Genomic DNA, 124048 nt, shown 5'->3' on the forward strand with positions numbered 1-124048 from the left:
AAGCAGGAGGCATCACAATCCCAGACTTTAGCCTCTACTACAAAGCTGTAATCATCAAGACAGCATGGTATTGGCACAAAAACAGACACATAGACTAATGGAATAGAATAGAAACCCCAGAACTAGACCCACAAACGTATGGCCAACTCATCTTTGACAAAGCAGGAAAGAACATCCAATGGAAAAAAGACAGTCTCTTTAACAAATGGTGCTGGGAGAACTGGACAGCAACATGCAGAAGGTTGAAACTAGACCACTTTCTCACACCATTCACAAAAATAAACTCAAAATGGATAAAGGACCTGAATGTGAGACAGGAAACCATCAAAACCCTAGAGGAGAAAGCAGGAAAAGACCTCTCTGACCTCAGCCGTAGCAATCTCTTACTCGACACATCCCCAAAGGCAAGGGAATTAAACGCAAAAATGGATTACTGGGACCTTATGAAGATAAAAAGCTTCTGCACAGCAAAGGAAACAACCAACAAAACTAAAAGGCAACTAACGGAATGGGAAAAGATATTTGCAAATGACATATCGGACAAAGGGCTAGTATCCAAAATCTATAAAGAGCTCACCAAACTCCACACCCGAAAAACAAATAACCCAGTGAAGAAATGGGCAGAAAACATGAATAGACACTTCTCTAAAGAAGACATCCGGATGGCCAACAGACAGATGAAACGATGTTCAACGTCGCTCCTTATCAGGGAAATACAAATCAAAACCACACTCAGATATCACCTCACACCAGTCAGAGTGGCCAAAATGAACAAATCAGGGGACTATAGATGCTGGAGAGGATGTGGAGAAACGGGAACCCTCTTGCACTGTTGGTGGGAATGCAAATTGGTGCAGCCGCTCTGGAAAGCAGTGTGGAGGTTCCTCAGAAAATTAAAAATAGACCTACCCTATGACCCAGCAATAGCACTGCTAGGAATTTATCCAAGGGATACAGGAGTACTGATGCATAGGGGCACGTGTACCCCAATGTTTATAGCAGCACTCTCAACAATCGCCAAATTATGGAAAGAGCCTAAATGTCCATCAACTGATGAATGGATAAAGAAATTGTGGTTTATATACACAATGGAATACTACGTGGCAATGAGAAAGAATGAAATATGGCCTTTTGTAGCAACGTGGATGGAACTGGAGAGTGTGATGCTAAGTGAAATAAGCCATACAGAGAAAGACAGATACCATATGGTTTCACTCTTATGTGGATCCTGAGAAACTTAACAGAAACCCATGGGGGAGGGGAAGAAAAAAAAAAAAAAAGAGGTTAGAGTGGGAGAGAGCCAAAGCATAAGAGACTCTTAAAAACTGAGAACAAACTGAGGGTTGATGGGGGTGGGAGGGAGGGGAGGGTGGGGAATGGGTATTGAGGAGGGCACCTTTTGGGATGAGCACTGGGTGTTGTATGGAAACCAATTTGACAATAAATTTCATATATTGGAAAAAAAAATTTTTTTTTAAATAAATAAAAACACAAAAGAAAGTCCTGTGTTACCTTCTAAAAGTTTTATAATTTTACATTTTACATTCAAGTCTATGATCCTTTACAAGTATAATTTTTCATTTAAGTTGTGAGGTTTAGGTGAAGGTTCTTTTTTTTGCTTATCTATATCAAATTTTTCCAGCACTGTTTGTTGAAAAGGCTGTCCTGCCTCTATTGAATTGTTTTTGTGTCTTTATCAAAAATGAGTTGAGGATATTTGTGCATGTCTATATATGGGTCCTCTAATATGCTGCATTGATCTATGTGTCTATCCCTCCACCAATATCACAATGTTGATTACTATAACTACATACTAAATATATAAGTATTTGGGGTAAAATGATAACCCTACTTTGTAATTCTTTTTAAGATTATTTTAGCTATCAGGGTGCCTGGGTGGCTCAGTTGATTGAGCGGCTGACTCTTTATTTTGCTTCAGGTCATGATCCCCTGGTCATGGTATGAGCCCCACGTCAGGCTCTGTACTGAGTGTGCAGCCTGTTTAAGATTTTCTCTCTCTCTCTCTCTCTCTCTCTCTCTCTCTCTCTCTCTCTCTCTCTGTCCCTCCCTTGCTCTCTCCCTCTCTCTCTGTTTCAAATAAAAACATATATATTATTTTAGCTATTCTAGTTCTTTTAAATTTCCATATAAATTTTAGAACAACCTTGTCCATGTCTATAAAAAAAAAGTCTTGCTGGAGTTTTGATATAAATTGCATTAAGCCTGCATATCAAATTGAGGAGAGTTGGTTTCTTTACTATATTGAATTTCCCAATCCAATATTATTTTCATCCCAATCCAACATTATTTTCATCAGGATTTTGCAATTTTCAGTACAGAGATCCTATACATATTTAAAGTTTACACATAAATTTTTCATTTTCTTTGATTGATTATAAGTGGCACTGTATTTTTAATTTCAGCTTTGTAGTATTAGTACATAGAAATGCAACTGATATTCATGTTGATGTATCCTGTGACCTTGCTGAACTCACCTGTTAGTTCTAGGAGGATTTTTATTTTTTTCATATATTCCTTGGGATTTTCTATATAAATATCATTACATCTGCAAATCTAGACAGTTTTATTTCTTCCTTCACAATCTGTATGTATTTTCTTTTTCTTGACTTATTACAGTGGCTATAACTTCCAGTAAGAGTAGAGTAAGAGTATTGAGTAAGAATAGTGAGAGCTGACATCCTTGCCTTGTTCCCAATCTTAGGGGAAAGCATTCAGTCTTTCACCATGAAACATCACTTGATGTTAGCTATAGAGTTTTTTATTTTTAGATGCTCTTTATCAAGTTGAGATAGTTTCCCCTCTATTCCTAATTTGCTGAGAGTTTTTTTAATAAATGGTGTTGGGCTTTGTTAAATGCTTTTTCTGCATATTAGCTTGTTAATATGATAGATTACATTGATTTTAAAATGATGAACCAGCCTCACCCACCCAAAATAAACTCCATTTGGTGATGGTGTATGACAATTTTGCACATTGTTGAATTTGGTTTGCTAATACTTTGACAGCATTTTTTGCATATAACCTAATGAAAAATATTGGTCTGTAGGGTTTTTGTTGTTGTTGTTTTGTTTTGTTTTGTTTTTGGTCCTTTGTTGTTATTTTTGCAGTGTCTTTGTCTGATTTCATATTAGGATAATACTGGCCTCATAAAATAAGTTGGGAACGTTTTTTCTTTTCTCTAGTAGAGATTCTGTAAAATTGGCATCAATTTTTCTCTAAATGTTCAGTAGAATTCACTGGCAAAACCACTTAGACTTGAAAATATCTGACTTTTTTTTTTTTTTTTGGACAGAGAGAGACAGAGCATGAACGGGGGAGGGGCAGAGAGAGAGGGAGACACAGAATCGGAAACAGGCTCCAGGCTCCGAGCCATCAGCCCAGAGCCTGACGCGGGGCTCGAACTCACGGACCGCGAGATCGTGACCTGGCTGAAGTCGGACGCTTAACCGACTGCGCCACCCAGGCGCCCCGAAAATATCTGACTTTTTAATTACAAATTCAATTTCATTGAATTGTTTCATCTTGATTGAGTTTTGGTAGCTTGCAGTTTTTTAAGAATTGGTCCATTTGTTCTAAACTGTTGAATTTATGAGTGTAAAGATGTTCATAGTGCTTCCCTTATTATCCTTTTATTGGTTATAGGCTCTGTATTTATATCCCATTTCATTCCTGATATTGATTACTTGTGTCTTCACTCTGTTAATTTTATTTTTAATCTGTCTTGCTACAGGTTTATCAATTCTATTAATTTTTTTCAAACAGCTTTTGCTGTTTCATTGATTTTCTTTACTGGTTTCCTGGTTTGTTTGTTTTTCTGCTTTTATATTTATTATTTCCTTCCTACTGCTTACTTGACATTTATTTTGCTCTTCTTTTTCTATTTTCTTCAGGTAGGTACTTAAATTATTGATTTAAAACTGTTTCTCTTTTCTTAGGAAAGCATTTAAATACAGTAAGCTATAAATTTTCCTCTCAGAATTGCCTTAGCTATGTCCCACATATGTTAATATCTTATATTTTCATTTCATTTTGTCTTTTATATTTATTTATTTGGACTTATCTTTTTACTCATGTTTTATTTAGAAGAGTGGTTTTAATTTCCAAGTGTCTAAAATTTTTTCTGTGGTCTTTGTATTATTGATTTCTAGTGTGATTCCATTACAGTCAGGAAAAAAAAATTTATGATTCCAACTCTTAAATTTTTGGAGATTGTTTTATAACCCAGGATATAATCTATCTTGATAAATAATCCATGGGTGCTCAAGGAAATGTTTATTTTGCTGTTGGGTGGAAAGTTCTATACATATCTATTAGGTCTTGGCTTAATATTGTTCAAGTCTTCTATTTCCCCAAGTTTTCTGGTTCTGTCCTCTGCCATTCCCACTCCACTACTGAGCCCATGCAGAGAATTTTCTATTTTAGTTATTTTTATTTTGAGTCCTATAATTTCCATTTGATTCTTTTTTCTGTAACTTCTTTCTCCTTACTGATATTTTCTATTCTTTCATTTCCAGGGAAACCATGCTTGTTTGTTGAAGTATTTCACGATGGCTACCCTAAAATCCATGTCAGATGGACCCGACCTGATCCATCTCAGTGCTACTATCTGTTCATTATTTATTCTCATTCCTGTTGTGATTTTCTTGTTTTTTGGTATGATTTTCAATTGTGATCTGGGCATTTTTGAAGTTATAGTATGAGATTCTGGATCTTATTTAATCTTCCCTTTGTTCGGCAGACAATCTCCCTGTTGAAATATAGCCTAAGAGCCAGTGGTTGTGTATGCTCAGCTTCCCCCTGGGCTTGCTGACAGCACTTTTGGAAAAGCAGGACAGTGACTCACACTGCACCTTTGCAGGTGAGTAGGGTGGCAGTTTAACTCCCCCCTCAACCCCCACTAACACTTTCCTGGGAAAATGGGGTGCTCCCAGTACAGACTCCTTGCTTCCATGTGGGGATGTAAGATCAGCTCCCTGCTGGGCACCACAGCCACCGGAAAGGGGGAGAAGTGCTGACTCACATGCTTTACTGCTGCAGGATGCCATCAGAAGGATCGCTGAGCCTGCTGACACCTGGGAAGAGACAGGGAAGCTGAGCACAGACGCGCCCCATTGTTACCGTCTTGTTCCACTTTTTTGACACCAGGTGAGAGCAAAGGCTTGTCTTGCTCCCACTGCCTCATTAATTTTTGTAGGGAAGGAAAAAGCTCCTCTACTGTCTTAGGTTCAGTGGCTGGGGTCCAAGAATCAAACTAATAAAAGACAAATTAATAAGAGAAAAAATGCAGTTTATTTATGTGTGTAGTGTGCATTCATGCAGGAGAACTAAGTGATGACTAATTCAAATAGGTAGTTAGAATTTGGGACTTATATACCATCTAAAAGGAGTAATAAATTTGTGAAGAAGTTCTAAGACAAAGGAAAAGGAATTTGAACTTCTAAAGGCAGTATTTTATAGAAAGGTGAGCATATGGGGAAAACTAATAGAAAATAAGTGTTATTTTATTAAGGTTTGTTTGTTCAGACCCAACCTGGGGTCAATGACAATTCTGAAGTAGGAAATCTGAAAAAACAAAGCAAACAAACAAACAAAAAGAAAGATAGAAATACACTCAAATACAGGGAACAATCTGGTGGCTTCGAGAGAGAAAGGGAGGTGTGGATGGGGCAAAGTAGTTGAGGAGGATTAAGAGGTACAAACTTCCAGTTATAAAATAAATAAATCACAGGGATGAAAAGTACGGCATAGAAAATACAGTCAATAATACAGTAACGATGTTGTATGGTGACAGATCATAACTACACTTATCATGGTGAGGACTGCATAATGTATAAACTTGTCACATCACTACGTTGTATGCCTGAAACTAATATAACATTGTATGTCAACTATACTTCAATTAAAAAAAAAAAAACAAAGTGAAGAGACTACCAAATTTCAAGATGTATATAAAACCACAGTAAAGACTGTGTAGCACTGGCATGGGGTGAGGATATAAACCAATAGAACAGAATTTTTTTAATCCCAGAAAAAGACTCACACATATATAGTCACTTTATTTATGGCACAGGCAGCCATTCAGTGGGGGAAAGAATGGTCTTTTCAATATATGATACTGGAACAATTTGATACTCATATGGGAAAAAATAAACTTCAACTCTTTTCCCTACAAAAAGGAATTTGTGAAAGATAATAGACCTAAATGTGAAAGGTAAAACACTAAAGATTCTAAAGAAAAATATAGGAGAATATCTTCACAAACTTAGGGTAGGCAAAGATTTTCTTAAACAGAGCACGTTAAAAAATGGAAGTTAAAATTGATTAAAATTAAGAGCTTCTGTTCACTAGAAGACATCGTTAAAACAGTAGGAATATGAACCACAGATGAGAAGATATTTACATTACATAAATTCAGCATAAGACTTGTATCCAGAATATGGAAAGAACTCTTACAAATGAACAGGGTTTTTTTAAGTTTTTTTTTTTTTAGTTTGAGAGAAAGTGAGGAAGAATGTGCACACTCACACGCGTGAGCAAGGGAGGAGCAGAGAGCAAGAATCCCAAGCAGGCTCTGCACTGACGGGGGCTCAGACTCCAGAACAGTGAGATCATGACCTGACCTGAAATCAAGCATTGGACACTTAACCACTAAGCCACCCAGGTGCCCCAAATGCATTATTTTTTAAGACAGTCAGCCTCATAGAAACATAAGCGAAAGACTTGTACTTTCTAAAAAAATAGATCTGAATGACCAATAGGTATATGAAAAGGTGTCAACATCTTTACTCCTCAGAAGAACTATCACAAGATACCACTATATTCCTAGAAAAGCTAAAATTCAATATACTGGCAAGGAGATGTGTTACTGAAACTCCCATACATTGCTGGTGGCAATACAATTAGACAACCACATATATGCTATCACTTGGCAATTCCACTCTTGAGTGTGTTCACTAATAAGAATATAATAGAATTTTTTAATGGCATTTTATTTTTTGTTGTTAATGAATAACTTTTGAGTCTACTAGAAGAGTGTAATAATTATAGCAGATAAAAAACTGTACATTATAGGATAAAAATATTAGGTTATACAAAGTTAACCTGTACAGTTGTCATTCTGTACAGAAGTTTGTATATATGATAGCTCTTAGAAGTTAAGTTTTAATTTTTTGGTCCTTCCATTTATTGTAGTAGGCACTTACAAATGATTCTCAACATATGTTCTTAATTTTTAACTGCTGGAAGTGTAGAAAAACACAAATTGTTTTGTTAATGGGCAATGAATGAAAATGTTAATGGGCAATGATTTAAAAAGATAGTAATAGAATCTTCTTTGTGGCTTTACGTACAAATGGAAGCCAACTCAATTATCCACCAGCAGTAGACTGGATATATAATTTATAGTGTGTTCATACAATGCAATACTTCTTGGCAATGAACAAAAATAAACTACAGCCACACACAAGTGAATTATTCACATATAATGATGAGTGAAAGCAAACACAAAAGAGTATATAAAGTCTAATCCCATTTATATGAAATTCAAGAAGAGGCAAAGTAATCCTTTTACATATATCAAAGGCATTTGGGGGATAATTAGGGAAACATAAATAAGTACTAGATATCTGGCAGCATTAGATATTTATTTTTTCTTAAGAATGACGAAGGTATTGTTACCTTTCATCTGAAATAATTTCAAGTGTCATGATATTTGCAACCTGCTCTTAAATAGCTCTTGTGAGTGTGTGTGTGAGTGTGCACAAAGCAAATACTCGGGTCATCTATTATTTTCACTATCAGAAAAAAATAAAGCTATTTCATTTTGCAAAAAAAAAAAAGGGAAAGAACTACAATTTTTTCATAAAAATACAATATAAACACTTCATTTTAGAATAAATTTTTAATCAGGGCATAAAGGGAAAGATTGATCATATTTGTATTAGAGTTAAGAATTTCTTTCATCAAAAGACATTGCAAAGAAAAAGAAAGGATGAAAGAAAGCCACAAAATGGGAGAAGATATCCAAGAGTGCTTGTTTTGTAATAACTCATTTGCCTGCATATTTATATTTTTTATGTACTTCTACATATGGTTTTTGTATTCCACAAAAGCAAATAAGGTAAGAAAAGAAATCGGGCTGTAGAGGACCAGGTGGGTTTGACTTGTCAGTAGTGGCCCTAAGGGGGTTTTTATCATGATTGTTAAATGGGTCATTTAGCTGCAAGGAGGGGTAGCATTGTGGTCTGTGGAGGCACTGAAAATAAACAAATAAATAATAAAACAAACAAGCAATCTTCTCCAAAGTGCTGGGGAAGAAAGAGCCCGAGGCTCCAGGCTCAGAAGAGGTGGGAGCCAAGCCTGGGGAGCCCCACCTGGAAAATTTGACACATCATGAAGCCAATTAATTTTCCCTGATTGGCATGAAAATTAATTTGCCTAGAATTATTCACGCTAGAGGGTTCTAATTATTCATCTCCATCAAGATGCAAATTGAGTTTTGTGCAAAAAGAGAACAAGAGGGAGGCCAGGGGGAAATGATGGGGTGTGGTGGGCAGGCCTCCATTGAGGGAAAAGCTGGGACCTGGTGGTGCTGGAGCCATAGGACTTCTGAGCTACAGCTTTGGTAGGGGAGACTCAGGGCCAGCTAGCTTGCCTTCTACCAGAAATCTTCTCCCCTGGGAGGAGAAACAGACCCAAACCGCACATTGTGCGCCAGCCCTATTACATCATTCTCCTTATGCTGGGAACAGAGAGATGCCTGGTGCTGGGGAGACCCTAGAGATGCTCTCTCAGCTGGTGCTGGTGCTGGAGACAGTTACATAACAAAATAAAAGGGATGTGCTTTCTATGCACTGTGGCCTGATATGGTGTCCAATAAGTGTTTGATTACTCACTACTACATTATTAATCTTTTGGCAGACCGCTAAGAAAAGTCACGCTCTGTGTGAATAATAAAATGTATTAAATTATGCAAGAAATATTTGTTACACAGCTACTCCAGGCCAGCCTGTGTTAGGTGCCAGGGATGCAGAGGGGGGAAGTCAGCATCTATACCCTCAGGGAACCCACTGTCTGGTACTGAGACCTCAAAGGACACGTCAAGTGCCTGGGGATGCCCTTAGGGAGGAAAGGTGTGCAAGTCCTCTTACTTCTGGTGAAAAACAAAGCACTGTTGAGGAAAAATGAAGAAGGCCTACATTTATGGAAATTCAAATGACCCAGATTAACCAGGGCATCCTTTAAAAGAAAATAATAAATACAAGTTTACAACGGAACATGACTCAGGCAAAGAAATGAGATGTCATTTGTAGCAACATGGATGGGTCTAGAGGGTATTATGCTAAGTGAAATAAGTCAGAGGAAGACAAACACCATGTAATTTCACTTACGTGTGGAATTTAAAAAACAAATGAACAAAGCAAAAAGAGACAAACAAAAAACAGACTCTTAAATACAGAGAACAAACTGGTGGTTGCCAGAGGACAGGTGGGTGGGGGGATGGATAAATAGGTAAAGGGGATTAAAGGGATTAAGAGTACACTTATCTTGGTGAGCTCTGAGAAATGTATAGAACTGTGGATTCATTAAATTTTACACCTGAAACTAATATAACACCATATGTTAATTACACTTCAATTTAAAAAAAAAAGAATTTAAAAAGTGGGTCAACTTCCTGTACTGGTTATCAAAACATTATATGATGGTGTATTAGATTTCTTAAGACAGAATCAACAGGATGTGTACTTGTACAGACTTGTTTCAAGGAATTGCCCCACATGATTATGAATTTGGTAAGTCCTCAATCTACAGGGTAGACTGGCAGACTGGAGACCCAGAGAAGAGTTGTAGTTTGAATCCAAAGATGGTTTGTTGTCATGATGTATGAAAGTGTTGAATCACTATATTGTACACCTGAAACTAATATAACACTGTATTTTAATTATACTGGAACTAAAGTTTTTTTAAAAAGTCTGACGGCAGAATTCCTTCTTGCTTAGAGAAGGCCAGTCTTTGCTCTATTAAAGCCTTAACTTATTGGATAAGATTCACCCACATTATGGAGGGCAATCTGCTTTATTCAAAGTCCCTCAATTTAAATGTCAATCTCATCCCAAAAGCATCTTCATAGAAACACCCAGAATAATGTTTGAGCAAATATTTGGGCACCATGACTCAGCCAAGTTAAATCAGCCATCACATGGGAATTAAGAAAGCATAGTATGGCACAAGGACAGACTAATAGGCCAATGGAAAATATTAGAAATTCCAAGAAAAAATCCATAAATATATAAACACTTGATTTATCACAAGCGTGATACTGCAGAGCATTAAAGACAGGTTGGCTTTGCATCAAATGGTGCTAGGACAATTGGAAATCCATATGAAAAAAATAAACTTGGATCTTTACATAGCCCATTCCCAAAAATCAGGTAGATCATAGATATAAAGTGAAAAGTGAAACAATATATATTTGAGAAGAAAATCCAGGACAATATCTTCCATGACTTCAAGGCAGAGAAAGACATCTTAAATAGGACACAGTAAGTCTTAGACAGAGTAGAAAGATTCATAAGTTTACATTAAAATTAAAAACATTCTTTTATAAAAAGACAGTATAATAGTACCAAAAGCAAGCCACTGAGTGAAAGTGATGAATGACAAAAAGCCTGTTACTTAGCAAATGTAAAGAATTACCCCAAACCATATGGTATTGGTCTTTCTCTAACTGGCTTATTTCATTTAGCATTACACTCCCTAGATCTACCCATGTCTTTGCAAAAACCAAGAAAGAGACCCTTAACCATAGAGAACAAATTGATGGTTACCAGAGGGGAGGGGAGAGGGAAATGGGTGAGGGATATTGTGGCTGCTGACTGCCAGAGCCTGGCAAAGCTCTTATTTTCTCCCTTGGTGCAATTACACAGGTGTTTGCCACAGTTAACTAAGCTGTTATGTTTGTGTTTTACAGACTTTTCTGTGTTTATTATTATTAAACAATATAAAATGTAAACACATTTAAACTTTTATATTGTGCCATAAAAAACAAAACACTCACTGGATGGGTTCAACAGCATATCCTACACAACTGGAAAATTGATACACTAGAAGAAAGATTTGAAAAATAAATAAATAAATAAATTAGAACACAATTCTGAAAGCCCAAGTCAAGGTCAATCAGAGAACAGAGGTTAAGATTGAGATTAGTGTGGAAGGGACTGGCTTACACGTAATCATGTTTCCAGAGTGAGACAATAGAGAAAAAGTTTAAGAAAGGATATTCAAAAAGATAATGGCATAGAGTTTTTTTCCAGAATTGATGAAAGGCACACATCCTCAGATTCAGTAGTCAAAAAAATCCCAAACAAAATAAATGTAACAAAATCCAAACCCAGGCATTTCATAGTAAAAGTGCAGGTAGCTGGAGACAAAGAAGACCTTAAAACAAATGAAGAAGAAAAGAGAGATTGGTTACAAAGGAACAACAGATCAACAGTGAACTTCAAACAAAGGCAATCAGAAAGACTGGAATAACATTCTTCTTAGGTTCAGAACAAAATAGCTGTTGACATGGACTTGTATACTCAGCACACTCATTTCCTAGGGCTGCTAGACAAATTAGTACAACTGGGTTGTTGAATATAACAGAAACCCATTCTTCTCACAGTTCTGGAGGTCAAAAGTCAAGGTGTCAACAGGGCCATGTTCCCTCTAAGGCTCTAGGGAGGAATCCTTCTTTGCTTTGTCCTAGCTTCTAGCAGTTGCCAGCAGCCCTTGGCATTCCTTAGCAGAGCCTACTTGAGATTATCTCTCTCTCCCTCTCCCTCTGGCCCTCCCCCACTCATGTTCTCTCTCTAAAATAAATAAACTTAAAAGAAAAAAAAAGGAATGAAGTACTGACACATGCTACAACATGGATAAACTTTGTAAACATTATGTTAAGTGAAACAAACCAGTCACAAAGATCACACATGTGATTCCATTTACATGAAATGTCCCTAATAGGCAGTGAATGATTGCCAGGAACTAGGAGAATGGAAAACAAGGAGTGACAGCTAATGGGTATGGGATTTCTTTGGGAGTTGATAGAAACACTGTAAAATCCGATTGCATTGATGGTTGCACAACTATAAATACATAAAGGCCGAGGAAATAGACATTTTAAATGAGCGAACTTTACAGAATGCAAATTTAATCCCGATACAGCTGTTTTTTAAAGGGCAAGAGAGATCAAGATACTGCCAAGCAATGGCAGCTAGCAGCTAGAGCTTCAGCCATCACATATATGTTCCCAAAAGCAAGACAGAGCAAAGGGAAGAAAACAAGAATGGCCACACTTTTAGAGATTTCCTGAGAGGACCGCAAAATGTTCTTGTACGTCTCATCATCCAGAACTTTCCCCACATTTATAGAGAGATTTCTTGAAAGGACCACAAAACGTCCTTGTATGTCTCATCATCCAGAACTTTCCCCACACTTATAGAGAGATTTCTTGAAAGGACCACAAAACATCCTTGTATGTCTCATCATCCAGAACTTTCCCAAGATGTCATACAGTGAGCAAGGAAAATTGAGAAATTTAGTTTATAACTGGGCACCTTACACCCCAAATTCCTCTGTTACAAAAGAGAAAGAGTAGAATGGATGTCAGGGAAGATGAACAGCAGCGCGTTCACATCCTCTTACCTTTGAAGCCACCCAACAGACAGCTCTCAGAGGGAGCTGCTTCTAATCTGTTTTGACTGAGTGCTCAGAATCTGAGCTGTGGGAGAAAGTCTGGGGCCCACAGTCCACGGTCTGCTAAGGCTGCCACTCACAGCCATGTCTGTTTGAAGCTTTCAACCTTGCAACGCTCCAACTCGCAAGACACTTAGCCAATTTACCCTTCAGGCTGCAAGCAGAGAACGTTCTCTCAGTACAACACAGTCCCTCACATCTGCTTGCAGCCTGGCTCCCTCCAGTCTGTTTATCCTTTTTCCAGTCATTACTGAAAGCCTCATACGCCAACATTTCATAGGCGGCGCATGCGGCCTGCATGTGAAGGCTGTAACAGACAGTCTGCTCCCATGCTCCCACTGCAGTGGAAAGGGCAGTCCGCTCTCCCGCCCACCACATCTGTGCGCCCAGTGACAGAAGACAGACCTCCTCCACTCTTCGATTCTGTTTCTTACAGCCTTCACAGTCAGTGAAGAATAGATTTGGAAGGTCATTTCAAAATATTTCGCCCTAGGAGATAACAACTTTACTTAACAACATAGCTAAATCATACAAAGCAAAAGTTGGCAGAATTACGATAACAAAATGAAGAGTCACAGTCCTAATGGGAGGCTACCTACCTTGGGTAAGTCAAGCTAATGCGGGGAGAGAAAGGAAGGATATGGAATCATTAACAATATAATAACGATTTTGATTTAGTGAATATAGTCATATAAATCCTGTTACTCAAAAATTACAGATTACATATTCTTTTCAAAACCTGATCATTGAAGAGACCGAAAAAAAAAAAAAAATAGAAATATCCCTGACAAGAACGACTAAGGGAGAAAAAGAGCAAGTGCAGAATAAACAATACTGGGTTGGAAAGGGGGAAGGGACCTAATTACAAGTATGATAAAAACAATCTTTAAATCCTAAGAGATTACATGCAATTTTATATCAAAAATTTGAAATTTAGGTGTAGGGGGCAGTTCTCCAGAAATAATATAAATCACCAAACATGGCTCAAGAAGAAAATTAAAACCTTGAACGTGTTCTAGCAATCCTACTTCTGGGTATATACCCAAAGGACACAAAAATAGGATATCAAAGAGATAAGTGCACACCCACATTCACTGCAGCATTAATCACCATAGCCAAGATATGGAAACAACCTAGTGGCTGTGAATGAATAGATAAGGAAGATATGGTACACACACACACTGGAATATTACTCCATCACAAGGAAAAAGGAAGTCCCACCATTTGCGACATGGATGGACCTTGAGGACAGTCTACTAAGTGAGTTAAGTCTGAGAGAGATCTAATGCATAGTATAGTGAACATAGACAACAATATTGTATTATAATCATCAAACTTGTTAAGAAAATAGATCTTCATTATTCCCACCACAAAAAAAAGAAACAATAGTTATGTGCCATGACAGAGGGGTCCGTCATCACTATAATGGCTATCATATTATACCAATGTATTAATTCAACATGTTGTACACCTTAGATTTACACAATATTATGTATCAAATACATTTCAATTAAAAAAAATGAATGAGTTTCTCATTGTTAAAGACATTGAATTTGTGGGGTGCCTGGGTGGCTCAGTCAGCTGAGCGTCCAACTTCATCTCAGCTCATGATTTCATGAGTTTGAGTTTGATTCCAGCATCAGGAGTTTGAGTTCGTGAGTTTGAGCCCAGCATCTGGCTCACTGCTGTCACCCTGTCACCGCAGAGCCTGCTTCGGATCCTCTGTCCCTCTCTCTCTCTGCCCTTCACATACTCATGCTCTCTCTCTCAAAAAATAAATAAAACATTTTTTAAATAGACGTTGAATTTGTATTTAAAATTTAATTCACAAACTAAACTAAGTCCAGAAAGTTTTTACTAGTGAGTTCTGTCCAATTCATTTTACAAACTAGTAAAATCTTCAATACAAGACAGGAAAATAACAGTATAAGGAAGGAAAATTATAGCCAATCTTACCTTTGAATATACAGAGAAAAATACAAAAAAAAAAAACAGATCCAGGAATAAATATTATAAGTATTCAAATTCAGACACACACATGTGTGCACATACATGATAAAGGAGAAAGGCAGCAAAATAATATCAGTAAGTACAGAAGAATCATTTTATAAAATTTGACACTCTTGTGATTTAAGAAAAAAATGTGTAGGAAACTAGAAATAAAAACAAACTTCTTTGACATGAAAAAGTGCGTTTCAAAAACCTACTGCAGCAAATGTTGTCAATAGTGCAGCAGGGGGGTCATCCCTTTGGAAACCTAGAACATGACCAGGATGGCTGGCTATCCTATCTGTGGGCTCAATGCCACCATCGCTTCCATTTACCCTCGTCCTGGAGTTCCTGACTATCGAAATAACATAAGAAGGATAAATGTAAGGATTACAAAGGAAGTTTTTAAAAAATCACCATTTGCCAATGATGATTTGCAAACGTCTCAGAGATCGACAGAAAGAATATGTAACAAATGACAGCACTCAGCAGGTTGCCAGAGCAACCCTTCCCAACAGCATCGATGCATTACAACACCAAATCCTTAAAAGGACAGATTTCACCTTAGCAACACAACAGTCAGGTACCTGGGAGTTCATCTAACAAAACATATGCAAGGCCTTTACCGGTAAGAATTTCAAAAACTTTATTAAAAGGGAAAGATTTAAATGAATGGAGAGAGAAAGGACATTTGTGTATGGCAAGACTCAAAATCAAAAAGATGGTAAATCTCTAAATAGTCTATCACTTCCCTGCAGTCCCAGCTAAAATTCCAAATGATTATAGATGTGCATGTAATGTCATTTATTTAATTATCCTGTGCCTTCACATTTCTTTTCCATTTTGCAAGTTGCAGGCCCCTGTCCTCTCTTTCCCTCCTCTGTGCTAAACAAAGAGTTCTAGTACTTAGCCTTAGAATGATGGCATCTTATAAAATGCTGATTAAAAAAATCTCAATGAGATAAGAAGCGAATTTTGCCTCTTTCCCAACAGGTGCAGAAAAGTGTCATTAAATACCCTTACTTTTTCTTCTTTTTAGCATAGTATAACTGGACTTCAGAAATTATCGTTATAATCTATGAAACTAACTTTGCCTCCCAAATATGCGATTATGATCCCTTGTCTTTTTTAATAATTTATTTTCCCTGGTAATAATATTTAAATATTCAAAATCTTTATTTCTAAAAGATAAATATTTGTTTTTTTTTTAATTAAGGCAGAAAATGACCATTTCTACTTTCTCCTTCTTTTGCTTACATAGTTTTTTAAAATAAAATCTTTAAGTCCACAGAATTTCTTATCTATACATAAAAAATGTGAAAGTTTTGCCTCATTTAAACTAGTAGAGTGAGTCATGGAATCTGACACAAAAAGCCCTAAAATTCACATGGAAAAGTAAGGGAACAACATAGCCAAAACAAGTGTAAATAAGAAGAAAGGAGTGGTCTCTGCCTATCACCCATGAAGGCTTCCTAAGCCACACAAATTATGACGATGGGGTGTTTGGATGGTACGACAGGCTAGAAACAGAGCAGGCTGTATATGCCCAGATGCTTCCATACCTGAGAACACCCTGAATTGATGCCTTCCTTTCCCTACCTCTCCATCTCCCTATTCTGCTTCAAGGTACAATCTCACCTCACTTATTAAATACTTACATGTTTATATAGGGTTTTTTTTTTATATCTTTCCGTTGGGTATAAGAATTACCGGAAATAAAGATTATTCATAATAATAAAAGAGACAACTTATCAAGAAAGCATAATAATCATAAAGTTGTCTACACTTAGTAACAGAGCATCAAAATACAGGACGCAAAAATGGACAGAATAAATGGAGAAATAGACGAATCTACAATGGTAGTTGTAGATCTTAACACTTCTCACAATTGATAAAACTATTAGACAAAATAGCAAAAAAAAGCATGTAGAGATTTAAACAGTACTTCAACAATGTAACCCAGAGTTTCTCAACCTCAGCACTATTAACATTGTGGACCAGGTAATTCTTTGTTGTGGGGGCTGTCCTGTACATGATAAGATGTTTAGTAACATTCCTGGCTTCTACCCACTAAATACCAGCAGGACTCTTTCTCAGGTATGACACCAAAAATGTCTCCTGACATCACCAAATGTCCCCTGCTGAGAATGACTTTCTTACCTAGTTGACCTTTATAGAACACTACAACCAACACACTACATTGTCAAGTATACTTGGAACTTTTGCCAGAATAGACCATATGTCCCAAGAGATTTCAAAAAGATTGAAATCATACAAAGTATGTATGCTGACAGAAATTTTGTTCCTCTTTTCCAAGATTGTTTTGGTTATTCATGGTACCTTGAGGTTCCATTTGAATTTTATTTTTTTATTTTTTTAATCAATAAAATATTTTCTGGAAAATCTCTAATTAAATAAGCCAATTAATAATAAAAATATGAAATATCAATATTTATGGAACACAGCTTATGACCTTATCCTAGAAAAGAAAAAATACTTAAAATCAATGAGCTAAGATTCCACTCTTAAAACTAAAAAGGAAGTATAAATTAAACTCAAAATAAGTGGACACAACAAAATAACAAATGTAAACATAAAACCAATAGGAACAGAAAAATGAACAACCAAAAGAGAAAATAAATAAAACTATAAGTTGATTCTTCGAAAAGATTAAGAAAATCAGTAAGCCCTTGGCTAGGCTAATCAAGATGAAGAAAGGAAAGAAAACACAATATATGGACATCAGTAATAGAAGAGTAGATACCACTACTGATGCTACAGACACAGAGAGGATAGTAAAGAAATACTATAGTGGCACCTGGATGACTCAGGTTAAGTGTCCAACTATTGGTTTCAGCTCAGGTCACAATCTCACAGTTTGTGAGTCCAAGCTCTGCGTCAGGCTCTGCACTGACATCGTGGAGTCTGCTTGGGATTCTGTCTCCCCCTCTCTCTCTCTGCCCCTCCCTGCTCACTCTCTATCTCTCTCAAAAAATAAATAAATAAACTTTAACAAAATATTTTAAAAAAAGAAATACTTAAAAAACCTCCATGACAATAAATTTGACAACTTAGATTAAGTGTTGAATTCCTAGAAAGATACAAACCATCATAACCAACTAAGAAAGAAAAAAAAAAAGAAAATCTGAATAGATTTATTTCTGTTTTTAACAATGTTTCGTCATTAAAAACCTTTCCAAAAAGAAAACTCCAGACCTAGATGGCTTCCCTGGTGAATTCTATCAAATCTTACAAAAGCTATTTCAGAAAAGAGAAGAAATACTTTCCAACCCATTTCACAAAGTCAGCATAATTCACAGACATATTTTAACAACCACAAACAAGTACAGTTTAGCACAGGAATACAAATTTGGGTTAACATTAAAAAATAAATCACCATAGGGGTGCCTGGGTGGCTCAGTCGGTTAAGTTTCCAACTTCGGCTCAGGTCATGATCTCATGGTTTGTGAGTTTGAGCCCCGCGTTGGGCTCTGTGCTGGCAGCTTGGAGACTGGAGCCTGCTTCAGATTCTATGTCTCCCTCTCTCTCTGCCCCTCCCACACTCATGCTCTGTCTCTCTCTCTCAATAATAAATAAACGTTAAAATTTTTTTTTAAATAAATCACCATATTAACACAACAAAGGAGGAAAAAACACACTGTCAAAAATCATTTGATCATATGCAAGGATTTATTTCTGGGCTCTCTATTCTATTCCATTGGTCTGTATTTATCTGTCTTTTATGTCAGTACTGCACAGTTTTGATTATTGTAGCTTTGTAATAGGTTTTCAAATCAAAAAGTGTGAGTATTCCAAATTTGTTCCTCTTTTTCTTTTTTTTTTTTTTTTTTTTTTAAATTTTTTTTTCAACGTTTTTTATTTATTTTTGGGACAGAGAGAGACAGAGCATGAACAGGGGAGGTACAGAGAGAGGGAGACACAGAATCGGAAACAGGCTCCAGGCTCCGAGCCATCAGCCCAGAGCCTGACGCGGGGCTCAAACTCACGGACCGCGAGATCGTGACCTGGCTGAAGTCGGACGCTTAACCGACTGCGCCACCCAGGCGCCCCATTGTTGCTCTTTTTCAAGATTGTTTTTGCTATTCATGGTCCCTTGAGATGCCACTTGAATTTTTTTTTTTAATTTTTTAGAAAGAGAGCCCATGAGCTGGGGAGAGGGGCAGAGGGAGAGAGAGAGAGAGAGAGAAAGAGAGAGAGAGAGAGAGAGAGAGAGAATCTTAAGTGGACTCCATGCTCAGCATGGAACCAATGTAGGGCTTGACCCCACAACCCTGGGATCATGACCTGAGCCAAAATCAAAGAGTCAGATGCTCACATGACTGAACCACCCAGATGCCCTCCATTTGAAGTCTAAGATGCATTTTTTTCTATTTCTGCCAAAAACATCATTGAGAATTTGATAGAGATTACATTGAGTCTATATATCGCTTTGGAAAGTATTGACACCTTAGCAATATTAAGTCTTCCAATCCATGAACATATGATGTTTTTCCATTTATTCAAGCCTTCTTTAATTTCTGTCAGCAATATTTTGTGATGTACATTGTACAAGTTTTTCACTTCCTTGAGTATTTTATTATTTTTGATGCTATTGTAAATGGAACTGACTTAATTTTCTTTTAAAATTGTTCACGTCAGTGTATAACAATGCCACTGATTTTTGCGTGTTCATTTTGTACCTCTTACTTTGTTGGATTTGTGTGTTTGTTCCAATCGTTTTTTATAAGGTCTTTGGAGTTTTCCACTACCTAATTACATACTCTGGAGACAGAAATAATTTTATTTCTTCCTTTCCATGTGGATGTCCTTTAGTTCTTCTTCTTGCCTAATTTCTCTGGCTAGAACTTTCAGTACTATGTTGAATAAAAGTGGTAATAGTGGACTTCCTTGTCTTGACTCCTGATCTTAGAGGAAAAGCTTTCTGTCTTTCACCATTGAATATGATGTTAGTGAAGGGGTTTTCATATATGGATTTTATTATGTTCAGATAGTTTCTTTCTATTCCTGGTTTTTTGAGTGTTTTATCATGAAAGAATGTTGGATTTCGTCAAGTGCTTTTTCTGATTCAGTTGAGGTGGTCATGTGTTTCTCTTTGCTTCATTCTGTTAATGTGGCATATTATATTGATCAAGCTAATCCGCTAAAGCATCCTTGAGTAAATCCCATTTAATCATGGTGTGTATTTCTTTCAATATGCAACTAAATTCAATTTGCTAGTATTTTGTTGAGGATTTTTGCATCGGTGCTCATAGGGATATTGGTCTGTACTTTTCTTTCTCGTGGTGTCTTTGTCAACTTTGTCATCAGCAAAATTCTGGCCTAGAATAAGTTAGGAAGTGTTTTCTCCTTTACAATTTGTTGAGAAATTGGAGAAGTGTTGCTACTATTTATTCTTTAAATGTTTGGTAGAATTTTCCAATAAAGCCATCAGATCCAAAGACTTTTCTTTGCTAGGAGGCTTTTGATTACTAATATAATGTTCTTATGAGTTATAGGTTTATTCAGATATTCTGTTTCTTCATAATTCCATCTAGGTAAGTTCTGTGTTTCTAGAAATCTGTCCATTTCATCTAGGTGATCCAATATTTTGGCTTACCATTGTTCATAACACACTCTCACAATCCTTTTTATATCTATAGAATTGGCAATAGTAGTCCCATTTTCATTTCTGATTTTAGTAATTTGAGTCCTCTATCTTTTTTTTCTTATTTAATAAGCTTATTTAATAAGCTTATAAGCTTATTTTCAAAGTGTCAGTTTGCTTAAATTCAGCTCCGACAGTAGGTGAGCGAATGTATCACATAATTCCCCTCTTAATGTCCCAGTGCCCCCCACCCACCATGTATGGACATTGAAAAAAAAGAATGAGGCTCAGAAAAGAATAAGGTTCTGAATAAGGTTCTGAAAGCCAGTTTTTCTCAGAGACTCATTCAGAAAATCCACACCAAGCTCTGGACCTAGACTGTTCTCAGTCTTATCGTCTTCTTTCTAGCTCTTTGAAAACTTGCTCACAATTCTGAGCCAGTTTCCCATGGGTAGTGGAAAAGCAAGCACCTCCAATTCAGCACAGACTGGACAGCTGACTTGAGAAGAAAGTAACTTGCCTCCACACCCCTGGGGCTCATTCTTGCCTTGGCATGGCCAGGGTCCTTTTCTACCTGGTGCAGCCTCACACTGTAGTCTTCCCTTCTCTCCTCCAAGCATAAGTTTCTGTGTCCCAGGCTGGGGTACTGCTTCAGGGACTGACTAATCCAATGAAGTTATCCAGGCTAACACTCTAATGAGCCATAACAGCTTAATGGACTCTGTCTTCCATAAAACACTTGAATTTTAATTCAGTCTGAGTGCATTAAACCAAAGGAGGAAATAATCGAGTTTCATGTGCCATGGCAGGTCAGAGGAAGGAGAGGCTTGGGATGTAGGAAACACCTTCTTAGTAATGGCCATGATATTGAGCAACAGCTAAGAAACTGGGAGCATTGGAAAATCTAAGGGACATCAGTGGCCAGCAAGGGGCAGGGCTGGAAAGTGGGAAGGCAGAGGGATGATGAAAGCAAACTTTGAGAGCAATCCAGACAAATCACAAAATATTTCCAAAACTGCCTCATCTATCTTTTCAGAAGAGCATCTCCAAAGATTTCGGAAGAGTGTCTCAACACATATCATGCTGGGTACATTGCCCCCACCTGAGAGTCACTGAAATCAGTTCTGACTTATAGGATGACCAACCTTCCTGGTCTGCTTAGGACCTTTGTAATTTTAGCACTGAAAGTCTCATTTCCCAGAAAACCACTCAATTCCAGGCAAATGGGGATGGGTGGTCACCCTAGATTTGAGAGAAACCTTTAGAATGCCCATCAAGACACTCCTGTTTTCCAGAGGTCCACCTGCCTTCCTTGCCCCTTCCCATCCTCATAGATGGCACCCCAGCACAGGCTTTTGCACAGCCAATTGGACCAATTATACCAAATATACAGGCCAACATAAGTTGGGCCAGTCAAAGTCTGGTTCCCAGAAACTCTCACTGGAATTCAGAGAGAGCAACAATGGCAAGAAGTGGAAGGAGATTCATTAACTCTACTCAAATACTTGCCATGTGCCAGATTCTAAGTGTTCTGAATGGAGTAACTTGTTTACTCCTCACACTGACCCTGTGAGTGAATGATGCCATCTTCATCATTTTGTCAGAGAAGTGACATAACATGCTCAAGTGGTACAGCTAGTAAACGGTAGCCCTGAGTTTGAAATCCAAGTAAAGTGGTTCCAGAATTCTCTAACTCAAATATTTTATTTAGTACACAGCTTAACCTCTCTACTCGGTTTCCACAAGGAGCATTCCTAGGAGAAGAGTCAAATTTGGGCTCAGCAGCCATGTTTTTCTGTGTCTGGAGGAGTAGAGAAGGCCGGGGGTGGGGGGCGCAAGGTGGGGGTAGAGGGAGGAAAGCCATGTGCTGCTCCAGGGTTGGCAGGTGGGGCACTGGTGCCTGACTACATCCAGACTCAGTTCCAGGTGTACTGAGGCTTGGGTACACTTCCTGCCCCATAGTTCTGTGGAGCATCCCTGAACCCTTACATTTGTGGGGAAGTTGGTTGGACTTGGCTTCTGGTTCTAAAAAACAAACAGCCCCAATCCAATGAGACTAGGAGTTGGTGAGTCATGGTAATTAAGAGCAGGCTAAAAAAAAAAACACTGTCTGTGCTCACATCCCAGCTTCCCACTGCCTAGCTGAATGTCCCTGGACAAGTATTGTGACTGCTTGAAACTTCACTTTACCCCTCTGTAAAGAGAAGCCCAATTCCACCCTCACACTGGTCCTTAAGAAGACTGAATGAGATAAAGTTTGCAGAAGAGATATTCGCCTCTTTATGAGCCCACTCCTTTCTCCCCTCAGGAGTGGGGAGTTGTCCCTCTCTATCCTGCATGGGGGACAGCGGGGAGAGGCCAAGCTTTTCCATGCAGCGCTCTCTGAATAAGGGATTCACGTGGGGTTGGTCATCATCTCTGCCAGACATCTCTTAGGAAAGCAGTTGCCCAGGGGCAGCACAGGACCAGAGTTCTCTAATTTGAAGCCTGCAGGACTGGAAAAGATGAATTCTTTGTCTCAGGTGGAAATGGAGAAAGGCTTATTCACACAAGACAAAGGAGAAAGGCTTATTCGCAGGAGACAAAGCTGGGGCAAAGACCATCCTGTGCCCTGCCCCTTGGTGCACCCCCAATGAGCATTTCCAGCCAGATCACAGGAACTTTCACTGGAAAGTTGTCTCTGGGATGCAGCAGGGGAGTACAGGACACACACACACACACACACACACACACACACACACAAAACCTAGAGACCAGGACGAAGGTACAAGCCTTCAAAGTTAGATCCAACTTGGTTCTCAAAGTATGTCCCTGGACCATCAGCATCAACAGCTCTAAGAAATTCTCAGGTTCCTACTCCACACCTACTGGATCTGAAACCTGTGTTCTAATAAGCCCTTCAGACAACTGTGATACAGGCTCAAGTCTAAAAAGCTCTGGTCCAAGGACAATGGTTTGTCATGAGGAGGCAGAAACTGCCAGACTCAAAGATTATAACCAGACAAGATCTCTGACTGTGAGAACAGCCCAAAGCAAATAGATGAGAGACTGCACCTGGCTGACCACAACCTGTGACCACTTATGCCCCATGTAATCTCCAAGTCAGCAGGAAGTGGGCACATTGCAGCCTGCTGATGGAGTCCCACAGAGCCTGGACCCCGGACTTCACAGAAGTTAGTGGCCACAGAGACCCTCAGGGGGCACTGAACAGGAGCCTTACCATCCCTCTCCAGTCCTGTGTGCACTGTGGACCCGTGACAGCTGTGAGCACATTCCTATGCTCCCCTTCACCAACAGGTGGTTTTTGTTCTTAACAGACATCCTGTCCTTACTCTGCCATTGCACACCAGGTGTTCCAGGGCTGGAAGACATAGTGGCTGCACCAGAAGGCATTCCATTTAAACCCAGTGGATGAGTGTCCAGATACTGAAGTTCTGGCACAGGGTGCCGGAGGTGACATCTCAGCCTTGACTCCCTTTGGGGAGTCTCCCCTGGGTATGAATGTATTTGAAGGCATAGGTGTGAGGGGTGTTGGTGGCAGAGAAACAGATCCCGGTGGACACTAACAGCTCCCTCCTCTGTATCCATCTTACCCTTCTTGACTGACTTTCATTCAGATATCCACCATCCAACCCCCATGATTCAAGGGAAGCTGACCTGCTCCCTGGTTCCAGGAGTGGAGCCTCAGGGGGTGTAAAGGTACCCCAACCACCTTCTTCAATAACTGGCTCAGGAATATGGTCCTAACCAAATATAGCCTCCACACCACAAAGCATAGACGTATGGCCCAACTGTGAGAGGCTACTAAAGCTTTCTGGGCTAGTTTTCTTATTCTTAAGAAAGAGCCACCATAATTCTTTCTCTCTTACACCAAAAATTTCCCTCTTCTGGATTAATCCCATCAGCTAAGAATCTCTCATCCCAGCTCTCTCTTTTCCCCTCCCTCTTACACCCATTCATTAGGGTTTCTGAGCCCACCACCCCACTCACGCTGCCTTTGTCAATGTCACAACACCTGATGTGCTAAATCTGACTTCCATCCTCCTCCTCCCTGTCTGCTGGGCAACACCAGACACATCAGGTAATTCCTCCTTTGTATTTTCTCTTCACTGGCTTCCAGAACATCCTTCTTCCTTCTGAAAACTTCTCAAAGAAGCCTAATTACCCTGCAGAGTCCCACGCCTTGTCATCCCTTTCTCTTGTCTTCTTCTTATCACTTTCTGACACCCACATAATAGATTGACTTACCCCAGTTACTGCCATCTGCCCCACCCCTGCCAGCTAGAATAAGAGCTTCATGGGCAAGCCTTCCTTACCTGTTTTGTTCACTGATTTAACTCCAACACCTAGAATAGTATAGTTCATGCAGTAGGTACCCAATAAATACCTGTTGGAGGAAGGAAGGAAGGAAGGAAAACGGTCTCTCTTCCTCTAGACACTGTGAGCACAGACACAAAGGCTGAAATGTGCTCCCAGCCTGAGGGCGGTCCCCACACGAAGAAGTCAGAGCCAAGAGAATAGCACAGGATGGATGTGGGGCTGAGGATCTGAGCCTATGCCTGAGCCAATCAGCCCCCCATGCTAGGTAAGCTGCTTGACCAGATATTTTTGCTACTAGCAGCAAAACACCTTCCTCCAGCAGTTGTTCATGAAGACCTCAAGAAGTCACTCCAAACCGGTAGAATATTAAAGCTGGGATGGACAGATTCTCCAGGGTTGGGGGGTGGGCTCAGGGTTGATGGGGCTCAGATTTGCCCACCACATCAGCCTGTGGACCCCCAAACTTTGTTATCCTTTCAGCTGATTCCTCCTCTGGGCCACACTGCAAGCCCCGTGTGGGATTTATTCTAATATCATCCCATGTGAACAGTGGCCTGTCTAGCATTCATCGCAGTTAACAATTAGGCAGGCAGCTGAAAGTAAACCCATGCTTGCAGTTCAGAAGTACAAGCTGTCAGAGGACTCAGCTCCCTCATGAGAAAGGGCACAGGTGGGCAGGCACTTGGGGACTAACTGGCATGTTTGCGGGACGGTATGAAAACATTAGGGTCTTTGTGAAAGCCCTCATTAGAGCCTCTCTCCTCTTCGTCCCACGTTCTGAGCAGTGCTTTCAGCATGCCTGTCCACCTTCAGCCTCTACAGTGCCTCTGCTCTGCCCTGATAGGCCTCCTGGGCTTCCTCCAGTTCTCTGGCTCTCTCCTGACCATGCACCCTGCCACAAGGCGGGTCTTCCCACACTCACACAGGGACTGGGGAGGCAGCTCACATAGCAGTTAAGGCACAGCTCTGTGCCCAGAGATCTGACCCCCAGTTTGGGCTCCTTCATCTCCTCCTGGATGACCTGAGGTGAACCCAAGCATTTCTCTGAGCTTCAGTTTCTCCCCTGGGAAATGGGCATAAACCAAGACTTTTGTCTGCAATCTATAAGCCCCTTATCTGAGCAGGGCAGCCCCCAGGAATGGTTAGACTGTTCCGCTGTCCTGCTCTGCAGCTTTCTGTGGCCTTCTACAGCTCATGCTTCTGGTCTAAGCCCCTCTACCACCTTCAGGCCACCACTGACCTGGTCCTCCCTGGCACCCATGTGATTCTTTACTTACCCCAGGCTGGCCCTCTTCCAGAATGCTCATCCCCTACTCTCTTCCTATCCAAACACCAACCACCTTTCCCCTTCCAGGGTTCTCCTCATGCTCTGCTTCCTCCAGGAAGCCCTCTCTGATAACCAGCTCAGCCTGAGCTCTTCTTTCTCTTGGCCCCTGTAGGGCTTGGGTCTATCTCCTCATATTTAGAACACTGTGTATGACAGAGTAACCCTCCACTTATGCTCCTTAGACTGTTGACCAGTCTCATGCCTGTAGCTTGCAGAAGTTTGCCAGTAAGACCAATCAGTGATGTGACCAGAATATAGACTGCATAACCATGTGGCCTTAGGGAAGCTACTCAATGTCTCTCTGAGTCTCAGATTGGTTGTCAAGCGAAACGGGAATAAAAAAAAAAACAAAAACAGTGCTTATGTACAATGGAATATTACTCTCCCATGAAAAAGAATGAGATTGTGCCACTTGCAACAATGTGGATGGACCTACAGGTTATTATGCTAAGTGAAATAAGTCAGACAAAGACAAATACCATATGATTCCACTTTTATGTGGAATCTAAAAAACAAAACAAACAAAAGGCAGAAATAGACCCATAAATAGAACAAACTGATTGCCAGAGGGGAAAGAGGTAGGGAGATGGACAAAATGGGTGAGGGGGAGTGGAAGGCACAGGCTTCCAGTTATGGAATGAATGTCACAGGAATAAAGGGCACAGCATTGGGAATACAGTCAATGTATTGTAATAGTGTTGTATGGTGACAGGTGATAGCTACACTTGTAGGGAGCACAGCATGACATATAGACTTGTCCAATCACTATATTGCATACCTGAAACGAATAAACATTGTGTGCCAACTATAATTTAATTTTTAAAAAAAGATGTTTACAGGGACACTATGAGGATTAAATGAGAGAACATATATAAGGCACCTATCAGTTTCTGGAACCTAAAAGGCGCTTAAAAGATGGAAACCAACATTGTTGTCACCATTGAAAAGGGCTTCTCTCCTCTCTGTTGCAAAACTCTACATCCAAGTGTTTCCTCCAGTCTGTATTAACCAACTATTTAGATAAATTATAAAGTATTCCAGTGTCTACAAAACTGCCTCTCTTTCTGAAAACGCTAACTATGCAGGGATGTCAAAGAGAGGATATAAGTGCTCCCACTGTCTTCATCCACCGTGACACTCTCCTCTACTGAACCTGAATCTAACCTCAGAATCTTTCTTAACACAATTCTCAGTGCAGTCACCACTAACAAATCAGAATTGGCATATGTGGAATAATAAAGAATTTAACTGGTCTTTGTCTTTCATTCTTGGGAGGTAACCTCTAAATCCTTGGGATTTCGTGAGCACTAGTTGTATCTTGACTATTCGTGGTAGGCCCTGATAGTTTATGCTGACAAGTTAACTCCTGGTGGCCACAAGATAGTTTTGGGATGGGGGCTAGCCACCCCAAAAGACCAATCATGATAAGAGAGATGGATGCTTTGAGCCACATGATATCATGTCTTTGAAGGTATGGTGCTAAGTGAAATAAGTCAGAAAGAAAGAAAAAAACTATGATTTCACTCATATGTGGACTCTAACAACACAAATGAACAAACTAAACAATATGAAAACAAACTCATAGATACAGAGAACAGATGGACAGTTACCAGAAAGGAAAAGGATTGGAGATGAGCAGAATGAGTGAAGGGGGTGATGAAAATGAGTGAAGTATGGTGACAGATGGTAACTGGACTTTTGGTGGCAATCACTTAATAATGTATACAGATGGATGTCAAATTATGTCGTATACTTGAAACATATAATTTTTATACCAGTTTTACTTCAATTAAAAGAGAAAAGAAAAAGTGAGCAGGAGCCACTCTGTGTCTGTCCACCTTTGCAAAAATCCATTATTAATGCCCCTGGGGACCCCAACCAGTGGGGGACAGAAGTAGCAAATGTCCTTTCCAGCTCCTGATCTTCCAGTGGATAATCCTTAGAAGGGACCCAATTACATCCAATGGCAACCTCCAGATCATACCTGATATTAGTTTTGTCTCTTTCCCAGTCTCACTCTGCCCTATCCCCTCTCTCCTGCTTCCCTTTGGGACCTATTCCCAAATAAATGTCCTGTACCTGCATACCTTCTCAGAGTCTGTTTCCAGTGGAACAGGAGCTACAGCTGAAGGCTGGGCTCTGCAGTGCTGTGCTCTGTAGTATGGCTGGGGAGGTCCAGAGTTCTCTGCTGGCCTCCAGGTATGAGAGTCTGGAGGGAAAGACAATGGTGGGGTGGCCTTCCCAGGGACAACAAAGGAACTCTGAGGACCTGTGGAGACAAAGTCTTTGAGTGGGTCACAAGCACAGGGGGAGCTGCCTCAGTCCCTCCCAGCACAAAGCCAGGGCCGGACAAGAGGACCCCATAGGAGCAGACCACACTTAGACTCAGGGCAGGCTGCTCTGTCCTGAGCCCATTGGACACCACTCCCAACTGTACCGACCTACTGACCTGGGGACCTTTGTCAACCCATCTGCAGGCAGTCTCCAACCCATGTCAGGGCCGTTTTCCTGTGTGTGCAGATCACACTCTGTCCAAAAGTAGCTTCCAAGGTGTGAGGGGTGGGCACCCGCCCTGCTCAACATCAGCCACAGTGATAGGGGGCTCTCCCGAGCCCTCCACCTGAGGACTTCCTGTCGTAATTCACAGACCCACCCTGCACATGCCAGCAAAGGCTCTGACTATTTATCCGAGAGGGCTCCAGAGGGAAAGACCTCCAGAAGAGGCCTCCGGGAGCAAGCACACCACCATCGACTTCATTCTCTGTGTCCTCTCCAGGGTTCGCTGCCAGTCTCAGAAAGGAAGAAAATCCCAGCAGAGATTTTAGTGGTTGAGGGAGAGTGTGGGAGAGGACAGCTCTCTAGCCTCCCAAAAGAGGGCTGTGGAGTGGATGCTTCCCCAGACCCTACCTCCCCAGCTACCTTGTGGGCTCCTGATAGACCAGAGGGTCCTGTCCTCTGGATGCAGTGTCCCCAGGGGGCTTGGCACAGAGCAGGTGCTCCCAAAACGATGACAGCCAAACACCTCGAGACATTCACTCTCCACTGTCACGAAGTGAAAGCCAAGTTTGTCCACACATGATCTGCACCTCTCAGCCCTGAGCAAGTGCCAAGCACCACCCACCCCCCAACACACACACGGGGAGGATGCCCACCTTCAGCTCCCCTTCTCACCGCCCATCTTTAAAGGCCAGGCTTCTCTTGCCTCCACCACTCCAGCAGCCCTTGTGTCTTGACCTTGTTCTCCCTCTGCCATTGTAGCGTGAAATGCATGGTTTATTCTGGGATCCAGCTCTTTTACTGAAACACATCCAATAGTAATGGGATGGGAGTCCTCATGGAATTTCAGCTCTAGCTCCTCCCTGTGGCAGATTTAATGCAAAAAAGAAAGAAAAAAACACAAAAATCATGAGAGACAAAATACCAAAATTTTCATTAGAAACAACAGATCAATAATACTGATTTTTTTTTTTTTTGCCTTAGAGGCCAATATGATTCGGCCCCAATCCTGTCTTTATTTAAAATTTATTATTTAAAATTATTTAAAATGATATTTTGCTCATGATGGAAATTTTGCCCCTGTTTTCTTTTTTTAAATATTGCATTAAAATATTCTGTATCTTGATTCCTCAGGGTTTTTTGGGGGCGCCCTTCTAAATTTTGCAGCCAAGGCAATGCCCTCACTCCCCTCACCCGAGTGCCAAATAAGCATTTCCTGCTGAGTTGTATTGTGCAAATCAACCGGAACCCAAAGAAATTAAGTCAGCCTTGGGAGAGCAGACAGGATGGGAGAGAAAGGGAGAAAAGAGACAATGACTTAAAAGCTGAGAGAGAGAAGTAGAAAACACAAAGGATTAAAGATAAGAGAAAGGACCAGTCCAAGCCAGTGACTGTGGGATTTATGCAAATGACTCCACCCACTGGTGCAGGCTTCCTCCCAGCTCAAAGCCTTTCCCTTCAAAGAACTAGTATTTGTAATCGGCCAGACACAGTAGCAGGACTAACGTGTGTAATTTAGTGGCTTCCTAAAACAAATCTACTTTCATCTTGAACTCTCTAAGGAGTGGATATAATTTCTACAGGGACCTAATACACGTATCAATTTACAAACCCACGTCTCCCTCCAGCCCCCACATGGCACAGCCGTGCCCACCTTGGCTCTTCCCTGCTGGGTTATCTGTAAGAACAAAAGCCACAGTGTAGAGGAAGATGTCCCTCTACACGCAGAGGGGCCAGGCACCCCAGCTTGCTCCTGTTGTCCCTCTGTAATTATGAATGGCACACAAAAGGAGGCAACTTCGCAGCTAAAATAAGCCAGTTTGGTTTCTCAAAACCCACTGTTCCCACTAATGGCAGATGCCCTGTTTCCAAGCTGTAACTTTGAGATAATCAACAGGACAGACTCTCTTCTGAGGTCTATGCTCCACAAGGCTGGTACCAAACAACCCATTCTTGGCCAAGCCCATTTTCCTCAGTGGAACTAGAGTCAGAGCAGAGAGTGGGACAAGAGAAGGCAGGAGAGGTGGGTAAGGGTTAGACGTGATTGGTCCTGAAGGCCCTATTACTGAATACGGTTTTTAATCCCAAGGGCAAAGGACAGCTACTGCAGAATTGTAAGTGGAGGCGTGCTATCAGGACATCCATGTCTTTGAAAGATTTCAGGGGACCGAAATTGTCACCTGCTAGACCCCAAGTCCCGAAATTTATGGCCCCCCTGCTTGTACTCACCGACCTTTGTCTCACATTTTCCTTTTCCACCTTATCTCTTAACTCAGGCCACTGGAAAGAAAAACCAGCCTTCCAGTGATAGCAGCTGCCCTGACAAGAACTCCCTCCAGCCCAGACCACCCAAACCAGTTCTAGTGTAACCCTCCCAATTCACACCAGCGCAGATAGACTATAGAGTGACCTCTAGAATGACCCACAACTGCTTTACCACAACACTTGCCTTCTTTATCTCTGCCCAAGGAGGACACGAACCCCATTTACATAACATGCAATGTATATATAAGCGTGTTTCCTTAAGGGGCATGTGTGACCTTGTGCCCCTCTTTACATACCATGACAAGGATCTCCTTTTCAAATATTCATCCTGATGGTACATAAAAGGAACCTATCCACCCTTGCCCAGGGAGTCATGGCTTCGGAAATTATTCCCTGTGATCTCATTTGCTGCAAATAAAATTTCCTTTGTGCGCCCACTCACCTGGTATAGTTTCTATGACTCACCAAGGAGTGAGCTCATGTTAGCTCCCGTTACAAAATTGGGCCAGTACATGCCATCTGGCAATAGAGGTGAAACTGATCAGGCTTGGTTAGGATGGCTCTGAGAGGGAAAAAGAGGAGGAGGAAGGAGGTCCAAACAACTCCCAGCTTCTGGGTGGAAAAGGATGCTTCTCGTTGAAGGGGAAGCAGCTTTGGGGGGTGGAGGGGGGCCTCAAGCCAGGCATTTTGTCTTATGTGGTGGGTCAGATCCAGGGTGCCTTTGAGAAATCTGATAACAGCCAGGTAAGCAACTGGGTATTCCTAGTCAAAGCTGAGGAGAGGGTCAAGTTAGAGATTGAAAGAAATGTGAAATTTGCATATATACACGGTAACTACACCAAATAGCTCCTGGGCAGTGTGTTCACTGGAGCCTCCAGTGGAGGTTGGAGTGAGGCAATAATCGGTTCGTTCCTTTGCCCAAAATACAGCTGGCCCAAGGCCTTGCAGCCAATAAATTGCTTGGAAGTTAAACTATTCACTCACCAAAACAGCTTCTTCAAACTCACATGCCATCCTCTTTGCTCAGACCATTTAGTCTTTCTGGGCTATGCTGACCACCGCTTTGGCCGCTCCCGGAGCCATCCAGAATCCTCCAGCCCTTTAATCTCCTCTTGTGCATTCCTTCAGTGGGCTTCGTTTCCGAAGCGCTCCCAGAGAACCGGGAGGTGCAGGAAGCTTTGGAGATACCGCAGGCACACCCAGTATTTCTCCTGCTCCAGGGCCTCTCAAATACAGCCTCGCCTGCTTTGGGGTCCACAACTTCAGCTGCCTTACTCCTGACCACCTCCTGGGAGACCTGGGAGCCCCCGTATGACAGACAGGAAGTCCCGGAACCCCGCGCACTGCACAGCGGTAGGGAGATCAGCCTGGAACCCAGCATCTCCAGAAGAGAGGGCACGTGTGAGGCCTGGAGGAAATGGCCTGGATCGGCCAGTTGGCAGTGACTAAGAAATGCCCAAATTTAGACCTTCAGCTCTGGCTTTGATTTCAAATGAAATTCTTCCACTTTCATTTTCAAAGGGACATTTTTTTTTTTTTTAGAATTCTTGTAAAGGTTGTAAGCAACTTCATCCAGGTTACCAAAGATACTGGCAGCAAAAAAAAAAAAAAAAAAAGTCCACTAAAGGTGAATCTGCTTAAAGCAGAAACTAAAATTCATAGGAAATAATAGGGAGAAAAGCTTATATTTAGAAGTTATTTTAAAAAATAAACTAAAAATTATCAAAACAATACTATTTCACCATATCTTTAAAAAAAAAACAAACCTGGTTTATAAGTATAATGGCCCCTTACTTCTGTGGATTATTTTTACTTTATATTATAAAAAATTTCAAGCAAAGCAGGAAAGAGAAGGGTGTAACAAAACTCGATATATCCATTGCCTAGATTTAATAATTAACTCTCTCTCTATATGTGTGTGTGTGTGTGTGTGTGTGCGCGTGTGTGTGTGTATTGGCTAAAGTATTTTAACAGGTATTGTGACATTTCAACGTGAATCTTTTTTAAATGACATTAACCTCTATAGACACAATGCTATTATCACACCTAAGAAAATCAACAAAAATTTCCTAATGTTATAAGAGACTCTTAAATACTGAGAACAAACTGAGGGTTGATAGGGGGTGGGGGAGAGGGGAAAGTGGGTGATGGTCATTGAGCAGGGCACCTGTTGGGATGAGCACTGGGTGTTGTATGGAAACCAATTTGACAAAAAATTATATTTAATATAAAAATAAATAAACATTAAAAAATGTTCCTAATGTTATCTAATACCCAGAACACATTTAAATTTCCCCTCAAATATCCCCCCAAAACTGTTTTATGGTTGGTTTGTTCAAATAAATATCCAATCATATATCCAATCATATATACAATTAGTCATAGAAAAAGAATGAGATTTTGTTATTTGTGACAATATGGACGGACCTGGAAGGCATTAGCTAAGTGAAATAAGTCAGTCAGAGAAACAAATATCGTATAATTTCACTCATATGTGGAACCAAAACAAACAAAAACAAAAACAGAATCATAAATACAAAGAACAAAATGGCAGTTGTCAGGCCAGGGGCAGAGAGGACTGTGATGGGCAAAAGAGGTAAAAAGGATTAAGAGGCATAAACTTTCAGTTATAAAATAAGTAAGTCACGGGGTGCCTGGGTGGCTCAGTCTGTTAAGGGCTCAGTCATGATCTCACAGTTCCTGAGTTTGAGCCCCAAATCAGGCTCTGCGGACAGTGCAGAGTTTGCTTCGAATTTTCTATCCATCCCCTCTCTCTGCCCCTCCCCTGCTTGCATGTGCTCTCTCTCTCTCTCTCAAAAATAAATAAACATTAAAAAAATAAAAAATAAAATAAGCCACAGAGATGAAAACTACAGCACAGGAAATATAGTCAATAATATTGTAATAACATTGGATGGTGACAGATGGTGACTACACTTATGGTGGTGAGCATTGCATGGTGCACAGGATTGTCAAGTCACTATGTTGTACACCTGAAACTAATATAACATTTATGTCAACTACACTTTAATAATAAAAAAGAAAAGATCCAGGGTGCCTGGGTGGCTGGGTTGGTTAGGCGTCCAACTTTGGCTCAGGTCATGATCTCACAGTTCATGGGTTCCAGCCTCATGTTGGGCTCTGTGCTGACAGCTCAGAGCCTGGAGCCTGCTTCACCCCTGCTTGAGCTCCGTATCTCTCTCTCTCTCACTCTCTCTCGAAAATTAATAAATGTTAAAAAAAATTTAAAAAAAGAAAGAAAAGATCCAATCAAGAAGCACTCCTTGCATGCAGCTGCTATGACTTCAAGGTATCTTTTACTCTGGATATTGCACTTTCCAAAATAGTGGACACTGGCCACGTGAAGCTATCTAGATTAATCAAAAATAAATAAGTAATAAAGATGAGGTAATATGAAAAACGCAGCTCCTCAGTCTCAGCAGCCAAACTTGTGGTGCCCAATGATCACACCTATGTGATAGAACATGTTCATCATCACAGAAAATTCTACTTCACAGGGCTAATTGAGAACATTCCCCTTGCTCTTGGTACCCTGACTGTGTCTTCTTTTTATCTATAACATTGACCTGTTGAAGAGATCCAGCCGGTTGTTATGTAGACTGTCCCACCTTCTGGACTCATCTGATTATTTCTTTGTGCTATCATTTCATTTGTTCCTTTACCCCTTATATTACCTATAAACTCCAGCTTAGAGCTAAAGACTTGATTAATTTTAATCATCAGAGCAGAGAAAGTAGCAAGTATTGTCTGGGGTGGAGGGGTGGTTTTTCCTTAAAAAAAAAAAAAAAAGGGTCCTGGCAGTATTGTAGGATGGTCAGGAGCTCTGCCTTCACACTGAACTTGTCCAGTACAATCACACCCCATCCTGGCCTTATGGTTTTAACATTCAAGTTGCTTATTCTGTTGCACATAGCATTTTGCCAGTCACGTTTGACTGCTTCATAAAACTTTGTGCCTTCTACAAGTCCCTAATTTGGCTCAGCAGTATGTTTTCACTGTATCCATCCAGCAGTGGAAGGCAGGATAGTAAAAGACTCCACCACCAGGAGACAGGCTCCCCATAGCAGTGAGAGATGCTTGCATGAGGGCTAGGGTCACACGTGACAACCCCAGCAGGGGCATTCTCCTGTGATGGCAACAGGAAATGCCTCGTGCACCCTCAGAGTCTTTTAAATATTGCATTTAAGGAACTCTGACAAATGAAAATCGAAAATTTTAAGATACTCATTTGTTTTGTCTCTTAAATTCCACATAACAGTGAAGTCATATGGTGTTTGTCTTTCTCGGACTGACTTATTTCACTTAGCATAATACCCTCTAGCTCCATCCATGTTGTTGCAAATGGCAAGATTTCATTCTTTTTATGGCTGAATAATATTCCATTGTATGTGTGATATAATATACTATATATTATATATGTTATATAATATATATTATATACATACACACCACATCTTCTTTATCCTTTCATTAGTCAATAGACACTTGGGCTATTTCCATAATTTGGTGCTATAAACATCAGGGTACATGTAGCCCTTTGAATTAGTATTTTTGTATTCTTTGGGTCAATACCTAGTAGCATAATTGCTGGATCGTAGAATAGTAAACAAACAAAACAAACGAACGTAGGGGGAAAAAAAGAGAGACAAACCAAGAAACAGACTCTTGACTGTAGAGAATAAACCCATGGTTATCAGAGGGGAGGTGGGTGGGGCATGGGTGAAATAGGTGATTCGGATTAAGGAACTCACTTGGGATGAGCACTGGGTGTTGTATGGAAATGTTGAATCACTATACTGTACACCGGAAACTAATATTACACTATATGTGAACTAACTGGAATTTAAATAAAAATTTTTTTTAAAAAGACTTTGAGGTAAACCATGGGGGAATTTTTTTTATTTGAATTCTTCACTTCAAAAAAATTATTAAAACAGCTTGAAAGGTAGAAATTATAAGGGAAAAATCACTGTAAGTCTTAAACCAGTGCAGGGATCTGGCTGAATAAACTGTTTCAGCCACACAGTGGAGGACTGAGCCCCCTAGAATTAGCAATGAGAAATCTATGTGCCAATATGGAGAAGAAATAAGGTGAAGGTAGTAAGCGAGAGGGTAACGGTTATAATACAATACCTTTTATGTAACAAAAGGGGGAAACTGGATAGAGAGACACATAGACCATTTATTTATAGTATCATAAGACACAATGGAAGGATAAACCAAAAACCAATATTTTTAAATGGTTATTGAAAGAAAAAAGAAAGAGTGATCGCTATAAAAACCAGACTTCTGTGGATGTAACTTGTTAAATGCTTTTTATTTTGGACTGTAAATGTCTTACATAAATTTTTAAAGTTTAGTCACAAAAGAAAAACAAACAATCCCTTAAAATGTGAAAGCACACCTAAATGAAGGAGCCTTAACTGCGTATAAAGCATGTGGCATAACCACATAAAGAAAACAATTACTTGAAGTAGCTTTAAAACACAGTGTTTTGACTCTACTTCCCAAGGAGGAGATATTCTATGGACAATAAAAAAGGAAAGAAATCATAAACTGCATTCAGTAGCTATGTTATTAGTATTGATATTTTTATTAAATGACTGTGTTGCCATCATTAGGTACCATAATTTTCAGCACAAAAATGATAACAGTATAAAATCAAGGAAGTTAAGTAAAAATCCTGCAATCTTGAAAATGAATCAGAAATAGCAGTTTGAACTCATGTGGTATTTTTCTCTTTAAAAATACATGGATCCTGGCTCTGTCCACTGAAAGGCCTAGAAGCAATGACCATCAAGTAACGAGTAACACTAAAAGCTAGGCTGTGCTCTCTAGATACCCTTTACTAGAGAAATGGGCTAATACCAGGTGTAGGGCTAAAAATGTACAAAATGAGACTGGGTCGTCTTGCACCGGAAAGCAAGGGAGCCACCAAAGACTGATGAGACCACATTAAGATGATATAGGACAACACAGGGCACACACTCAGCAGCTGCTGCTCAGTGATGAGGGGGTCCATTACTCCATGCTTGCAAGACTCATCAGAGAGAGGGGTGAGGACTGCAGGGCAGAGATGAGAGGAGGGTCCCAGCACCAGCAGGGATGGAGGGATTTAAACCCAGCCCTAATGGGCAGCTCCTCTGAGGGAGGAACAGAACAAGAATGAGGATACAAGAACCTGAGTATCTCAGGGGCCCCCATCAACCCCAGGTCCTGGGCAAGGAAAAGCAGCAGGCACTGGAGACATTTTGAAAAAGAGAGCTCCCTTAGCCCAGGAGGAGCTAGGGTGGGGGTGGAGGGATCCTGGGCACCAGATCAACCAGCAGGAACACCAAGAGCAGGTTTCATTCAAGAACTGCAGGACCAAATGCTCTTAAAAGCAGAGGCCGTCAGGACAACCAGGCCAGTAGCCTGGAACCCAGGGGTGCACACACATTGTCTGAGTGCCTGCCTCTGCAGACCCCTATTCCCCAGGGTCCTACGTATCTGCGGGACCCCCCCCCCCCACCTCGTCCCCTTCCTTTCCACTCCAGGGCCAGCCCTTCGGGAATCTTCCCAGCAGCAGAACCCACTGCCTCCAGCCCCAGCTTGGACTCAGAACCCCTCTTCCCTTGACCCATGCCAGACTCACTGTCATTCCTTGACCTGGCGGGCTCCTCCAACCCAAGACCCCTTGGGCCGGGGGTGGGGGGGGGGGGGGGGGCGCCTCCTTGTCCCCAGGTTATCTGGATACTTCGGGGAAGCTGGCTTGGTGGATGGAAGGATTCCTCCGCAGGAGGGTTACTAAATTTCTGGGGGAGTCTCCTTGCACCGCCCTGCAGCTGCCGCGGGAGGCCCAGGGGACCCGGTGCGCGCCCCCTGCGAGCTGCGCAGGGAGGGGGGAGCGGTTGAAGCTGTGGCTGCTGGTCGTCCCCGTTCTCACTCTTGTACAGGTGAAAGCACCTCCCTTTATCCGTTGGACCTGCGGGAGGGGAGCTTTGCTTGTGTGCACTAGGCAGCCTAAATGGGCGCTGCCGGACGCATCCCACCTAGTCACGTGAGGTTATGTGGGTCTCGCAGGAGCGTTCGCGAGGGCGCCCAGGACCACCGTTCTGGGGCGATCGATGGTAGCGTGCGGACGTTTAGATGCCCGGAGTGGGGGGGGTGCTCTCCCCGCCGCGGGGTTTTCGGAGGATGCCTGCCTCCACCCCCACCTGAGCTCCTCTAAGGTTGTGGGACTTTTCAGCGTTTGCTGATCTGCTGACCGGGCCCTCCTGCTGATTTTAGCGTTCATGTCCCGAAGACCGAGAGGCTGACCGGTTCTCACGTGTCGATGTGGCATGAGAAATCCTCACGTAAAGTGTTCACGGTTTTCTGCCCACCTTTGTTGATTTATTTGAATTGATTCCTATAGCCTCTTCGCACCTGATGTGTTGTAACCATTTTTTCCATCTACAAGTCCTTTCCCGTTAGTGGAATTTCTTGATTTCTTGATTTTCGTGTTACCTATTTCAGTGTTTTCAAATGGTCTGTGGTGATAGATCAGTTGCTGTTTCTTGTTTTTATTTTCAACAGCGGCAGACCAATAAAAAATAAAATAATACAGTTAATACAAATTTTAAAATGACATCCAGTCTAAGATAGAGAGGGAGGTCTAGCTACGAAGTCAATAAAATGAGACAAAATAGAATCACCTAAAATATGAAAATATTTTAAGAGAAAATAGAAATAAATTTTTAATTATAGATTATGCAGATATAAAATACATTGTCAAAATAACATAAATGTTTCTAAAAGCAGACTTGCAATGTGTCAACTTACCCAGTCACAAACTAGAACCAGAATTTACAGATGCCAGCAGTATGAAGCTTTCCACCTACTATGTTGAAAATAGCACAGTTTATCTTATTTTTCCCTTCTAGCATTAATGCTTCTTTCTTATTTAAGAAATCTTTCACAATCTCAAGATCGTGAAGATATTCTACTTGAGTTTCTAAAATTTTTATAGTTTTACCCTGCATCTAGAAGAGATTGTGTATTGTGCAAGATAGAGACTCCATTTTATTTTATTTTTTCCTCGTGGATTTCCATTTGTCACTGTATTAAAAAGCTTGTAATTTATATTATCATAAATCAAAGGTCTATTAGTGTATAGGTCTTTACCTAAAGCCTATATTCTAGATCAACGGCCTATATGTCTCTCTTTGCACCAATAACATGCTGCCTCAATTACTATAGCTAATTACTATTATATTACTAATTAGATTAGGTCTTGGTATCGGATAGCTGAAGTCCTTCTACCCTGTTCTTTTTAAATAGTGTCTTTGGCCATTGTATTTCCATATATATTTTTTAATTAATTTGACCAATTCTCCAAAGAAGCTTATTGGAATTTTAATTAAAATTGCATTAAATCTGTAAATGTATTTGAAGAAAATGACACATTTAACACTACTGAGTCTTCCAATCCATGAACATGGTTTATCTCTTCATTCATTTAGGTCTTTTGAATGTTTCGACATAAGATGTGATAATCTGAAAAAAAGCAGGGTGGTGGAGGGGGGAAGATACAGGATTCAATTTGAAAAGTCTACACTGGCTGAAGATGGGACTATTTGAGCCAGAAAAATTGAATGATTGAAATGAAATGAAACATGACAAGTATATAAAAGTTCATGAATTCATTAAACAGTTTTTTTAAAATCTTCAGTCATAATGGGAATTTGTTAAGACATCAACTCATTACTCTGAGAATTGATAAATTGATAAAGGGACAAAATCAAGCATTCATTCCACCTTTCCCTTATAAACTATATTTCAGAGGAACCAAAGAATCTATTAGGTGAAATTTTGCTGGAGAGCTTTATAACAGAGGAAACAGGTTGACCCAACCTGAACCTATGATCAATCTTATCGTCATTAAAAGTCCAAGAGATATGATGAGTCTCTCCCCAACACCACCACAGTGGGCTGCAATAGGAAGCCACTGCACCATCTATGAAGGGTTTTTGCCTTAAAAAAGAAACCTGAATCTAATCAAATTGCTGGGATCCAACCACCACTTTATAAGAAATATAGGAGACAGAGGAAGAAGTTAAAGAGGCCCTCTGTGCAACAATCAGCCAAATTTAGGGTACAGGACATTCTAGAAATCCGATGAGCTAGCTTCTGTGAGCAACCAATGGCATTTTCCATAGTAATAGTAATAGTAATAATAATGATAAAATAATAATAATAAGTGAAAAGAACAAAGGATATTTAAGATATATCCCAAAACGATGTGCCAGTCTTCTTTGCATCCTGATCCAGACAAATAAACTTTAAGAGACAATTTTGGGTAATTTGACCATGAACTATGTACTGCATGATATTAAGGAACTATGGTTTATTTAATTTGGTGGGTGAGATAATACGCGATGTTTGTGTTTTTTAAATGTTCCTGTTAGTCCCAGATGCATAGTGTAGTGTAGTATTTATAGGTAAAATTACATGCTGTCTGGGATTTGCTTTAAAGGACTCCAGCTTTGAAAAAATAATGTGAGAGAAGTTGTAGCTCAAATAGAGATGGTAAAATATTGACAGTTATTGAAATTGAGGAATGGATACATAAGAACACTTCATTACATCCTCTTTAACTTTTGTATATGTTTAAAATTTCCAAGTAAGCATCTATGGTTTGTGTAAGTTAAAGACGGTCAATAAATTCAAAAGGCGGATAAGAAACCAGGGCAAATATTTGCAATTTATATGATAGTCAAAAGCTTAATATACATTCTAGGTAAACAGTTCTTATAACATGGTAAGATAAAAGTGAGCACTCTAACAAAAGGATAGGTTGAGGACAATGAAAAGGTAACTTACCTTATTACAAATGGCTAGTAAACTTACAAAAATTAAAGAAAGTCACTAATTACCAAAGGAATCAAATTAAAAGTGATTAAAATTATTTTTAAATATTTTTTAAAATTTTTAATGTTTATTTTTGAGAGAGAGAGAGAAAGACAGAATGTGAGCTGCGGGGGTGGGGGGCAGAGACAGAGAGGGAGACACAAAATCTGAAGCAGGGTCTAGGCTCTGAGCTGTCAGCACAGAGCCCAATGCGGGGATTGAACTCATGAGCTGTGAGATCATGACCTGAACCAAAGTCAGCCACCCAACCGACTGAGTCACCTAGACACCCCTGTTTTTAAGTATTTTTTTTAAATCATTGCAGTGTGATGAGAAATAGACACACATATACTGATGGCTAGATTATAAATTGTGTAAACTTTCTGGCAGGTAATTTAGCAACTTGTATTAAAGACCCTTAAAAACGAGTGCCCTGGGCATCTTGGAGAAATGGCTGCTTCTTGGACTGGGAAGGGAAAAATTCAAGATGAGCCTGGAGCATCTTGTAGTGCCAGAAAGTAATGAAGGAAAAAACAAAAGAACACACAATAATGGGGTTATGTCAAAGGGACCCAGGAGTCAATTGAAAGAGCTCCAAATGACCAAAACTGGAACCATTTGAGCAGACAAAATAAAGTAGCATTGGATAATAACCCAGAGTATATAAAATCAATAGCCATGAGTCCATTCTGATATAAATGAACAATTGAATGAATAAGTAATTAAATAAATGAGGAGAACAGGCAAATCACCCATGCATTCCAAATAATTTGTATAACACTCCTCCCTCAAGGAAGTAGAGCATAATTTCTCATCTCTTAAGTGTAGATTGTGCATAATGACTTCCTTCCAGGGACATGAAAAGAAGGGGGAAAAGAGAGCAACTTTACAGTGGAGAAACCTAACAAACACCACCTTACCTCAGCCAAGTGATCAAGGTCAATCCCTACAGTGAAGGTATATCAATAATATGTGCCCCTGATATAGCATAATGAAAATGGCACCTTACCTCTGTGGTCTTCAACCCCAAAACACATAACCCCAATCTAATCATGAGGAAAACATCAGACATATCCCAACTGAAGGACATTCTACAAAATACTTGAACACTTCAACACTGTCATGGTCCTCAAAACCAAGGAAAACCTGAGTACCTGTCACAGCCAAGAGGAGGCTAAGGAGACATGACAAATATAATGTGGGATCCTACATGGGATTCTGGAACAGAAAAGGGACATTAGGGAAAAACTGAAGAAATGTGAATAAAGTATGAATATCAGTTAATAATAATGGGCTCATGCATCATAACAAATACATCACACTCAAGCAAGATGTTAATAAGGGGAAACTGGGTGCAGGTTAGATAGGAAATCTATACTATCTTTACAACTTCTCTGTAAATCTATAACTGCTAAAATAAACAGTGTTTTTTTTTTTTTAATGCATGACCTTTGACCCAGAAATTCCATTTGGGGAAATGTATCCTGAGGAAATAAATAAGGATGTAAACAGAGAACAAGTTATGCATGTGAAGTCTGTAATACTAACATTAGAAATAGCGTAAGAATTCAGCAGAAGATATTGGTCAACAGTATATCCACATGGCCTAGAGACACTTATCAGACTTACAAAGGGTGTTTCAGATATAGCCAATTTTCTCCATATTTCATTTTAATTGCAAAATAGCAGATAGTGTTAATCCATATTTGAAAGTAGAGATGTAATGAAACACAGATAAATAGAAAACCTCAAAATATAGGCACAAAATATTAATTGAGGCTGTATTCCTTTAAAGCATTTTCCAATTTTTTTGGGATGAGCAAGCTGAAATTTCCAGGAAGGAACCAGATGACCAAAATGAATTACTGCGTCTGCAGCCCACATCCATTCTCATTGGTCAGTATGGGGACTTAATTGTCACTGTCTGTACCATTTTGGTTGTTAAAAACTTTTTAAGTCACTTCTGTAATAAGAAAAATGTTGTATTTATTTTTTAACCATTATACTGTTCACTTCTGTGTAAATTCCAGTGCATTCAAAATAAATGTTTGTTTGTGAAGAATGTGCAACTTTCCAGAGAAACTGGGGGAATAGGGAAACAACTCTATGTTCCCACAGGAAGCCAGCAAACCCACGTCCTTAGCAGGTGTCTCCCTATTTGACCTTACCCTCAGGAGTTCTCTTTCTCTCCCCTATTTGACCCTACCCTCAGGAGTTCTTCTCTTTCCCAGGAAAACAGAAGTCAACTCAGAGAAGTCAGGGCACGAGCCAGGTCTGGACAATGCCCTGGAGCTATGGTTCCTTCCTGCCTGAAAAAATTGTTGACCACCTGATGACTGCTAGTCACTGGACTTGACCAAGCGGTTGCCATTTACCTGGGCTATCCTCTGTGACAGGTGAACTTGGGTAAAAAGATTACAGGGTATCCTTTCAGCAGAATTCTGGCTAGCAGACCTTCCAGGAACTATCTGATTTTATGAGGACATGGGCCTTTGGTTGTTTTTAGTTGGGCTATTTGGCAAGCCTGGAGAGAGAGAAATTTTCAGAAGGCTGGTGGTGATAAAGATTTTTTTTTTTTGTCCTTAGCAATGCAAATGGATTGTATCCAGTGGAGAATACAATCTCAGTAAGCCCAATTGTCATCTAAACTGCCCCCCCTTGTTCACTAGTAGTTAAATACACTCTTCAAAGTATTTACATTTGTATGAGAGTCATAATTAAAATTAAACCTCTTTGAAAATGATTCTTTAGTAGTTTCCAAGGTCCCATGAGATACCCAGTAGACTCACTGGCCAGACCCGGGTAAATGAGCTGCCGGAGAGGGCACTTCCTGGGTTGCTGAGCTCAGACCCAGCCCTTCTAGGCCCCCAGAGTGAGTCCTAACCAGCAACAGAACTTTGCTTTTGCTCACCCTGTGTTTCTCTGGTTCTGTTTTTCTAATCTTTACTGAATTTGTGTTTGTGTTTTTCTTCTGGTTCTTGCATGACAGCTAATGTAGTCTCCATTCTTGGCAATAGTGGTTGGAAATTTGGTTTTCAGTCTGACCATTTGATGATCTCTGTAGACAGATGATAGTGATCTAGCCACTTTTGGGTGAGAAACAACAGAAAATCCAGCTTGTTAGTCTTTGTTTGTCTGTTTGGGGCTCAAGTCCATTAAGAATTTCATGCCCCCTGAGAAGAATATCTCTTTGAGATCTAGGATTGGTCAAATTTTGTGTTCATTTTTGGCCTGTGGCTGAAACTATGGAACAAAAGCCAAAATCTCTTGATGAGTCTGTCCATCCATGTGTCTAGGAGCCTACTGTGAAAAAGGCCTTGACCTCGTGGTGTATGAGTGTAAAATACATTAGGTTCTTATGTTTCTTAAGTCAAAGGAGCCCTATTCTGATTCATTTATAGGAAAGAAGTAAGCGCTTATTAAATCTTAATATTCCTGACTTAACAATACTTTTGAGTGTTAATCTTTGAAAAATATCCTTCATAAAGAAACTGCTAACTTAGAAATGTTTTGTAAATCCATATTCACATAAAGTAAATCACATTAGCTTAACAACTTTGGTTTTAAAGGAAAAGGCATGTCTTTTCTTCGATTTATTATTGTTAAGTATAATGCAAGTACCTGTTTGCTTTCCATTGCTTTATCATGAAGAGAATAGTTCAACTGAACTTCCTAAATATTTATTGGTGAATGATCAAAAAGTTGGCCTTCTTTTACATGATACAATGATGAAAACTGTAAATTGATGTTCCTCTAAATGGAATCATTCTTTACACAAATTTATCATATATTTTCTGGTACATCCGATTAAGTAAATTTCCAATATCTTCAGATAACTTAAAACCCTAAACTGAGGGGCGCCTGGGTGGCACAGTCGGTTAAGCGTCTGACTTCAGCCAGGTCACGATCTCGCGGTCCGTGAGTTCGAGCCCCGCGTCAGGCTCTGGGCTGATGGTTCGGAGCCTGGAGCCTGTTTCCGATTCTGTGTCTCCCTCTCTCTCTGCCCCTCCCCCGTTCATGCTCTGTCTCTCTCTGTCCCAAAAATAAATAAAAAACGTTGAAAAAAAATTTAAAAAAACAAAACAAAAAAAAACCCTAAACTGATATTTAATGGAGCTAATTAATGGATGATCATTAGCTACCTAGGTAATTTCTAAGATACGATACTAAAACATAATTATTAAGCATAATTTTGTTTATATTATTTTGCTTCTTATTTTCATATGCTACACAAAGACTATATATTTAGTTACATTGATAAATGTATTCATGTTTCCCACTTTAAGAAGTAAGATGGGGGCACCTGAGTGGCTCAGTCAGTTAAGCATCTGACTTCGGCTCAGGTCATGATCTCGCAATTCGTGAGTTCGAGCCCCACATCGGGCTCTGAGCTGACAGCTCAGAGCCTGGAGCCTCCTTCAAATTCTCTGTCTCCCTCTTTCTCTGCCCCTCCCCGGCTCAAACTCTGTCTCTCTGTCTCTCAAAAAGAATAGACGTTAAAAATTAAAAAAAAAAAAAAAAAAGAAGTAAAATGGATGCACGCGGCTGCAGCAATATGTGCATGTGTGTTCGCGCACACTGCACATCTGCTCACAGACTGGCTAGAGGTAGTTCTCAATTTTCCCCCACCTCCAGGTTTTTTTCTGTAAAACTGAAGTTGGTTACTTTGGATAAAAGTCATCATTAGTGTGGATGGTTGATGCTATACACAAGCAATACCAACAAAGAAGTACAATTGTGTATGAGCTTTTGTTTTGTGAGGCCATAGAGAGCGATTTCATTCAGGAATGTGGAAGAGAGCAGTGAAGGACAAAAGTGAAAAAGTGTTTGCCTTTGTTTATAGCACATGAGTCTGAAATAAAACAATGAAGTACGTTTAAAAATTTGGCAAAACTCAGCCACTGTTGATGGGTTTGCTGCCTTGGTTTATTAGTAAGTGCCTTTGTCTACAATGCAGAAGGTGATTTTTTACCTGTGTGTAATCTGCCCAAATAGCAGATAGCTTGAGTGCTACCATAAAAACAGATGTGCTTTATGTTGACTTTATTATGTCCCTGGTTATTAAAAAACGAAATACATACAAAACCTCACTTGTGAAATAGATGTAGGTCTTCAAAATGACATCACCTTGTTGTATGTTCACTTTACAATACATTCCTTTTTTTCTTTCTTTCTTTCTTTCTTTCTTTCTTTCTTTCTTTCTTTAAATTTCAGTTAGTTGACATACAGTGTAATATTAGTTGCAGGTGTATAATATAGTGATTCAACACTACCATACATCACTCTGTGCTCATCACAGCAAGTGCACTCCTAAATCCCCATCACCTATTTCACCCATCCCCCCCCACTCACCTCCCCTCTGATAACCATCAGTTTGTTCACTGTAGTTAAGAGTCTGTTTCTGGGGTGGCTGGGTGGCTCAGTCAGTTAAGTGCTTGACTTCATCTCAGTTTATGATCTCACAGCTTGTGGGTTCAAGCCCCACATCCAGCTCTGTGCTGACAGCTCAGAGCCGAGAGCCTACTTCAGATTCTGTGTCTCCCTCTCTCTCTACCTGTACCCCACACTCTCTCTCTCTCTCAAAAATAAAAGTAAACATTAAAAAGAGTCTGTTTCTTGGTTTCCCTCTCTCTTTTTTTCCCCTTTGTTCATTTGTTTTCTTAAACTCTGCATATAAGTGAAATCATATGGTATTTGTCTTTTCCTGACTGACTTATTTCACTTAGTATTATTCTCTCTAGCTCCATCCATCCATTTTGTTGCAAATGACAAGACTTCATTCTTTTTTATGCCTGAATAATATTCCATTGTATATATATATATATATATATATATATATATATATATATATATACATGTATACCACATCTTCTTTATCCATTCATCAGTCAGTGGACACTTGGGCTGTTTCCATAATTTTGCTATTGTCAGTAATGCTGCTATAACTTTGGGGCATGTGTATCCCTTTGAATTAGTGCTCTTGTATTCTTTGGGTAAATATCCAGTAGTACAATTGCTAGATTGTAGAGTAGTTCTATTTTTAACTTTTTGAGGAGCCTTTATACTTACTTCCAGAGCGGCTGCACCAGTTTGCTTTCCCATCAACAGTGCACAAGTGTTCCTTTTTCTCCACATCCTTGCCAACACTCGTTTCTTGTGTTGTTGATTTTGGCCACTCTGACAGGTGTGAGGTGGTATCTCATTGTTTTGATTTGCATTTCCCTGATGATGAGTGGTGTTGAGCATCTTCTCATGTGTCTGTTGGCCATCTGCATACCTTCTTTGGATAAATGTCTGCTCATGTCTTCTGCCCATTTTTAACTGGATTATTTGGGTTTGGGGTGTTGAGTTTTATAAGTTCTTTATATATTCGGAATACTAACCCTTTATCAGATATGTCATTTGTAAATATCTCCTCCCATTCCATAGGTTGCCTTTTAGTTTTGTTGATTGTTTCCTTCACTGTGCAGAAGCTTTCTATTTTGATGCAATCCCAATAGTTAATTTTTGGTTTTATTTCTCTTGTCTCAAGAACATACCTAGAAAAGAAGTTGCTGTGGCTGATGTTAAAGAGGTTACTGCCTATGTCCTCCTCTAGGACTTTTACAGTTTCAGGTCTGACATTTAGGTCTTCCATCCATTTTGAGTTTACTTTTGTGGATGGTGTAAGAAAATGGTCCAGTTTTATTCTTTTGCATGTTGCTGTCCAGTTTTCCCAACACGTTTTTTGAAAAGACTGTCTTTTTCCCATTGGATATTCTTTACTGCTTTGTCAAAGATTAATTGGCCATATAAATGTGGGTTTGTTTCTGGGTTTTCTATTCTGTTTTGTGGATCTATGTGTCTATTCTTGTGCCAGTGCCATACTGTTTTGATGACTACAGCTTTGTAACATAACTTGAAGTCCAGAATTTTGATGCCTCTGGCTTTGCTTTGCTTTTTCTTTTTGCCTACCGCTTTGCCTTGGCAGGGCACCTGGGTGGCTCAGTCAGTTAAGGATCTGACTCTTGATCTCAGCTCAGATGTTGATCTCAGGTTGTGACTTCAAGTCCCTCATTGGATTCTGTGCTGAGTGTGGAGCCTTCCTAAAAATATATATGTATATTGCTTTGTCTTTGGTGGTTGCATACAAATTTTAGGATTGTTTTATCTAGCTCTGTGAAAAATGCTGTTTGTGTTTTGATAGGGATTGCATTGAATGTGTAGATTGCTTTGGGTAGTGTTGACATTTTAACAATCTTTGTTCTTCTAGTCCATGAGAATGGAATGTCTTTCCATTTGTTTGTGTCATCTTCAGTTTCTTTCATCAGTGTTTTATAGTTTTCAGAGTATAAGTCTTTTACTCTTTGATTAGGTTTATTCCTAGGTATCTTATTATTTTTGGTGAATTTGTAAATGTTTGTAAATGTTTTCTTAATTTCTCTTTCTGTTACTTCATTATTACTGTATAGAAATGCAACAGATTTCTCTACATTGATTTTGTATCCTGCAACTTTACTGAATTTATCAGTTCAGGCAGTTTTTCAGTGGATTCTTTCAGGTTTCCTACAGACAGTAACGTGTAATCTGCAAATAGTGAAAGTTTCACTTCTACCTTACCAATTTGGATGCCTTTTTTTTCTTTTTGTTGTCTGATTACTGTGGCTAAGCCTTCCAGTACTATGTTAAATATAAGTGGTAAGAATGAACATCCTCGTCTTGTTCCTGACCTTCAGGGAAAAGCTCTCAGTTTTTCCCCATTGAGAATGATGTTTTCAGTGTGTTTGTCATATATGGGTTTCATTATGTGGAGGTATGTTCCCTCTTGACCTACCCTGTTGAGGGCTTTTATCATGAATGGATGTTGTACTTGGTCAAATGATTTTTCTGCATCTACTGAGAGAATCATACGGTTCTTATCTTTTATTTTATTAATGTAATGTATCACATTGATTGATTTGTAAATATTGAATGACCCTGGCACTCCACAGTTTTCTATTAATACTAAACAGATGAGCAAGGATTCTTTCTGGGTGCCCATGGTACTCTTTTAATCAAGCACCCAAATATTCCCTGACAACTCTTTTGGTTCCTCCTTCTTAAAACCAAATCCTAAATACAGAAACAGTAAAACAAAACTTTCATATATCTTCAGTGAAAACGTTCTTTGAAACGTCCCAGAAATCCCCTGGAAACTCGCAAAGATTTGTTCCTTCATCTTATGAGATGAGGACAAGAGATGCTAAGTAATTATGTTTGTTTAATGGGTTCCATATTCCCATATCAGAGCTGCATTGGAAGGGTTATCACATCAGAAGAGACCCTCAGCCTTCCCTAGGTTAAGTTTGTCTCCGTAAATGTCATCAGTATGAATATTCCAGATGTCGCCTGCTTTACAGGAAGGCCCTGAAGCCTTGCCAGTGCCCTTGCTGTCCATCATGTCTTTTATTCTTAGGGAAACACTCATCAGAACTCTTGTGAAATAGTTACTTCCAATATAGTATTTTACTCTCTTCTGTCTTTGTGTTACTGGCTACTGTACAAAATTAACCACAGTTTTTCCACCAGTCGCTCTTCGTTTACTCTGCTGTTTGTCTGGGAGCTCTGCTATCGTCCGCAGGCTGTGTCCAGCACAGAAGGCAGCCTGAGGTCGTCATGAAGGGACTGTACCAGTGGCTCCGACTGCCGACACCTGATGAGTCACCTCTGGGACAGGCTGCTCAGCTGACCTTGCCTGCACAAACTTCAGCCCACACCAACAGATGGATCAGGAGTTCTAGGACTCGGTTCAGAGCAGAAGCTTTCAGCAGGGTGCCTGGGTGGCTCAGCTGGTTAAGCGTCCAACTTCAGCTCAGGTCATGATCTTGCCTCAAGTCATGATCTCACAGTTGGTGAGTTTGAGCCCCCACACTGGGCTCTCTGCTGTTGGCTCAGAGCCCCAGCTTTGGGTCCTCTATCCCCACTCTCTCTCGGCCCCTCCCACTCTCTCTCAAAAGTAAAAAATAAACATTTGAAAAAAAAAGAAGCTTTCTGAAAGCCAACAGCAAACAAGAATTATTTTTTATTGAATGAGGTTATTTTACTGTGATTATTTTTTGGAGCATTGTTGATGTTGCTTTAGTTATCTTCATTTACAGATCTGTCAGGAAGCCCTTTCTCTTCCTTCTTAACCTACAATTTAATAGACTTTGCTTTTGTAAATTGAAAAGAAACATTTTTTTTTCCCCTAGAAATGGCCAAAGTCCCTGGGTGCCTTTTCTCCCATGTACCTCCCTCCTCAGAAGCTGCTATTCATCTGAATTGAATATATATTCTCCCCATGTATTTTTAAACACTTTGTTATGTATAGATATCCATCAGTGATATATAGTGCAGTTTTCAAGCTTTTAATCTTCATAAAATCGGGAGCAGATTGTACCTCTCCATCTGCAGCTTTCTCTTTTGGGGAAAAGGTGATGAACACTGATTTTTGAGATGTGTCCATGTTGATATATACACTCCTGCTCATTCATTTCCCCCTCGCATGACTATACTTTATCCATTTCCTGTTGGTGGACATTTAGGCCCCTGCCAATGTTGGTCAGTGCCAGTGGTGCTCACTAGACATTTTGTACAGGTCTCATGACCTGCTTACTGAGTAGAAGCACCTCCCATGGAAAACGGACACTGTGTTTAGCTGTTAAAACAGCTCACAGCTGAGCATGAAAAGAAACATTTTCCTCTGATTCCCACTGACAGCCCCCTTCCCCCCAGAATTCAGAAGCTCTTACTTCATTCTTTCAACTTTTCATGGAAGTGTAGTTAATGTCATACGTTCAATGAGAAACTGTCCTCCTTTTTACCAAAGTATAATTGGATTGTGCATTTGGGATGCCATACCTGGGGATAACTCTCATTTATCCAGGTACAATGAGCCATTTTACGTACAGAATCAATGCCACAAGGTCCTCCCGGGAGAGCATGGCAGGGCCAGCCTCACAGGTGGGAAATAAGGTGGTTTCCTGCAGGCCAGGAGCATTCCCCAGTCTCGGGAACTTTGAACAGAGAGGAAATCATCCAATTATGTGATGTCAACGGTTCCTTGGGCTCCATTTCCTTGGAAATAATAGAAGCTTCTAGATATCAAGGCTGAGAATGAAAACTTCTAGACACACAGGAATTCCAGGGCCTTTGCCGTCGCACGATGTTGTACAGCTCCCTGGATTTGAAAGCCCAGTCAAGGAGGCCTGTAACTTAATGAACATTTTTACTGCACCTGTGTAAATAATCAGGCCAAGCCTGATGAGACCCATTGTTTTAGGATCAAGAATAATTTTCTGAGATTATTATGACCCTGGGGGAGAAGGAGGAAGACTTTTTTAAAAATATGAAACACTTTAAATAGGCAAAAGAATTACTGTGTGTCTCTTCACTGGAAATCTGGGCATGACCTAGTGAGCCTTGGGGTTGTCTGACTCTATGGGGCGCACAGCGTTGAGTGTCTGGGGCTGGGCTGTTTTGCAGCTCTGTAGAGATAGAGTTTGTTAATGCAGGCTGACTGAGATGCACATAAGTGCAGTTGTGCGGGAGAAACTATAAATCTCTGTAAATCCAGTTCTCATGTAAACTGCCTGTAGCAGGTCACTGGCTCCTCATTAGTTAAATAAAATGTGTTGTGTTTCTATTTGCTTAAGACATGTATATATAAATGCATGGTTTTACTTTTTAAAATTATTCTGTAATGCTTCTTTATTCTAAGTTTATTTATTTTGAGAAAGAGAGAGAGAACATGAGCTGGGGAGGGGCAGAGAGACAGAAAGAATTCCAAGCAGGCTCCATGCCACCAGCACAGAGTCCAATGCGGGGCTAGAACTCATGAACTGCGAGATCATGTCCTGAGTCGAAATCAAGAGTCAGACACTGAACTGACTGAGCCACCCAGGCACCCCTGCAAAGCTTCTTAATTCCCACTACCTCTATGTGAACTAAGTGTTGTCACCACTATTTGATAGGAAACAGAGACCCAAGGTGGGGTCACACCATCAAGCCTATATGCCTCCAATGCCAGAACCCAGTTCTCAAGCACCCTCACGCCTGCATGCAGGGGCCTGGATATAACCCACACATCACCCTTTTTAGTGCCTTGAGCCCTTGTTCCCTCTGGAATCACCCTTCCCTGTGTTCCTGAGTCAAACAGCTCACTGTCCTTTCCCTTTGTATTTTGAAAATTTCAGTTCCCGCCCCACCATCTCCTAGGGCTTCCTCCTCAAGGCAGAGGGCTGGGGGGATGTGGCTTTTTTCCCAAGCATTGCTCTGTCCCCACTCTGCTCCCAGCACGACCTCCGTCCCCGGCAGCTCCCCTCTCTGCCCTGGGTCAGCTTCTGCATGCAACTGGGTCCTGCTCCTTGGTTTCCTCCTTGGTTTCCAAAGCAACATTGACACACTAAAGGTGTAGGATCAAAAGGTGGGGTTTTCAAGCCAGCACAGAATTAGAAGCAAGTTAAATTGAATGTTAAGAAGTCTCCACTGTCTCACGAACACCAGGTGTTTGCCACCGAAGATATTTCTTGCCCTTGGTCCTTCCTCAGGCCTGGCTCACTCCACTTCCTCAGGCTCCTGTCTTCTTCCAGACTCTTCCTTTCCCTCCACCCTTCCCTTTGCGGGGTCCTCACCTCCCTCATCTCCCACGGGCACAAGTAAAATCACTTTATCATGAAGAACAACTCACCTTTTGGCTTCTGCTACTCAGGCCATGTGGGAGAGTGTAGAGGAATCATGTTTCAGAACTAAATACGATCTTAAGTTTCCCCCCCCCCCCCCCCCCCCCCGCCAACAAATGACCTTTTGACTCTGTTAGAGGAATTTTTTTGTTTCTTGCTAGCCCAATCCATTTCAGCTTCAAACTCTAGGCAACTTTTCTAATAGAAATTGTTTTCTTCCTATGACACAAAAAAACGAATTCCCCAGCAGAAGGTGATAATCTGTCAGCATGGAATGCATCCAAACAGTGTTGCCGCTAGCCTGAAGACGCTTCCCAGAGAGGAAATTCTAGAATGTGCTGAGCAACTGCAGTCTTTTGTTCAAAAAAGGACACATACACACAGCATACTATTTTGGAAGATCATATTCATTTGCATGAATTGATGGCTCAAGAAATTACCGACCCTCATCTTGCCTGTGGTCTCTCGGAAAATTTTTTGAGCAAAAAAGAGAAAGATTCACGGCTCACAGGACAGTGGGGCGGGGGGCGGGTGTCAAAGTGGGGAAACAAACATTTCAAAAGAGAATATCTGAGCAAGTGTGAGTCTGTAGTGGTGTTGCCTCAGGGCTCTGCAGGGGGTGGCTCTGTGGAGTTCAGCGATTTTGTTACACCTGATCTTGTCATCAACCTCCTTACATACGGAGAAGCTGGGTTGAAGGCCTCTAACCAAACTGCTGGAGGTCCTGCAGAGGGCTCTGAGCAGAGTCAGGACTGGTTTTCTTGTCCATCCTGGGTGCCGGGCTTCACCCACATTAGGACACAGGCTGAGCCAGAAGTCGGCTGTGGCAGACTCAGAGCCCACAGAGGGCTGATAAGACTATCATTGGGTCAAATGAACCAGGTGAAAGGCAGCCAGGAGAAGCACCAGTCTGCCCTCAAGTATTTAAAAACCCCACTCCAGGGCACCTGGGTGGCTCAGGAAGTTAAACATCAGACTTCAGCCCAAGTCATGATCTCATGGTTCCATGGTTCATGAGTTTGAGTCCCACGTCAGCCTGTCAGCACAGAGCCTGCTTCAGATCCTCTGTCCCCCTCTCTCTGGGCCCCTTCCTTGCTTGTTCTCTCTCTAAATAAATAAATAAACTTAAAAAAAAAAACTAACGATTAAAAATTTTTTAAATAAAAACTACACTCCAAAACAGGCAAAAATGAAATAGGTCACTGGATTGGGGTGATGGGATTGGCACTCACCTGTTCTCATTTTTAGTAGATGATGCCCTATGGCTTCTGCAATACTCTGGTGGCCATGGGGCAGGGTCCAAGCAGAGAGCATGGTGGAGCACCACACTCTGAGCACCTGGAGCCAAGGGCCACAGAGGGCTCCTGCAGGTAGGGGGAGGGAGCAGCAGCTAAGCTCAGCCCACTACATGCAGCATGACAAATGCCGGGACAGACAGACTCATGAGGGTGATCCCGGAGGAAATGGCTGACCTCCGGGGCTGGACACCCAGGTCTAAAGGGGAGTGGGTTTCAGAAGGAGAGGAGAAGGCCTGTCTCCGAGGGCACTGGGCCACAGCATGGCAGCCAAAAGTGGGACGGTGGGAAGAGGCCATGTGGCTCAGCCATGTCAAGGCAGGGAATAGAGGAAGACAGAGTCAAGAGATGGTCAGGGGCCAGATCCTGAAGGGTCTGGGTGAGGGACCTGGACTTGTGTGGGAAAACACAGAGCTATGTGGTCAGGAATGAGTCTCTGAAAAATTGTCCCGGCAGCCATGGTGTGCTCCTGGGATGGGCCAGAGGGAGAGGCTGAGGTGGCAGTGAGACCACCAGAACAGTGTCACATTAGTGCAGGAAGAGGTGACAAGCCTCGACCAGGAGGAAGGGGAGATGGACAGAGAGAAACTGGTTTCAAAACTCTTTAAGAGACCAGTCAGAGGATCCGGTGACAGACACAGGAGCATGGCACTGTCAGGAACACTTCAAGTAACAAAAACCCCCCACAAATGTGAGGGGCTTGTTTGTTTCACACTCAAAGTCGGAAGATGAAAGGTGGGTTGGAATGAGCACAGCCCTGGGATGCCATCCCTCCACCTGGAAATCCTCAGCGAGTGGTTCTTTGTCCTCAGGCATGTGGCCTCTGGGTCACAAGATGGCTGCTGTACCTCCTGCCTTCATTCTAGGCAGGGAAGGAAGCAAGGACCTTTGTCTTGAGGAAGTTTTGGCTTTTTATTTGGGAAGGGATGTCCTTCTTTATCTTATTGGCCAGGACTGTATCATAAGGCCCCCACCTATAGCTGCAAGGAAGGCCCAGTGACCTTAGTGGAGTTCTTCAGTAACCTGAAAACAAATCTGTTTGGTTAGAGAAGAGAAACAGTTGAGTATTGGCTGAGTATCCAGCAGTGTCTGCCCCAGGGGGATGTGGGTTGCAGGAGATGTCTAGGGGGTACCCCAGGTTTGACAAGCCTGGCTTAGAGGCACATACACAGGTACCCATGCACATCCAGAGAAGATGGGCAATAGATGCACCTACCCACAGCTTGAGTGAGCACACTCATCTGAAGCCATAGATTTGGAGTCACTGGCTCCTAATGAGGATGACCATAGAGAAGTTCCAGGCCATTCGTGACTCCACCCTATAGAAACTACCCACCCTCCAGAACTGCCAAAGTAAGAATGGCAGTGTTGCACGAGGCTTCCAGAGGAAAGAATCCCTATTTCCTTAGTTCTGGGTGGTTCTGTGTATGAGCCCTGGCCTACCCTCAGCTTCTCATCTCCCTGGGAAGGGAGCTGTGCCTCCTTCCTGGTGGCCACCTGCAGTTCACACAGAGCAAGCTACCTCGGAGACGTGAGATGAACACTGGGGGTTGACAGGCTGCGGGGCCAGGGATGGCCCACCCTGGGACTCCAACAAAGCCTTTCCTTTAGCAAGACTCGATGTCCCTCTTTGCGTTGACCTTGGCTGACTGGGAGAGAGGATCGTCTCCCCATCTCCTGCCTCAGCCGGGGTCCTCATCTGTAATCAGGGGCTGTCAGGAAGGCATTCATTTCTTGTTAATTATCCTTTTTAATTACGCTGAGAAGCACCTTTCCTCAGCGATTTGCTCTTCCGCAGCCAGAGCGGGGCCTGGGATGCCACTGGTGGCAGCCTGCCGTGTCCACCAGGCCCACGGCAGCCCCTCCTGGGAGCCCCGGCCAGGCAGGTTGTCTTGATTGCCTTCCCCTGTCCAGCCTCACAGACCGTAAGTGGCTGCTGAAGAAGGAGCTTCTCTTTAAAAATTTTTTAAAATGTTTTTATTTATTTTTGAGACAGAGACAGAGCGTGAGCGAGGGAGGGGCAGAGAGAGAGGGAGACACAGAATCCAAAGCAGGCTCCAGGCTCCGAGCTGTCAGCACAGAGCCCAAAGAGGGGCTCAAACCCACGAACTTTGAGATCATGACCTGAGCTGAAGTCAGAAGCCCAACTGACTGAGTCACCCAGGCACCCCAGGAGCTTTTCTTACAGGAGAGCATTTCTCAGCTCCTCAGCAGTCCCGCCTGGAAACCTCTTCCTCCCTCCTGACATTGGTGATCAGCCCCCCACCCCAGCCCCACCCCTGCCGGGGCCCTCTACCTGCCTCCTCTACACACGTCCCCCCCCCCCAACCCCCGCCTATACCCTAGTGCTCTCATCTCTTCCCTGGCCCCAGTCTCCACCTCAGTGCCCCTCAGTCTTGACCTCTCTCCTGAGCTCCGGGCCCCCCAGTGAGAGCCTGAACCCCCACACGCCTCTGCAACCACCCCCCTCCTCTTGCCCAGACTTGCCTCCTCTTCTACTTGCTTCTCCCTGCCTGAGAAGAGCCTCCCTCGCATCAGCTCCTGGGGACACCCATCACCTTGACAGGCTCAGGGGAGACTCCTCCTCCCATGTGCCTCCAGGGCACTAGCTGCTTTTTGTCTCCAGAGCCTTGAACTCACAACCATGACAGCCCCTGCTGTGGTCCTACCTGTTCTTGCCTGCTTCCCCCCCCACCCCGCCCCCACTCCCCAACTGCTGCGAACTGTGAGGGCATCAGGGTGGGAATAACACCTGAATCTTCTCTGTAATCTCAGTGACTGTGTGGGAACTGGCTGAGTGAATGAATGAATGAATGAATGAGCAAGTGAATGAATGTTCAGGAGACTGGATCTGTACACTTCTCTCCTGTATAGATACAACCACATATGCTGAAGAATGTTGCACACTGTCTACACCATCTCCCGTGGTGGGACAAGTTCTGGGCTTGGGGTGAGATGACTTCCTCCTGGATCATGGAAGAACATCCCCACATGGGTTATGTTCCCTGGTCACACCTGACCCTTTTGAGGTCAGCCCTAGTTAGGCTGCATGGAGTGAGTAAAGTAAGGGTCTCCCAAGTCTCTCTCTCTCTCTCTCACACACACACACACACACACACACTCACACTCACAAACACACACACGTAGCCTCTATCCATTCACATTCCCTGATCTCGTGGCCTTTTCTGGAAGACACCATGCAGTGCACATTCACTGGTTTGGGCTCTTACAACCCATCCCCCTTCTCCTTGGAAGCCACGCCCCAAATTTGCATTCAGGTGTCCACCCTCCTCCACTCAGCCCAGTCCCACCTCCCACCTGTAATTTTGAGGCCAATTAGAGGCCTGCCCCCAGCCACAGAAACTGGCTCAGCACTGGGGACCCAGGCCAATGAGAAAAAGGAGATTTGCTGAGGGGCTCCCGGGAAGGAAGACTCATGCCTCTCTATGGAAGTCTCTTCTGCACACTGCAGTGCACAGACATCACACCCGGAACTCTTGGGGAACCTGTCCAAAGATAAGCCAGCGCCCAGGGAACAGGGGACCCCAAAGCTTCGTGGAGGGCTGAGCTGTAGCCTGGGTACCCACCTACTTTGGATGCTAAGAACGCCCGGCCGAGGCTTTGTGAGCAAATGAACCCAATGTTCTGTCACAGTGTCCCAGTTCAGACCTGGTGTTTGGGACTGAGTGACACTAGGAGAGCGAATGCTTAAATTCCCAGAGGCAGAACCAAGGGTGTCAGGGTGAGTGGACCAAGAAAAGCAATGCCAGTGTGGTTACCAAACCCAACCAAGAATGAGAAGCAAGAGACCAGCCAGAGCTGGCCAGTATCTGAGTCACTGGGAAGGGCTTGGGAGCTGGCAGAAGGGAGAGGAATCCAGAAGGGTTTCCCTGAGATGGGCCAGGGCCTTCTGAGACAGCCTGGTGACTGTGTGTGCACAGTCTGTGGCCTTGGGCATAGAAAGGGAGGGACCATTAGCACCGACAAGGTGTGCGCTGCTCGGCTCTGAATTTCCAATTTCTCTCAGGTGGACATAAACCTGGTAGCGTCCCAGCTCCCACTTAGCCCCACTCAGTCTTCATGCCAACTGCCCACCCACTTGGACAGGCGCACTGCACCCAGGCTCCCGGCCTCTGGGAGCTCTCTCTGCAGGTTCAGTTTCCTCCCACTGCCCGCAGGGAGCTCCCTGCAGACCCCACCCCTGTGATACAGAGGAGGGCTTTTCCTGACAAATTTAGCCCAGGTGCAGGGGGCAGGACCCCCTTGAGGGTCAGGGGGTGTTGCTTAAAGCCACCATTTGAGACATCCATGAATCTCATGTTGTGATAAACCTAAGACAAACGCTTTCTCCTGCATAATGTTTCAGTGTTTCATCATGAAATAAAAATGAAGATTCTCGTGGCACACCCCCAGCCCCAGGGAGCACACCCCAGGTTCTCAAGCACAGTGGAGCTGACCAAGTCTGGGCTTCAGGCCCGGCTCCACTAGCAATTGCTGTCAATGTGGAAGGGACGAACAAATGAAAAGGTAAAGCTTTTGAAGCGGGGGTAACTGACAGGAAATGAGCTCTGTGCCTCCCTGTGCTCATAGAAACTATGGTTGGCAGGGCCCACACTGCGAACCACAGACAGGGCAGGGCCACAGCAGCGACGATGCCACCACCCGAAGCACAGCTCAAGGGTGTTACCCAAAAATAAATCTAAGACTCTGACGTTCGTCTCCTTCACTGGCTTTTTACCACCATACAGATTTCTGGAGAGACAAGTCCCTTGCACCTGGAGGTCCAGCTGGTCCCTAGGCCCATGAGCACAGCTCTGGTGGCTGCTGGGAGGGACCCAGGCCACCACAGGCATGTGTCACAGGCTTCTCAGCAGCCCAAGTCTACCGAGGAGCTGAAGAACGGGGCTGCATGCAATGGGGACCTTCCTATTGGAAAGGGAAGCAGGTGGCACGAAGGAGCAGTTGGGTGGGCTGACTTGTCTTTACTGCCACCAGGCTCAGACCTTCCCATGCACCCGGGGCCAAATGTTCGGGTTCAGAACCTAGTCCCACTGCTGATCAGCAAGCAACTGAACCTCCCTGGGCCTCAGTTTCCTCATCTGGGAAATGGAGTCTCTGGCACCTGACCTCCAAGTTCTCACATGTATTAAATTAATAAATAAGGCAGCAGGCAACTAAGTCTTCAAGCCCCTGATCTCCTGTATCCCAACCAACCACCACTAAAAACGCTAGGGGGCAGGGGCTGAAGGGCTCCGCAGGGTCCAGACCCAGAAGAGCTCTAAAGGAAGTGTTGTCGGGCACACCGTAGCTGCTGGGGCCACAGCCAGAATGCAGCCTCCGGCCCAGCAGCACCTGCCCTGGCAGCAGGTTAAGGGGGGGTGGACTGTCCCAGTAGAAAAAGCCACCGATAATCACGGTTCCACTGCACTGCAGACAGAAACAGAGGGAGAACAAATACAACAAACACACATTTTCTGAGGGTTTTTGTTCAGTTTGTTTCATTTCGTTTTGAACACTAAGGTTTATTTTCAAACAGCACACAGACGGTCTGCGGGGCAGGGCCAGGCCAGCCTGATGTCTGGGCCCCCAGGTCTCTGGAGAGACCCGACCCCACCCACAGCAGCTGCCAGGAGAAAGAGGACACTTGCCCAGACTGCTTGGCCCGAAGCTTCGGGCAAGCGAGGCGGCTCAGCGGCCCCCAGGCCCCGGCCCTGCGGCCAGGCACACATGCGGGCGCGGTGGGAGGTGGGGGCGGCCAGGAACTCAACTAGAGGACACGGCAGCTTCAAGAACACTGGTGATGCCACTGGAATCGCCGAAACCAGACTCTTTGGAACACAACCTAATCCCTGGGAGAACACCTCTTGGCTTAGGTCTCTCTCTTGATTTCCCTTCGCTTTTCAAAAGTTCAAAAACAAAATCAGGAAAAAAAAAAAGAGAGAGAGAAAGAAAGAAAGAAAGAAAGAAAGAAAGGGAAAGAAAGAAAGAAAGAAAGAAAGAAAGAAAGAAAGAAAGAAAGAAAGAAAGAAAAAGAAAGAAAGAAAGAAAGAAAGAAAGAAAGAAAGAAAGAAAGAAAGAAAGACACACACATTTTTCGGGAAAAGGTGTTCTCCACATGCCCAGACAGCTGCAGCAGCTGCTGCCCTCACTGAACCCGCTCGGTGAAGTTCTCGGGGAAGACGCCCCGACATTTCTCCAGCTCTAGGTGCTGGTTCCAGTCACTCTCCTTCACGCCCATGAGCCAGCCTTCATCCTGAGAGCAAAACAGGGCACCCAGGTCACGCAAGGATGGGGACGTAGGGCACTCAAACCCTACAGGACATGGGGCTCACTTAAGATCTGCTGGGAGGATGTCCCCTCCTCTGCCTGATCGTTTCCTCTAGCCTGTCACACCCAAACTGAAAGAATGCCTCCTCCAGGCAGCATTCCTTGCTATCCCAGACCCAAACCTGCCCAAGCCAGGAGACATCCGCCCTTCAGCATGTGGATTTAACTGTCATTGGGTGAGTTCTCCTCTCTCTACAAAGGCAACCTAACTGCTGTGCTGGTCTGAATGTGTCTAAAATCTCTCAATCCCAGGCCAAGGAGTTTCTCACTGTCTGGTGCTCACAGAGCACATTGGCTGTCCTTCCAGACTTCTACAAACAATACCAGAAGTTTCTGGTGAGCACTGACCAGTTAAACGCACCTCAAGTGACCCAAGGCCACCCCATCAAGCCCTCAGACTCAAACCTGGCCTTTGCTTTCATATTGACTCCTCACAGGGACCATCTACCCAAGTTCTGGCAGTGTTCCCAGCCCCAGACCCCAATCCCTAGGTCCGCAGGGGCCATACACCTCTGGCCGTGGCAGATGCCATCACTGACCTTGCTCTGCCTGGGACCTCCCTAGGCCTTTGTTACGTCATTACCTGCCTGTCACAGAGCCTATGTATGTCCTTTTTGAGCCTCGTCCACCCACCCACATGACCCCCACTGTGGGTTGGGGGCCAGGACTCCACTTAAAATCCCACCTACCAGGGCTGGCCCCCAGAAGACCAGTGGAGACCCAAGGGTTGAAGGAAGCTGTTAGATTTAGTACTGGGCCCAGGAAACCCTCGGCACTCAAACCTCCCGGCCCAAACCAGCAGCCTGTCAGAATTTAGAGGGCAGTCCCCGCTCTGCACCAGCCCCAGTCTCGGCTGGAGCTCACTGTGACATTAACTAACCAGGAGAAGCCACAGCAGGGGGAGGGTCTGGGAGTTATCTGGCCTGGGAAACAGCTGGGGACACAGTTGAGGGTGTTCAAGGGGGCCTGCTGGAACCCACACACTGTGCCTGTGGGCAGAGGGCAAGGCCAGCCTGGAGGAGGCAGCCCAATGTGACGCTGCAGAGTGGGCACCTCGCCAGCTCACTGCCGGGCAGGAGGGCTCACAGAGGGGTGGCCAGGGATCCTGTCCCAGGAGAGAGGAGGCCATGGAGGACAGGGGCAGGGGAAGGAGGAGGGGAGAAAGAAAGCCACTTGGATGCAAAAAACTGAGAGAAAGGCAGAGCCCAGGAAGAAGGAGAGCTGACCGAGGAAACAGAGAAAGGAGACCGGGGTAGGGGATGTGATGGCCCAGGAAAGGGGCCAAAGGGAAGGGAGAGAGTGGGGGAGGTGAAGGGAGGGGAAAACGAGTCAGGGGAGAAGGGCACAGAGACAGAGAGAAGGAGCTAACAGGAGGAAGGAAGAGCAGCTGGCGCTGTGCCTGCATGTCTGTAGCTGGCAGGTCTCTGCTGCCCCCTGCTGGCCACTCCCGCCTCAGCCAGCCAGGGCCCTCACCTGCTCCTCAGGGTTCTGGAAGGGGATCACCAGTACCACATCACCAGCCTTGAGCTGCAGCTCATCCGTGTCGGTGGCCACGTAGTCGTGCTGGGCCTGTACCTGCAGAGGTTGGGGAAGAGCTCAACACCCCTTCCCGCAGACCCCTTTGGTCCCCCCCTGCAACCTAGCACGGTGCACCAGGCCTTGTGGGGGCTTCAGCGTGCTGACAGGAGATCCTAAAAGCTCAAGACGCCACCCCGCCCACTGGGTAGCAGCGGGAGTGGGGGCAGGGGAACTCTGGGCAAACCCACATAGCCTCCCAGCTCAGGGTCTTCATCTGTAAAAGGGGGTGACCACACCGCCAGGGCACCGTCGGCTCAGATGGCAGCAGAGGCTGTGGAGTCAAGCTGGCCCGGGCGTACCTTGAACATGAACCCCGGGGGCAGATCCAAGCGTCCTGCCCCACCGCTGCCCTCCACAGTGCCATTCACGGTCGCTGAGAAGGTCTCTACCACCACGGCAGGGAGAGAGCTCTGAGGGGAGGAAGCACAGTCAGCGTGGTAAGGGAGTGGGTCCCAGAGGGCAGGGGCCACAGGGGCAAGGGAAGGGGAGGGTGTCTGTGACTGATGCCAGACTGGTCTGCCTCCGGGTTCCTCGACGGGAACTATGACCTGGACCAGCACAGAGCAAGGAGCACAGGGAACACACAGGGCTAGGGAGCCACAAGCGGGAGGGCGGGCAGACAGCAGGAAAGAAAAGACAGGGTCTTGGTCCCTGTCGTCTTACGGAGGCTGCTTCACTTGCTGCTGTCTCCCCGGGCTCCTGGGCTCCAGCCGCAGGTCGGGTCCCACCCGCCACCTCGGAGGCCTCTGCTGGCTGCAACACAAATGCCGGCATGGGGTCAGACACGGGACGGACACTGTGACCAGGACAAGGAAAGGGCCATGGACAGCAGCAGTGTCTAGAGCTGGGCAGTACAGGGAGCTCCTGGAGGAGAGGCTGGGTGCCTGTCACGGGAAGCTGCTGGAGAAGGTGCTGGCAGCACAGAGATGCCAAGTGACGTGCCACACGGGCCCCTGGATGCCACCCCGACCTTCCCTCACAGGTCCTGTCCTCTAAGCCCAAGGCCTGGCCAGGCCTCAGCTTCTTCCCACCTGCCTGGCCTGCTGGCTGAGCCATGAGACCCCCACGCTTGGGGACAGCAACAAGTGCCTGTCCCTGGCCAAACAACTCAGGGCAGGCTGGAGCAGCCTTTGCCCAGTCCTGGACACCTGTTCCCCAAGGAGGGGGGCAGCACAGTGATGGGCACCATGGGGGGAGGGGCCTGGCCAAGGCAGAGTGGACACTGTCCAGCCTCAGTCAGGCTGACCTGGGCCAACACTCACACTCGGCCACTTCCGAGTTCTGGGCACAATCAATCACTCAAGCTTTCTAGCCCCCACTTCCTCATCTGTAAAAGGAGGAAATGTCTAGGTTAGGGTGAAAGTTAAATGAGAAAATTCTGGAAACTACCTGCCACAAACAGAGAGATGCTCTGAACTCTCCTCCCTCCCACTGCAGGAGGCCTAAGCTGGGAGGCTGGGGTGGGGCTGGCAAGGGGGAGAGGGGCCAATCTGGCCTAAATCACAGCGAGCAGGAGTGGTAAGCCCCATCCTAGGGGCCTCCTGGTTCACCGCCTTGACCTCACCCTCAGGCCCACAGTGGCCTTGTCCATCCTGTGCCTCCTCCTCCAGGCTCTTCCTCATCGCTACACCCCCAGGGACTGGGGACAACTGGGAGCTGGCAGATGGGCACTTACTTGGGCAGGCCCCGGCTCGGCCGTCTGGCTGGGCCAGGCCACAGCAAAGGTGCCCTCGGCAGCACTGGGCTCCCCGGAAGGCAGGCTGCCAGCTGGACTCTCTGTGGGCTAGTGATGGGCCACCAGGGAGAGCAGGGCGGGAGGGGTGGAAGACCAGGGAGGAGGGGGTGTTGGGCAAGGGCACAAGACAAGAGAAGAGAGTCATGAGCGGCCCAGCATTGGCAGAGGGGAGACTGGGTGCCTGTGGCGGGCAGCCTGGCCCATCAAGGGACACACATGGACCCTCTGAAGGGAAAACCACTCCCACCTCCTTGCTCCTACTCCTGACAAAGGGATGAGCAGGCACAAACGAGCCACACGCGGCTCAGCACCCACCAAAGGCCCCTCGCTAAAATGGCTGCCCGTGCCAGGCTTTCCTCTGGCCTCCTCCACAGCAAGGCTATTCGGAGCCTTCAAGCTCCTGGGAGAAGTGCTCCCAGCACTCGCACACAGCGGCTCCTGCTCCTTCAGAAGCTGCATAGTGGTAGTGCGGCCCCACGCCCTCCCTGAGCCTTGTGCCTAAGCCCCCAGGTGATGAGGACAACTGCCCCAGCAGGCCTGCTCGCATAAGGGCACCTGGCCTCACCCTGCTTCTCCTGTCCCTCGAGCCACCCTCCTCCTGTCCTCTATCCCAACATCTCCCCGATGCCGCTGCCCTGTAGGATCCCCACAGACACAAACCTTCTCAAGGACGAAGACCCTCCACCCCAAGGCTGCCCTACCTCGCAGGCCGCAGCCCAGCAGGAGGACACCACATCCATCCTACGGGGCCACTCACAGACCCCACGACTGAGCCAAACCACAGAGGACCTTCTCTGGCTAAACCGAAGAGCCCCTTCCCCGCAGGGCCTGGCAGAGGGGAAGCAGTGGGACACCTGGAGACAGGCAGTGACGGCCAGCTCCTGCGCACACGAGCACCAGCCCGGGCGTGCGTGTGTGTGCACCTGTGAGCAGGCCAGGTGCAGGACCAGGCAGGGTGGGCCAGGGAGGAGCAGCTCCCCCTGGGGGTGGGCACAGAGCAAACACAGCTTACCTCCCAGAGGTCCCATGGAATTGACTAGGCGCAGCAGAAGGGGAGAAGGACAGAGTTAGTGCAAAGGTTAGTGACGGGGGCAGACGAGCAGTCCCCAGGGACCCCCACCCCAAGGCCCTGGAGCCCAACGGGCTCAGGGCAGCACGGAGCCAGGCTCCAGGGTCTCCAGGGGGCCAAGTCCTGGACACCTGCCAGGGAGTGCCCAGACACAGAGCCACTGCGAGGAGAGGGGCAGGAGGCTGACCGAGGCCGCAAGTTACCAAATGAGTGTTCAGCTGACCTTCCTCCAGAGGGCCCTCTCCCTGACACGTGTCTGCTCTTCCCCTCCTCTTGCGCAGGGCCAGGGGGCGGTAGGGGGCCAGGGCACCAGGGGAAGGGCAGTGAGTGGGAGGAAAGCCTGTTGACCCCAGGACCCTAAAGGCCTGGTGGCTTAGATGGGCACCCATGGCCAGACATGAGCCCACGGCCCGGCGCCCCAGAGACCCGCAGGTCCGCAGGTGGTGGTGGTGGTGGGCTCAGACCAACCTGACCAGAGGGTGTGGGCGCCTTCACGGGGCTCGCCACAGGCGGGAGGGGGTCAAAGTCCAGGTCCAGCAGACTGGCCTGCTCCGAGAAAGGCCCCGGGGCCTCAAACTTGGCAGCAGTGGCAGAGGAGGAAGGCAATTAGTGACAGGCTGGGAGCACTCCACGGGGAGCTCACAGCAGGCACACATGCTCACGTCTGCCTCACACGTGGGAGCACTGCCCCCACCACGACCCTGGCACGAGCTCCACGCACACAAGGACCGCACCCGCCACCCCCCTCAGACATCAGCAGCAGGCCCACTGGGGTAGCCACCCGCCAGCCCAGCCCAGCCAGAGGTCTGCCTTGTCCTGCAGACCATGGTGGGCTCCCGGTGCATGCTCCTCTCTGCTCCCCACACCCACAGGTTCTCCCAGCCTCACCCTTGCCCCCCCAGAAGCAGCACAGTCCACCGCCCTCCCTAGGACAGGCCCCCCTCGCTGCCCCACACAGCTCACCTGTGGTGACACCCACCCACCCGCCAGCTCCACAGAGTGAGGACAGGACTGAGCCAACACACACCGCCTGGGAGCCAAATCTTAGGTGTGGGTTCCCCGACACTGGGGGCACCTGTATTCAAACCGCAGGTCCCACCCCCAGAGACTCCCATTCAGCGGGCCTGAGTGCAACCCAGGAATGTGCTGGTAACAGGCATGGCCCCAGGAGACTGTCCACGTCCACCTAAAGCCTTGTGTCTAGAAGGACCCAAGACCTGGGTCCTGGGGAAACGGGCTCCCCAGGGGCTTCACAGCGGAGCTGCGGCCTGTCAGCAGAGACCTGAGACTCTCAGTTCTGAGAACACTAGGTGCCAGCTGTCCCACAGCTCAGGGAACAAGGCACAGACCTCGGAGAGCCCGGGCTGAGTGGTCTCACTTCCTGGACACGGGGCCCCAAGTCCCAAGCCCCTGCCCCAAGCCCACCCCCAACTAGTGACTTTCCCTGGGTTGATCCCTGTCTAATGAGGCTGGGGTTGGGGCCACTGCTCTGTCCCCATGACCCTGCCCTCTCTAAGTGAGTGAGTGCTCAAGACACCGTGGGTGCATGGCCTGTAGGTGCCCCACCACCCCTGCCAGCTGGTAGCAGTGTTTCTCTCCCCCAAGTAGCCCCACCACCAGCTCCTTCTCAGAGGTCACTCAAGCCCAGACAGCTGCCCTTTTGTGCTCCAAGGGGACAGGGGCACCAAAGGGCAGACCACATCCTCCCTCCCTGCCTCCCAGCGAGCCAGCTACCCACCATGCAGGACCACAACTGTCCTCCGGTGCAAGGATGCAGGCTATTCACCTCAGCCCTGCCCAGCAGCCCTGTGAGCACAGCATCACAGACAGCCCACCCCAGCCCCCAGCAACAGCACCCACGGTGTAGGCTTCCCACCCCCGGGCAGAGACCTGGGTCCCTGGAGTGAGCAGAGGGGGTAGCAAGGAGGCATGCGGTGAGCACAGAGAGGCCAACACGCTCGGTGAGGGCGGTGTGGCTGCCGGGCAGGCCCACGGGGTCCTCGCCTGCTGAACGGGGGCAAGAACCCCCTCCTAACAGCTCAGGTGAAAACCCAACAAGGTCGTGTCAATAAGGGGCTGGCACCATCCCCTACTGAGCGTTTCTTAGCGCTCTGTGTGACCCCGTGTCCCTCATGTGCACCTCTAGGGCGGAGGCCTACTCAGGCTGGTGAGTGCTCCAGCAGCGAGCTGTCCCGGAGGTCATGCCACCCGGTGTCCTCCCCTCTCAGGGGCCCCTGAACCGGCCTTGGTCACCTTCTAGACAGGGGCTCCCAGGCCTGCCGGGCCCGAGCCAGCAAATCGCCCACCTGCCCACCCAGCCACCCCATACCGGAAGTTCCTATTTCTAACTCAGAGAACTCTGTCCCAGCTTGAAGCCCACTCAGCCTTAGGCCACTCTTAGCAGAGACCACCATCCTCAGTTCCCAACCGCCTCTCCTTCCACACTCACCTTCTGCCCTGCACCGCCTCTCCCCACCCCCCAACCCCAGGCCTCTGAGCTTGTGCAAAGGAGCAGGCAGGAGGCAGCAACCAGAGGCCCTGGGCAGAGTAGTTCTAGGGCAGCCCTCCAGCACGGGCCAGCCACAGCCTGGGATCAGCAAGCCTGCACCACAGGCGAGGCCATAGTGGGAAGGGCCCTGGCTTCGAGGCCTGGAGGGCAGGCTTGGAGGGCTGAGCACACAGTGGCCTCTGCGAACCCATCTGACCTTGTACAGCCCACGTCCGTGCCTCCGCAGTAGCCTTCCTGCTCAGCCCTCCTTCTGTCCACTTATGGATGAGCATTACATGCCTTCTCGGGACACTTCCGAGCAGCAGCCCTGCTCCGTGGCCCAAGCACTGTCCCACTCCTAAGGCCAGTCGGCATGTCTGGGAGCTACAGTCTATGTGCCTTGGCCAGACTTTCCAGGGCCTTTCCAACTGTGTTCCCCCCTGCCTCCTCTCACTGCCCCACTGCTGCACTCTGCACACACTGAACTCTGACCTCCTGAGCCCATGTCCTACCCCTCCTGACATACACACACACTGTTGACTCTGGCTGAAGCAATGTGTCTACTTGCAGCCACCTGGCAAATGTCACCTGCTCCAGGAGGCCTTTCCTGGACTGGCCGGGATCCTCCCTGCTGATGCCTCTTCACCCATCGCACCAGTGGAAGCATGAGGCCACTACCAAGCTGACCGGCTGCCCGAGGACCACCTGCCTGTGTCCCTGCATCTAGCCACAGTCCATGCTCAGAAATGGATGGGGGAGGATGAATGGAGGGGTGGATGAATGAGCAAGGGGGAGGCTCTGGGCCAACCTCTCAGGCCAGATTCTGGCTCTTGAGGCAGAGGCGCAGGGCGTGGGATGAAGGAAGAAGGCCATGCATGTCCCGAGAGAGTAAGAGAGAGCTGGGCCGCGGTGGCCGCGGCTGACCTGGGAGGGGGTGGTCACGCTGATCTCAGGGACAAACGTGTCATCAAACAGGCTGAGGATCTGCTCCTGCTTGACCTCCTTGGACGGGGTGTGTTTGGGAGGTGGAGGGACTGGTGGCCCTTTCCGGAGCTGTGGGTCGGCAGCAGGTGAGGGGCCGCACAGCGAGGCACAGCAGAGCGTGGGGGTGGGGGAGGGGGGACAGACAGAGACAAAGCCACGGTTAGTCACACCCCAGGCCCTGGCCCCACCCAGGTAACTGAGGAAGACAAGAAGAGTCACGGCTGCCTGAGGCGCAGGACCACAGCGCCACCCCTAGAGGGAGACTGAAGCAGGAGGTCCAGAAATGCTGTGCAGAGACAGAGTGGATGACAGAGAAGGGGACAGGAGGGGGAGGAAGTGAAAGGAGAGAGACAGGGAGGGAACAGAAAAGAAGAGGAGAAAGAAGGGAGAGCCCGGGGGGCAGGGTGGCGGGGGAGGGGCTGCAGTTCTGGGCTGTCACCCACCTGGGTGAGACACTGAGGAGAGAAGCTGTCGCTGAGAAATAGCTATGACCTGGGCTCTCTGCCCTTCCAGGACCCTCTCTGCATCTCCTGTGGGAGGGGCCCAGGCTCTCTTGTCTGTCACCCATGGAGGCCAGCATGGAGCAAGAGCCAGGGCCCAGCAGAGGGCCAGGCAGGATGGCCACACACCTGCCCATGGAGGGCCTCCGGCAAGTCAGGAACCATGCCCCGCCCCCCAGCCTTGGTTTCCTCACTTGTTGAGATGGGGTGGGCATCTGCCTCACAGGGTGGCTGTGACGGTTTAATGAATGAAAATGTGGGAAGTGGTGGCATAGTGCTGGGCCCAGAGCAAGTACTATTCAAGTGTGGGCTCTTGTCACACTCTTCACATCTAATCAGCTGTGGGGAGGGTCATGGCCAACCACCAAGAGGGCTGCTGCCAGGAGCTGACAGCTGGGAAAGCCTATCAGTTCAGACGGGGCCGCAGGCCAGCTCCTGGGGACATGGCAGAAAGCTGGAGGAACCCGGTGGGGGTAGGAGTGGGGGCCAAGCTTCTTGGGGGAGGCTTCTGGAAGCCCAGGGCCTGTGCCCCTTGGCTACCTCATGCTCCCCTCCCCGAGCCCTTTCCCTCGCTGACCCTGTGGAGGTCCTGCATGGCATCATGCCAAGAGAGAAGATAAGGAGGACAGAAAGCAACGGCCTCTGCAGATCTGGATGCCCTGGGGCTGAGGGCCCCAAGCCCCTTGTAGGGGGGGGAAGGAAGATGAGGAGGTCAGCAGCCCCAAGGGTCAGGGAGAGAGGGAAGGAGAGGGTGCTGTGGGGGAGCAGAGGGAGACACACGGTCACAGGCGTTCCCAGGAGAAGGCAGGGCCGCTGAGGGGAGCCCAGGCCGGTGTTGGGGAGAGGACTGGGAAGGAGAGAGAAGGAGGAAGAAGAGGGAGCAGGGGAGGGGGCACGGTGCCTACCTGAGACGGGGACTTGGGGAGGGCGGCCCCTGCTGCTGCTGAGCTAGGCGGCTCAGGCTCGTGGTTGACTCTGATCTCCGGGGCGGCCGGGGAGCCATCTGGAGGAGGCGAAGGGCTCTTGTCCCCTTTTGCAGGGGCGTTGTCACTGTGGAGGCGAGACGAGGGAGAAAGCTCAATGGAGGGAAGTCACTGCGTACAAAAGGGAATGTGCAAATGCACAGGTGTGCCTGTTATGGGATGTGTGCACGGATCCGTGTGGAAATGCATGTGCATGCGCGTATGAGCATGTGTCTGTTAACATGTGAATTGGAGAGCGTGTATGTGTGTGTGTTCACATAAATTCACCGTGAAAATGCGATGTCCACGTGTGTATGAGTGTGTCCCCGTGCTTACAGGTGAGAAGTTCGTGTACGCGTGATTCAGAATGGGTGGAAACAAAGGGTGTGGGCACAGGGCCTGCCTTGGAGACAGTGACGGCCCGGGAGGAACTCCAAGCTGGAGGTCTTTGGTCCTCAGGGAAGCCACCCACAGGCCACTGCTGGGCTCCACCAGGGAGCCGAGCTCCACAGCACGAGAAAGCCAAACATCCTAGAGGCGAATGAGTCTCATCCCACACGTCCTGCAGCGGCCCCTGTGCCTAGCTGGGCCCCCCTCCTCAGCCAGCCCCCAAATGCCTCGGCCGGCCTCCCCGCCAGTCCACCCACTCACACCGGGACACTGACCACTGCCCGACTCACAGGGCCCATGCTCCCACCCACACCGCGGTCACCATCCACACCTTTGCGCCTACAGGCCCTTTGGGGCAGAGGGCCACAGAGTGGCATCCGGGGGTGAGAGGCTGCAGTCTCTCACATGAGCACCACTTGGGGGCAAGGGGGCAGAAAATGAAAATGTACGTTTGTTCTTGCATAAGGAAACCATGGGACGGTACCGATAAAGACTAGCCACCAGCCGCAGGTGGCTGTTGAAGGTTATATTTACATTAAGTGAAACCAGAAGTTCAACTGCTCAGTCACACTGGCCACATTTCAAGTGCTCACCAGCCTCCCGGGGCAAGTGTTGGACAGGGCAGTTCTAGAAGGATCCAAAGAAGCTACTGACCACACAGCCTGGGGGGTGGGGTGGGGCTGGGGGGTGGTGTTGAGATGATGGGACAGGCGTGTGAGAGACATCGTGGTCCCTTCTCATCTCTACTGAATTTGTGTTTCGTGGGAATGTATTTGCCTCCTTAAAGCATACATATAAACATAGTATACACACACACACACACACACACACACACACAGATTTTAAAACCCACCACTGTGCTACAAGACCCCCTTCCCCTTCCCCTCTCGCCGAGGCTCCTTTCTGGCTACATTCCTCCCGTCTGGGGACACATGTTCCCATCTGGAACCTCCTGGTCTGGGCCACAGCCAGGTGGACGTGCTGTGGCACACAGAGGAACCCACTCAACCGAGTTCAGGCTGTCTGCCCTCCTCATTCCCACCGGATAGCCCCTGAGCCCTCCGACCCCACGACACACACACACAGGCCACAGCATAGCCCTGCCGCCCCGCCGGCTCCCTCCCACAACAGCCCTGCCCGCAGCACCAAACAGGGGACACAGGTTAGGGGTTAGTGGCACCCTCGGAGCAGGATGCTAGGCGCATGCACAGGGGTCGGCCGGCCAGGTGCCGGCCCCAGACACCCCCACAATGCAGCACTCGGTGCCGGTACCTGTTCTTCTTTCTGAGCAGCCGGGAGAGCAGTTTAGTTTTCTTTCTGTGGGAACGGACGGGACGCAGAGGCCTTCATTTTGGGGAAACGCCCAATTTGAGGCTGGCCTGCTCCCTTTCCTCATCAGCAACCCCTCTGCTCAGAGGGGTGCCAAGGGGCAAAGCCTCCCCTAAAGCTCAAAGGCCATGAAGAGGTCCTGACCCTGCCCTAACCCTAACCCCCATCGCCCAGTCCCAGGAACCCCACTGACCTGGGCATGCAGCCAGGCGCCTTGGAACAGAGCTGACAAAGTGAGAGGGTGCAGCCCCGAACCAGGGCTGACCAGCTGAGGGAGACTGCTGGCCACCCACCCTGCCTGTGGTTCAGCACACAGGGGCTCTGGGGGCCCACAGTGCCTGGAGGGGGGTGCAGTTGGCCGCTGGGAGGCCTCTGAAAGGAAGCAACCAGGCTGCAAAACGGGCCACCTTGCAGTGAAGGAGGTTCATAGAGCTCCACTCCCCCCATCCCCTCCATTCCCCTCCCCATCGGCTCACACCAGCCTTCTCCCACAGGAAGCCTGGGTCCAGCCGCTGCACTGCCCAGGTGGCTTCCATTCACCACCCTCCCATCTTACCTGTAGGCCCAGCACAGGGAGAGACCCTTCCTCCTTGCAGGGACCTGGCCTTGATTCCCCACCCCTACCCTGCCCCCTGCTCACCCCTTGGCCTCAGGGCCCCCTGTGGGCTCCTTTCTCTCAGTCACACACATTCTGGTTCATTTTCAGGGAGAAGAAGAAGAACAACATTCCCTGAATAACTCCTTAGTCCTCCGTGGCCCCCCAGTTGCCCCAAGACGCAGATAAACGTTCCCCGTTTCACAGAGAGGAAGCTGAGGTCCATCCATACCCTGTGGGCTGTGCTGTCACAGGTGCAAGCCAAAACGGAAGGGAAATCCCAGGTCATTTCCCTTGACCCGCAGCCAGAGGGCAAGGCACTTCCCTCCTCCCTCACGGTTTCCCCTCAGGAAGCAGGAATCTCCTCGCAGCTGGAGGGGACCCTGAGAGGCCAGACCAGGCCAAGGACAGGAACAAGGATGATTTTGTGCGTGCGCAGGATGCCACCATCCAGGGACTTGGGCTTTCCCAGGAACAAGGAAAGGAAAAGGTGGCACTATGCCCCTGCTGGGGGAGGAAGGCTCCCCTTCCAGGTGGCTCCACATCAGCACGGAAGCTTGGAGTCCCCGGGCCCCACCTCCAAGGCTTTGCAGGCACCCTGGCTGCTGGGCTCCACAGGAGGGGAAGCCAGGCCCAGGCCCAGGCTCAGGTGTCAGGTGACACTCAGACTGTCTAGGAGTGCTCCTTCTCTGATGCCACACACCAGAGGAATGTGGGGTACCCTAACCTGTCCCCCTGAGCAGAGAGGCCAAACCCCCAGGGCGGGGCAGACACAGCCCTGCCCTGGTCTTTCAGGAATGAGCAAGCTCTGCCCCAGGACCCTGCCCCAGACCACACCTCCCTCCACCCCACCCTCAGCCAGACGGCCAGACAGTGCTGGGCTACACGCACCTGGGCTGGGCCTTGACTGTGAACGTGTTGCTCCCGTGCTGCTTCTCCAGGCTAACCAGCACATCGTTGAGGTTCTGGTTGAGCTGCAAGGGGACAGCAAGCAGGTGGGGAGAGCCTCTGGGGCCACCAAACACCTCTGTCTCCCCAGTAACATCCCTGCTCCTCCCCATACCTAACCCCTTCTTGCTCCCCGTCCCTTACCAGGAGTAGGGAGCTGGGAATTGCACACCAAACCAGAAAAACGAAGGGGAAGAATGGAGTGGGCTACATTACTAATCGTTACTGCTTCTGAGGACCATCCTCTCTCTTCTTTCTACTTGTAGAAATTTCCTAAAATGCCTCATGCAGCTTGTACGGTTTTTAAATGTTTTTAAATTGTTTTTGCAAACTAACTGTTGATTCTAATTGTTAAGGTCATTGTGCCAAGATGTTTTCAGGCCACCCTACAACTGCCAAAGATTTCACTAAAACCACAGACAGGATAGAAGAGGTTTATCCCATGTACACAGTGATTCTCACTGTTGAAAAAAATTTCCCTCTTTCGCTTTGGCTACTAGGAAGCTCAGAACTGAATTTTCCTCCTACTTTACATAAATGTTTTCTTCCCCCAAACACCTCTTCCCTTTTTAAACTTTTCATAAGTTGTCTCAAATGTTTAAAGGCAGGAAGGAAAAGAATGGGAAGACCTAAAAGGCAGGAAATCATAGTCAGGGTGGTGGCTCAGGAAGAGGCCCCAAGCTGCTGCTTCTCCTCCTGCCCTGGGCCTGGACTCCACCGCCATCACTTGGTTCCTTTGGGCCCAAGAGACAGAGTCAGCGACCCCTCAAGTGCACGGAGGGAGGGGCTGCCAACACTGGGTCTCTCCAACTCTGCTGTGTAGTTTAACTGCCAGTTAAAATGAAAATAATACAACATAGGAATTCAAGCTAATCAGACCCCTTCTTACCCCGGATTCTGGCAGATAAAGCAGATGCGTTTCAATGTCTTAAGAAACATGAGAAAAAAATTGAGAAATTCTAGGAACTTACTGACTATTTGCTTACGAACGGGGAAAGGGCCAGCATTCTCAGAGCTCCCTGAGCCAGTGTCGCCTGAGAACACACTGAAACCTCAGGAGGGGCTGGTTCCATCCAGGCAGGGAGGATAGGACGGGGCGAGGAGGGCGCAGGGGCCAGGCATGTGGGCCCTGCTCACAGCCTCCCCAGCACTCCCACTGGGCCTGGACACTCTAGAGCGGGGAGCTCCTGGAGGCCAGGACCAGGTGGCTCTCCCCAAGGCCCAGAGGCAGCACTGTGGTCACTAGTGTGCACCAAGCCCCAGCAGGAAAAGAGGGAGCTTGGCCGGCCCCGTCCTTGCCTCTGACCCTGGCCCTTGGCAGCAGAGCGTGGCCCAAAGGGGTCACCGGGACCTACCTTACTCATCTCCTTGTGGAAGTTCTCCTCCAGGCCCGCAATGCTCTGGAACGTGTTGACATAGAAGCCTACACGGCTGTGGGAAGGAGGGAGGGAGGGGCAAAGAGAACACACAGGTCAGCAGGCGGCCCAGGAGACACACACACACCGACACACCTCCACCTTCGCCAGAGACACCAACCGTGGGAGGGCACAGGGCACAGCGGACAGACATCCTCAGGAGGGAAGCCAAGGCTCAGCGCCACCACCTCTGGGGACTCACCCCTGGGGACTCACCTGTTCCACAGGGACGGCAGCTCTTCCTGTAGGTCCACGTTCATCTCCTCAAACACCTTCTGGGCTTTGATGAGCTCCTCCTCTGCCTGAGGGGCAAGACCCGTCACTCCCCTCCCCTCCGCCAGGCCTCTGTCCCAGCCAGCTGGGACCGGGCCAGGCCCACCCGCCCCCCAAGACCTGCTTCCCCCAACCTCCCACCCCCGAGATCTGCTCCCCCAACCTCCTACCCACCCGCTCAGATCTATTCCCCCAACCTCCCACCTCCCGAGACCTGCTCCCCCTAACCTCCCAGCCCCAAGATCTGCTCCCCCTAACCTCCCACCCCCATGGTAAAAGGGACACCCCACCCACCCCCATCCCCGTCAGGCCAAGGTAGGCCAGGAGGGAGAGGAGGAATGAGCAGAGCACAACAAGAAGGCTCCAGACAAGGGGCCCAGAGGCTGGGGCACAGGAAGGTCACCGACCCAGCCCAGCAGCGACCCTGACCACTTACACATGAACCCCTCTCAGACTAAGTGTCAGCCTGCTGCCCAGCTCCCTTGGCCTTGTCCTTGCTGTCCCTGCCTGAGTACCCCTTTCTCAGGGTAGGCTCCTACTCAGCCCCAGCCCCCAGCCTGCATTTCACCTCCCTATAGGAGGTGGTAGCAGCATTTCCTCTGTGACTTGTCCCCACCACACAGAGCCCAGAGGCAGCTGCTCAGGCATCCAAGAAGGACAGGGGAAAGATGGGGGTGAGGACAGGGCCAGGGGAGGAGGGAGTTAGGTTGCCAGGCAGGGTTCCAGGGCTCACCCCCAAAGCCCTCACCCTGGCAGGCCCAGCGCCCTCCAGACCCGCTGACACCCACCAGGTGGCGCTAAGGCCCCATCCCAGAGCCGAAGGCGGAGACTGGTGAGGGTGGCAGTGAGTCACAGACCCCAGGCAGAGAAGGGGCTCTGCTAGCTCATTGGGAGGACACTGCTGGAAACAGTGACTCAGGGGGGTGACTTGGATTCAGAGTCTGAGTCACATCCCAGGAACGCAGCAGGCCCCTCCCCAGGGGAACACTCCCCGCCAGCAGCCTTACATTCTCAGGCCTCTGGCAAAGGCAGCCACCTGACCAGAGCGACAGACCAGAGCCACAAAGCACACGATTTCCGCAGCCCACCCAGCTGTCCCATCCAGCTCCGGGCCCACTATCCCTGCTGTTCCCTGCCAGCCCAGCCTCGGGGATGGGCGTGGGGCTGGAGGAGTGAGGGACCACCCTGCTCCTGATGACAATTATCTTCAGGTTGCTGGAGCTTGCTAGAATAAGCTCCTTGCCTAACTGTTTAAAATCTAACTTAAAAATTAAAGATGGAATAGGGAAAGAGAGAGAGAGAGAAAGAAAGAAAGAAAGAAAGAAAGAAAGAAAGAAAGAAAGAAAGAAAGAGAAAGAAAAATAAAAGAAAGACAGAAAGACAAAAGAAAGACAGACCAAAAGAGATAGAAAGACAGAAAAACAAAAGACAGAAAAGAAAGAAAGAAAGAAAGAAAGAAAGAAAGAAAGATGAAAGAAAGACAGAAAGAAAGACAAAAGAAAGACAGAAAGACAAAAGAAAGAAAGACGAAAGACAGAAAGAAAGAGACAGAAAGAAAGACAGAAAGACAAAAGACAGAAAGATGAAAGAAAAGACAGAAAGAAAGAGACAGAAAAACAAAAGACAAAGAAAGAAAGAAAGAAAGAAAGAAAGAAAGAAAGAAAAGAGGAAAAGAAAGAAAGAAAGAAAGAAAGAAAGAAAGAAAGAAAGAAAGAAAGAAAGAAAGAAAGAAAGAAAGAAAAGAAAGAGAAAGAGAGAAAGAAAGGAAGAAAAGAAATGTCTGCCTGAGCATGCATGCCTCTGGCAGCTCTTGGAGAGGACCAGACCCAGCAGGCCCACCCTGCCATACTCCACTGTCGGCCACTCAGGTAGGTACTGTGGGTCTGTAGAACCCACAGAATGAGTTCTGGCACTGTCACATACCCCTCCCACCCAACTGCCACGGGTCTGGCTGAAGACCCACGTTCCCCAGGAGCTCTGGCACAGCTCCCGTACCCCCAGAGACCACCTCTCCATGGCGATTCGGCCACTACCCCACGACACTGGTCCTGACTCCCCAGACGAACAGTGGTGACAATGACACTGAGGATGGTCTAGCAGCTCATTGCTGTAGGCCAAACTCTGTTCGCACACCCAGCAATCCTGTGAAGAACAGGGTGGCTCCGTTTTAGCGTTCCTGGAAGTCAGGGCCTGTGTCTGTCATTCCCTTTGGGTCACATTCTTCATATTCTGGCTGTTTCTGAAGCACTGGAGGGGGCAGAGGGTCGGGGAAGAGCTTTCCGTTGCTGGAGAGATCTTGAAGCCCCGGTGGCTTGGCTACACGCCAACGGACACGTGGAACAGATGGAAACAGGCCCGCTCACCATGCCATGGGGCACTGGGGTCCCGCAGGCAGGTTTTAGGGGACTGTGGCCAGTACGGAGAGCAGCTCAGAACTGGCCCAGGGAATATGTGGCACTGGTCAGCTTAAAGAACACAGCCTCACCAGGTCACACTATCTCCCCAAAGTCAAGTCAGCCAGCAGGGCAGCCCCGGGACCACAGTGCCCCAGCTCACAGCCAGACAGCTGCCCGTGGGAACTCAGAAGACTCCCCAGCTTCCAGCCAGGCGTGAGGCAGGGTGGGGGCAGAAAGAGGATCTGCTCAAATAAAAATTGGGTCCAAATGGGAAAGCCAATTGGGCTGAAAGGCCAAACATCTGCAGTCCAACATCCAAAGATGAGATCATATGCCTTAGCCTCCCTAGTGGCTCCCCTGAGGCGGGGGGATGGGGCCCTCCCAGCAGAATCCCCTATCCACACCCCACCCGGGAGTTCAAAAGCAGCCACAGGCACCACCCCAAGCTCCACAGTCTCCCAGAGGCAACAAAAATCTTCACCTGGTCTCCTGCCAAACCCATCTCAGGGAAAATTATGCAGAAAGCCTGGGTCTGGGTCAGTGGCCCCAACCCCCTCCAGCCAGAAGTCCTGAACTCTACAGGCAGGGATGGTGCCCCAACCTCTAGCTCCTCCTTCACCTCCTGAGGGCCATCTCCCCCAGACTTTGGAGATCCAGGGTCAAGCCACCCTCAGGGTAGGACTGTCAACAACTCAGTGCCTCCAAAGTCACCCCATAACTCTAGTCTAAAAGAAATCAGGCAGCAGGTCAGATAAGAAATTGAGCTGTGAGCCCATGCTGAGCCCAGAACACTCCACATTACAAGCGTTCAACACGTGCAGGTTGAAGATGATGAAATCAGGAGGTGGCCCAGAAAAAATGGGGCCACTGCCCAAAGAGAAACCCAACCTGCTGGGTCAGGGCTCTGTTGCGCACCCCCACCTCAGGACCACGAAGGGGTGCTGGAGTCCTGCCAGTTTCCCTGGAGAGAAACCATGAGGCCACCTCTCCCAGGGTGTATCTAGCCGTCCCTGGCCACACTGCGCTCACCAGGCACCCAGTCCATCCCAACGGCAGAGGTCTGCGAAGAGTGAAGTGTTACCAGGGTATTAAGATCAGTCAGGAGTTCCGTACAAAGGCCTCCTCCGAGAAGCCGTCCAGAACCACTGTGGTGCACAGTTTGCCCTTCAAGAAACTCCCAAAGAGCCAACCCTCCAGGCCCCAGGTCTCAGATCCCAAACACACTTGCAGAGCCTTCCCAAGGTTTCCCCTCTAGGGGCACCATGAGGGCCCACAGTTCCCAAGGGTCCCTTCGAGCTGGAGATTTCGCCTCTCTGGGCAGGTGTGTCTCCTCAGTAAATTCTGGATAACCTCACAACTTTTACTAGGCTTGAAGGACAACACATGTTCGGACAGGAGCCCTCAGAGAGGGCAAATGGCTCGGAGGCTTTCCTGCATTCCCAGAGGCTAGGATTTCATAGATTCTCAGGACTACCAGAGACCCAGGCATGAAGCAACAGACTGGGGTCCACCCCAGGTTAACCGGAGCCCCAGGCCCCTCTGAGTCGCCCACATTTGACCTCAGGTCTCCTCTGAAGCAGGAGCTCTCCCAGCAGAGGCATTTGAAAACAGCCCTGCCCCCCACCAACCCAGGAAAGAGACTGAGCCCTCCCCCCGCGCCGGGCAGTGCAAGACGGGCGCCCAGCGCCAAGGACAGGACAACAGACCAGAAGGCGCCAGCACGTGCAAGGTTAGAAGCCAGTGTCACCTGATTTCGGAGCAGGTTAGTTTGAGCTACGAGATGAGCCTGCAGTTTGCCTTGGCACCACTGGGGGGCAGCTTTCTCAAGCAGCGAGACAGGCTGGGGGTGGGGAAGGGAGGTCAAGGCGAAGGAGAGTGGAGAAACAGGAGGGAGATGGGGAGAGAGAAACAGAGACACAGATATTAAACACCAAGTCCAAACGTCCCAAACACAGTGACAGACAAGCTGGCCGCCCCTCCAGGGGGCCAGCCCCCCAGCAGGTAAAGGCCCCTCAAGGTCAAGAGAATTAAGGGGAGCCCCAGGCAAGGGGCAGAGAAGGGGGTGCAAAGCAAACTGTGCAAGCAAACTTGCACTCCAACTGCAAAGCAAAATGTGAGAATCGTTAGCAGGGGCAGAGGGGCTCAGCAAGCTTGGTCCTGCTCCAGGGTAGGGGTGGGCTGGGGAGGGGAGGGGGACCCACCCTCGGCCCCTCACTTGTGGACAGTGTGGCCAGCCCAAGCCCTGTGCCCCCAGGCTTGTTCCAGCTGAGATAGGGTCACATCGGATCCCATGACAGAATTCCACTCAGAGCACGCCAGGTCGGGCAGGGCCGTTCCAGTGAAACCCAAGCCAGGCCTGTTCTCATCCTGGAAAGTGGCCTCAGAGTGGGGTGGAGGAAACAAGGGCCAGAGCAAGCACCAGAGGATGGGCAGGAAGTGGGCCCTCACCCAGGTGCCCGCAAGGGCCTTTCACTCGCCGCCGTGGGTCCAGCACCATCCTCCACCCGCCTCTGCTACCTGGGACTAGTCACCTGCTATAAAGCCATCTGCAAGCGAGATTGATGGTTCCTGCCCCTGGGGAGCAGAGACAGTCAACAGTGCAAAGGGGTGCAGGGAGGGCAGCACAGAGGAAGGCCCCTCCAAGGGACGTGGGTACCCAGCCTGAAAACTCTCCCCCGCAGCCCTGCCATCCAGCCCTTACCTTGGCAATTTTGGTTTCATCCTTCTTTTTGGCGGTTTGGAGGGACTCGTAATGGTGCCGGGCGCTGTCATAGTCCACCAATTTCCGCCCTCGCTTGGCAATGCGTGACTGGAGGACAGACGGGGTGGGGGAGCGGTGCTGAACAGGGCCTCACCCATGCTGAGATGCTGACCAGGCTGGGCCCAAAGAAACTGGGGGAAGACGAAGGGCCCAGGGCAGTCGACCCCGGGCTCAAGAAGGGCATCTCATACATGCTTGAAACACGTACTCCAACATTTCCGGTGGCAAAGAGCTCACACCTTCGAGGCAGTCCCTGCCCTCTGGGGTCCTTTCTCATACAGAGGCGAAACCATGTCCTTCAATATCCACCCATTGTTGTCAGTACCCTCCAGCCAGTACTGTGGGACAAACCTCCACCCTGGCCTGGCCCTCAGCTCCTTAAAGACGCCTCCTGGACCCCAGGCTTCTCTTCTCCCAGGCCACCACCATTAGCCTCCCTTCCATACTCTTCATAAGGCCTCTTCAGGAGCCTGAGCCATCTGCACTGGGCGGCCATGGGGGCCAGCATGGAGCCTGACCCCCCGGGGATCAGGTCTAGCACAACAGTCAGCATCTGGGCTCAACATCTCTGCTTCCACATCTGAAGCATCTGGGGCTCATTGGCCTCAGTGGGGACCCTGGCACACTGACAGTTCCCAGTACCTGGGGGCCGGCTCTCGGAACACACACAATAACACATATACACCCAGATAAGAGGGAATACACACAACAATACATACATTCCCTTCTAAGCACACATAGGCTAATGCAGGACACCTATAGGCACACAGGCCCAGGCCTTACATGCCCTCAATACACCTTATACAACCCTATAGTCGTTCCACAGTGACATGGCCACACACGCATACATGTACCACGGGGTCTCTTCCCCTAGTCCGGAGACCCAAAGGTTCAGGGCCCAAAAGCTGTCAGCTCTGAAAGGCCCAGGGCTGGGGGCTGGTGGGCTGGCCTCAGAGGGAGCAGCCCTGGAGGGATGAATTGCTGGGTGAGGGAGATGCCTGCCTTCGGGGCATGGCCACCTCAGTGCCTGAGCGGGGCAGAGGCTGACCCTTCCCCCCACCCCTCTGTCCCCTCTCCCACTCCCCTGCACAGGCTACCAGGCCAGAGCAGGACCGATCTATAGAGAGTGTCTCTCACCTTGATGTCAGGGAACTGACCCAGGTATGTGTCCATGGTCAGCAGTGCCTGGTCCACCAGCTTCTGGTGATAATCCAGCCAGAGGAGGTCATTGTTCTGAAGGACGTAAGAGTCCCTGAGTATACGGCCGGGCGAGCTGGGCCGCACCCAGTCTCCCGCCCTCTCCTCCCAGCGACCTGGGGTCAGATTCAGCCCCATCACTTCGCAGCTCAGAGGCTTCTCAGAAGCTTGGGTTCCTTGGGTGTGGAATGGGTGTACTATAAAATCACTCCTGCCCTGTGGCCTCTCATGGGGCAACTCTAAGGGAACGGATAAGCCCAGGGTCAGGGAGCCGAAGTGATTTGCCCAAGGGCACATGGCATGTGGATGCCTGAAAACCAGAAGGGCTTGTCCCCGCGGGCGAGGAACGGGCTGGGAGCTGAGACGAGGAGGGCCTTCCGGGAAGGACTGAGGCCACCTGCCTCACGCTCACCTCAGCTATCTTGTTTGCTTCATCCCTGCCAGGCCAGTCGGGCTCGTACACCTCCTGCAGACATTCGTTCAGTTTCTTGGAGGCCTCGTGCATGGCTGTGGGGCAGAAGGGCCATGCTGCAGCCAGGGCCACGGTCACTCTTGCCCCCACCTCCAAAGGCCCTGGAGGTGTGTGGGTCCCCACTACCAGCCCTTACCCCTCCACCACAAACCCTGCTCCCCTTCCCAGCTCTGCACCCATCAGCAGCACATGGCAAAGGTCCTTCAGTGTCCCATGAAACCCCCCTCCCCAGGCCGGGTGTGCCCCAAGAGCCCCACCTGCCCCTTACCTTTGACGGAGGCCAAGTAGGTCCGGAGATCCTTCTGCAGTCGAGTGCCCTCGGTCTACAAAGAGAATGACAAGGACAGCATGAAGGTCCGGGGCACACCCCATACCTGTCCCCATCCTTCCTGCACCCCAGTGTGGACAAATGCAGGCTGCTCCTGACAGCTGGCACAGATCAGCTGTCCTCATCAGGGCACCAGCGGGATGAGAGGAGACGAGACATGCGGAACAGCCCCCGAGCACAACCCAGCCTGGAGCACCACTCGGAGCACAGCAGCTATTGCCTCTCTGGCGACAGAATGTACTGGGCCTCCAGCGTTCCTCAGCACCACCCCTGCCTCAGGGGCCCTGACCCCAAAGGATATCTGTCCTGAGCCCGTCAGCACCTGCTTCTTGCAGGCACTCTTCAGAGCCCTATAAGGAAGGCAGGAAAATGGAGACCTTTCCACCCTGAATAAGACACGGGGGCACGGGCTGAATGGCACACACATACAATGGGGTCGGCGGCCCCCAGGCGTGCTCTCACACGACCGGGACCAGGTGACCAATGAGCACAGAACACAGGAGTGGAACACCCAGCACCTTGTCCTGAAAGCTCAGGCCAGCAGGCTCCCACTGCATCGTGCCAGAGACAGAGGATGGCACTGGAAGGGGTGGGCAGGTGGGCTGCAGAGGTGGAAGGGAATGGCTTAGCCAGGCTTCAGAGAAGTGCAGGGTCACGCCCGGGACTCTCAGGACACTGGCCCAGCCAAGAGGGAGGAGGCAGGAAGTAGGAAAAGGCTGGCCAGGGGACTGGGCCAGGCAGGGAAGACCCTGAGCTGGGGAGGCAGCCCCAGCAGCTTCCTGAGGCAGCAGGACCAGTACAGAGGATGGCCCCTGGGCAAAGCCTCCAGTCCCTCTGGATAATCAATACCACACAAGGCAGGAGCAGGAAAGCGGAGTCCCAGGGGAGAGAGGGGGCCAACAGGCTGAGGCAACAGGTGACATACGAGACCACCAACAGTGAGATGCTGAAGTGTCCAGAGGCCATGTGTAAAGTGGGAGAGCACACACACAGGCTTTAGAGTTATGAAGGCCCAAGTCAGGCCCTTACTAGACATGAAACCTCAAGCAAGTTACCGAACCTCTCTGAGCCTCGGTCTCCTCATCTGCCAGGTGACCGAGCCCTGCCTGGCAGACCACAAGTTCACATGTGCTCAGGGAACAGCGTAAGTGAGCCAGGCCAGGCCCCCAGCTTCAGGAGATGGGCTTTATGCGGACAATGGTGATGCGGGGCAGGGGGGAAGCATGAGGAGGGCAGGGCCTCTGGAGAGCCAAGGGTGGCAGTGCCAGAAGCTGACTTCTGCAGGGGAGGAGCACCGTCCTGGCGCCTCCCTGCCCTCCCTGCTCACGTGTCAGCAACACCCCTGGATCCCCCTGCCCTGGTGGAGGGCGAGATAGACACGGACCCGGCAAGCAGCCACAGCCCCACTCCTGGCCTGCCTGGCGCTTCTGCAGATGACAGGTGGTCTCTACTCCAGCTGAGGGCAAAACCAACCTCCTAGGCTCACCCAGGCACCCTCAAACCTCTCCTGTCCCCGCCCCCCAAACAGGCCCTCCCTCCTCACAGCCAGGGCCTCCTCTTCCTCCTGCAGTGTCCCCAGAGCATCACCCACCAGCTGGTTCTTTCCCTGCACCATCTTCGTGGTATCATTTGTCCCCACCTGACCAACAAGGAAGCTGAGTGGTTCAGTGGCTTGCCCGGTGTTCACGGACTGGAAGACCCGGTGAGGACCCCCACAGCCTGGACACTCGGGTCCCACCGCAGCTGCCTACTTATTACAATTAATGCTTCCAGAAAACAGCAGAGGCGTCATGCAGGAAGGGTTTCAGGGCAGTGCATAAGATGTACAGTTAGGGAAGAAAAAAAAACCCTCTCCAAAATTCCTTCAGTCCCCACAGAGTAGCCTATAGAACCGTGGCCACACCTAATTCTGAGAACTTTAGAGTTTGAGGCTTGTTAATTAGAGATCAAAGGAAGAAATTAGAGATCAAAGGAGGCCAGGCCACAGCATCCAAAGCTCTCTGGAATTCTATCTCGGGCCAGATGTGGACCGTGCAGGACCGGGAATGAAGAAGGGCCATTCCCACTCTTGACGCTTTGGCGGCTGAGGTGAGGATTCAAGTGTGTTCATGATGTGATGCCATTGCATTCATCTGAGCCGGCAGAATCTTCCAGACTCAGCTTCTCTTCCTGCCAAGCTCCGTCATCCCACTCCCCTCCCCAGCATCATACACATCACCCAGAGGAAGGGGTCTCCGTGGGGTGGCTTGCCGTGTTTGCCCGGGCCTCAGGCCGTACCAGGGCTCCTTGTGTTTCCCAAACAAGGCCTCGCTGTGAGCAGGCACACTGGGCACAGATGTGCGAGGGGCCGCCCAGAGCTCTGCCTCGCATGTGCCAGCCGCAGCTGGGCCCCTAAGCCACACTCCCCAGTCAGTCCCCGGGACCAGACACAGCCCTCCCCCATGCAGGCCAGCGCTCAGGCCAACACAGAACCTGTGTGTTTGCTCCCAAACTGGTTCCCTCACCCCCCCACCCCCCAGTAGAGCATCCAAGAAACAACTCTCTGGAGGTTCCCAGGGCTCTAACACCCCTTGCAGAGCAGCTGGGGGAAGAATAAAGCTCAAAAGCACAGTCCCTCCAGCCTGGCTCTGCGGGCTCTGGACTCAGAGGATTCTGGAAGGACACAACTACCCAGTACCAAAACCCAGGGCAGTTGCACGGGGGGTGGCTTGGCCAGCACCCTGTATCCCTGCTAGACCTCCCTTCAAAGGGTGCTCCCTGCCTTCCCTGACATCAGCCCCGACCAGTGGTCTGAAGACCTAAGCTCCTATCTTCCCAGGGAGTGCGGGGGGCTCCCACATGGACCCTCTCTGGCTCTGGCTGATTCTTGCTGCTTGCAGTCAGTTTCAGAGGATCATCACTCAATAGCCAGAGATGCCCTCTCTGAGCCGAGCAGGCCCTAAGAATGAGAAGGAATCGGGCCTGTGCCCCCTCGGCGAGAAAAGCAAACAGCAGCAATGAGCCCTGGGGTGCAAGCTACAGGTGGCCCCAGGACAAAGAGCATGGCCCACCCGGAGGACCCAGGATGGCTTCCAGAAAGGCCTGAGCTGGACCTGAGCTGCGGGGAGGTAGTAGAGGAGGTGAATGAGCCCTTTGGGGTTCCCCAGTGCAGGGACAGAGGGCAGAAGGGCTAGACTGGCACTAAGTGGGGCCAGGAAGGGCTCTGATGTGCCCCTGTGAGAGCCGGCGACAGCCAGGTGACCTACACCCTCACCTAGGGCACCCAGAGGGAGGGGTAGATTTGCTGCCTTGAAACCCATATTCCCAGCCATCCTAGTCCCCAACTAGTGCTGGGCCCACTCTGCTTGGTATTCCCAGATAAAGAGCAGGAGAACACTCAGCTTCCAGACTTTCCACACTCAGCCTCCACCCCGCCTTTCCTGGGGTCACTCAAGCCCAGGGCCCCAGTTACCCCCACACACCAATCAAATCCAGAACTGCATGGCTGCCTTAAACCCCATGAGAGGGTCACCTCAAGCTTCAAATGAGACCTCAAATCCACCCCCTCCTGCTCAGCCCCTGAAAAGCCAGCCACCCTCCCCAATCTGAGGACAGACAGAGCCCCAGCTCAAGTGACCACTCCATGCCCGCCACCCGCACCGGCTATCTTTAACTCTGGCCTCACTGCCTGGTCCCTGAGCCCAAGGATCACTGAGTGACTCCCTGTCCAGAGCTGGGGCCCAGAGAGGGTGACTGTGAGGGACGAAAGTGGAAAGCAATGCTGTGGTCATAGCACTGGGGCCAGACCACAGGGAACCTCAGATCCCAAACCTGTGCTTTTTCTCCTTCCACCAGACAGCCCAGCCTGCTCTGAGGCAGCCCCATCACCCCCTGCCCAGCTCAGGAGCCCTAACCCTTCTCCCCAGCCCAGCCAGCTGTCCTCAGGCCTGGGACTCAGCTCCAGAAGGGGTGCCTGAGAGTGGACAGATCTGGACACCACACCACTGTGTGCCCTTGGAAGAGTCGCTTAACCCCTCTGAGCTTCAAGTACCCATCTGTAAAATGGAAGATATCAGCATCCGCCTCAAGAATGCAAGGTTAGTGTCTGTAAAATACAAGTAGTACCTAGTCTATAGTCAAGAACGCAAGGTTAATGTCTAGTGCCTAGTCTATAGTAGGTACTCTAGCAACACTGATTCCCCCAAGGGCTTTCAGAGCATCCCACAACCTGAGGAAGCCAGCTGAGTAGGGGACAGACCCCTGGAGCTTTCAGGTGACAGAATCAGAAGCAAAGACTTCAGGGTTCTTAGCCAAGCCTCCATTTTGCAGGTGAGAGAACTGAGGCCCAAGGAGCAGGGGCTCACCCAGGGCCACAGAGGCAGTAGATGGCTCTGTCATGGCACCTACTGGGGCCTTGAAACACTTCCCATTAGCAGCCTGGGGGACAGTCAGCCATGAGGGCTCCTATCCCTGCCCTAAGGAACCTTTCAACAGAGCTCCTCTGGCAGGCAAGGATAAACTTGGTCCTGGGGACTTTCCAAGCTGCTCTCTGCATCCCCCTCTCTCACCATGCCCCCGGCCCTCTCCCAGCATCCTCCCTGGGACTCTCCCAGCATGTCCCCAGCCCTCCCCCAGCCTCCTCCCCAGCCATCTCCCAGCATCCTCCCTGGGACTCTCCCAGCATGTCCCCAGCCCTCTCCCAGCACGCCCCCGGCCCTCTCCCATCATGCTCCCTGGGACTCTTTTAGCATGCCCCCAACTCTGACCCAGCATGCCTCCAGACCCTCTCCCAACATGTTCCCCAACCTTTCCCAGCTGCTTTCTGACCTTCTCCTTAGCTGCTCTTTAACTCTCCTAATATGCTCCCTGGCCCTCCCCTGTCACCCCAGCCATCTCCCAGCATGGTCCCCAGCCCCCAGCCAGTGAATTGTCAAAGTTCTCCAAAGAGGACCTCCTCCCCCAGGTTGCATTCCAGCTACAGAGGCATTCGTGGGCACCTTCAGTGCTTTCAGTGGCCTCAGACATGAACAAGGAGGAGGAAGAAGACTGGTCTGGGCCTCTTTGGCCCCTTTCCCAGGACAGCTTAGGCCCTAACCCCACCCCCATGCCGCTTCTCACTCCTTGTGGCCTCTCCTGGCCTCCACCCCCATCTGTCACTCACTGAGCCTGGCCTGCAGAAGCCATGGGGCCACGGCCCAGTTCTCCCTCACTTCCTACTACCTCAGCCCTTCCCCAGGAAGGGAGAGTCACCAAGGTCATCTCATTCCCCACTTCTATGTCCTCAGACACAGCCACAGAAGTGGCTTATTCTAGACTCAGCAGATTCATGTGAGGAAAAAGTTTCAGGGACGTCCCAGTTGAGGCATTCAGGGTCCTTCAGTCAAGAAGATACAAGAAGTCCTCTCTTGTATCGAACCACTGCCCCCAGGCTGCCAATGTGATTAAGCCCCTTCTGTCACTGGTCTCTGACCTATGCAAAGGGACCTGATAACAGTGCCACTGTAGTCTTTGGGACCAAACAAGTATGGATCTAAATCCACTCCCAAAACAAGATGGCCTTGGACAAATTACTCAGCTTCTCTGAGCCTTTCTGCTTCATCTATAAAAAGGGAACGATGACACCAGATACCTTACAGGGATGTTGGGAGGCACACCGGGCCATGCTTAGCAACTGCTCACACCAGATCCTGTCTGCTCTGCTCCCACAGTACACTCTGCAAATGCCACTCTCCTCCCAAGAAGCTTCTTCAGCTCCCACTTGCCTCGACGTCCAAGGTTTTCTAGAGTGTGGCCAAAACCCCTTGCCTGCTCCCACCCGAACGCCACCCCCCTCCCCCAGGCCTCCTTCTTCTTTCCCATGGACTACGCCCAGAACCACTGCTCCCTCCTCCAAGAAGTCCTCTGTAACCTCATCAGCCTGCACGGGCCCCTGCTCCACGCTCTCTTACTCCATAAATTCAGCTCTTGACATTTTCTACCTGGAAGCCACAATTCCATTTTGCACAAGCTCCCTAAGGCCAAAGGCCACCCACACTTACCAGCTGTTTGTTGAAATTCTGGACACACTGTTCAAACTGCTCATCCTTTGTCTCGTCCGCCTTCCCTAGTTTCTGGAGGACCTGCCAAGGCAAACAGAGAAGGGAGTGTTACCATGAGAAAGTGAGTGCAAAACCAAGAATGCCCGATCGCCAATACCACAGACAGCCCCCCAACCCCGACCAGGGTCCTGGAGGCCCGCCGCCAGTATCACCCAGCCCAGGGCACTAGGACCATCAGAAGGTCTCGTGGCTGCTGGGATCCCCAAAGGCAACCCTGAGTCCATCAAGTCTTGAGACCTCCCCATCCTCTATCCAGGGCTCGCCCATTGGCCAAGAGGAGCAACTTGGGTCAGGTTTGCTGTAGTGACTGAAACCAGGAGGAGGGGAGCTCCAAAGGCAGCTTGTGGGGTCAGGGCCCCCTCTTTGCTGATCTCACACTGTGACCCTGGGGGCTCCGCCCCAACCCTGGCAGCTAAAATGTGAGCTGAGCACAAGAGGGGCCAGGTAAGGGCAGCCCCACTTCTCCCACATAACTCCATTTCCTGGGCCGAGAGTTTGTGAATACCAGAGGGAGGAGCAGAACAGCCCCAGGACAAGGAAGGCAGCAAAGGGTGGCTGGGGGTCAGGCTCTTTGTGTCCCAATCTGACTAGACTTTCAGAAGAGACCTGCCCCAGCTGCCCTGCTCCCTTCTCTACAGCCCAGCAGGCCGTGCCAGGCCCACTGCTGGCACCCACATTCACGCTCACGCACATGCATTCACTCACACACACACACACACACACACACACACACACACACACATACACACAGGCTTGCAGCCACCCGCTCTACTCCCAGCTAGACATCTCAGAGGTGGACTCTCCCCGTGGTGAGTCACACTGTGCTTTCTCAGCTGTGTGGGGGGAGCCGAGACGGATGAGTTAGGGCAGAGAGACCCAAGGCCAGAAGAGGGGGAAAGACCTAAAGAGGGAGGAGCAGGAGCCAGAGAGGAAGTATGATGAGAGAGATAGGGAGGTGGAAGCTAGGAGGGGTGAAGACAACAGGGGAGGAGAGGGCCAGGAAAGAGAAGGATGAAAGATGGGTGCCGAAAGGGGAAGCTATAGCAGAGACAAGGTGGGTTTATGGGAAGACAGGGAAGGCAGAGAACCCACCCCCTGCCACCACTTACAGCACCCCCACAGGAAACAGGAGGACCCCGCTGAGACATTCAGCAGAAGCAGTGGCCACAACCCCACAAGAATGAGAAGGAAAGGTGGCAGTGGGTGGGGGTGGCAGGTAGAGGGAGAAAAGGTGGCCTGAACCAAGGGAGGCCCTGTCCCAGAACAGAGTCTGGACCTTCCCAGCCCTGACTGGACCTGGGATGGCCCGTGCTGTCCTGCTGCACCCTGTCCAGCTGGCTCGGGGACCACGGCAAGGTCTGTTAGCTCTCAGACCCACTCTCTGCATGGAGAACGTTGAGCCATCTCGTCAAGTGCCTGCTATGTACAACAGCCATGGGCATCTCTGCTGGGGCAACAGACATCAATCAGACATGGATCCAGACAGACAGAGGGAAGCACATGGGACTATGGGAGCCCGGGGTAGGGATCCCACGCAGCCTGCGCAATCAGGGAAGACTTCCTGGGGGAAGTGGCAGCTCAGACGGCCGGGGAGAGCATGCAGCAAAGCAAGGAGACCAGAGAGATGAGGAACATTACCAGGAAATTCAGAATAGCTCAAGGTGACCAGAAGTCACAGAGGATGCTGGGGGGAGGACGTGGGCAGTGGGAGGAGCAGGGTGGGCATGGGAGGGCGGCCCACCAACAACTTTGTGCTATAATGGTCACAACACGGTTTATCAGGCCATGGCAGCTGCAGGCTGATATTGAGGTGAGAGGAAAAGAGCAAAACTAAACCCCTGTGAGCAAGAAACTCTGCACTTCCCGCCGTCCACGGGCTCCCCCACTCCTCCCTTGGCAGCAATACCCAGCTGGTCCTGGGGAAACAGGGAGGAGCTGTGGAGGCACCTGGCCTGCTCTGCACTGAGCCTGAGTAGGTGACTCACTCCCTATCAGACACCGGCCCCTTGGCCCCACCACCTCCAAAGACAGAAATGGAACACCAGGTGGGAAAGAACTTCCAGAAGTCAAGAGAGGCCACAAGAGACAGTAAGAGGCTCCCAGGGAACAGGGTCCAGGCCTGGTTGGCCCTCGAGACAGGAAGACTGGGAAGGTGGCCCTGTCCACCCCCCTGTCTCCCTTCTCCCCGAGGAGATGTACTCTGTCAGCAAAAGGTCCCCAGTGCCCATCCTGCCACCAGAGCTCCTGAGGGCTCCAAGCCCCCAGATTTACACAGACACGCACACGCGGCCCCGACTTCCCCAACCGGCAATGCACTCCACCCAGACGGCTCCCCACCAGGGACACCTGCAGGCCTGAGGACGGCCAGCCACAGTGAGCTATGCCAGGCAGTGAGAAGACCGTTTAGAAAAGGCACTTCCTCTCTGAACTTCAAGTGCGTTGTCTGATGGATAAACAGAACACCAGCACCCACCTTAAGGCTCATATCTATAAAACATGTGTCTGTACCTGGCATACTCGAGTAACAACAATCTCCTAAAAGGCCTTCAGAGCAACCTTCACACAATTAGGGGCCAAGCCTAACACCCACCAACCCCCACACTGAGCCCAGACTGATAGCATCCCAAGACACGAGACATAATTCAGGTGCGCACACACTGAACATACATGCATGCGCACACAGTAAACTCCTATCCACACTTCAAAACTTTGCTCATATGATACCTCTGCAAAGCTGCCCCTGCCCTCTCTCTCCCCAACAACACTCTGTACCACTGAAGGCCCAGGATCCACTCTCCTCACTGCTGTGGGATGTGCCCAAGTGTCTGCCTCTGGCTCTCTGTCCCAGCCATGCAAACAGTCTGAGGTCAGAGACAGTGTCCAGCCTTTTACATGTTCCCAGTTCCTGCAAAGGGCTGGGCACAGGGCAGACGCACAATTTGTTCTTGGTGCCTGCTGGCTAATCTAAGCCATGACCTTCAACAGAACATCCCATCTCTCAGGCTAAGTATCCTCTTATGCAAAATGGGAGGGTTGCATACAGAAAGTACTCAGCCAGACACACAGACAGAAAGCTGACCGTGAAAGGTCAACATTAGGATGAGGGTTAGGATTGGCACTCACATGACCTGAGGACCAGTCTTGGATAACCCAGGCCCACTCCAGCGGGTCCCAAGCCTGAAGGGGCCGTGTGCAGGGGAGTGACCAGCACGGGAAGGTGGGGTAGGCTCCTGGCTCCACGTGACCTCAGGCTAACTGCTTAACCTGTCCACACCATGAATGGTAACCACAACCTGTCCACACTGTGGACGGTAACCACGGCATGGCTGCAGGGCTGTGTTTCAGGAAAACGCCCAGTGAGTGAATGCTGGCCTTGGCCTCGTTAATCCCCCCCCTGCACCTACCCCATTTTATAGGTGACAGAAGGTCACACAGACTGGGTTCCCGCTCTCAAGGTGCGGCTGGTGTGGCTACTAGAGGGAAAAGCAAGCCAAGCACTGCCTGCCTCGGAGCAAGGACAAAGACAAAATTTGGTCCGGTAAAAATCCCACAGCTTCCCGCTACCAGCTTCCTTTTTTCCAACCTCTGTAACTGGAACTCCTGCCATGGCCCAGCCCCTGGCTTACAGACCTTTATGACCGGCTGCTGGGGAGCCCAGACCACGACCCACCCCCTCTCTGCCACCTGAAGCTGTTCTGCCATGCTGAGATCTGTCCCCGTCCCCAGGGGAGGCCTCAGGGCTGCTCTGTCCAGCCCCCTTCATTAGGGCCTTCATTAGGACACACATGCACACACTCAGCCCTCTGCTCACCAGGAGGCAAGCGTGGCCAAGGCCACAGGCCTTAGGGACACAGGTGCTCCGCCCATTCAATACGTGGTTAGTGGGGCCTCCCTGTGCCCAGCTCACACACAGACTACTGAGAGTGGCTGGGGGACTCTGGGCATCCAGAGGGGCCTGGCACCCAGGGGCCCAGAGAATGCAGGACAATGAAGATGGCCTTATTGGATGAGCAGGAGGTGGGGACAGAGGCAGGATTCCCATGGTCTGTCCAGGGTCATGTAGGGGGAGAGCCCCAGACACACCAGTGTCACACTTACGCACTTGTCACGTGTGTCTCCCTTTGTAATAAACACAGAGAGCCTTTCTCACGATGGGGCAGAGGACAGGTGCACAGACCCTGCCACACCTTGGTGTTAGCCCGGGGGAGGGAGGGAGGGCAGTTCAGCAGCCTGGAAAGCCTCATCAGTGCCACTGTTTCTTCTCAACACATCCTCAGCCCAGCCCGAGAGCAGTGGAGCTGATGTCCTCAGAAGGAACAGTCCAGGGCAGGGTAGAGAGGAGCAGCTGGTGGCAGAAACAAACCTCCTTGTGACAACATCCACACACAGTTCGGCCTCACTGAGCCTGTGCTGTGAACCAGGGCCAGCAGCCCCTCCTTGCGCAGGGCAGGAGGCTCACCAGGGCTCAGTGGGGGGAGCTTCGGAAGAGGGAGGGGCCCCTTCCCAGCCTCTCTGCTGTGGCCTTTCTCACAGCCCAGAGCACCCCACTCCCACCACCCGGTATGGGGAGTCCTGCCAAACCTTCACCTCTCTTCCTGGGGCCTCCTGGGGACAGGCCCATGTGCCTCTACACAGCCATGCTTGCGTGACCACCAAACCCAGAGGAACAGGAAGGTCCCCCAGGGCCAGTCTTGTTTGAACTAGGAGCAGTTCATCACTGACTGTTCACCGGCACTGAGCAAAGCACTTTACAGACACCAAGTGCTCCCTCCTGTAGGTAAGAGTCTTCACCGCCGTGTGACAAGGTGGCAGGTGAGCGTGGGTAAATCAGGCCCCGTAGCCTAAGGTCTTACAGCCAGGAGCAAGCTCTGAGCTGCTCTGCCACTCCTAACCTCCGAAACTGGAGGAGGGGAACCCAGTAGACCCCACCCAGCACAGGACACTCCAGCCCCACAGATACAGTGTGGATAAGAGGTCTGCAGGCACTCACCCACTGGGCTACAGCGGGTGGCCCTGCTTGGAGCCCTGAATCCGGGACAACACCCTATGGGGAGGAGGGGGGGACTCTAACGTCTCCTTCCTCCAGAGAGGGGCTGGCTTCCCCTGCACTGCGGGGACACATGCTCACATCTGAATGGCATGGCAGATGGTAGGAGTAAGTGCTTTCTAGAACCCAAGGCTGAGGAGAAGAGCCAAGTCCAGGGCCCCAGGAGGGAAGCCCAAAGGGAGGCAATGTCCATGTTCCCAATCAGCCCTGGTCCCCAGGCTCTGGGCCAAGCAGGAAAGCCGGGGGCTCCTCCAGCAGCTATGGCACCCCTTGTCATGGCTACTGCAAAGGCGTCTCACACAGCCAGCTGAGATGGGGACCCACCCACACTTCACCCAGAGCGTCCCCCAAACCCCAACCCCCCCACACACATTCACAACACGAGAGGTAGTGGGGAGACTCATCCAGCTCCCCCAGCAAGAACCCACCACCCAGCTGAGACCCTGTTTCAGCTCCCCCACCATCCAGCTCCCCCAGCAAGAACCCACCACCCAGAGCAAGACTCATCTTGCTCTCCCCAGCAAGAACCCACCACCCAGCTGAGACCCTGTCAGGCCTTCACCTTCCTCATCATCTCCTCCCGGCACCTGCCCGGTCGCTGCCTCTGTCAGGGTCGGCAGAGAAGTGAGCTGCACCAGGGGGGCTGAGCACTGCCACCTCACAGCTTCCTCCCAGGAGAGCTTGCGGTCAGGGGACCACAGCGACAGGATGCGCGTCTTTGCACCTCACACACAGGTTCCCAAACAGGCAGGACAGGCAGACAGACAGACAGATGGGCAGGCAGAAAGAAGGCCAGGTTTTCCCACAGGTTGCTCAGCACACACAACTGGGCTCTGTTCTGAGGGAGACACCTCAAGGGTGGAAAGGCCAGAGCTGCCCCCTCCCCCAGGGTAGACATGCCAATCTGGCATATTCTGCCCACTCTGCCCGTGGGCCTCCGGGTTTCTGGTTCACCGCCCCCCCACCCCCAACACCTTGGGGCTTTCTTTCTGTGATGGGGCCTGGATGCCTCCTTCTCCACCCTCTCTCCCACACACAGCTGGGGTGGGCCAGGCTAGGGAGCTGCAGAGCTGGCCTTCCGGTCCCCCGCGCTGATGCTGCGAGCCCTTAGACCTGTGTGATGGGCTCTGACACTAGTGGCCTGAACCTGTCCCCATGCTTGTCTCAGACCCTCCAGCAACCCAGGAGCTGGGCAGGACCCCAGCAGCACCCACGAGAGAGCAAGGAAGGAGAGGACAGAGGTAGGCCCCCAAGCCCAGCACTCACTGCCACCTGCATATGCCCTTAAAGCCCACCATTTCTCCAAGGAGCCTGGCTGTCTTCAGGGGGAGGTGTGTTCATTGCTATTGAGTATCCTTCCTCCTGAGTATCTCACTTAATCTTTAGGCCATGTTCTGAGCTGCACACTCATACCCCCAATTTAGAGATAAGAAAAGTAAGGCTGTGACATTAAGTAATTCGGCTGGCCACCCAGGACTCTGTGGCTTTGCTGTGGCTGTAAACAAGCGTGGCTCAGATCTCATCTGCTGTGGCAAATGAACTAGACCTCTGGGCCCATCACTGCGCTCCAGCCAAGGCCACACCACCCATGGGCCTACTCTAGCCAGTGACTGAGTGTGCTGGGGTTGCAGAGACAATTGGCCCCTCCAACAGGTGAGTCTGGCCCAGGGATGCTCCACCAGCCTTGCTGAACCCTTCCCAGCGCTGTGCTGCAGGCTGAGCTCCTTCTTTGGCCTCTTCTTCTAACGTGGCCATAAGGCACTCCCACTTAATGAGAAAGAAGACAGAAGGACAGAGTGCTGAGGTGGCCTGTGGCCTGGCCAAGGCTAGACCCAAGGGCTCCTGACTCCTGGGTCCTTTCCACGGGGTGCCACCCCTGAAGTGTGGCTCTTGACCCTGGGCACAAGGAAATAGCTCCATCTTCTCATGTAGCATCCAGCCCCAGCAAAGTCTGCCCCTCCCTCCAGGGAACCTCACAAGCTCCCTGATGAGCAGTCAGGTGGCTATGCCTTCAGAGCAAGCAGCAACACTTCCCCCAGAGGCTGGTGGTCTCCCAGTGACTAGTCTGACATGGTTAGCAGCCTCAGAGCTCCTGCTGTGCCTTAGGGTTAGGCAGGGACCAAGAGGAAAGGGATGGAAGGAGGGGCCTGACCTCTCTTGGAAGGAGTTGGGCCCCACTCCAGCCCAGCTGTGGCCAGCAAGAGGGAGAAGCCACTCAGGTCCCTGCTTGGGAGCAGAGCCCAGGGTCCCAGAAAGCAAGTCCGGAACACGCGGCAGAGTTGCCCTGGCCAGTGAAACTCCTAGGCCCTCCTGCAGAGCCAGGCTGGCCGCACATCAGGCTTTCCCTTACAACTTCCCGGAGGCTCCAAGACTTTTTAAGAAAGATAAATGTGGAAACACTGGCCTTGGGCAAGAGCCAAGAACAGCATTCCATCTCCAGGAGGCAAGAACGCTCCCTGGCACTCAAGCCCCCCACGCAGCTCCCATGTGCACACTCACAGGCTCCCATGCACAGGCGGCAGGTACACCCAGCACCCACACGTTCACCTGCTGATGCTCACCCCCATGTCTGTGCATACACACTTGCACACACTTCCTGATGGGGCTCCCTCCCACGGCCCTTTGGTCGCCCCCCAGCATGGTGGGAAGGCAGCGGGAACCACAAGGAGGCCACAGAGCCAGGCAAGAAGCAGAGCTGAGGTCAGGAGACACTGTGCAAGGAGAACCCAGAATGAGGAAGGGGAAATGGAGAGAAAACCAGAGAAAGGGAAACCGACAGTAGCTGAGGGTGGCAAGATGGGCTCCAGACCAGGAACGGGCCCGGCAGCCCCAGGCAGGTGGGTCTCAGGGACGAGAGGGAGCCTCTAGACTCCAGTTCCCTCTCTCTACCCCCAAACACACACACACACACACGCACACACACACGTACATGTTGCAGCCCCCAAAAGACAAGCCCGGCCAGGGGCCTGCGTCCCTTCTCTTGGTCTCTCTACACCGCTGTCCTAGGACCTCCATTTCCCCAGGCTGGCTGCAAGGTGGTAGCAGGAGAGACTGGCTCTGAGGACAGGCGTCTCACATCCTGCCTTCCTCCCAGGGGGAAAAAATGCTGTCGGCTCACCTCACATTCTGAAGGGCTCTCCTCCCCAGCCGGGCTCCTGGCAGCCTCCAGCCGAGGGCACCACAACCACCCCTCCTTCTAAGCTCCACAAAGATCACATTGCAAAGCATGACCCCAGGGTGCAGGGTCCAAGGACCCCCCCTTGAGAGAAGCCCACCACCCTAACCCCCGCTTTCAGCTGGGCTCAGATCAGCAGGACATCCTGAGGTGGGGGCTATTGTCCCATTTTATAGATGAAGAAACTGAGGTTCAGAGAGATCCCCCCAAACCTGATGGTTTTCCAAGGCCCAGACTGCACTTGTCATTCTCAAGTGGGAGGCACCCAGATGCCCGGTAGTAACAGGCAGCACGTGCAGGGTTTACTGCAAAAGATTCATCCTGCTGCTGCATACTTGCCACCTTCCAGAGATGTAACTGGTAACGGAAGCACTTTTGTGACATAACCAACATAGACAGATTGCGTAGCAGAATGCAAAGCTGTCGAGACTTTTGCAAGGAAATACAACACTAGAAAAACGTTTCCAGGTTCCTCCTGGCCAACCTGATGGAGGCTGGGCTGCACCCGCCCGCCCCTCCCCCATCCCAGAAAGCTCCTTGCCTCACACACACAGGTCCTGGTGTTTTGGAAGTCACTGGCCCCTGACACCAGGCCACAAAGACTCATCATCCTTTTCTGTGGGCCCCTGGCTGAGGAAGTCAACTGGCCTTGCTTGGGAGACGGTCAGTCTAAAATCATCTCCTTCCTCTTTCAGCAATTTTCCCTTTCCCTTACAAAACACTGGTGAGAGTAAAGAGTGATGTTTGGTTTTCTTTTTTACGTCCTTAACTGGTTACATAAAAAACTCGGCCCGCTAACTCTATCGGCCCCACCACACTGCCTTGAGATCTGATTGGTTGGTCAAAAGCCAGAATGCAGAGTCCTGAGGACGCGGTCCATCCTGGGGCTGGAGGCCTAACCCCTGAGACGGCAGGGAGCCTGGAGGGGGTGTCTCCTACTCCTCCACACCCATCTGTCCAGGTGGACCGGAAGGCCCTCACCCCAGGCAACTGTGGACCAGAATGCCCTTCCCCCTCTCCCTTCTCCCCTCCCCTCCCAGGGGGCCTGAAATTCCAGCCTGTTTAGCAGATAAGCCTGTGGCCAGCGGCCAGGGTAGGGCCACCCAGAGCCCAGAGGAAGCTAGGGTGGGCTGGGATAGGGAGATGGGAACAGCCCAGAACAGAACACAGGGGAGCAGAGGCAGCAGTAGCCCACGTCCGGAGTGGGAAGAGGTCGTGTAGAGCCTGGAAGGGCCCAGCTGAGCTTGCCAGAGTGGAGGTGGAAACCATAAATCAGCAGCAGTCACTCAGCCAAAGGCATCCAAGAGGCTTACAAGTGTTCTCTGAATCCTGTGAGAAGAGGGAGGTGTTCCACAGGGGAGGAAACTGAGGCTCAAAGCCCGTGATCTCAGGGCTAAGAAAGAAAAGTCAGCCAAGAGGAGGTCTAGGCCAAAAGAAGCACTACAGCCCCAAGGGGGCCAGAGGGGCCCAGGCTTGGGATGACTCCCCTCCCCTCAGGGGTCACCCACCAGGCAGAGCCCATCCCTAGTCAACAGCAGAAGGAGGCTTCCACAGTGGGTCAGAGGGCTTCTGGAAGGGCTAGAACCACCCAGACCGAGGCTGGCCACCCCCTTCCACAATCAGAAGCCACCCAACTATCCAGACCTCCCCACACAGCACTCCACCTCACCCAGGCCACATTCCCATGGGAGAAAGGAACTTTTCACCAACTTTTCCAGGACAGCCCAAGCTGCTCCCTCCTCAAAAGGCTCTCACTTGATTTTGACCCCCCAGACTTTCCACAGTGAGGAGTCCCTACCCCCATAGACTCTGGGACTTGGCCCCCTGGGTTGGGGCTCATCTTGGACACCCTCCCCCAGCCTGCCTGGCTCTGTTCTGCAGGGAGCAAAGCAAGGTCCCTGAGCCAACACTCCAAAGAGGAGGCATGTCTGGTAGTAATACAAGAGTCTCTGAGCAAAAACACAGCAATGCACAGAAAGAGTGAGGCCAGATAAGTGCTGTTCTTAGGAAGCAGCTCAGGGAAGTGACACCTGAGACCTGATGAAGGGGAGAGAACTTGCCAAGCAGAGGGCAAGCAAGTGCAAAGGCCCTGAGGTGGGAAGAGCAAGGCCAGAGCAAGAAACCAAGGCACTGCTTTAAAATCTCTCCGGGGTCACTCAGCCAGCCAGAAGGGTGGCTGGGATCCAAACCCCAAGACTGCCTCCAGAGGCCATTGCTCTAACCACTGCACACACGGCCCTAGCAGCCAGGGCCAGACCTCAGGGCCTTAGCTGCAGGCTCCTGGAAGATTCTGGCTTTGACGCTCTCCATGGAATAGGAAGCCCGGAGAGCTGTGATCTGACTCACAGAGCAGGAAGCCCATTTCAAAGGTGTCTGCAGTGACCCAGGTAGAGCCAAAGCTGGTTTGGCAAGGGCAGGAAATGGTGAGAAGTGGCCGAATGTGGGGTGACTAAGAGAAGTGAAGAAGACTCCAGGGCTTGAATGACAAGAGGGAAGGAGCTGTCATCACTAGAGATGGTGAGTCTGAGATGCCCAGAGATGTCAAGGAGGGAGGTGGGGACACAACAGCCAGGAAGCCCAGGGCAGCCAGGGCAGACCCCGCATCAGGCTTCTGCACTCATTCCCTGCCCACCTCCCTGCTCCGTCACTCCTACTCTGGAGGGCCAGCTCAGAGTATCTGTCTGGTCTGGACAGCTGCCAAGGGGAGGGAGAGACGGAGGAGCATCTCCGGCTAAGGACCTCTTCCATGGGGAGAGGACTCAGGGCAGAAGGTTCAGGGACCAGGCCCAGGCTGTGCAATCCTACGCAGGGAGTACACCTTTCTGAGCCCTGAGCCCCATCAGTAAAATGGAGCCAAAACCTCTCCCTCATGGGAGGATTAAGGATGCGGTGTGCTTGAATAGGTGACTTCCTTTCTGTCCCCTTCCCCTCATCTTAACCTGGGACCCCTCACACCCAGGCCAGAAAGTTCAGGTGGCCTCTCCCACCTCGGCCCCACCCCGCCCTCCCACCCTCAGACCACACGTGACTTTCCCGGTGCCTGCCGCCCAGCGCACCTGTTCCCCATGACTCACGCAGGCTTATGCACGACGCTCCTGGTGGACAGCAAATACCAATCCACCCCACCTCCCCCCAGCAGCACCCTCCGCCCCCCAGCTCCGCTAGGATCCTGCAAGCCACCTCCTTACCCTGGCCCCCTCTGGTGGTAAGAGGGCAAAATGGTAAAGGCCCCAAGGAAACCGAACAGCAGCTAAGAGTACTGGCCTCTTGTGACCAGCGGCAGCCCCCATGAGCAGCCCTGATGCACCTTGACTTTGCTGGCCCCAGGCCTGGGATGCAGTCCACCCCAGGAAGAGGTCCAGAGAAGGCTCACAGCCAGGGCATGTGAGTGACACAGGGCTGCCTGCTGGCCTCCTGTCATTCTGGGTGGGGCCTGCAGAGGACAGGAACGACCCCACCCTTGGCCCAGCACCCCACACCACCTGTTCAGAGATGTCAGCACAACCACCCCCAGAGCCACCACCCCGCCCCACCTGTCCCCTCCATGCAAGTGTGGGTGCTATTCTCAGCCCCAGGCTCTAGGACACTGGCCATCAACAGAGGGGGTGGAATCTGTCCCTCCAGTGCACGGCCTCCCACAAACCCCTCATCAGCTGCTTGCTTAGCTCGGTGGGGGAACAGCCTGTGCAAAGAAAGCCCACAGCTCAGCACAGCACGAAGCCAGGGCCGGGGGGAAGGGAGGATGAAGTCCCTGCCAGCACCTACCTGCATCAGGGCCAAGCAAAGGCCAGCCCTGGGGCCCCCAAATCTCCATCAGGAAACCCTACTTCCTTACTGATACCAGCCCATGCTGCTACTTCACATCACCTCCTCCAGGCAGCCTTCCCTGACTCCACCTCCGCCACAGAGGCTCACTTGCCCCACTGGATGCCCTTAGCCCTTTACTTACATCTATTCCTATCAGAGAAGTTCAACCTAAGTACGCAAACAGGTCATTCATTTATTTCACCAGTTGGAATGCTCTGTGTCCACATCTGTGAAACTGTAACTATTAAATAGTACCTACCGGCGCCTGGGGGGCTCAGTTGGTTGAGTGTCCGACTTCAGCTCAGGTCATGATCTCATGGTTCATGAGTTCAAGCCCCCTATCAGTCTCTCTGCTGTGAGCACAGAGCCTGCTTTGGATCCTCTGCCCCCTCTCTCCCTGCACCTCCCCCGCTCATCCTCTCTCTCTCTCTCTCTCTCTCTCTCTCTCTCTCACTCAAAAATAAATACTTAAAAAATAAATAAATAGCACCTAAAGGAGACAAGATAGTGGTATTTTTTTCAAACACATTATTGCTACTATTTTGGCTATTGTTGTTATTTTTGTTATTCAAGGGAGTGGATGCCTGGAATCACCTTTAAATAGCTCCCACCCAGTCCAGCCACCAAAGTGCTGACAAGCACCCCTGGCCCAGTAGTCAGGGGAAGGGGGGGCCCTAACCCCAGCCCCTGTGCTGACTCCCAGGCCCTCATCTGCCCGGAAGCTCCCCTGCCACAGCCCTGAACCGTCCACAAGTCCCTGGTACCCATGAGGGCACCACACAGACCCCCAACTTCACAGTTGGGAATCAAGGGGTGGGGACTGGCTAGTTCATGGTTCCCCAGAGGAGCAAGTCTAGTTCGGCTGCATTCCACCAGTGGAGGCAGGAGGAGAAGTGGGAATGGACTAGAGGGGAGGGAGGGGCTGACCACCAGGTAATCCGGTCAAGGGTGAAATCCTGGGGTGGGGGAAGAAAGTGGGACCACCGACAGACCAGGGGGTGCCAAATGGCCGCCCCTGCACCTGGCAGGCGGAATGAATGTTCAGGGCCCAGGGCAGGCTTTTCTAGGCTTCCTTCTCTGTTTTTTTTTTAAGTTTATTTACTTATTTTGAGAGTGAGATTGTGTGTGTGCACATAGGGGAGGGGCAGAGAGAGGGGGAGAGAGAGAATCCCAAGTGAGCTCTGTGCACGAACAGCAGAATCATGACCTGGGCCAAAATCAAGAGTCAGACACTCACCCGACTGAGCCATCCAGGCGCCCCTTCAGGTTTCCTTCTGACAACCTTGCACCTGCTTTTCTGTGCTTCTGTGGGGGAGGGGAGGCTAGAGAGATAGGGTGGGCAAGGGGCATACCGAAGGGGAAGGTGCTATCTTCCCCAGCCCCAGCAGACGCAATGGGCAGGAACAGGGGCCTAGAGCCTCACTGGCTCAGTGGGCAGCTCAGGGGGATCATTCAGGGGCCGCCAGAGGCCTGGACAGGTCATCACGCTCCAGGTCTCGGTGTCCCACCTCTATAGTCAAAGGAGGGAGGTGAGGACCAGGTGACCGTGAGACGCCCATCCATTTCGGCTTCCCAGGGCTTGTTCAGACCATCAGCACAGGAGTCCCTGTCTCACCGAGTACGGAGGGACCCTAGGGATCTAACCCACATCCCTTCACTCAACACATCCGGGCTCCCAGTCAAGTCTCCAAGAAGGCTGAGGCAGTGAGGACAGGGAGGGGTGGCAGAGACCCCCAGAAATCATAGCAAACACCAGCACACCCTCTATGCCTGCTGGGTTCATGCCTACTGCCCCTTCCTCCCCCGGGGGCCCTCTTTGCCAGGAGAAACACAATTCAACACCAAGGGGAAGTTGAACAGTGAGGCAGAGTTACCAATTCTCAAAAAAAAAAAGAAAAAAAATCACAGGAATGTGCCAAAGGAGGCAACTTTGCGTACTGACAGGGAAGGTTGTCCAGAGAGGGGCAAGTTGGACGGACGCCCAACCCCAGATTCTGAAGGTCGGTCCCTGACCATCCCTTGCTACAGCTCTCGACACTTGTATATCTTCTAAAAGCTGGAAGGGATTCTGTTGCCTACAAGAAGAAGGAGTCAAGGTGGGAGGGATGAAAGTCACCTGGCCCCCATGAGGCCCTCTCCAAGCAATGCCTCCTTCCATCCTCCCCGGAGCCCTTGGACCCACCATCTGGATTCCAAGCTGGGCTTGGACTCCTGCACTACTGGTGGGCCAAGCATGCCCTGGACTCAGCCAGGATGGCCCAACAGGACACACACAGAGTGCCAAGGCACAGTCGAACACCCCACACCCACCTAAGGTGCCTCAGCCACCCCCGCCCCAGTGTAGAGCTGAGCCCGTGAGCTGGCACGCCAAATTCCAGTACCCTTGGTGTGAAATGGAGACACTATTCTCCATTTAATCCTCACAAATAGGAAAACTGAGGCTCTGGGGGGTAACTTGCCCAAAGTCTAGGGCTTGAGAGGAGGACAGCTAGAATTTGAACCCAAGCCTGCCACCTTGACACACTAGAGAAGGTGCTTTGCAAAACCTTTCCCGTTGCTTCTGCACTGGAGCCTTACACTCCAACTCATTTAGCATTAAGTGTCTACTAGGTGCAGATGCCAGGATCACACACTCACCACGGGACCAGCCTTCACCCTCCAAGACTCTGGGTGAAACAGGGAAGATGGTTACCACATTCTATGAAGGAGCAAACCATACCGGAAGGGGTTAAGTGCCTGGCCCAAGGCCCAGATAAGGGGAAGGAGAGGCACCTGGGTGGCTCAGTGGGTTGAGCTTTCAGCTCAGGTCATGATCTCACGGTTCGTGAGTTCAAGCCCCATGTCAGGCTCTGTGCAGTGAGGAGCCTGCCTGGGATTCTCTCTCTCTGCCCCTCCCCGGCTTGTGCTACATAAGTAGATAAATTATTTTTCTTAAAAAAGCAGGGGAGGGAGAGCACAAGCTAGAATCCCAGGTCTCGGGGTGTGCTGAGAGCACGTGGCTGTGCAGAGGCCTCTCTCCCCACTGCGTGGCTCGGGGGTAGCACTGCACCAGCTGGAGAACATGGTGGCAGCCTCCCCAGGTGTCCTGGGGTGCATAGCGGACAGAGTGACCTGTGAGTGCAGTGGCACCAGTGGGGGTGCAGCTGCCGAGTCCCGTCCTGCTGCTGCCCGTGGGTTTCCCACAGTGCTGACTCAGCCCTCCCGCCCCGCCCTCCAGGTAGTTTCTGCAGAGCGCTAGGCCAGCAGTGCCAGGACCAGACACGAGGAGGAAGCCCCCACTGGTCCACCAGAGCAGGCCTCCCTCAAATCCACAGCCTGGGCCCCGGGCCCCCCTTTGGTTGTGGCCTCCTCCAGACCCACAGTCCACCCAGCCAGGAAGGGGAGGCAGTCAACTTGGGGAGGGCAGTGACATTCTAGCTGAGCAAAGCCCACTGCCAGGACAGACTGTTAGACTGAATCCTTGAGAGGTGGAGAGAGGATACAAATAAATAAACCCCTGGCTTGGTTTACTATTTCAGAAAAACAACAGTATTTGGGTCCTGTCCCAGGTTCAGCAAATGCATCCAATGAATTGTGGATTTTGTTTCTCATTTTAGATCACGACTCACTCAGCTCACACTTGCAGCAATTAGCTCATCCTCAAGTCTCCCCTGCCCCAGGGTCCCCCAGCTCTTTCTTCATGGGAGGTGGGAGCAATGGTGCCTGTGCTCAGCTCCCCCTCTACCTTTGGGCTCCCCAGGGAGTGCAGATCAGACCCACTCTCTCCAAACCTGACCCTCTGAGGTCCCTTGGTTTCTGGGGACAGCCACACTCCCACCTCTTGTAAAGTTGGTTGGCGAATGCCAGGCAATGAGGAAACCCCCCAACTCAAGGAAGGGCTAGTTCTGCAGCTTTACCTTCTCCTCTGGTGTGCCAGCCTCCTGGGGCGACCAGGGGTCGCCTTCCCCACCACACACACACACACACACACACACGCGCGCGTGCACCCCATGCCTAGACATGCACCTGTGCACTTCAGCAGTCTCTCCCTAGCCCTGGATTTAGGGAGGGGGGTGGCAGCACCTGGGAAAGACCAACCTGGGGCCAAGTCTGATGAACGGAAGGGAGGAAATCCCAGGGTTTCCCTGAGCATCAGTGTTCTCACCTGCCAAATGGAACCATAATCCAGTCCTGCCTACCTCACAGGTCAGCAAGACAATGCATAAAATGAAAAATGGCGGGTATGAGTGTTCTTCATAAATCACAAAATTCCACAGAGACAGGAAGACTGTGCTCCTTCCTAAACTCTCTAGAGCCAGCTGGAGCCAGCAGGGACACAGCTCTGCCACTAGCACTTACAGGAGTCCCCGGGTCCACCTTGTCTCATGGAGAGGAGAGTCTCATGCTTCCCAACTCCCAGATGGGCACACTGAGGCTTGGAGGCCGAGCTAGGGTTCAGCCCAGGTCTCTCAAGCCTGGAGTCTTCCGTTGCACATCAGGCTCCTCGAATGAACGAATGATGGGTGACCCCTCACCTCTGACCCCAGCTTTGTGCCCCTCGCCCGGTCCCTGAAAGCACAGCCCACCTGAACCAGTTGCCTCCCCCCACCACCACCTCCTTCAGTCGGGCTCTGGCTCGGGGGCTCTGACTTCCCTCCTCCAGGAGGTGATACCACCACCTCCCAAATTAGCTTTTTCAACCAATACAGGAAAAAAAAAGAAGGGGAAAAAAGTACACATAGTTCAATGTCAAGAATCCTGTCATAAGCAAAACAGCTCAAAACACCAAAGCCAGAATGGTCCATACATGTGGGTTCTCAGGTGCTTCCCCAAGATGCTCCCTGGGAAAAAACCCATGTGTCAGCTCCCACCAGGGACCAGGCATTGATTGCATTCACTTCCTCCTGGACCCTCTACACAAGCCCGTGGGGCAGGAACTCTTGTTCCCATTTACAGAGGAGGAAACGGAGCTGCAGAGAGGCCCAGGCCCGCAGAGTAGGCGAGCGGTCACTGGGGCCACACTCCATCCTCTCTTTTAGGGTCTGTCTTCCTCCCCGCACACACCTCTTAACCCCAGTTCAATCTCTGCCCTTGCTCCACTGCCAGTGCCCGGGGCCCCAGGTTAGCACCTGCATCACCCCCACCTGTATCTGACCCCCAAGATAGTTATGTCCTGGCAGAGTGATGATGCCCCCTCAGAGCAGAGAAATAGGGGCTCTATAGTGGATGGGGGTAGGGAGTGGGGGGCCCCTTGAGGGGTTTCTTCCAGCCCAGATTGCCTGTGCCAGGTCTGTCCCTGGTGCCCAATGGTGGGCCCAGTCTTGTCCAGGGCTCAGGCATGTTGGCCACAGTCCTGGGGAGAGGCTGAGCTGAGCAGAGGGTCCAAAGAAAGTAGCAGCAGCTGTTGGAAAAGCAGCCAGTCTGACAAAGGCTCTCCCGTTACCCAATCCACCTTCCGGCCTCACAGCCTCTGAGAGCCCCTCAAGCCACAGGCCGGAGCAGAAGGCCAACCACCTTGCCAGCCAGAGCCGCCCCTGGGCCTCCATCCGTACAACAGTACTATTCCTTTGTCCACTCCTCTCCCTGCAGTCTGCGCTGACAGCCAGAGACCCCACCCGCTGGCATGACCCCTCCTCCCTTGAGAACCCCCCTGGTTGGGTTCCCCAACCCAGGAACTAGGGGACCCCCAAGTGGCCATCTGGCCAGTGGCCTGGCCACGAAGGGCGGAGCCCACAGGGCTGCCTGGAAAGGGTGAATTGATGCCATGATGGCCCCTCCGGGCTGTTAAGCTCTCCAAACCTAGAGGTGTCACTCACCCTCAGTGTCACTTTGGGGACCCAAAACCCAGAAGCAGGGACACATGTGAGGCAGGGAGTATAAGACGTTGTGCGGTTTCCGGCAAGCTTGGGGAACAGACATCACCTGACAGGGTGGACTCCAGGATGGCAGCCCAGGCACACCTGGATCCCAGCCCGGCCAAGCCAGAGGCCATTCCCTCAGGGGATGCAGGACTTACCCTGGGGCTCCTTTTCCTCAGAGCCGGGGGCTCCCTGGGCCCTGGCCAGTGAGACACTGGGTCCTCAGCTAAGCCCAGACTGGACAATAGACCCATGGCTCAGGCAACATGTGAGGAAGAAAGGTAAGCAAGTTGAGGTGCATAGGGGTCTGGGGTCCCTCCCAGCCCTCTGGGGCCTGCTCCCCCCCACCCCCCACCACCTATCCTTTCAGTCTCGGGCCATACCCCCCACCACCACCCTTACTCACACACATTCCAGCCACCCTCAACAGGCTGCCAGAAACATCCTTGCGCACCCCACAACCCACCTCCTCTGCCTTTCAAACCCAGCTCAAGTGCCACCTCCTCTGAGGAGACTTCCTTGATTGCCCCAGGTGGATGAGAAGAGGCTCTCATGTCCAGGGCACCAGTGCCCTTGCCCTCAGTCTCCCCAAGTGCCGTGATGGGCACTGGGAGCCCCTTGAGGGCAGGGCAGGTTCTCTCTCAGCACCCGCCACACCTCAGCATCCTGGCTGTCAGTGGGCAAGCCACAGACAGGGGAAGGATAGCCGGAAAAATAAGCTGAGGGAGCTAGTTCAGTGTGGGTAGAGGCATCTAAAACACGGAGCCAGCAGGGAGGTCCCTACGAAGGTGCCCTGGGAGCCAGGAACAGGGAGCCTTCAGGGGCCCAGAAAGCCTCGGAGCGCTGGCCCAGCACCAGCCGCAAGGAGTCCCTCCCTACGGCCCTGTGGCGCTGTGGCTGGCAGCCGCCCACTCACTCCCAGCCTGTGGGGCGCAACCCAGAGACACTGCGGCCCTGGTGCTGCAGAGGCGGAGGCGGCCGCAGCTCACTGCCCTTGGCGGGACGGGAGGGGTGGGGGGGGGGGGCCAGTGCATCGCCTCAGGCTTGGACACAGCAGGGGGTGGGGCACAAATGCCCACCCGCAGGGCACCAAGTGGCTCTCAGTGCCCTGAGGCCATCCCCGCAGCCAGGCTCCAACCCCCCCACACCCATGCTGGGCCCCCAATCCCACCCCATCTGTGCTGCAGTGTGGTTGAAGGTGAGTCCAGGAAGCAGAGGGAGAAGGTCCAGCAAAGAGTACAGCGGGTCTGGGGCTGAGGACAGCAGTTCGCCGGCCCTAACAGCGAGGTCGCGGGTTCAGCAAACCACACAGACCCCCAGGTCAGCGATCCCCAGAGCCTGTGTCACCTAAAAGCTTTCTCAGGTTGGAAGAAGACTCTGGCAGGAGGCCCAGGCCACGTCCTCTCTGGCATCTGGCCTAAAGCCAGGCAGGGCTCCCGAGCAGGGCGCCAGCCCACTCCCGGTTTCTGGGCCCAAGCTCTGCAGCCTCTGGCTCAGGTTCGCCCCGCCATGGTCCTGGGCCATTTTACTGGGGGAGACGGTACTGTGATGCCTGGGTCCCTCGGAATGGCCTGCACGGTGCGGGAGGTGCCCCTCCATCTGACTCCAAGCCCTGAGCTCTAACTCTGGCCTTCTCTGCTCTCTGAAGGCCTGAAATCCTGCAGTCCTGGCTTTCCTACGCCACCCACCCTGCACCCTGAACACTCAGGGCATCTCCCAGGCCTTGGCCAGCCCTGCCTGAGGAATCCACGCACCCATGCAGAAGTTATGCACTGAGCACGTGCCATGTGCTGAGCTGGAGGTGCCACAGCTACCATAGGAGGCGGGACCCACCCTCGTGGAGCAGATATTCTAGGGAGCTTGCCTCAGGCTGCCCTGGGCCAGCCTCAAGCCTGCACCCAAGAGACCTGCCTCCCCACCAGAGCAATTGCTCGGGGCTGGGCAGCAAGGTCCCCCTCCCCCCTCCCCCCCCCCCCCCCAGGGGTGGGTAGTAGGTCCCAGACTTTCAGATTCCACTCCAGGAAAAGACCAGCATGTGTGGATGGTCAATTGCATGACTATATCCTCCTCTGTAACATTAAAAAACAACTCTATTAACATCATTTCATAAAAGAAACACTGTTACAATAATACAAACAAAAGTAGACAGAATCTCAGAATAGAGAGTGTCTCTTTATACTGAATGAACTGGATACAGCTTTTATATTTGGGAAAACACACACGCTCACATAAATACACACCACATTGCCTCGTTAGTCCTTATTTGCATGCAGAAACTCTTGCTTTGGGCTACATCAGGAAACCTCCGGCAGTTTCCACACCCCAGAGCCCACCACACGTCCCAAAAGAGTGAAGGTCACACCCCAAGTGTACGGCTAGACAGAGGGGACAAGAGCCCCCAAAACTCATTTAATGGGGGAGGAAGAAGGTCTTGGGGATCCAAATCTGTCAGATGATCCACCTGATAGACAAGGCCTTCCTGGTCAGGAGGGGTCAGGAGGGGTCACTAGAGATGCACTTCTCATTTCACATCTCTGCCAGAGACCTGGTAACCCAGATAGTTGACCAGGAGAGCCCGTGGGCAAGTCATATGACTGCTGGGCCTCAGTGTTTTGATCTGCTGAATGGGAATCATAATGACCTCACCTGGTTGCAGTGGAGATGAGAGTTTTCACCAAGCACCTGGCACTCAGCAGGTACACAGTAAACCATGGCTGTTATTATCAAGTTAATATTTGACCAACTCTTCCCTCGGAGCAAGAAGAGGCCTGCCTTTCCCTTTTCAACTGCCCAGCCCTGACCCCTGTCAGCCCTTAGCATGGAGTCCGTTTTGCCTGAAGTGAGTGACCTCTTTGGGAGGTGACAGCCCCTTTGGGGAGGCACCAACACCCCCAGGTGTCAGCCAGTTCCCACGAGGGTGTCCCATCCACAGCACAAGACCAGCTCCTTTGGGGAATGGCGAGCCCCATGCATTTAATCTGCACAGCACCCCACAAGGCACACACCCCGATACCAAGGGAGGGAACAGACTCCGAGAGGTCAATGAGTCTTGCCCACGGGCAGTAATGCTAGGGAGAGATTCAGACTCAGCTTTCTAAAAAGTCTTACAAGCACCCACCCCCAAGTCTGGGTCATCTTTGGTGCCTCCCTCCTCCTCTTTCAGTGGCCCCTCTGACCCCCTCATTCTACATTCCAAACCCAGAGCCCCTGCCCCGCTTCCAAGCTGCCCAGGCCTGTCCTCCGTCAGTGCCCTGCTGAGCAGTTTTAGCATGGGCATCCTTTCCTTTGCACTTTTAGTCCCAAAAAGAAACTCTTCCCAAAGAGTCTTTAGAGAAACACAACATCCAAGGGTGACATCTAACGGAAAGCCTTCCTCCTCCAGGTGCCCTCTTACCTGGAGCCCAGAAGCTTCCAGTCAGCCTCTCCCTGGTCAATCCCTTGCACTGTGTGAGAGCCCATGTTCACATCCACACCTGAGTCCTCAGCAGTGGTAACTAGGGGATGTTCGGGAAACGCTGAGCCCAGTTCTCAGAACCCACTCCACCTGCCAGTACATGTTTGTTTCTTTACCGTCTCCCCAAGCTAGAATGTCAGCTCCCTGAGGGTGGGGCTTGGTTTTGCTCAGCCCTGTACCCCCTGTTCCTAGAACAGTGCCCAACACATAGTGGGTGCTCAATGTTCCTTCCGTGAATTAAAGAACGGATGAGCAACCCCCCTCACTTTACTGATGGCCAAAGTGAAGAAGCCCAGAGAGGGGGAATAACTTACCCAGGGCCACCGAGTTTATCTGTAGGAGAGTTGATATTCACTCCAGAGCTGATTCCCTCCCCTGCCACCGGCTGCCCCTCTAAACACACACACACACACACACACACACACACACACACACACAGGCATGCACACACACGCACACCGCACACCATCATAAGCCCTGATCATCTAAGGGCTCAGCAGGGATTAGCTGTCTGTAGAGGCCTGTAATGGACACTCACAGGGAGAAGGGTGGGAAGCAGGCCTAGGCAGGGACGGCAGGCTCCAGGGTGGCCTCACTGTACTGCCCTGCCCCACAGAGCTGGCATTTAGTGAGCACTTGCTATGTGCTGGGCACCGTCCAAGGCTTTACTCTCCAACACAAATAAGTGCAGAGGAACCATTATTACCACACTTTATAGATGAAGGTCCTGCCGCTTGCCCAAGGTCCTATAGGGAAACCAAGGATTGCCTGCCTACCAAGCCCATGCAGGCTGCCTTTTTGACATGCTCCTGTAGTCTCTTCTCCTGTAGTAAGAAAGAGGCCTAATATTGAGGGGAGGACCCAGGGATTCTAGAAACTCATGGAAAAAGAACAATGCAAGGCCTGGCCTTAGGTTCCGGCAGGATGGAGGGACAGAAACATTCTCTTCACATCGTGAAAGTCACACAGCTTGTAAGGGACAAGCTGAATCCAAACTGCCTGGTCCAGGGAAAGGGACGTGGTCAGCGAGCTGCTGGCCTCCTGTGCTCACTCTCACCCCATACCTCAGCCCACAAGGACCCTCCCAGAACACCCTCCGTGCCCCACGTAGGCCAGTGACCACATCCTTGTCTGCAGGCCCCTGGGCAAAACGGCCTTTGCCTCATTCTGAGTCCTGCCATGAGCCAGCAGGGCTCTGCTGAGTGGGGACCCAGCTCACCCCCAGGCCCCAGCCCAGCCAGGACCCCCAGAGCTCAGGGAAGTCTGGAGGCCATGCTTCCAATCTTTCCGTGCCCACGTTCCCTAGCCAAATGTCCTGAGCCCCTATAGACATGCTCCCAGAGATGATGCCTGGTTCAGGAGCCTTCCATCCAGTGGGTGAACCATCTCCATCAATAATTCAGGTTCAGGGACAAGCTGCTCCAAGGGTAGGCGGGTACAAAAGCCTTGTGCAAACTCAGAGGAAAGAGACACAGAGCAGGCAGATAGGGAGAGGCCAAGGAACAGGCGACATGGGGCAGGGTGTGGGCACAGACAAAAGAGAGGGGAGGAAGAGTCCTCAGACACCCAGGGACAGAGCGATGGACACCAAGATGAGGAAAGAGAAATGCAGAATGTGAAGGGAGGGGAGCAATGGGTGGCTGGGGCCTGGGGAAGGGGGGAGGTGAGAAGGGGCTGGGAGGCACCCGGGTAGGCCCCACTCCCAGGGCACCTGCTCCTCCCTATGGCACGGCTCTTCTTACAGCTGCCGTGAGGATAAAGACTGGTCATACAGGCCTGGCTCCAGCTGAGGCTAACACAGCCACTTTGTTGGGAGACCTTGACCACCAGGCAAGTGTGGTGCCATCGGGGCCATGTGTCAGGGTCCTATAAATAACTGCCGCACCTTCCACTCTGACTTGCCAGCCCTGGGCCCTGCCCTCTCCCAGCTGGGCCTCCCCATTCCCAGCAGGCTCTAGGCGGCCTAGGGGGACAGAGTGCATACTCCCACCCCTTGCCGGAGCCTCCTTCCTTGTGCTCATCAGCAGCCCCAGCTCTGCCAGCACACAGCCTCCCTCAAGCACACCGCTCTGCTCTGTGAGGACGCCTGAGCAGTAGGCCTCAGGGGCAAGCAGGCCAGGTTCCACCCCCACCCCAGCTGTCCCTTCTCCCCCACCATCCCCTCCCCCAAGGGGCCCAGCCCGCCAACCTCTAATCCTCTGTCATCTGACCCGGGCTCCACCCTACCTTTGGCTCTGTCCAGCCACCCTACTGAGGCCCAAAAATGGACGCAATGGGAAGGTGACCTCATGACGCCCCCAGGCCGAGCTCCAGGCACACAGTCTGCACCCCAGCCCTCTGGGGGCAGCCGGCGGCTGGGAGGTGAGCAGTGTCACTGCCAAGCTCAGACCCTGCTGGCCCCTCCGATATACGCTTACGCCATCCTCATGACCAGAGGCCACAGGACCTTACAACAGTAAGCTCCACGGCAGTCAAAGCCAGCACAGCCCACTCCCCACGGCACCCTCGGCGGGGCCCAGGGCCAGGCACACAGCACATGCCCAAGGCAGAATTTGCTGAATGAGGAGCACACAGCACAAGTCAGCCCACCCACAAGCCTGCATCAGGACTCCCAGGCCAAGCCCTCAAATGCCCTTGTTTGTTCATACATAGTCACTGTACCTCCGCCAGGGCCAGGTGAACATTTGGGTGCACACGCAGGTCTGCTCTCCCCTCAGGGACAGCACCCAGACCAGCGACCCAGGGATGGGGGAGGGTGAGATGGGTAACGCCAAGCCAAGACCCATGCAGAGACCCATTAGGCTGGGGGCACAGGAGAGCTGGCTCCGTAGGCACCAGAGGGCAAGCAAGGAAACTTGAGCACACTGTCACCCTCGGAGTCCTGCTGGATGTTTGGGCTGGGAGTGGATGTGGGGAAATCGGGAAAGAAGAAAAGGAGAGATGGGGCCCTTGAACCTATGCGGATACAATCTAGGCCCTCCACCCCAGCTACTGCTTGTCCCTGACCAGGAGATGCCCTCCTAGGGCAACCGGACAGCTGGAACTGGCCCCATCATTCACTGATATGGCAGAGTCCAGGTGGGGGAAGGGCCGGGGGGGGGTGCCTGTAAGACCACTGACACTGTGAATTAGACATGGTCCTGAAGACCACCAGCAGATGACACACTCTGAACCACAGGAGGGCAAAGGGGAGATGCATCAGGCTTCTGGGACGGGGGGTACCTCGGCAGGGCCCACAAGGGAGGGGACTGAAGGAAGGCTACTCTCTGGCTTCCGATGGGGGGAGGGTCTCCTCACCAGTGCCTGAGGGCCAGAACACAGGCAGCACTCAACAACTCTGGTCGCTTAGAGCCCAGGCTTGGGCAGTGCCAGCCCTTGGCCAAGGCCAGCACCCATGGCTGACCAGCTGTCAGCCAACTGCCCATGCCACAAAACAGGAGCCGAAGAGGGAGGGGTGGCAGCTCAGTGGGGTCAGTAATGACATACTGCCACTTACAAGGAGGGGACACAGGTCATGCCTGCTGTCCCTGAAGTTACTGAAAGACACTGCTGCAGAGACAAGGCAAACCAGGACAAAGGGGACACCAAAAGAGCCAAGGGGAGCTAGGGAGGAATAGGACGTCAGTGGAGTGGGGGCGGGGACCTGGTCTCAGCTAACCTTCTGCTTCCCATTCATCTTTCCCAGCCCCTCAGCAGCAGGAAGTAGGCTTAGCCCAGAGCTGCCGGCTCCAGGCACCTAGATGGATTACCCAGTCTAGGGCGAGAGAGGGGGGAGGGGGAGGAAGCAAGGGCAGAAGCATCTGCCCCTCCACCCCCACCGACGCTCATAGAAGCCTTCCCAGCTCCCCCCCCCCCCCCCGCCCCACACACACACCAGCTATCTGCGGTGCTCTAATCCCTCCCCCCGCCCGGGGCCCGGAGGGGGGTGGTACAGCTGCTGGGGCCAGGCCAGATCTGGAGACTGGCTGAGGGCCCTAACCTCCACACACACCCACCTATCTCCTTAGCCTGGGACCTTAAGGATGAGCGACGGGACTTAGGGAGGCGCCCGGGAAGCTCTAGCCGCCGTCCCCCCCCCCCTCCCCCGGCCCCAATCACGTGGCCGCATCCTTAGGGAGCCCCGCAGGTCTTAGCTGCAAAAGTCATTGTTTATAAACAGCCACAGCCAGGCAGGGGAAGGCCGACCGGTCCCCAGATTCCTCCTCTCGGCTGAGCGTCGGGCGGGAGAGAGGGCTGACTCCGCTGGGGGGCACTGGGGGACCACCCCGGCTGGAGCACGGATTCTACAATCCTAGATTTCAGAGTCCGAGGCGGCAGGGGAAGTGGCGTCAGCAGCTGGCGTGATCCAATTCAATGAACCAGAGGTGGCTTGGGAGGGAAAAGTGAGCGCGCGCGGACCCCTGCCCCCGGGTCCCGCACGTCCGGCACGGTCAGGGAGCCGCGGGAAGCCCCAGCTCCGTCCTCCCTCGCCTGCTGCCCGCTGCGCTGGGCGCCGAGGGGTCGGGTTTCCTGAGGCGCCCTCCACGCCCCCCGGCTTAGCCCCAGCTCCTTCGAGCCAGCTCCCCACCCAGGTGGTGGGCTCCCAAAACCGGAGCCACCACCCTCTCCCCAGCCGCCGGAAACGCCAAGCCGGGGCTGAAGCGGGAGCACCTCCCCGAGGGGCGCGCAGCGCCGTGCTCCCTGAGGGCCGGGCGGGAGCGGCCAGGCCGCGGGCACCTCTCGGCAAAGGAAACTCGATCCCTCCTGCGGCCGGCGGGGACAGAAGGTGGAGAGGCGGGCGGGGAGGAGGGAACGGAGGGCGCGTCCAGGCCCAGAGGCCTGGAGAGCGAGTGCTCCAGCACCCGCGGGCCTCGGGGCAGCCTCGGGATTCCCGGAGCACGGCGGCCCTGGGGGACGGGTAACAGGCTCCCTCCTTCCCCCTGGAGCCGGCCCCACCCGCGTGGCTCTCGTGGGGCTGAGGGGCTAGGGGCGCCACCCAGCCTCCCAGCCTCCCGGCCCTCGGTCTCCAACGTTGGGTTTACTGGACCTCGCGCCCCGAGAAGAGCGTGGGCCGCCTCTTCTCTGCAGACAGGCGGAGGAGATACAAAGCGGGTTGGGGGGGGGGGGGGGAAACGAGGGCGGGGGGGGGGTTGAGGGGACAGCTGCGCCCTCTCCTGCCCCTGCCGGGGGTGGGGAGACAAGACGCGGACCGGAGGGGGCGCCCAGACCGCTGGGGGCTGCAGCCCGTGGATCCCCGAAGACTCCCAGCAGCGGTCGTCCGGAGATGACAGGGCCTGATCCCGGTTGAGGACCAGCCCCTGGGGGTGAGGGGTTGGGGGAGGGAGGGGACAGGTGGCCCGGACCGCGCGGAGGCCGGGGATCTGGCTCCCTCACCTTCTCCTGCGCGCGCGTGAGCTTCTTCTGCACGTTGCTGGCGATCTTCCCTGCGGTCACCCCCTTGCTGCCCATCTCGGCCATCGTGGCTCAGGCCTCGCCAGGCGGCGGGCGCCGATCTCCCAGCCCCCAGCCCCCGGCCGCGCGTCCGGCCCCGGCTCCGGCTCCACGCCGCTCTCTCGACAGCGGAGCCGACTGACGGAGGCGGAGCGTTAGCCCGGCGAGCGAGCGAGCGACGCGGGGACCCGGGGAGGGACGGACCGAGGGAGGGGCGGGGAGGAGGGGCCGGGCCTCGGGCGGCGGTCAGCGCCCCCCGCCCGCCCCCTGCGGACCAGACTCTGCCTTTTAAAGGGCCTCCGCGGGCGCCGGAACCCTCGGCAGACCCGGAGCGAGGGGAGGTGCGCGAGGGCGCCCGGTGCTGCGGCGAGCGGGTCTCCCGGGGCACTCCGAAGACACCGCCCCGGGGCGGAGACGAAGACGCCGTCCTCCCGAGACAAGAGACCAGCCTGAGAAAGGGTGCGTTCCAAAACCAGAGGTTAAGGGCGGCGATCGGGGCGCGTCCCCGGGATCGGGGAGCCCCGGCCTGGAGCGCGCGGCGGGAACCCGCTCTCCAGCTCTGGGTTTGGCTCTGGCCTCGCGCGGGACGCTCGGCCTCGTCCTGGCCTATAGACTCACCAGTTTTCACCTGGGTTCTGGGGTGGGGGGGGGGCCCTCTAGGACATCTTCACATCTCTGTCCTTGGCACCTAGTCCCATGCCTACAAAGCGCGCTGTTTTCCCATTTGCCAATAATTATTACTGTAATAACAACTGACCATTAACTGAGCACTTACTGTGTGCCCGGCACTCGGCTGTGTCCTGAACAGGCGGTATAGCTTCCAGTCTCCACAACAGCCCTATGAGGTAGGTGCTGTTATCATTCCCATTTGACAAATGGGCGCAGAGAGGCCTGGAACCAAATCTCTGGTTCTGCCTTCCAGGCTCTCTACCACTATATACTACTGGGCTGCCTTCTCTTCTGTGAGGCGGGGAGGGGGATGATTAATGATCGTTATTCAAAGAGAAGATAAGGTTATTGCTAACTAGCTTTGCCAACAAATCAGTGACACTTGTTCGAGATTTATAAATATGTGTTGAATCTACAGATCCCACTCACACCCCTTCCCCAAATTATGTCAGAGGCTATAAAGGATGCCACAGCCCTATGCTGCCCTGGAGGCCAGGGCACCGCCCTGCAAGGTTTCTCAGGCACCGAAGGCTGAGCTGAGTGGAGAGAGGAGTCCTGGACGCCCTGTTGAGGCGGGTGGACAGGTGCCAGGGCAGGGGTCCCTGGGAGGCTCCCAGAAGCAGGAAAGGCTTTGGAGACCATACACCAAGCCCCGCCCCCATATAAATGGAGAAACTGAGGCCCAGGAATAAAAGGTTTTCACTTCCCTCTGCATGGAAGGCCTCCTGTACTCTGGCCACTCCTCCTCCTTCTTCTTCCCATTACTGCTCAGTGCCCATAAGGGATGATCTTAACCAGTCTTCCCTCCTGGCTTATTACCACTCCTATTTTGCAGAAAGACAGACTGGGGATTGCAGCAACTGAAGATCACAAGAGAGAAGCAGATATCCAAACCCTGGTCTTCCTGCACTAAAGCCCTCAGCTGATACACCGAACTGCGTCCCAGAAAAAGCACCAAGCACTGCACAAATGGAAAGCATTTTGTCAAAATTATGATTATAAACTCATGCCCGATTCGTGAGTTACAAAAACAAAACGTAAACAGCACAGCCTGAGTTGTTAAAGCGACTTTTTTCTAAAAGCTCAACGTGCTTTCACTTCATGGTCTCTCTTCTCCTAATTTTATGATTGTCGTTCTTCTAACCGTTCTCTAAGAGCGCTGTCTCCCAACACTCCTCGGAGGAAAGGAGGAAATAAGCAGAAGTCAAACCATATTACAATCAGTTCCCAGGGAACAGTGGGAGATTGTGCTTCGCTGGGCTTTGGTGTTGCAAAATATCACTTGACAAAAAAATTGGAAGCAACTTAGATGGTTATCAGCAGGATGGAGTCAGCTAGGGGATCATTCTAAACAACCATCCAGAGATGTAGCAACATGAAAATAATGCTTACAGTATAGTTGTGAGCAAAAAGGAGAAGACAAAAAACACTGTGCATGCACTCTGTCCTTGCAACCACTAAAAATAAATATAAGTGCTCGTGATCCAAGACTCAAAAAGGACCATGCACAAAGGAAACAGGCTTTGTTTAAGGTCGAGAGATTATGGCTGATTTTTTCTTCTTAATTTCCTAAATATTCTACAATATACTATATGGCCTTAATAACTAAACACACGCATAGCTGTATCTTTAAACGTGGTAATCCTTTTTTTTTTAATGTCTATTTATTTTTGAAAGACAGAGACAGAGTGTGAGTGGGAGAGGGGCAGAGAGAAAGGAAGACACAGAATCGGAAGCAGGCTCCAGGATCTGAGCTGTCAGCACAGAGCCTCACGTGGGGCTAGAACTCACCAACTGTGAGATTGTGACCTGAGCCCAATTTGGAAGCTTAGCGGACAGTGCCACGGAGGCACTGAGACACCCCTAAACATGGCAACTCTCAATGTGATATCTACGTTGGAAAAACTTTTTTAAACACAAAAGCATTGGAAGATCTATTGAAATAAGCAATGCTAGTTTGAGAGTACATAGAAATTTAAATGTTTTAAACTTCAAAAACTACTATTAACACATAAGGTTAAAAGTTTGGAAGGACATACTCCAAAAATGTTAGTCACGAGTCCAAGGGGTAGGAATGTAGGAGATTTTTATTTTCTTCTTTATGATTTGCTATAATGTCTGATTTTCTTTACCATGATAGCCCATTGTTTTCACGATCACAAACAAAACACTAAGATCCAGTATAACTGGGCAAATGGCACAAATGGACAATTCACAAAATCGGAGTTTCAAATGATCAATTAACAGGTTTTAAAAAAAAAAAGCGTTTACTAAATCAACGAATTATATCATTCCTGCCTCTACTTTCATCAAATCGGCGAATCATTTTTTGAACTACATTACCTACAGCCAGAGAGACAGGCACTCACACATACTGCTTCTGAGATTATGACAGATACTGGAATTTCCAGAAAGCAGTCTTGTAATATGTATTAAGAACCATCAAAATGTCTATATTCTTTAGGGCGTCTGGGTGGCTCAGTCGGTTCAGCGTCAGACTTTTTTTTTTTTAACTTTTTTTAATGTTTATTTGTTTTTGAGACAGAGAGAAACAGAACATGAACAGGGGAGGGGGAGAGAGAGAGGGAGACACAGAGTCCAAAGCAGGCTCCAAGCTCTGAGCTGTCAGCACAGAGCCCAATGTGGGGCTCGAACTCACGGAGTGTGAGATCATGACCTGAGCTTAAGTAGGACGCTTAACCGACTGAGCCACCCAGGCACCCCAAGCATCAGACTCTTGATTTCTGCTCAGGTCACGATCTCATGGTTAGGTGCCTGAGATCAAGACTCACAGTTTGTGAGGTCGAGTCCCACACGTCGGGCTCTGCGCTGGCTCCAGGCACCCCAGAGACTGCTTGGGATTCTCTCTGCTTGTATGTCTGCCCCTCCCCCACTTGCTCTCGCTCTTGCTCTCAAAATAAATAAATAAACTTTTAAAAATGCCTGCATCCTTCAATCTTTGAATTTCAAGTCTAGGAAATAACTTGAAATTTTAGCAAAGCTTTAATCATGCAGATGTTCGTCACCTTAATTGTAATAATGCAAAATTACTATTTTGGCATGTTCACTGTTTATTGTTTGCTCCCTCTCTCACTCTCCAAACGTTGTCAGCACCTACTAAATGCCAGTGCTGGGCTGGGCTCTGCAGAAACAGTGGTGGGTGCAATGGAGCCCCTCTTCCAGGAGTGTGCCACACCAGGGACAGGAGGGGTTCTGGGAACGGCCTGGGAGGCTCTTTGAAGGAGGGATGTTACAGACCTGAAGTAGGCATTGGCCCGAGAACGAGGAGGGCACCTGATGCCTAGCGGAGCCCTCAAACATCCAGGCAGGAACAAATCAACAGACAAGCAAATATGCAACATATTATGGGCTGCCTTTCCCTCTGCCCCTCCAGGGCCCAGGTCTCCCGCCCCTGTGTCTCCCCAGCTCTGTGCAGAAGACCCTGGGGGCCCAGCTGTCCAGCTCACTCCCAGACCTCTGCACAAAGGCCTATTACCAGCTGCAATGAACTAAACTCTGGTGTAGCCATGCATGCAATGTCTGCGGAAACAGTGATTCCCAAGTTTTTTTGTGATGGGGAAATGCTGCTAATGTGTTGCTAACAGAGTAAGGCAAGATATTACATTGTATAACAGCAACAGCTAACTGCTGGGTGTTGATATCTCTGGGTAGAGCGATTTCGGGGTGAGGATTTTTTTCTCCCTTTTTTATTTTCCCAATTTTGTGCACGTACTATTTTTGTCATCAGAAAGAAAAGCTATGGAAAATACAAATTGAAATGAGGAAGCTGTCCCTGGGGCGCTGGTTGGGAAACCACAATATGGCAGAGTAGAAAGACTAAACACAAACGCAGACCGTGTGTCCTGTGCCTGCACCTCTGAACCGTAAGGTCTGGGGAAGTGATTTTGCTAATTAGGAAAGATACAGGCAAGCAAAGTGCCTTCTCTCCCTTCCCTTGGAGAGAAAATAACACCGCCCTCATGTTTTCCTTCTGTTCTTCAAGAATTGAATAGGGGGCCCTGCTCTAGCACCATGACAACTATCATCATCCATCATCATTATCATACTATCTTACGAAGCAAGATTTTTTGCTTATATTCTTATGACTGTCAGAAGAATCCTGTCTTCTACAGCAGTAGGACATTTTTGCCCTTGTTATATAACAATCAGGACTCAGAGAAGACAGGATGCATTTACCCAAAGGCCCGGGGCACAGTGTAGGTCCTATACTGAGATCAGTCAGCACCTGGCCATCCCCAGTGACTGGAATGGACCAGCTTCCTACCTCTCTCCTGGGACAGCAGGCTTCATCTCCTAGAGAAACAGGAAGAATCCAGAAGAATCTATAGGCAGAACAAGAAGGGGATTTGTCTGTCCAGAAACATTATTTCAGGCAGCACATGTGTGATGCACATCCAAGAAATGCTCCTTGACAGATTACCCTCACTCCCTCTCACATGTAAAACGCCACCAGGACATTGTAGGAGGGGCAGATAGTTCTGGAGTCAGAGGTCAGGTTCTCCATTGACCACTTTTCCATCCTTGGCTATAGTATTTAAACTATTCAAGCCACCTCTGTAATACAGGGGTAAATTATACTCTTTAAGTAATTGTGAAAATGATGAACATTATCCATAAAGCCCCTGGGATATCAGAAGTGACAACATAGACAGTGGCTGTATACAGTGGATGGCAGATGCAGTCAATGTGGTCTGCTCAGATAATTGACCTACTTCTTTAGGGACTCCGTCCTTGTTTGGTGTGAACTGATGCAACCTTGCCCCTTGCGCCATGATGTGTACATAGCCCAGGTGAGCTGCCTATTCACCCCAAAGCCATAGCAATTGGCTCAAGGATGTGCACATGACCCAAGCAGAGCCACTCAGACTTCCCTGGACATGAAGGGATATATGCCCATAGGAAAGGAAAGTTCCTCTTTCCGGGAGAGTTGCTAAGATGGGGGAGTGTGAGTCTAGAGTCTCCAGGGGCCAGCTTGCCCATCAGGTGGATGATCCTGCCTACAAGGTGAAATCAACAGGAGTTGAGAATTGGAGAGATGGGGACAGAGGAACAGAGACAGAGGGACAGAAGTAACAAAATTGTTTGAGAACTTGGTTCCAGTCAGGCTTGAGCCCTCCAGCTGTCTAGCTACGCCAACCAATACATCTTTTTCTTATTAAAGTCAATTTGAGGTCATTTACAATCAAGAGTCATGGCTAGTGTATGTTATCATAATAATGCCCTTCTGAGAGGCAACTCTAATGACTCCCTGATATGTATTCAAGTGAGAGTTTCTCTGAAGTGCCTCTAACTGGTCTGTCTGAATTAATATAGACCAAAGGGGGTTGGAGAGGCAGATTACATTGACAGTAGACATAAACCAGGGCTGTCCTGGGCAAATCGGGACATATGAGTACTAGTGACAGGATAGGAATCAAGAATAAAGGTGGAAAAGGAGATTAAACACATATAGTTCACAATCTGTGCTCAAGCTGGTGCTGAACACTGACATCTATCCACTGTCCAGGCCTATGAGCCATAATTGAAAAGATCCTTGCAGAAATGGGAGAGTGATATTCCAGAGGACCTTCTGAGAGAAGACCTGTCCCAGGCTTTGCCTCCTGGCCCCCAAACCTACCACCCTAGATGTTGAGCTCCATTCTTGATCGTGTTTAACCAGGCCCTGCAGGAAGGAGTCCGGAGAGTAGGCCCGCCACTGAGCCACCAACTGGCTGCAGGATATTGCCAAGGCTTCTGGAAACAAGAAAGAACCAGCAAGAACCAGCTACTCCCTTTTGCCACCAGCAAATGAAGTCTCCAAAAGCAAAACAAAACTTTTAAGATAATCAACTTGCTTGGGGCACCTGGGTAGCTCAGTCGGTTAAGCTTCCAACTCTTGATTTCAGCTCAGGTCATGATCTCTAGGTTCATGGGTTCAAGCCCTGGGTAGGGCTCTACACTGACAGTGGGGAGCCTGCCTGGGATCTATGCCTCTCCCGCACATGTGTGCATGCACTCTCTCTCCCTCTCTCTTTCTCAAAAATAAATAAACACATATTTAAACAACAAAAAGATAATCACCTGTGTTTCGCCTCCATATCTTTAAACCTTTTTTTGTCCTGTGTGCTGTCTATGGTGTGGCCCGAATGCAGTACAGCAAGAAAATGACACCATTGTAGGCTCAGAGCCAGAAGGCCAGGCTCTGCCACCATTAGTCATGTGACCTTGGGCCAGTCACTGCCTGCAGCTTCTAAGTGGGGCAATAATACATGCCAAGCAAGGCTGTTGTTGAGAATTAGAGGTAACAGGCCCCCTGGCCCAGGGCTCAGTGTCCTCGATAAATGGCAGTTACTATTATGACATGCCGGCCCACAGGCTAGGGACAGTGCCTCTCAGTTCATCTGGTCTGTGGCCCTCCCCGTGGTGAGAAGCAGCAGGCTGACCTTTGCCAGCTTTACAGCCGGGCAAATAGAGGCGCCAAAAAGCAAACAGCCCTTTGCCCAGCCTTCCTTCAATAAATCACTGCTGACTTCCTTTAGGAATAAGATTCCAGCCTTTGGAAATGCTCACTGGAAATTTACTAGCATTGCCTTTGTATTATCTGTGGAAAAAATGGTTTCCCCCACAAAGTGCAGGGACGAAATGGCATATGTATGTTTCTAGGCATATCTATGATATAGCAAACTAACAAGCTAGGGGACTCTTTGGAGGACTGGACAGTCCCTTGAAACCAGGCTTCCCATACACATCACCAGGTGACCTTTGAGACAAGCCTTTTCAGGGCATGTACAAAAGTCTTGCAAGTGTTGGCATCCTGAAATGCTTGTGAAACTATCCTCAGAGCACGGTTTTCAGTACAGTGATGTTCCTCAAGATAGGTGAAACAGTGAAAAGTGGGAAGCAGCCTGAATGTCCAAGCATGGCTTGGTTAAATAAGTACCTATCTAAATTTTGGCACCTCGATATTTTGAATATTAAACTCCCATTAAAAATTGATAAATGGGACTTCCTCACAATTAAAAAAAATCCGCTTTTCCAAAGATACTATTATGAAAGTGAAGAAGTCACCCACTCGGATAAAAACTCCTCTTGACACATACGAGCAAAGGACTCGTACTGCAAATATAGAAACAACTGCTGTAGCTCAGTGACAAGAGGGTGAACAGCCCGTCTTAACAAATAACAAGAAAGAGCCAGGCAAATGATTTGAAGAGACTCTTCACCAAAGATGGCAAAACACACATGAGAAAATGCTACACTTCATTGGTTTTTAGGGAAATGCAAATTAGAAAACCACGTACACGCACACACTCACATACACACACACACACAAATGGCTAAAATGGAAATGACTGACAATGCCAAATGTTGATGAAGAAGCAGAACAACTAGAACACCATCAGCCGCTTCGCCCCGTATGCCAGATTCCTCCTTTCTTGACGACGAATTTTGCCCTATCGTCTTTTGCTCCTGCCCACTCTACTCAAGTTCATCATGTGTACCTGAAACCTAACTGTGTCCTGCTGAGTGTTTTGCCCCTGAGCATCCCTGTGGCTGTGAGCAGACATCTGGGTGGGGCAGAGCTGCCCGACTGGTGTCACCCTTGTCCAGACAGGCCGTCATGTGTGCCGGGGCCTTGAATGTACTCTTCCCGAAGACACACATGCACATGCCACCAGACCAGCTGTTCTCCCCTGTGTCTTCACCTGACCACTTGGCTGCCCCTCATCATTCTTCAGACCCAGCTCACAGGTCATCTCCTCCAGAAAGGCATCCTTGACTCATCTGACTTAGGCAGGGATCAGTGACCCTCCTCTGTGCCTCCCTGCACCTGCCTTTCTCCACACCCGGCACCTCCCAAACGTCATTCTGTTATTGTGGGGGGAAGCCACATTAGTACCCAATTCTTGACTCTGACAGTGAGTAGGGATGCACCCACTGTGTCCCTCCTGGCCTGGTGGTGGAGGAGGTTATGCTTGTTTGTGGGGAAGAATCTTTTTTTTCTCAGACTGTAAGTCAAGAAATGGCAACCTCCTGCACAGAACTGGGGTTGCCTTTGAGTGGAGGCTATGCTCTGTTTGAGAACCACAACCCTCAACAGGTGCCCGGGGGGGGGGGGGGGCGAGGACCGGGTCTAGGTAACTCTGACCTCTGCTACTCTCCGTGAAGCACAGATAAGACTCTCAGCACATAGCTGCTAGAATGTTGCCACTGCTCCTGGCTCTGGACATGGTCCACCCAAGGCATGGTCAGCAAAGGCATTTGGCACCAATGGGTGGAGACCTACCTGCAGCTGGTGTCTCGCAAGTGGGCAAGCGGCATTCAATCAAAGTCACCGCCTTTCTGCCTTCACATATGTCCCACCCATGTCACTTCCTCTCTCTCTTTTACTGACATTTGCTGCATTAAGTATGCTGCATTTGCCTATGGTTTTATAAGTCACTGGTCATGCTTAATTCACTTATTTCCTGCTGACCTGCATTGCTTCTAATGCCAGCTTCTACCAGCCCAGCCTAGTTCCTGGCCCCAGGAGCTGGTAGCAGAACCAAGGGCATGGTCGAGCCCTGATTGGTGGCCCTGCGGGTGACGGGTGCCGCAGGGCAGACAGTGATGCACATTCACAGAGTGCAGGTGGCCAACATTACTCCTGCCATGAAATCATGTTTCTTGCATTTTATATTTTACGGAGTGGAACACAGAACATAATAATAGTTTTTTGTTCATTCTAAGTAAACATCTGACAATGTCCAATTCAATGGCTCCTGCTCCCAAAACACAATGCTTTCTTAAATCAAAAATGACTGAGGGGAGTCTGGGTGGCTCAGTTGTTAAGCATCTCACTTGATTTCGACTCATCATGATCTCCCAGTTTGTGAGATCGAGCCCCACATGGGGCTCTGTGCTCAGCATGGATTGTCTCTCTCTCTCTCTCTCTCTCTCTCTCTCTCTCTCTCTGTCCCCTGTTCATGCTCACTCATGCTCTCTCACTCTCTCTCTCAATAAATAAACTTTTAAAAAATGGCTAAATGTATGGGCATTCATAGGCAGTAGGGACAGAGCTCAATCCACAGTCCTGACTGTACATGAACTAATTGACTTCCTTTACTCTTCTCTCTCAAAGCCTTATTTCGCCAGAAGGTCATTCCTACCCCTTTCCCATTTCTCCAGACTTAGAAAGCTCCG

The 124048-nt window shown here is 49.8% G+C and overlaps 1 protein-coding gene and 1 long non-coding RNA gene across 27 annotated transcripts; one reads left to right on the forward strand and one right to left on the reverse strand.

Moving 5' to 3' along the window:
• Positions 1-59092: 59092 nt before the first annotated feature.
• BIN1 (bridging integrator 1) lies at positions 59093-114272 on the reverse strand. 25 transcript variants are annotated; one of them, XM_058715594.1, is made up of 20 exons: positions 114140-114272; positions 87387-87467; positions 81310-81364; positions 80982-81076; positions 80510-80605; positions 79313-79420; positions 78359-78451; positions 74159-74244; positions 73883-73958; positions 72471-72553; positions 70928-70972; positions 69209-69353; positions 67744-67872; positions 64800-64907; positions 64275-64298; positions 63203-63310; positions 62191-62280; positions 61827-61937; positions 61423-61524; positions 59093-59875 (listed from the first exon to the last, which is right to left on the reverse strand). In XM_058715594.1, exons 1-20 carry the CDS (start codon positions 114221-114223, stop codon positions 59768-59770), a joined length of 1827 nt encoding a protein of 608 aa, XP_058571577.1. In that variant the 5' UTR covers positions 114224-114272; the 3' UTR covers positions 59093-59767. The 25 variants fall into 25 exon arrangements, with proteins under 25 accessions (XP_058571577.1, XP_058571576.1, XP_058571580.1 ...); XM_058715593.1 differs by lacking the exon at positions 114140-114272 and adding an exon at positions 105471-105581; XM_058715597.1 differs by lacking the exon at positions 114140-114272 and adding an exon at positions 93056-93181.
• A 267-nt stretch (positions 114273-114539) lies between these two features.
• Positions 114540-117156, forward strand: LOC131503867 (uncharacterized). Of its 2 annotated transcripts, XR_009257667.1 has the most exons (4): positions 114540-114655; positions 115005-115041; positions 115284-115441; positions 115705-117156. It is a non-coding gene; the product is annotated as an uncharacterized LOC131503867 (long non-coding RNA). The 2 variants fall into 2 exon arrangements; XR_009257666.1 differs by lacking the exon at positions 115005-115041 and having other exon boundaries at positions 114541-114655.
• Positions 117157-124048: the final 6892 nt, after the last annotated feature.

Source organism: Neofelis nebulosa, chromosome 2 (genome assembly GCF_028018385.1).
Source record: "Neofelis nebulosa isolate mNeoNeb1 chromosome 2, mNeoNeb1.pri, whole genome shotgun sequence".
NCBI lineage: Eukaryota > Metazoa > Chordata > Mammalia > Carnivora > Felidae > Neofelis > Neofelis nebulosa.

Bases quoted from the DNA above. Each gene is read 5' to 3' on its own strand.
- BIN1 (XM_058715593.1), bottom strand. From the start codon at position 105,566: ATGGGTCTATTGTCCAGTCTGGGCTTAGCTGAGGACCCAGTGTCTCAC. The intron at 79,421-80,509 runs GTGAGAGACACT...TCTGTCCTCCAG, and splicing joins GTCAGTTCCCTGACATCAAG to TCACGCATTGCCAAGCGAGG. The intron at 61,525-61,826 runs GTACGCCCGGGC...CAACCTCTGCAG, and splicing joins CCCCGGGGTTCATGTTCAAG to GTACAGGCCCAGCACGACTA.